Source organism: Chanos chanos, chromosome 4 (genome assembly GCF_902362185.1).
Source record: "Chanos chanos chromosome 4, fChaCha1.1, whole genome shotgun sequence".
Classification (NCBI taxonomy): Eukaryota; Metazoa; Chordata; class Actinopteri; order Gonorynchiformes; family Chanidae; genus Chanos; species Chanos chanos.
The window spans coordinates 27,604,804-27,748,982 of NC_044498.1; positions in this window are offsets into that span (position 1 = coordinate 27,604,804).

Below are 144,179 nucleotides of genomic sequence, written 5' to 3' on the forward strand. Positions count from 1 at the left end.
AGGAGTAGCATGTGTGGCGAGTAGCACGTGTGGCTCGACAGAGAGAAAGAGAGAGAGAGAGAGAGACATTGTTAGATTTTCATTTCCACATAATGGTTAAGGTAAGATACATCGTGTGCCGAGTGCAGGCAGAGACTCCAGCAAGACTAGCTATTATAGCATAGTTAAAAGGGAGGCGTAGAAGGTAATACGGACATGATGGCACTCTGGGACACAGGGCGGCCACCCACTCCACAGTCAACAAACCTGAGTGAACATGTTAGAGGGGGGAGGGGGGGGGGGGGGGGGGGGGGGGGGGGGGCGACAGCATCCAAACATCCCAGTTCACCAAACATTCTATGCCCGAGAACCCTCCAGATCTGCTCCTTGCCTAGTAAAGAGCTGTTAGCAAAAGGCTTGGCTAAACAGATACGTTTTCAGCCTTGACTTAAACATAGAGACTGTGTCTGAGTCTCAAACATTAATTGGGAGGCTGTTCCATAACTGTGGGGCTCTGTAAGAGAAGGCTCTGCCCCCTGCTGTAGCCATCACAACTTGAGGTACCAACAAATAGCCTGCACCTTTTGATCTAAGTATGCGTGGTGGATCATAAAAGACCAGGAGTTCGCGCAGGTACTGTGGCGCAAGACCATTTAGTGCTCTATAGGTTAATAGTAAGATTTTATAATCAATACGAGATTTGACTGGGAGCCAGTGCAGTGTAGATAAGATAGGGGTGATGTGATCATATCTTTTGGTTCTAGTAAGAACTCTGGCTGCTGCATTCTGAACTAACTGTAGCTTATTTATACACCTATTAGAACATCAAGACAGTAAGGCATTACAATAGTCTAACCTAGAGGTAATGAAAGCATGAACCAATTTTTCAGCACCTTGAAATGACAATGCATTTGTTATCCTGTTAATATTTCTAAGATGAAAGAAGGCTATCCTGGTAATATTATCTACATGAGCTTCAAATGAAAGACTGGAGTCAACAATTACACCGAGGTCTTTTACTGCTGCACATGATTAAAGAGAAAGGCCATCCAGAGTTACTATGTGATCGGAAAGCTTCAGAAAATAGTTTGCTTAAAAAATCAACTTGAGTTTGGCCAATGTATCATTCATTTCAGTGTTAATAGTTGGTTATTATTTCATTAGAACATTTGTTGTCCAGCCTTTCCATCATTCAACATAATGTTTTGATTACTTATTTGTGGCAACCGTGTTTCCAAAGGCATACATTCCGGAAGAAGTCCTGATCAAATTCGACTGAGAAAACCATCTGAACAAGACTAGTTCGGGCAACTTTTTCATAGTATTTGTTTTTTAATATTTAATCTTCTACCTTGGAGAATTAGTTTATTATAAGGGATGTCAGACACGTTGCAAGTTAGACTGCGGTTGGTCTGTAAATGCGTAGCCTGACTTTATCAGCATTCAATTGTCGACTGACAATGATCATGTCATTGTCCCTAGTGATTAATTTATTGTAAGGGCATGGTCCAGGTAGTGCAAAAATTAGAGACAATTGTGATTTTCTCTTAACTATTGTAGGGCGCGATTACAGATTTCGACATTCTAATTGTTGGGCGACATGTTGGGTGACAGAGTAACCTATAAACTGGACTGTATGCTTACTCAGTAGAACAACCTATCGGAATGACAAGACAAGCAGTAATTGGTTGAGGATTACAATGCGTCTACATCAAAACTTGTGGAAGTTTAGAGTGTGAGACTGCTTTGGGTGGCGCTGGAGAAGTAGACTAAAGCGTTTCAGTTCCAAGCTCGTCTGTCTCCGTGAAATTATCGCTTATACCTCATAATAAGCCCAGCCGAGCATATCAAGCTTTACACTTACATTTTAATAAATTATTTATCTACCACAACTAACAGATCATTCTATGCCATGATAGAAGCAAACACCATGACTTTTCAAGGCATTCAGTGGGCTATGAGAAGCCTAACACTTAGCCTGCCAAGTAACCTATGAGTAACACCTCCCAACCCACTCCCAATAGAGTGCCATAGTCTATTGTTAGTCTCCCGCATTAGAATGATTTGGCTAAAACTAGTTCATACCATGAGTAGCCTACCACCATCTATCATGAGTCTCAGCTAAATCTAATTCCACACATGTAATAGAAAATGTAGGCACAGCTTGAAAATGAATAAATGTGCATGGATGCTGTTTTTACAAAATATGTATGTCGCAATGGATTTTCGTAAACAAAACTGTGTCGGGTGTGTAGGCTTTTAGAGTAAATAGCGTAGCATAAGATGGTCGAATTTTTACCATTTATTGAAGCTAAATTACAGCACGAAAACAGCCCTTCTTTTTGGTAAATCGACAGCTGTGTAGTTTATTTACAGTAAATACTTGAGAAGAATGAATTATACATTATACAAGATACACAAGATAGATACAGGAGATAGTGTATACAGTGAAAATGTACTAAGTAAATAAATAGATAAAGTTCTTTTTCGAGCTATTTAGTATCCTATGTGTCTGGATGCTGTAACCCCTTTTACACAGCCTGTTCAATCAGGGAATGTTGTACCTCAATATTTTGTGTTCCCATTTCAAGTGGAGAGATATTCGACAGACAGCCTAGAACAATAGTCTCGGTGTGATCCCAACCCCCTCCTAACGACTGTGTCATGAATCACTTGGTCAACTAACCAACTCGGAAGTTCCCTTCAACATAGACCAAAAGATTGTTTGCCAGTACCAACGAGGTGAAGAAATTTCGTCATCTTTCCCTAGATAGGGAATTGCATTCAACATGTATTTTGTTTGAACGTCAGCGGCCACCTAGAATTTAATAGCAAATTAGCCCGGTTTAATGGCCATGTACTGTGTGAAACGACACAGTAACGACTTGTTAGGGAACAGTTGTTCATCTGCAGTTATGTTCTCACTAGGTGTGTAAGAAGCAACACTTTATCGAAAATCTAATATCGAAAATGTATCTGTCACAAGATGGGTAGCCCTTGTATTCTTGTCATCAAAGTGCAGATAGCGCATGATATCTTGGAATCTCTGTCGAGACATCTGTCTCTGAAAATGGGATTTCCGAAGTTAGCAGACCAGTAGTCATCTGGGTTTATGCTTTTACCGCCCGTAATACCTCCCAAATAAAGGAGACCTGCAGTTTGAACTTATCAGCATCATTTCGATCAGTTTCTGCTTCAGAGTATTTCTGAATCTTTCACCACATTTCTGTGTCAATCAAACACATTAAACTGCTCAATGGACTTGTAATATTGTCCTTGGCATAACATGTGGGCCCTGGGGTTTCCCTCATGATATTGCACTTTCGCACTCTACCCCGAGGGTTGCCAGCAGTTTGTTCAACCCATACTGTGCCGTCTCTTGGGTAGGGTGCTATTATATTGAATGAATTAGCATTCACAAAATTCCTGCCAACTTTCTAAGTCATATAATAATTAGTTACGCACTTGTACGTGAAACAAAAATGTGTTTATTACACATTACATTACATGTTTTACAAAACATTTGCATTTTAATATTGTAAATTGTTGTTGCAGCTCTAAAATAAGTAATGCTATGACATGAGAATAAAGCTTACCATAGCCTACACACACACTATCAGTCATATGATGACTAATTATGCACGGTTCAAGTAGGCTAGTGCAAAAATGAGTGACAATTGATACGCCCATGTAGGCCTACATGAAACAAAATGCGCTTCATAGTTATTAAATTATTGTCGTCATTTTTGCACATTATGTAATATTAATTTATAACTCTTATAACTCTCGATATACATATATATAAAATCTTGATATATATATAAAAAGACAGAAAACTAGTACGAGCAAACCCTTGCGACATCTGCTGAGAGAAATGAGACTCGCATCGAAAGGCAGGAAACAACATAGCCGAACGTGAGGCTGATGGCAATTTCACAGAAATAGAAGCAAAATAGCTTTAAATTAGCTTGTACCGGGGTGATTTTGAAAATTTAAGGATGCTGGGTGATAAAACGCACAAATCTAGGAAAAGTCATGAAAGGAGGGTCCTGAAATTTGACTGAGTGCAAAGATTTTTTTTTTTTTTTTGGGGTCACTGCAGTCAGATGACCGGCGCTCAGCGCTTCTAGGTATAAGTAGGTCAAACCAGCACGGCACTTCTAGTAAGACGTCACAGCGGTCAAATGACTGGCGCTCAGCGCTTCTACTGTTAAGAAGCATCCGACCCAGTGGCTCCTTTAATGAGTCGTTCTAGACGTTGTCGGGTGGACACTGTGCAGCTTTCAGAAAAAAAAGGACATTTCTTAACCTTAAGTGTTCCTTAGTAATCAAAGTTGCAGTTGTGTAAACTCTCTCCCTCTTTTTCACCCTTCCTTATGTACCTCTATCACTCTCACTCTGCCCCTCTATCCCCATCTACTTTGATCCCAGTTCTCTCTTTATGGCCAAGGCCTCCCTGTGTTCAGGACCAATGCATATCAAAACAGAAACCACTCGCTGTAACACCTAACAGATGCCAGGTTCGATGTTTTAGCGCAGCAACCCCCAGACCATTTGGTCAAATGCTGATAACGTTTAATTGCAAGGGAAACTAGAACACATCGGGAGGTAAGTTTCCCTGTGAGAATGGAATGGAGACCATGTCACAGGCCCCATCTGCATGCTCCACTCGGGCACAAACTATGTAAGACAAAGGAGAAATGAAACTAACCATACGATATTATCAATTAAATACGCATATCGAGTCATAACTGTTCGTATAGTCAAAAATGTGCGGTAAAACTTAAAAATAGCCAGGAGCCAAGTCACGAGCAGCTAATTTTCTGACCAGCGGAGTAACTGTGCTGTTTTTAATGTTAAAGAAACCATATTTGGTTTTGTTCGGGCGCATAAAATGCAGCAGATACGACTACGCGGATGTAATTTTACTTTTCTTTAATGGGAAAAAGTTACGTAAAATTACAATTTACAATTTGGTATTTGGCAGATGCTTCTAGCCAAAGCAACTTACAATAGGTGCATCAGTCAGATTCCTAATACCTCATAAGCAGAGATCACAATAAGAGCGTTAATTTACCCCTTCGTATTGCGCCCCTGGAATACTTTGACAAACATAGATACAAGACAAGGTTTTTTTTTTTTTTTTTTAATGTAAGGAAAGGGAGGTGAGGCAGTGGGGGACAGGTGGGTTCTGAGGAGGTGGGTTTTCAGTTTCCTGCGGAAGATGGTAAGAGATTACACAGTCCTAACTGCATGAGGGATGTCGTTCCACCACCGTGGAGCAATGGCGGAGAAGAGGCGTGGTCAGGAGTGGCTGCTGGGTTCCCGAAGTGAGGGGACCATCAGTTGACCAGAGGTCATACAGCGGAGGGTTCTAGTAGGGGTATAAGGAGTTATTAGGGACTGCAGGTATGATGGGGCGGAGCCTCTTGTGGCCTGGTAGGCCAGCACCAGTGTCTTGAACTGGATGCAGGCAGCTACCAGAAGCCAGTGTGTAATGTTCACCCATTAAAAAATATATAAATTTTAATATGTCTATTTTTTTTTTACCTTTCCTCCTTGTGTTCTCATTGAAATGTCTGTTTATAAAATTGTCTTAATAATAAACAGATAGTTGGAGGATGGGACTGTCAGACAGCAAGCATTAGAAAAAAACACGGGAAAAGGCAGAAGTGGCGCAGCGCGAGAGGCGGCATCACCTTCTGTTCATGTTGGTCAACATTTGTGTTGATACATGTCGCACATTACAAGGATTACTCTTTTTGTTGGCATGGACGCATGCAATTGTTTTTTCACTTTTTGGTCATTTTTCCCCTTTTACCTCTATTGTGGGGCAAAATCCTGGAAGCAGTCGCCAGCTGGTACAGACGGGTGAGACACGGGGTTTTTTAAACAGGACCACCGAGTCCCATTCGGAGAGGTGTAGCGTATCATTGGTCGGTACGCTGCCGCGGGAGAAACTATTCAAAAGACCTGTGCTCTTTGCGAAGCCGCAACGTGCAATGTATATAGTGAATTTTTGTTGGGAAATTGTGTTTTTGATTGTATGGCAGTCTTTTTTTTTCTCCTTTTGGAATAAATGTATGGTGAGGATTTATTGTTCTGTAAACGGTTTAATTCAAATCTGGTATAAATACGGGCAGTTCAACGGAGGATTGTGAGTACAGTAATATGTATTTCCTCCTTACTGTGTTTTTAAAAAGGACGGCGTAGGGTTTTTTTTTATCATCGCCAGCAGCTGTGGTATAGTCAAGTAGTCCACCCAGACCTTTTTATGCGTTTGTAGCCCTTTCTATTCTGAGAAATAGAGAGTGTTCGATACAAGTGGAGCGCAGTAAGCAGTGGAGTGACATGAGAGTGCTTAGGGAGGTTGAATACCAGGCGTGCAGCGGCGTTCTGCACGAGCTGGAGCGGGCTGATGGCACAGGTCGGCAAGGTAGCCAGTAGAACGTTGCAGAGATGACATGCGCTTGGACCAGGAGCTGGGTTGCCTCTTGTGTGAGGAAGGGGCGGATTCTCCTGATGTTGTATAGGGAGAATCTGCAGGATCGAGTGACTGCCGCGATGTGACCGGAGTAGGTCAGCTGGTTGTCAAGGGTCACTCCAAGGTTTTTGGCTGCTCTGGTGGGGAACACCACAGATCCCTCGATGGTGATTGCAGTGTCGATCATTGGGGAGTTCTTAGCGGGGAAAAAACAGAAGCTCCATTTTCTCCAGGTTGAGTTTGAGGTGGTTAGCGGACATCCAGGAGGCAATGTCCGCTATGCAGGCTGCGATACAAGGCTGAACCTGGGGGTCAGAGGGGGGGAAGGAGAAGAACAGCTGTGTGTCATCAGCGTAGCAGTGGTAAGAGAGACCATGGCCGGAGATAACTTGACTGAGTGATTTGGTGTAGAGAGAGATGAGGAGTGGACCAAGTACAGAACCTTGTGGGACTCCAATGTGGAAAGGGCAGGGGGAGGAGACCGATTCCCTCCAAGAGACCTGGTAGGAACGGTCAGACAGATAGGACGTGAACCATGCAAGTGCAGATCCTGCAAAGCCCATCCCAGCAAGGGATGAGAGGAGAATCTGGTGGATGACCGTGTCAAATGCTGCGGAGAGGTCTAGGAGTATTAGGACAGAGCTGAGCGACTTCGCTCTCGTCAAGTGGAGCTCCTCCGAGACAGCAAGGAGGGACGTCTCGGTGGAGTGGCCGGCTTTGAATCCAGATTGATTCAGATCCAGGAGATTGTTCTGGAGAAGATATTATTTCAATCGAGCTCAAATTAATACTTCCCAAATTCCAAGTAGTGTCTCCTCCTTTCCGGCAGACACCCCAAAGGGATAGCAGCAACCCCATCTGCAAATCAGATAAAATGCCAGACTCTCTGCTATCCTACAGTTAAGCTGTGCTAAGGTTCAGCTCCAGTTGAGCTCCGGGTGTGTCAGCTGTAATGTAAGTCTGTCCATTCTGTCCTACTCGTCTCCACGCAGAATCGGCCCAGGCTCAGCGCTACGGAAGATCCGCAATGCTAAAAGACTTTCCCGGCACCGACACGAAGTCTCGCTCACAGTCTCCAACTGCCAACCTCAATAACTCCGGTTTCTCCTACCTGAACGTGGCTGGGCCTGCTCTCCTTCTTCCTCATCCCTCTTCTCTTCCTTCCTCACAACCCCTTTTTGTGTGCAAGTAACTCCACTAGAACATCACTCAGTTCTTTTTGTTAAGCGTGCCTCTTCGTGCGTAATGCCTCATACTCTCATTCAGTTGCTGTTCATTGATACATACTTTAGGTAACGAGCATACTGTTGTTTGTCTTCTTGTTAATAGTTTAGATGATGTTGTATGATTGTGTATAGGTGATGTGCCTAAATTCCACCTGATTTCCAATTTATTCAACTTTAGATTCATTCTGTATCGTTTGAATTTTATTATTGTAATAAACGTGTACGTTCGTATTCCTACTCTTTGAGTATGTGATAAATTATTTCCAAGTTACTGAATGTGGTGATCCAGGAAGTTAGTTAGCTAGAGGTATTGAATTTGAAGAGCATTATTGTACTTGCTACTTTAATGCTGTTGTTTATTTCATGTACGGCTAATGAAGAGTTATTCTGAATAGTTTCTAGGTTTAGTGTTCAGAGCGCTGAGCTATAAATACAGTTTTTCAGAATATCTGTAATTTCACTGGGTTCAGGTTCCAAAATAAGGTTATGGTTACAGTAAAGTGATATTAGTATTAAGTCTAATATTCACAGAGAACCATTAACCAGATTTTCCTCATACCATTGGCATGATAGTGTTGTTCATGGGGGCGTATGCAATCGCAGTTGATACAATTTTCCTTTTTATTAATTTATTAGGTTATTAATTACATTGTAAACACTTTATAAATAATTAATAAACACTTATAAACAAGTTATAACACAGTTTTCATACAAAAATGCAGGCTCACTATTTGGCAAGATCAAGTTACTGCTGCACTTTTCATCTATCTATTCTGTTAAATCTCAGATCTTGCTAGTTGCTTAGCTTACTTTATGTTGTCCCTTTATCAGTGAGCATGTTAAACTGTCCATCTCATCTCATTTTTATGACAATTTATTTATTAATTACTAACATTTATGACTGCCAAAAGGGAGCCTTATTGTAAAGTAGGTATGTTTGAAAGATCGGTATCGGGGCCGATCAAGGCATTTTTTAACTGATCGGTACAGGCTTTATTGAGCACGACCCTAAGCCCAATCCTTTGTTTTACATCAGCTGTCACACAGATGTTGTAAACGGAGAGCACGATTTGTAGATTTTTTTTTAAATTGGGAAATGAAAGCAGTCCAGCAGCCACTTGTAGTGTTTGTAATGCGAGCTTTTTGCGAGGCGGTAGGAGCTGCATTCAACAGACTACTACTGCTTTTATACGGCACTTAAAAAATAAACACTCAACGAAATACAGTGAGTTCACTCAGGTAACTCAGGTAAAGGCTGCTCTGAAGCAACACACATTGAAGGATATACATTTAAAAGGAGAGAGAAATTTCCTCGAGACAGCCACAAGGCCAAAAAGATTACCGAGAGCGTTGCGTGAAAAGAGGTGTATCCGGACTGGAATACTCCTGTATATTTCTGGATACTCCACAGGTAATCGGATGTATCCAGGAGTCTGCAGCTCTGTTACGCGGCCTGGAATACTCCTGGATATGTACCAGGTTTGGGGGTCTACCTAGAGCCCTTAGTTGCCATGGTGAATAATCCCTTGGGGGTGCTTGCAAGGGAACATCTGCACTTTACACCTTGGGCCACCAGGTATCCTGCAATTGGTCAAAAGTCTTACTTTGGATGTCTTGCCCCTCCTCTAAAACCCTTCCCCATTGGTCCATTGTATGTCCTCATACATGATTGTATATGGTTTATATAATTAATATTTTTATTATTATCATCATTATTATTATTATTGGTGGTATTGTTTTGTGTTCATAGTTAGATTGTATAGATAGTCTGTCAAACAAAAATGAATTAAAGAAAATACAGTATAATATAAATTATAAGGCATATAAATTGTTAATTTTACATACATACATACATACATACACACACACACACACACACACACATATATATATATATATATATATATATATATATATATATATATATATATATATCTCCTGCTGTTTGCTGGAGGTATTCGGATGCCTGCAGAACTTTGCTACGCGGGTCTGCAAACTCTCGCAAATGTCCAAATACAGCTGTTAGATGGAGGTTTTCAGGCATCCATGTGACCACAGTCATTTGCTTATGGCTTGGCCTTTCAAATGTAGAAGCCTGTCCCCCTTCCTCGCTGTAACTTTCTATCAGTTAGCCTATATGTAATATTTAGGCTATATTTTGATAACCACACAAACTTGTTAGGTGTTGCATGGTGTATAATACAGCAGTGGTAGGCCCATATAGCCTTTAATGTCATTGCACTGTAGTGCAACTAAATTAAGATAGACTCTTCAAATGGAGCATACAAAAACACACTGAGAACATAATTTAAAAAAAGTCTAAATGAGAGGTTCATTAATTACATATTTAATGGTTATGCAACTGTCCTTTACTTGGGGGTCAAAGGTATAGGGTGACCAGATACAAACAGACCAAATGTGGGATGAGTAGTAAGTTTGTGTTAAGTTTACGTTATCTCCCAACAATGAGAGATAACGTAAAACTTAGATATTATGTGTATCTAACTGAATAAGAAACGCTTGTATAAACTTGTATTGATATACGTCCAACATGCATTGGCCATTACAGGCCCATCAAAGGCAACTGTCCTTAAGCAAAGCAGCAGGCATCATGCAGCTCAAGTCTTTCAAGTTAAACTCCTGACAAAATGCAACTATAAGAATAAATAAGGCTCAAAATAAAATATTACATACCATAAAACAATTTCAATGCAAATCTTTATATCGAACCAAAATCTCTATTGGATGAGTAGCATGGTCAGAAGGGATAAATGATCCTTTTCTTTTCTTCTTGACCATGATGTCGGCTGATAGCGTTTACCTTCATATCTGCAAAGTAGCAGAGGAGTTCATCGGCCCCACAGCTGCACAGTTTGATTGACGGCCATCACAGCCTCTTGATGACCGCCCTAAATGCTCTCCTCTCAGCCACTGGGTGAAAGCAAGGCTTTTAGAAAAACTTAGAGTAACACTTTATTTTACGGTTCACATGTTAGCCATTAACCCATGACTAATAAATGCCTGTATTAGTGTCCAATAAGTTAAGTGTTAAGCATCATCAATCATTTATTAGGGATGTACTCATCAATTTCTTATCGTTGACCAGTAAGCCCTTTATTCTTGATATAGTGCACCTTTAATGAAACCTAAACTTGTACGCCTTTTTAATATCATGGATCAACTGTGCCAAGGCACCTTTCCCATTTCTTCTTCCCAGCCAATAGTGCCACTGAATGAATTCAGTGAATTCAGTGTTCTCTTAAAAGTTGTGTGGTCTTGTTACCCCTGAATCTTGATACCTGTGCCTTAATGGGTAGCTAGGCCCGTTCTATATGTTGTGTGTGGCAGTCAGTTTGGGGATCAACAAAATGTTCACTGTGGTTTACGGTGTCTGTATCCTTGTGGACGTAGCGCATTCAGATATGCCCTCCAATTGTCACTGTAAACAGTTGACCCCCTTCTGATGTGCTTTGTGATAATGAGCATCAATGTGGTCCTGGAATGGTCCTTCACCATCTTCAAGACTGGTAGACGGCGAGCTCCTTTAACCTCCATCATCCCAAACACCCAGCCTTTTCTTCTCCGCCAAGTAGCACAATAGCACCCACGATTGAACTGAAAGTGCATAAACACAAGAAACATGACAAATATTACTATGAGTTAGACCTGGTATGTGTCAGAGAAAACATACACCTGGATTCTGATCTCCCCATAACAATTGGGGCGTCGCTCTAGTTATTTCTCACGCACGTACCTCCGTTAACCTAAGCATAAGACAGTGCAATAACAACGAATTGGCTGTGGAGAACTTACTGTTCACCTTTGGGAACATCATCATTCAATTATGTCTTATGCTTGCATGTGGTATTTTGATGCTGTATTAATGCTGGAAGTATTAGTGAATGCAGCTTTAACCACCTTTAGTATTTCAACATGATAAGAAACTACCTTTCTTTGTGTATTTTCCACATCAGGTGTACCTTTCTCTCGTGGGCGAACTTAGACTCATCTATGGCCACAAACTTCCGTCTTGATTTCCTGCCGACACTAAGACCTGATTTTCTTTTCAGTTTCCTCAACACCTTGATGCAAACCTGTAAAAAGTATGTGGCCAAAGAGGAGTTAATGCAAACAAAATTAATTACAGTTCAATTAATATGTTGCTGAGAAAGGGCTTGTTAACATGCTTTTAACAGAGAGATACAAATCAGTACTGTGTGAGAAAGCCAAATAGATGCATTTGTATATTCACCCTCCGTACAAGATACACACTGACAAATAAAGCAAATAAAGGAATATATTTTATTTGATTACTTCATGATTTGTTGAACCGATCTGTTGAAATTGCAATGTTCCTATGACTCCTATTGTTTAACATTCAAAATGAGCTCAGCTGTTCTATTTACAATGTTCTCAAATGTTCTAAACACATTAATGCAAGTGCATACACATTTCACATAAGTATATGGCTGTGTAATAGCCTTTTGTATAAGACTCTTTGGGACTATGTTGCTCTACATTTCCTTCCGACTCTTTGGACCATAGGTTACGTTCAACTCAATTCTCACTTTGAGCAGTGCAAAATGTGCACTTGTTTTATGTCTAAAATCGATGATTATTTTGCCAAAATATTCCCATTCCCAAAAATCGGCCTGCTTCTGGAAGGAAAGTATGCATAGACACGTGCATAGAGCAATGTAGTACTGAAGAGTCGTATGCACATAAAGGTAGCCTTATATGCAAATGCTTGTGGCAAAAATTGAGCTACCTCTCTGAGCAATTTGTTCATTCTGGACAATGTTGTTGAAGTTTTGGCAACACAGTGTTCCATCAAATCAATTTGTCTTAGATGTAGACTCTGGGAAAACCTTGTGAGAAAATAATTTTGATTAGTTAAAAACAGTGACCAGAATGTAACAATGTATAAAAAAGATGATCAGAAATAAATATTCCCTTAAACAGTAATACATGTCATTTTGAAGTTATTTTAGGTAGTAATAGCTAGGTCTTCGTTGTTTTAGGTAATCAAAGTCGTCAATAAACATATTTTAAATGATGAGAAAAAATAGAGTAGCCTAGATGGAATTCATTTCAAACTTCTATAACATACTACTGAAAGCTGCACATTAAACCCTGAATAGGGTGAGTTATTTTTCTGTTTTTGGGAGAGGGCCTTGGTGAGCATTTGCAACGCGAGTTTCAAATTACGCCTGGAGGAATTCAGCTGCCTCTGTTACTTCGCCCCCTTCGTCCTGAGATAACGTGCAAAATATTAGCAAATCAAAGTAGCACGCTGCCTAACATTATGTTGACGTGAGCTATCCAAAAAATAAGTTAAATTGGGTGTCTAACGCTACTTACCATATATAACCATCATGTCCGTTGTGAGCTGATGTTGGAGAAATGGAAGAAGGCCTCTGAATGTTGAGGCCAATGGAAGGGGGCCTCTGTATACCAAAAAGGGAAAATGCAAGGTCATGAAGATATGAAGGCAATGTGAAAAGGGAACATTCTAGGCCACAGTTACAGGGAGGCATAAGTAATGGCCAGGATGTAGTTGCTTCAGTATCTGCCTTGCATGGACTAGCCCCATCGCTTGAAAGATAACACCTGCATTAAGTGTAGAGTATCTGAGGTAAGATGAGGAGATGGTTGAGTCCCTGAGGTAAAATGAGGACATGGCAGAATATTATTTTTTTATTCATCACAAAAGGAAAACTTTAGAAATAGTGGTGTATAGAACAATGAATTCTGGGAAAATTCGGGGGAAAGTTCTGCGAACGATGGGGTTGGACCATGCAAAACGGATGATGTAAGGGGTGTTACCATACAACCGTGTCATGTGCTTACTGGATGCGTAGGTTTAGCATATTGATAAAATTTTAGATATAAGTAAGTGATTTTCTGTATTAGATTCAGCCACTCCCGGGACCGGCTCCGTTTGTTGTATGCTTTGAATACATGCAATAAACATATACTGCATCAGACTCATCGAGACTTTGGCTGTTCTTGAGACTTAGAATTTTACCGAAGATGTAACATTGGAGAAAGACTAAAGTGTGGTGTTGGGACTTGGTCGTATCTGACCCTGTCCTGGGAGTCTTTCTTACACTTTCTTATTTTATATTCACTATTTATTTATTATTTATTTATAATAATGTCAGAACATTAACATACTTAGAAAATGTCAGAGCAATGCAAACAGGATTTTTGTGATGGGAGAGTTATTTTAATTGTAAAAAAAAGAAAAAAAAATGCTACCAGTTCAGAAGTTGTTCCTGGCGCTTCTAGTGTTACAAGTGCCAGGTACAATATTTGATTTCTTTTCTTTTTTTTTTTTTTTTTTTTGTCGTCTATGCCTTTAACTGTAAATTGATCAATTTGATGCAAGTCTTGTTTTTTTTGGTTTTAGCTCATATAATTAAAGTAAGCTTTCATCTTTCAAAAGCAACAAACCCGGAAGACATACTGAAGCGGTACAATAAAGTTTTTAATGCCTTCCAGAAACAAGGGTGCATAAGTAAGCCGTGCACCAAAGTTGGGGTTGACCGAAATACACTTGCATTAACAGCCATTGTTGCTGAAATACAACTTATTGATCCAGAGTTTTACCGCAGCATTCCGAAGTTCAGAGCCAAGTAGGAGAGGCTCTTCGATTTTGCAAAGTGATGCCTGGAGTCACTGACATTAGACCTCAGGTCTGCCATTGAAAATGCCAAAAGAGAACGTAAACTGCTGCCAATAAAATATAAATTGAGATAGAAAGACACAAAACCCCCAAGCTACTTATTTCATTATGTTTAGCTGTTATTGTTGAGGTAAAGTTTGTATTTCATGTGAATTGTGGCTATACTGTGATGAAAATCGAGGTTGATTTCAGAACTTTGGTTATGATTTACAATTTTGTCGTACATTTTGAGGTAGTAATTTTTTGGAGGTAAAATAGCTTTTTTCCCCTTCATTTTACATATCTTAGAATCTTTTACACCATTGTGTGTATCGTGGGCTAATAAACATCATTGTTGATCTTTACTGCATTTTTTTCTCTTTTTTGGCAGTCCTCTATACTTTACTTACTGAAAAGTGATCAAGGTTTAATATTTAAAGGTTTAATACTAAAAAGTTGCATTTAATGCAACTTTTATATTAAGTGGACAGTTCCTGAGGAATTAACATGTAACATTTCACAATTTAAGTGGGTAGTGCCTATGAAATTGCCATGTAACTACACTGATGTTACACAATAATGGTCTGAGAAGTACACTTTATGTTAAGTGGACAGTTCCTGTGCGACTCTGCAGCCTAATTTAAATACCAACGCCTAATTTAATACCAATTAAATCTCTGACTAAGGTACGTGAAACTTTCACTATGGCAAATACTCAGCCTGTTCAGTGTGTCGAGTGCAGGATGTTTAGCCATTCTTCCTCCGTCATTAATAATAGCTCTGTTTGTGCTAAATGTGCATTAGTTAGCTCCCTGATGGAGAAGATTGTAGCATTAGAGATGTGCATTCAGATGCTAGAGAGGCTTAGTGAGAGTGAAAACAGCCTAGTTTCTGTAAAAGAAAATCTGGATGGCTCAGGAAGAGTTAGCAGCTCCCCAACTCCGGCACTAGAGCCCTCACAGCGGGGCGAATGAGTGACGACTCGACGGTATAAGTGCAAAGCCAAAGCTAATGCTAAGGCTAGCCCACGAGAGACACACCACTCCCCGCTTCACGTGTCAAACAGGTTTGCCCTCCTCAGTGAAACACCCGCTGAGAAACCTGAAAGAGCTCTGGTTATAGGAGATTCCATTCTACGACACGTGAAATTAGCTAGACCTTTAGGGGCACCAGTAGTCTTAGTTAGCTATATACCAGGAGCCAGGGCACCGCACATAGCAAGTAATCTTAAAGTGTTAAGTAAGCACAGGTTTTCAAAGATAGTTCTTCATGTAGGAGCTAACGATATACGCCTTCGTCAATCAGAGATTACTAAAAGTAATATCGTAGAGGTGTGTAAATTAGCGAAGGTGATGTCCGATGCAGTAATATGCTCTGGCCCCATCCCAATCCGGCGAGGCGATGTAGCTTACAGCAGGTTATGGTCACTGAACTGTTGGATGTCCAGGTGGTGTTCTGACAACAATGTGGGCTTTATAGACAATTGGAATAGTTTTGAGGGCAAGGCTGGCCTCTTAGGATGGGACGGTGTCCATCCCACTCGGGAAGGTGCTGCTCTCATTTCTTGTAACATAGCGCATAGTCTCAGAACAGTTAATCCGTGACAATCCAGAGCCAAGGCCAGGGAGCAGGCAAACAGGCTAAACCGACCATCTGCTAGCTGCACAGAGTCGTCACCCAGGTTAAACTATATTGAGACTGTGTCTGTTCCCCGACCTATACGAAAATGTGGAAACACTCAGAGAATTTGTTCTAGTAATCTAATTAACATAGATTTAAATCATACTGAATGTACCGCCAGCACCTTCGATCTAAAGCTAGGACTGTTAAATATTAGATCTCTTACACCCAGAGCGTTCATTGTCAATGAAATTATTACTGATCAGGAGTTTAATGCACTGTGTTTAAGAGAAACGTGGATCAAACCAAATGAGTACGTCGCATTAAATGAAGCTAGTCCTCCCGGATACAGTTATATACACCAGCCTCGTGTAACTAGCAGAGGAGGAGGCGTTGCAGTTATTTATAATGATAACCTAGGCATCATACAAAAACCGCTACATAAATTCAATGCGTTTGAAGTTCTTTATACAAACATAACATATGTAGCCACAAAAAATAAGTCTACCCAGTCTATCACACTAATTATTATCTATAGACCCCCTGGGCCGTACTCTGAATTCCTCTGTGAATTTGCAGATTTTATCTCAAACCTTGTTATTTCTTTAGACAAAGCTCTAATTGTCGGAGACTTTAACATTCATTTTGATAACCCGCAGGACCCTCTGAGAACAGCATTCGTGTCCATTCTAGATTCAGTAGGGATTAATCAGACGGTCATAGGGCCCACTCATAATGGTGGCCACACCCTCGATCTTGTACTAACACTCGGATTAAATGTAGGAAGTATAGTCACATTTCCACAATCTGAAGCTATCTCAGATCAATATCTTATCTCATTCAAAATGATTCAATATGAACCTTATCTTATCTCATTCAATATGCACCTCGCCACGCTATCATAATAAACGTACGTTTACGCCAGCTACTACGCAGAACTTTATCAATAATCTCCCAGAGTTATCAACTTTGATTGGAACACTGTCACACCCCACAGAACTTGATCAGGCAACTGAATCTTTAGAGTTAACATTCCGCAACACCTTAGATAATGTGGCCCCACTTAAGAGGAAAATAATCAGAGAGAAAAAACTAGCTCCCTGGTATAATGAGCACACACGTGCCTTAAAACTTACCACTCGAAAATTAGAACGTAAATGGCGCAAAACTAAATTGGTAGTATTCCAGTTAGCATGGAAGGAGAGCCTCCTGAGCTATAGAAAAGCTCTTAGTGCCGCTAGATCAATGTATCTTTCCACCCTAATAGAAGACAACAAAAATAATCCTAGATTTTTATTTAATATCGTATCAAAACTAACTGGGAATAAGAGCACCTCGGAAACACGCACACCATCAATATTCAGTGGCGACGCATTCATGAATTTTTTCAACAGCAAAATTGAAAATATCAGGCAAGCAATCCAGGCTATAAATTTTAAACCAGATAATTTGATCACTAACGCTGTAGATAACAATATAACTATATCAGATCAGCGATTAGACTGTTTTACTCCCCTTCAGGCGACCGAATTAACCTCACTAATTTCTTCATCAAAATCACCAACCTGTGTACTAGATCCCTTACCTACACGTTTCCTTAAGCAGATACTACCAGTAGTCATCGAACCGCTTCTAAAAATAATCAATTCCTCCCTTAGCACTGGCTATGTACCTAAATCTTTTAAACTAGCAGTTATCAAACCCCTAATTAAAAAAACTGACCTTGACCCCTGTTCATTGTCCAACTACAGGCCAATATCTAACCTCCCCTTTATCTCCAAGATCCTAGAAAGGGCTGTAGCACAGCAGTTATGCTCATACTTACATAAGAATAACATCCATGAACTGTATCAGTCAGGATTTAGGCCTCATCACAGCACAGAGACAGCACTGGTTAAAGTTGCAAATGACCTATTACTGGCCTCTGATCAGGGTTGTGTCTCCTTGCTTGTGTTGCTTGACCTCAGTGCAGCCTTTGACACCATTGATCATACCATTCTCCTTGATAGACTAGAAAATGTTGTTGGAGTTAAGGGAACGGCCCTCTTATGGCTTAGGTCCTACTTGACTGATCGTTATCAGTTTGTTGATGTAAATGGTGAGTCCTCTGCACATACTGAGGTGAAGTTTGGAGTCCCGCAAGGTGCTGTTTTAGGCCCACTGCTTTTCTCTTTATATATGCTAACTCTAGGTAATATTATTCGTAAACACGGTATTAGCTTCCACTGCTATGCTGATGACACACAGTTGTATGTCTCAGCAAAGCCAGACGAGAGACACCAACTTAACAAAATTGAGGAATGTCTAAAGGATATTAGGCACTGGATGCTTACGAACTTCCTCTCACTCAACTCTGAAAAAACAGAAGTACTTGTACTAGGATCACATGCAGCTAGGAGTAAGCTTTCCGATCACATACTCTGGATGGCCTTTCTCTTTCATCAGGTGCGGCAGTAAAAGACCTTGGTGTAATTATTGACCCCAGTCTTTCATTTGAAGCTCATGTAGATAATATTACCAGGATAGCCTTCTTTCATCTTAGAAATATTAACAGGATAAGAAATGCATTGTCATTTCAAGATGCTGAAAAATTGGTTCATGCTTTCATTACCTCTAGGTTAGACTACTGTAATGCTATACTGTCTGGATGTTCTAATAGGTGTATAAATAAGCTACAGTTAGTTCAGAATGCAGCAGCCAGAGTTCTTACTAGAACCAAAAGATATGATCACATCACCCCTATCTTATCCACACTGCACTGGCTCCCAGTCAAATCTCGTATTGATTATAAAATCTTACTATTAACCTATAGAGCACTAAATGGTCTTGCGCCACAGTACCTGCTCAAACTCCTGGTCTTTTATGATCCACCACGCATACTTAGATCAAAAGGTGCAGGCTATTTGTTGGTACCTCAAGTTGTGATGGCTACAGCAGGGTGCAGAGCCTTCTCTTACAGAGCCCCACAGTTATGGAACAGCCTCCCAATTAATGTTTGAGACTCAGACACAGAGTCTCAAACATTAACAGTGCCATCATGTCCGTATTATCTTCTAGCTCTCCCTTTTAACTATGCTATAATAGCTAGTCTTGCTGGAGTCTCTGCCTGCACTCGGCACACGATGTATATTTTCCCTTAACCATTAGGCCTATGTGGAAATGAACATCTAACAATCTCTCTCTCTCTCTCTCTCTCTCTCTCTTTCTTTCTCTCTCTCTGTCGAGCCACACATGCTACTCGCCACACATGCTACTCCTGAGATACCAGTGATCCTGTCAGCATCACCATCCCCTTTGTTCATGCTCCAATTTACTTGCAATTGTAACTTCCCACTGAGTCGGCACCTATTGCACACCTGTCTGGCCAAGGAGGGGTCTCTTCTCTCTGTGGTCCTTCTCAAGATTTCTCCCATTTTCCCATTTCCCTTTTGGGTTTTTGGGAAGTTTTTTCTCAGCTCTCTGTGCTGACACGTCCGACTATCAGACTCCGCCCCCCCCCCCATAGCTGCCGATTTTTCTTTTCCCCAGTGGGTATTTGGAACGTAACACTATAAGCTTTAAACTGTGCAAAGACCGATATAGGCAGTCATGTCGGTCAGATGTCACTCTTCTAAGCAACAACCACATCAATACAAATAAAAAATGATTTGCAAACAATTCCCTCTAACAACAAGCAAAATGAATTACCAAATAGAGAAATTAGCACAATAAATCAACACATACAACACACGATGCAAATCGGTACACTGATTGCCACTTCAACAAGCAGAGTGATGCAACAGACTAAAATTTCATTCAAATGCTCTTATACAGTCACAGGTTTAAGTAAGTTTGATTAAAAACGTATCCATTTTGGAGAATGCTTAAAATGGACGACAACAACAAGTGTATAATATTAGCTACCTTTGCAACAGCCTTGATTTCAAATTTCAAATGTAAAAGCCAACGCAGGGCTTTTGATTGGTCACTTTTTGACCATATGGCCTAGAGCAAATAAGGTCACGGCCTAACTGTTAGAGATGATGTTCTTAGAAAAAAAAAAATGTAAGTGCCCAGGAGCTGTTGGGCCACAGTAACGTTTCCAGAGTACAAACAAAGATTAAAAAAATCACTGCACATAACATAATTTCCCAGTGGGTGCTCACCATTTCCCACAGGTGCGTGAGACCCCGAGCACTTATGGAATCGGTGCCTATGTCACCTGCCCTGCTCCTGATCTCAGCTCTCTGTGATGACACGTCCAATTATTAGACTCTGCCCGCCCTGCTCCTGATCTCAGCTCTCTGTGCCGACACGTTGGATTATTAGTGCTGAGGAGATGGACAATTTCCACCACACATTGTTAAAAGGGAGATCAAGGCCCAGGGGATCCTACTTATCTTTTCTTACCAATTGCTCCCCACTTTCTCGTCATTTTTTCTCTCCTCAGACCTTTTCTAAACCTATGGTGATGATAATGTGTGTAAAGTAGGTCTCTGAGGAGTGTGCTGGAAAGTACAGTTATGTGTCAGATGGAAGTCAGCCTAGGTTAACTGCAGGACGTGGAATGCTTGAAAACATTTAGAATGTTATTAAACAAATACACGGTTGGTAAAAGCATTAAGATATTACAGCTTACTGTAGTAAAGATACAAGTGACCCATTAAAAAAAAAAAAAAAAAAAAAAAAACCTTGAGTCGTAACTTAAATGTACTAAACTTTTATGAAGTCCGAGACAACAAAAGGGTCAACTCACTGCAGTTAATAGAACACTACCTGTGGCTTTGGTGCACAAATACACACGGTCTTACAACTGTGTGTGTATGTCCATATCGCTCAGGTCCCACTGCAGCTCTGCTTAAAACACCCTGAATACAGTGGTGATGTTCAGAGCACAAATCCACCAACAGACAACTAAAATACAGAAACAAAATACTTTTAATTTATTACTTGTGTGGAAAAAAAACACATTGTGAAGCGACAAGAAGTGGTGTGACTGAATATGTTTGACCAGTGATAGATATCAGCTGTGTCACTGGAGAAAATGAGAATGAATCTAAAGTGTAAATGTCATGATTAAACACACATTAAACACACATAAACACGCATGTGAAAGACTAGTACCATTTGTTTCACTGTCAGTATGTCTCAGTACCTAATGAGCTGTCTACATATGCTCCTTTTCCACTGACGCGGTGCTGGTGACCCCTTTTCCACTGACGCGGTGCTGGTGCCTAATCAAGCACCCGGGCCACGCTTTTCCACTGATAAAATACTGGTGCCGGTGCCAAAAAGCTGGCACCGGCATGCCACCGCAGAATTGCTGGTCCTAAGAGTTGGAACTGCTGACATCAGGGGCTATGCAAATGAAAACCACGCGAGAACCAATCAGTTCAGCGTTTGATGTGTTTAGTACGTGGCGTTCTCTAGAGAGGCAGGAGTAACAAAAAAAAGTCTGACCAAGATAGCGGTAAGCTATATGTAACATGAAAATATGCATATGATTAAAAGATGTATAGGCAACAGTTTGTGTCTATATCAACGAACGTAGTCGGACCCAGAACAGTAGAAAAACTCTCTCTCTTTCTCTCTCTCGGCTCTGGCTAGTGCAAATAGACCACTGCAGACCTTCATTTAAACACTCGTTTAAACTTTTAAGCTAGTTGAGACTTACTATTTTCATGAATTTTGCCCCCAGAGCGAAAAGTTTTAGGGCAAAATTCATGAGGTGTTTCGCTGTGTGGAAGCCTAGCATAAAAGTAAATTTATAAAAAGGAAGCAGATTCGTTCTGTCCGACATTATTTTTCCCCACAGAAATTACCCAAACTTTTGCTACGTAGCGTTCGGTTCCAAAACCTGTGGAAATGCGAGCCGGTTCTCAAAAGGCACCAAGGCAGCACTGTCCTAGTGAAAAAGAGCTAATAAGCAGCATTTTCAAATAGTCAAATAATCAAATGTGCATCCTTGACATGAAGGCTGTGTCATTTCTCAGATACTTTAACACTAGAAGCACCGAGCGCCGGTCATTTGAGGTCATTGTGACGTCTTACTAGAAGCACCGTGCTGGTTTGACCTACTTATACCTAGAAGCGCCGAGTGCCGGTCATCTGACCGCAGTTACCCAAAAAAAAAAAGTAAATCTTTGCACTCGGTCAAATTTCAGGACCCTCCTTTCATGACTTTTCCTAGATTTGTGCGTTTTATCACCCAGCATCCTTAAATTTTCAAAATCACCCCGGTACAAGCTAATTTAAAGCTATTTTGCTTCTATTTCTGTGAAATTGTCGTCAGCCTCGCGTTCGGCCATGTTGTTTCCTGCCTTTCGATGCTGCGAGTCTCATTTCTCTCAGCAGATGTCGCAAGGGTTTGCTCGTACTAGTTTTCTGTCTTTATATATATATATATATATATATATATATATATATATGTATATCGCGAGTTATAAGAGTTATAAATTAATATTACATAATGTGCAAAAATGACGACAATAATTTAATAACTATGAAGCGCATTTTGTTTCATGTAGGCCTACATGGGCGTATCAATTGTCATTAATTTTTGCACTAGCCTACTTGAACCGTGCGTAATTAGTCATCATATGACTGATAGTTTGTGTGTAGGCTATGGTAAGCTTTATTCTCATGTCATGACATTACATTATTTTAGAGCTGCAAAAATAATTTACAGTATTAAAATGCAAATGTTTTTTAGAGTGGACAAACGTATAATAAACGCATTTTTGTTTCACGTAGAGGGGCATAACTAATTATTATATGACTTAGATAGTGAGCAGGAATTTTGCGAATGCTAATTCATTCAATATAATAACACCCTACGAAAGAGATGGCACAGTATGGGTTGAACAAACTGCTGGCAACCCTCGGGGTAGAGCGCGAGAGTGCAATATCATGAGAGAAACCCCAGGGCCCACATGTTATGCCAAGGGCAATATTACAAGTCCATTGGGCAGTTTAGTTTGTTTGACTGACACAGAAATGTGGTGAAAGATTCAGAAATACTCTGAAGCAGAAACTGATCGAAATGATGCTGATAAGTTCAAACTGCAGGTCTCCTTTATTTGGGAGGTATTACGGGTGGTAAAATCATAAACCCGGACGACTACTGGTCTGCTAACGTGGGAAATCCCATTTTCAGAGACGGATGTCCCGACAGAGATTCCACGATATCATGCGCTATATGTGCTTTGATGACAAGAATGCAAGGGCTGCCCACCTTGTGACAGATAAATTAGATTTTCGATAAAGTATTGCTTCTTACACACCTAGTGAGAACATAACTGTAGATGAACAACTGTTCTCTATCAAGTTGTTACTGTGTCGTTTCACACAGTACATGGCCATTAAACTAATTTGCTATTAAATTCTGGGTGGCCGATGACGTTGAAACAAAATACATGTTGAACGCAATTCTCTATCTAGGTAAAAATGACAGTAGGCCGGCAGTAGGTTGAAAATTTCTTCACCTTGTTGGCACTGGCAAACAATCTTTTGGTCTATGTTGAAGGGAACTTCCGAGTTGGTTAGTTGACCAAGTGATTCATGACACGGTCGTTGGGAGGGGGTTGGGATCACACCTAGGCTATTGTTCTAGGCTGTCGGTCGAATATCTCTCCACTTGAATTGGGAACACAAAATATCGAGTTACAACATTCCCTACTTGGACAGGCTGTGTAATAGTGGTTACAGCATCCCAACACACAGGATACTAAATAGCTCGAAAAGTACTTCATCTGTTTATTTACTTAGTGCATTTCACTGTATACACTATCTCGTGTATCTATCGTGTGTAATGTATATTTCATTCTTTTTTAAGTATGTACTGTAAATAAACGACACAGCTGTCGATTTACCAAAAAGAGGGGCTTTTTTCGTGCTGTAATTTAGTTTCAATAAATGGTAAAAATTCGGCCATCTTATGCTACGTTATTTACTCTAAAAGCCTACATGCCTGACACAGCTTTGTTTACGAAAATCCATTGCGACATACATATTTTGTAAAAACCACATCCATGCATATTTATTCATTTCCAAGCAGTGCCTACATTTTCTATTACATGTGTGGAATTAGATTTAGCTGAGACTCATGATAGACGGTGGTAGGCTACTCGTGGTATGAACTAGTTTTGGCCAAATCATTCTAATGCGGGAGACTAACAATAGACTATAGGCGCTTTCAGACCGAACAGTTCCAGGGTCTCATTTGATAGGAACTACCCCCTGGGGAGCTTCCCCTAGAACTACATACGTTCTAGGGCTTTTTTCTGTTTGCATTCGCACCGCCATTAGGAACGCTGAAGTGACGTAAGGCGGCTGACGCTACAGCCGCTAAGAGATGTTGTTTACGACTAACCAGGATAGATGCACATTTTTAAGTACAAATGTAATGACTTTTAAGACCTTTTAAATACCTCCAAAGGGAAAAAAATACCATTACTGCAGCAAAAGAAATCGACAAACTAGACTACAGTATACACAATTAATGATTTTTATTGAATTTGAATGACAGAAATATTGAGTGCACATTAGATAATATATAATTGCCTTCTCATTGACGAAAATAAAACTGTATGGTGATAGACCCAGTCCAATGGAAAAAAATGTCCCCCTGCATTTATGCATTTACCACCGCAGTAGCAGTGAATGACTCGATGGACATAGTACTTTTCGGGTGCTAGCATAGCGCTTGTGCCTGACGCTTGCTCGTAGCATTGTGTTTTTTTGTTTTTTTTTTCTTTTTCCCTGCCGTAGCCCTCAAATCGTAAGCTGGATAAACACATTCTTATTTTAGGTTAAGCACCTACCGAAGCGGAGTGTACGCTACCTCTTCAATGTACAAATATACATTGGACGTTGCAAAAATGGTCATTGTTGGGGGACATAAAATAGGCCTACCAGTAAAATAAAACATAAAACCATGTTTCCCCTCCTACAATTCCAGACAGTTTAAGACATTTTAGACATGAATATCAAAAGCTAAATGTAATATGTTCTAAGACTTTATATTTTGCACGGATCTTTAAAAATGGCGGTTGCAATCATCTATGCCTGCGTCTGGACCAATGGCCGTACACCTACGTCACAGTGTTCCTATTGCGCTGAGAAAGTACCTACCTTGAAGTAGGAGCTAAAAAGGCCCCTCAAAACGGCTTTCTAAGAATTATAATCGTTATAAGTTCCTGCGGTGCGAACACGCGAAAAAGGGGGTACTTTCTCCAACAGTTCTAAGAACTATGGAAAAGTTCCTCCGGTGCGAAAGTGCCTTATGGCACTCTATTGGGAGGGGGTTGGGAGGTGTTACTCGTAGATTGCTTGGCAGGCTAGGTGTTAGGCTTCTCATAGCCCACTGAATGCCTTGAAAAGTTGTAGTGTTTGCTTCTATCATGGCATAGAATGATCTGTTAGTTGTGGTAGATAATTAATTTATTAAAATGCAAGTGTAAAGGTTGATATGCTCGGCCTTGGCTTATTATGTGGTATAAACGATAATTTCACGGAGACAGACGAGTTCGGAACTGAAACGCTTTAGTCTACTCCTCCAGCGCCACCCAAAGCAGTCTCACACTCTAAAGTTTTGATTTACACGCATTGTAATTCTCAACCAATTACTGCCTGTCTTGTCATTCTGATAGGTTGTTCTATTGAGTAAGCATAGAGTCACCCGACATGTCGCCCAACAATTAGAATGTTCAAATCTGTAATCGCTCCCTACAATAGTTAATTTACAATCACAATTGTCTCTGATTTTTGCAGTACCTGGACCATGCCCTTACAATAAATTAATCACTAGGGGCAACGACGTGATCACTGTCAGTTGACAACTGAATGTTGATACAGTCGGGCTACGCATTTACAGACCAACCGCAGTCTAACTCGCAACGTGTGTGACATCCCCTATAATAAACTAATTCTCCAAGGTAGAAGATTAAATGTTTAAAAACAAATACTATGAAAAAGTTGCCTGAACTAGTCTTGTTCAGATGGTTTTCTCAGTCGAATTTGATCAAGACTTCCTCCGGAATGTATGCCTTTGAAAACACGGTTGCCACAAATAAATAATCAAAACATTATGTTGAATGATGGAAGGGCTGGACAACAAACGTTCTAATGAAATAATAATCGACTGCTAACACTGAAATGAATGATACATTAGCCGAACGCGAGTTGATCTTGTAAGCAAACTATTTGCTTCGTGCAAGAAGCGCCATCTAGCGATCATTATGTGTCAGTAACAGTGTCCTTGTCTAATGACTCAGCGGTCTTTTGACCGCCCAGCCGCGCTTTAAGTAGGTAAAACCAGCATGGCGCTCCTAGTAGGTAGTCACAGCGGTCAAATGACCGGCACTCGGCGCTTCTAGGTATAAGTAGGTCAAACCGGCGCGGCGCTTCTAGTGTTAACTGTCAATCAAGACAAACATTTTGTTTGTGCCATGCATACTTTTTTATTGTATGCTGGTTGATTGTTTTGGCTTTTGTGATCATTTACACTAATAATTTACAATGATGAATAAGTAAAATCAAGTGTCACTTACTAGATGGTGTCCATATCACCCATATGCCCAAATCTTGGCTTCATATTGCTGATGACAGTCGGCCTATAGTCGTTCCATAGGCAGTGGGCTGGTTGTGGCTTAACAGAATCGGTCCGCATACTGTATCATGTCCATATGCCGCTTTAAATTTTATTTTTGCTGCGAAACAGCATGATACTGATCTATCTCAGTTCCATTAGTATCGGGCCAGACACTGTATTACATCTGTTTGCTGCATAACAGCTCTGTTGCGCTAAACAATGGCAGTAACCCATCAAACCATAATCAGGCCAAGTAAAATGCAGTGTAGTCAGAACAACTACAGCATGTCAGACTCAGCCCATTCAAGAGACACAGTGCTTTAGCTGACCTGGACCTTAGCTGACAGTGCTAGCATTCAACCGAAATCGGGCTGACGGTGCTTGCTATCTGGGATGTAGCTCATGTTAGGGTCACCTAAGAGAGACCTCAGGTGAGAGACCAGACAAAAAGCGATTCATAAAGTCTCTTGGATAGTCTCCACAAAAGTACAGGTGCCTCAGAATAGGGATACTGAGGCCCCCTCCTGGAGCCAGGCCTGGGAGGTGAGCACCTGGTGGCTGAAGCCACATCGGGCCGCCCTCCCGTGGGCCCACCACCTGTGAGGGGAGAAGTTGGGGCTGGGTGTGATGCCACATGGGTGGAGGATTGGGGCAGAGGCCCTGGACCTACACTGCAGAAACTGGCTTTTGGCATGTGGATTGTTAACTCTCTGGGGGGGAAGGAGCCGGAGCTTGTGCGAGAGGTTGAGTGATACTGATCAGACATGGTCAGGCTCACTTCTTCACACAGCCTTGGCTCTGGAACCAAACTCCTGGATGGGGGCTGGACTCTATTCTTCACTGGAGTTGCTCGGGGTGAGAGGTGGTGAGCAGGAGTGGGGTTACTTGTTAGCCGCTGACTGAGCGCTGCAGTGTTGGAGTTTGTCACGGTGAGCGAGAGGGTTGCCCCACTGTGACTTCGGTTTGCAGGACGGAAATCTCTGACTGTTATGATGGCATACGCACCAAACGGCAGCTCAGAGTGCCCAGCCTTCCTAGAGGCACTGGGAAGTGTCCTAGTGAAGGCACCATCTGGGAATTCTGTAGTTCTACTGGGAGACTTTGACACTCACGTTGGCAATGATGGAGAAACTTGAAAGGGGGTGATGGGGAGGAACGGCCTGCCTGATCTGAACTCTAGTGGTGCTTTGTTTTTGGACTTTTGTGTGAGTCATGGATTGTCCATAATGAACACCATGTTTGAGCTTAAGGCAGATGGCAAGTGTGCCTGGTACCGGAGCTCCTTAGGCCAACGGTCAATGATCAACTTTGTAGACGTCTCAGAGGGGCAGAGCTGTCAACTGTCCCCACCTGGTGGTGAGTTGGATCAGATGGTGGGGGAGACTGCCTTACAGACCCCCAAGTCCTAGGCCATGGTTCTAAGCTGGAAAAAGGTGGCTTGCTCGCTCGGAGTTGGGAGTGAGTTATTGCCTCAAGGGGAGGAGTTCAAGTATTTTGGGGTCTCGAGCCAGAGTTGAGCCAGAAAGCAAAGCTCTAAATTTACCAGTTGATCTTTGTTCCAACCCTCACCTATGGTCACGAGCTCTGGGTAGTGACTGAAAGAATGAGATAACAGAAACAAGTGGTGGAAATTAGTTTCTTATGCAGTGTGGCTGGGTGCACCCTTAGGGATAAGGTGAGGGGCTCAGACAATCAGGAAGAGCTCAGAGTAGACCCACTGCTCGTACGCTTTGAAAGGTGCCAGCTGGTTTGGGCATCTAGTCAGGATGCCTCCTGAGCGGTTCCCTGTGGATGTTCTCCAGGTGCAATCAACTGGTAGATCACCCCAGAGCAGACGCAGAACACGCTGGGAGGATTATATATCTTGGCTTGCATGGGAATGCCCTGGGGGATGTGGCTGGGGAAAGGAACATCTGGGCTATCCGTCTCAGCCTGCTACCACCAACCCGGTCATGGATAAACAGCGGAAAATGAGATGAGGTGAGTTTGAACTTCATGATCTTTGTGATAAAAAATACTTTTTTTACGTTGAGTAGAGTGCTAGCTTACCTATTTCTCTAATATTACACTGTAATGTCCAATAAGATAACAAACCAGTCAAGTACAATAATCATCCACAATTCATCTAATTTATATGGGATAACTGATCAAAGACACCCCATTCTTTCAAAGTGAAACCTGCTTCCTCTTTTGTGATTGGCCGTCTCGGAGAAAACTGGCATTGATGAGCAGTTGCACTGCATCTTTTACCAAAAGTCGAACTATTTTTGACTCCAATGAAATGCACTATTCTTGCCGAATAGTGCAAGAAATTCTAACAATAGAGGGCGGTTATTATGTTGTGTATTATGGTTATGGTCCTGCTCTAAACTGTTTGAAAAACAGGCCATCAGAACTTTAAATTTCCATCAAGCAGCAATACTGAAACAACAGTACCTTAATGTCCAGCCCTCTCAGTAGACACTGCAAAAAGTGAAACTTAAGCTGCTGTCATGCCAATGGTATGAGGAAAATCTGGTTAATGGTTCACTGTGAATATTAGACTTAATACTAATATCACTTTGCTGTAACCATAACCTTATTTTGGAACCTGAGCCCAGCGAAATTACAGATATTCTGAAAAACTCTATTTATAGCTCTGTGCTCTGAACACTGAACCTAGATAAATTATTCTGAATACCTCTTCATTAGCCGTACATATAATAAATATCAGCATTAAAGTAGCAGGTACAACAATACTCTTCGAATTCAATACTTCTAGCTAACTAAGTTCCTAGATCACCACATTCAGTAACTAGGAAATAATTTATCACGTACTCAACGAGTAGCAATACAGACGTACACGTTGAATACAACGATCAAATTCAAATGGTACAGAATGAATCCAATGTTGAATAAATTGGAAAACAGGTGGAATTTAGGCACATCCGCTATACACACACATACAACAGCATCTAAACTACTAACAAGAAGACAAACAACTAACGGTAGACAATAACAATATCCTCATTACCTAAAGTATGTATGAATGAACAACTACGCAAGTATGAGGCATTGCTCACGAAAAGGCACGCTTAACCAAAAGAACTATCTGAGTGATATTCTAGTAGAGTAACTTACACACAAAAAGGGGTTGTGAGGAAGGGAGAGAAAAGGGATGAGGAAGAAGAAGAGCAGGCCCAGCCACGTTCAGGTAAGAGAGACCGGAGTTACTGAGGTTGGCAGTTGGAGACCGCAAGCGAGAGTTCGTATCGGTGCCGGGAAAGTCTTTTTCGTGTCGCGGATCTTCTGTAGCGGTGAGCCTGGGCCGATTCTTCGTGGAGACGAGCAGGACAGAATGGACGGACTTATATTACGGCTGATACAACCGGAGCTCAATTGGAGCTGAACCTTAGCGCAGCTGAACTGAACTTTAGGGCAGCTGAACTGAACTGTAGGATAGCAGAGAGTCTGGCATTTTATCTGATTTGCAGAAGGGGGGTGCCGCTATCCTTTTGGGGGGGTGTCAAAACCGCATACTACATACTGCACACTACAGTTGCATTGAAATACGTACTGCAGGAGTATGCAGTAAAAGATTGTAGACAGAAAGTACGCTAGAATTTGGACGCACTAATGAGGTAATCAAATTGCGCCACATTTTTGCGCGTGAACTTTGTAATCGTGGTTTGATGACGATTACCTGTAAACAGACACAGCTGTACATTTAAAAACCCCGACAGCGTCAACATGATACTTGTGGGAATTTTCCTCTCTTTTATTAGTGTTTTTTAACACCGTCAAACACGAGGCTCAGGCGTGTTCTAGCTACAAGAAAACTGGCACACAGAAGTCACTTAATGCTTTTTTTCTGTCAGCTCAATGTATGTATCAACCAATGCCATCCCTCAACGCATACCATTTGAATAGCATTGCTATTCAAATAAACAGTTTAAAATATGTAAGGGATAATTTAAAATATGTATGGGATGATGTACAGCAAGCCGGGGACCCCGACGTGATCTGGTTGTCTTGAATCCTCTAAATAAAAAAAATCCCATTAACGTCCATAGCGACGGTCTGCTAGTCATAGCGGCGGTCTGCTATTTAGAAATAACAGACCGTAGAATGTCGTAATTGACCTGTCAGTGTTGAGTACTCAACGAAGCCGTGCATTAACATATTAACTGTTTAAAACATTAAATTATATACCCATAATATCCCCCAAAATGAACCTTTTAACACATTTATGCTATGCATGCCATACTGTTTAGCTTAAGTACAGGGACCTCGATTGGTGCAAATAACAAAGTAGCAAACAATTCTCCTTGTAACATATGGTCCAGGACAACAATATTATAATTGGTATTTATGGCTTTGTCCAGCTTAACACAGTTTATCTCCAAGTGTATGACACTGCATGATGTATTACCTTAGAAGGATATAGTTTAAGAGTTTATTTGTCATATGTAGGTTGACACAGGGTCAACGGTACAATGAAATGTGTGAGAAGAGAGAAACAGGTCAACTCAGCAATAAGAGCACAAGGGGTAGAAGAGCAAAACAGGGGATTTAAAAAAATAAGAGTAGGGGAATAAGGAGTATACTAAGAAAGAAAATATAAAAGAGAGTTATAAATATATAAAAGGAGTTAACTAAGAAGAAAAATATAAAAAGAGAGGTATGCGTAATGAACAATAAGGTACACGGAGGGTGCGCAATAAATATAACAGAATATGAAATATACACTATATACATGTGAAGGACGCTTAAATTTAAACTTTAAAGTGGCGAGTGTGAACAACGGTATTGCACATGGGGGATGTACAGCTTTATGTACCAGTGTAAGTGTCAGTGCAGTATCATGTAAACATTGTGAATCATAGTAACCTGTGAAGGTAGACAGTGCAGTGCATAGGTGTATGCTATAGGCCAGGCAAATATGAAAAACATAATAAAAGCTGAACAAACCTTTTCATCTGTACACTTGGGTTCCTAGTTATGGGTGCAACTCTACATAATTTTAAGGACAATAGAATGAAGAAGCATTCATAAACAGCTGCCTTTATTGATTTACTTTCTGACTGAAACCCCCACCACATACTGTCAGTTCAACAACAATGTCCCAGTACTCCGCCACTATCTTGATGAATCCTTTGACCTTCGAGCAGACCTGCGACTCTCCCGACAGTCAGTTGCTGCTCTGTGTGGCACTGACACTCGACTCTGACCATGGCTGGCAGAAGGATATAGAGTTCTTGGTCTTTCTTTATTGGTTGGCACATGCAGCATCTTTTATGGTAGTGTCCAGAGCATTTGACATTCCAAAATCCTCTGTTCACTTTATTGTGCACAAAGTAAGCAAGGCACAAGGTGATTCATTTCCCCAGTGCAGATGAGATAGAAGGGGTTGGTGCAGGAATTGCAAGGCTGGCTGGATCCCCTGCTTTTGCAATGGCAGTTGGGGCTGTTGACGGATGTCACATCCGAATAAAACCCCCAAAAGCAAACGCACAGTGTTATTTCAATAGAAAATTGTTTATCTCAATAAACTTGCAGGCCATTTGTGATCCCCCTGGGAGGTTCATTGACATTTTTGTGGGCTATCCGGGATCAGCGCATGATGCTCGTGTGTTGAAAAACAGTCCAGTGTATCTGAATCGCTTGTACCCACCTGAAGGGAATTTACCCACCTGAAGGTATTTTAGGTGATGGTGGATACCCATGCCTTAATGCACCCATCTGGATTATCACCCCATATTGTGAACCTGTTCAGAATCCAATCCAAGCAAGGTTCAACAACAGGCTCTCTCGTGCAAGATCCATCATAGAGAGGCATGATGAAAACACGCTGGAGATCCATATTTTTTAAGTCGCTTGAGGTTAGCCCCACATTTGCACCCGAGGTTGTGGCAGGTTGTGCAATACTGCACAACCTCTGCTTTGACAATGGAGATCTTGTCGAACCAGATGAAGTGGATTGTGGTGATGAGGGCAATCCAGAAGCTGCAGGCAGAGAATAGGTTACAGTAGGGGACATCAGAAACATGCTTGCTGCAGCAGTGTCAGCACCAGAAGTTCCTGTGCCTGCCCTTCTTGACTATGACTACAACTAGAAGGCTTCATGACACAGAATTCACTATGTTAAATTGACTATACTTACACTTAAAATTAATCATAATATTTCAACAATGATATTTAATTCCATTTACTAATGTGAATAGTTCTATGCCAATGACCTTGTTGTAGCAATAAGTCCTGAATACCTTCAAAATACTATTACCCAAACAATAAATCGCACAGGGCTTGAAGTGGGGTGCAGTTGATGACCATGCAGTTGATAAAAACACAAAATTTCAGTTAAGTGGTTTATTTATTTTATTGTTCAACATTCCTGAAAACTTCTTCACCAACACTTACATCAAACTTAAAAAACGCTCCTCTCTCTCTCTAGCTTCCCTGTCTCTTCTGTCCTCTTGCTCAAGGGCGGCTCTCTCCCTTCTTGGAACACTCACTAGGGGATAACAGTTGACTACTGTTGATACATTTCGGACACTATTTGGACGCTACGCTGCAACATAATTATGCACCGGCTATTCGTAATTATTATCTCTGTTGCATAAACAAACGCAGAATATCTGCGCCTGATTGGTCTGCAAAGACTCTCTGCTTTCACCAGACAGGCCACAATGTATGATGGTCTAAGTCTATTGATGTAGGGTACAGCTTCTGTACACTACATTTTGCCGTGCCTCGCGACGATTCCTGTAGCGCACTTAACGCACTTTCTGTTGCCCCCCACCTTCTGCTATTGCTGTACAAAAGTATACTCCAACCCATCCTCCTTTATTGCTCCTCCTGCTTCTTCAACATGCTAACTGCTTCCAAGGGGAATAAACTTATATTCATAACACACAAAAATGATCGGTCTCCCCACCCCAAACCTCCCAGATCTCATCAGCAATGCCATTACACGTAAATCACGTTTAATCGCACATGACCCCGGGCATCCACTAAATCCATTCTTCAAACTGCTTCCATCAGGTCAACGATACAGATCCCTGGTATAGATGCTTGTCTTAATCTGTGGATTTACGATGGGGGATGTATCTTTGTTGGGGGTGCACAGTGTCATTCATGTATATTTTATTCATGTTATGTCGTGTCTATGTTAGGTGTACGTTGTGCTTGTGTGAGGCAAATCGTGGTGGTGGAATCATGTGAGGCTTGTATAACCGTGACAACAAATTTCCTTGTAAAGGACAATAAAGAAGCTATATATCTATATGTCATAAAATTTCAGTTGAGATTTCGAACAGCACTACAAAATGGCCGACACCATATAGTGCACTATATAGTGAGTAAGTGTACATTTCAAACAGAGCAATAGTTTTATTTATGCTGTGGTTTATTGTGTCCGTGATGTTTTCTCTGTTTCTAGTCCTTTGTTTTGAATCTTAGTGTTGGGCTCGGCACTGAAAAATGTCCAGTAGAGAGATAAAGGACTTTGATCACTTGTAATATGGAAATATGGTGTAGCATGTGTTTTGTTTGGTTTTGTTTTGCAGAACATACTTCAAAAACGTTTTGAAATAATGAAAGAGGCATGCAACACAATGCTTTGATGTGAAGAATGACATTTGCCATGACAAAGGAGACACACCATAATTCATGCGCAGCTTAACTGGAGAGACAGGCAAAATCATGTTTACAGTCAAAAATGTGTTAAGACAGAAACAAATAATGAAATTGTGTGTTTTCAGTAAAAAATATCTCATGACAGAAACAAACGGCTCTGGCCCTTAGTGTATGATGATTCATCTCCACCATAAACGAGTGAAATACGTTTTTAATCACATAAACAAAAACAGTAATAAACCACAGTAATGAGACTTCAGCCTGGTACCAGCTAATGAGTAGTAATTCATTCACCAAACACACACACACAAATACATACACACAAACACATGCACACACACACACACACAGTCTTTAATCACTGTGATGATTGCCTGTGGGGGAGGAAGACTGGGATACACTCACACTCCAGGATGGACACACACACACACACACACACACACACACACATACACACACATACACATACAAACACACACAGAAACGCACATAATCACGCTGACACACAGGAGGGAGGAAGAGGAGTTCCACCAGGTGCAGAATGGTTTGACATCATTGTTTTTCATGAGCTGTTGTTATCTGATGAAAAACTGGAATTTGTGGGGAAAACATAAAGACAGAACTATAAACAGAATTAGTAGCCTAATGGACAGAGCAAACAGTCAGAGAGAGAGAGAGAGAGAGACGGGCACCAGCATCCTTCTATGGCTACTGTGTTCCTCTTCAGTGCAGACTGGATACACTTGCTTGGATTTGATCTGTGTCTCCTATGAGAGTCTGACAGAGTTGCTCCAGTCAGCCATGGAACACCTCAGTCAACTTTTAATCAAAGGTCTTCCCATCCCAACTTCAACGCTGATTAGAACTTTCAACTACTGATGTAGAACCAGCTTCTCAGGTTCTGAGGTCTCAGGTGACTCTCAGGTTCAGCCGCGCATTGCAGCCCGCATCGCCTCCTGCATGTCCGCTAACCATCTCAAGCTCAACCTGGAGAAAACTGAGCTTCTGTTTTTTCCCGCTAAGAGCTCCCCAACAATCGACACTTCAGTCACCATTGAGGATTCTGTGGTGTTCCCCTCCAGAGCAGCCAAAAACCTTGGAGTGACCCTTGACGACCAGCTGACATACTCTAGTCACATTGCAGCGGTCACTCGATTCTGTAGATTCTCCCTCTACAACATCAGGAGGACCTGGCCCTTCCTCACGCAACAAGCGACCCAGCTCTTGGTCCAAGCACTTGTCATCTCCCGCCTTGACTGCTGCAACGTCTTACTGGCTGCCTTGCCGACCTGTGCCATCAGGCCGCTCCAGCTTGTTCAGAATGCCACTGCACGCCTGGTATTCAACCTCCCAAAGCACATTCATGTCACTCCGCTCCTTACTGCACTCCACTGGCTTCCAGTAGCAGCCCGCATCCGGTTCAAGACACTGGTGCTGGCCTACCAGGCCACAAGAGACTCCGCCCCATCCTACCTTCAGTCTCTGATAACTCCTTATATCCCTGCTAGAGCTCTCCGCTCTACCACCTCTGGTCAGCTGACGGTCCCCTCACTTCGGGGACCCGGCAGCCGTTCTTCTCGACCACGCCTCTTCTCCGCCATTGCTCCGCGGTGGTGGAATGACCTCCCTTGCTCAGTTAGGACTGCAGAATCTCTTGGAACCTCTTCCGCAGGAAACTGAAAACCCACCTCTTCAGAACCCACCTGTCCCCCACTGCCTAACCTCCCTTTCCATATCTATATCTATCTATCTATATATATATATATATATATATATATTGTTCTGTCCTCGTTACATGTACTGTATATAACTTGACAGTCAGATAAACGCCTTTCAAACACCAAGACTCTGAAGACAGTCAACCCCTTGTCCACAGGTTTATTGATGTTGCAAAGAAGGGTGAAACCTAAACACACAAAGTGTAATCAACGCTATGCTTGCTTTTAACATGTACAGATATTCACAATGTAAATATACCAATCAAACTTAGCATGAATTAAATCTTCTCATTGTTTAACGTTAGACGTTGTATGTATTTATTGTAGATTTAACTTCAAATGTAATATATAGCATTAGATTTTAACATGTAATCAGTCATCTCTTCGATTATTTATTTGTAATTATTCCCGTATGAACTTCTAGTTGCCTAGGAACAATGCAGTCAATAGCAATAGTAGCTTGTAGCTAACCGATTTCTGGAATCTAACCTCAAAAAACGTAACACTGACCCAAAAAATAAATAAATAAAGGTCTGTGACCACAGACAACAATTAAACGATCAGTACATACCCATGATGCTACCAAAAGCATGAGACGTATGCAGATATTGCTGGATTATCTCCGATATAATAAACAACAGCTGTCAGTATCCTGCTCGCTTACTTCCTAATTGCTGGTCACGTTGACATAACTCTTATGCTCATACATGTAAAGATTACAGCCCACCGTCTACTGTGTGAAAAGCCTCCTCTGGTCCGACGTGAGGAGACACTCCAAGGGCCAAATACGTCTAACCCAACATTTGTAAAGGGAGGGTCTGTTGAAACACGATCTGCTGGAAGGCTGGCCATTTTTTGGATACCAAGTGGAGCTCTAAGCCGTCTGCAAGTTATGCACTGGTGGATCATGCTACTCACTTTCCTCTTCCCGCCAACTATCCAAAAACCAGCTGGACAGCTCCTTCAGTAAAGTGACGACTTTGATGGTGGATCTGTTCGTGGTAGTGTCTGATGAGTAAAGCTGCAATGTGATGCTTGCCGGGAATGATCAATGGAGTCTTTTCACCCTGACTGAGGTTTGAATGGTGGAGACGGCCTCCGACTCTCAGGAGGCCATGTGTGTCAATGAAGGGATCCAGGTTTTTGAGAGGATTGCCTTTGTTCTCGTGCCTTTGAATACATTTCAACTCTTGACCATAGACGTCCTGTTGTACTGCTCAGATGATGATGGCTGAAGCTTGATTGAATTCTTCAACAGTGAATTCTGCTCTGCAGTGATGCCAACCTTTACAAGAACTGGTCGTCTTCAGGGTTGTGTTGAAAAGACGGGCTATGTGTACGAGGCGAGTTATAGCACCATTTAGTGACTTCCAAGAAGAGAACTTGGCAAATCGTTGGGAACCAAGCTGCTTGGATGATGTTGTAGTACTTAAAATGGACACTAGAGGCCGGATGTCTGGGTCTGAACTTGGATTGACAAGGTGGTAAGTGCTCTCAGTGATACTTGGCTCTGGTATGGACAGAAATTTGGGTCACTGCGGTCTAGGTATAAGTAGGTCAAACCAGCACGGCACTTCTAGTAAGACGTCACAGCGGTCAAATGACCGGCGCTCGGCGCTTCTAGTGTTAAGGTCACTTGCATGATCTCTGGACGGAAAGGCTCCATGACCTCTCTGTTATTTGCTGTGATCTTATGCAGCCTCAAGTTTGATTTGGAGAGAACGTCCTGTGTCCTTTTTAGTAAGCTGACAGCAGCCTCGACTGTAGGCAGGGACTTCAGACCATCGTCTACATAGAAGTTGTGCATCACAAAGTGCTTAACATCAGGGTCAATGTGGAACTCGCTGCCCTGAACAGACTGGTGTAGGCCATGAATAGCCACTGCAGGTGAGGGGCTATTACCAAAGACGTGGACCCTCATGCGATAATCCACAATGTCTTTGGAGAGGTCATTGTCTTGGAACCAAAGAAAACATAGGAAATTCCTGTCTTCTTCCCTCACCAAAAAACAGTAGAACATCTGTTCTATGTCTGCCGTAAAAGCAATTGCTTCTTTTCTGAAGCGGATCAATACCCCAAGCAAAGTGTTGTTCAGATCAGGTCCAGTCAACAGCACATCATTGAGTGATACACCATCGTATTGGGCACTAGAATCGAACACCACTTGGATTTGCTTAGGTTTCTTCGGATGGTACACGCCAAATATTGGCAAGTACCATCATTATTCTTCCTAACTGAGAGGAGGGGCTAACTCAGCGTGGCCATTTTTAACACTAGAAGCGCCGAGCGCCGGTCATTTGACCGCTGTGACGTTTTACTAGAAGCGCCGTGCTGGTTTGACCTACTTATACCTAGAAGCACCGAGCGCCGGTCATTTGACCGCAGTGACCCAAAAAAAATTAAAATCTTTGCACTCGGTCAAACTTCAGGACCCTCCTTTCATGACTTTTCCTAGATTTGTGCATTTTATCACCCAGTATCCTTAAATTTTCAAAATCACCCCGGTACAAGCTAATTTAAAGCTATTTTGCTTCTAATTCTGTGAAACTGCTGTCAGCCTTGCGTTCGGCCATGTTGTTTCCTGCCTTTCGATGCTGCGATTCTCTTTTCTTGCAGCAGATGGCGCAAGGGTTCGCTCGTACTAATTTTCTGTCTTTTTATATATATATGTATATATATATATCAGGGTTTTATATATATTAATATATTTATATATCGAGAGTTATAAGAGTCATACATTAATATTACATAATGTGCAAAAATGACGACAATTTAATAACTGTGAAGCGCATTTTTGTTTCATGTAGGCCTACATGGGCGTATCAATTGTCACTAATTTTTGCACTAGCCTACTTGAACCGTGCGTAATTAGTCATCATATGACTGATAGTTCGTGTGTAAACTGGGGTAAGCTTTATTCCCATGTCATGACATTCGATTATTTTAGAGCTGCAAAAATAATTTACAGTATTAAAATGCAAATGTTTTTTAGAGTGGACAAACGTATAATAAACGCATTTTTGTTTCACGTAGAGGGGCATAACTAATTATTATATGACTTAGATAGTGAGCAGGAATTTTGCGAATGCTAATTCATTCAATATAATAACACCCTACGAAAGAGATGGCACAGTATGGGTTGAACAAACTGCTGGCAACCCTCAGGGTAGAGCGCGAGAGTGCAATATCATGAGACAAACCCCAGGGCCCACATGTTATGCCAAGGGCAATATTACAAGTCCATTGGGCAGTTTAGTTTGTTTGACTGACACAGAAATGTGGTGAAAGATTCAGAAATACTCTGAAGCAGAAACTGATCGAAATGATGATCGAAAATAAGTTCAAACTGCAGGTCTCCTTTATTTGGGAGGTATTACGGGCGGTAAAATCATAAACCCGGACGACTACTGGTCTGCTAACGTGGGAAAACCCATTTTCAGAGACGGATGTCCAGACAGAGATTCCAAGATATCATGCGCTATCTGCGCCTTGATGACAAGAATGCAAGGGCTGCCCACCTTGTGACAGATAAATTAGATTTTCGATGAAGTATTGCTTCTTACACACCTAGTGAGAACATAACTGTAGATGAACAACTGTTCTCTATCAAGTTGTTACTGTGTCGTTTCACACAGAACATGGCCATTAAACTAATTTGCTATTAAATTCTGGGTGGTCGCTGACATTGAAACAAAATACATGTTGAGCGCAATTCTCTATCTAGGGAAAGATGACAGTAGGCCGGCAGTAGGCCGAAACTTTCTTCACCTCGTTGGCACTGGCAAACAATCTTTTGGTCTACGTTGAAGGGAACTTCTGAGTTGGTTGACCAAGTGATTCATGACGCGGTCGTTGGGAGGGGGTTGGGATCACACCTAGGCTATTGTTCTAGGCTGTCGGATCTCTCCACTTGAATTGGGAACACAAAATATCGAGGTACAACATTCCCTACTTGGACAGGCTGTGTAATAGTGGTTACAGCATCCCGACACGCAGGATACTAAATAGCTCGAAAAGTACCATCTGTTTATTTACTTAGTGCATTTCACTGTATACACTATCTCGTGTATCTATCGTGTGTAATGTATATTTAACTCTTTCTTAAGTATTTACTGTAAGTAAACTACACAGCTGTCGATTTACCAAAAAGAAGGGCTTTTTTCATGCTGTAATTTAGTTTCAGTAAATGGTAAAAATTTGGCCATCTTATGCTACGTTATTTTCTCTAAAAGCCTACACACCTGACATAGCTTTGTTTACGAAAATCCATTGCGACATACATATTTTGTAAAAACAACATCCATGCATATTTATTCATTTCCAAGCAGTGCCTACATTTTCTATTACATGTGTGGAATTAGATTTAGCTGAGACTCATGATAGACGGTGGTAGGCTATTCGTGGTATGAACTAGTTTTGGCCAAATCATTCTAGTGCGGGAGACTAACAATAGACTATGGCACTTTATTGGGAGGGGGTTGGGAGGTGTTACTCGTACGTTGCTTGGCAGGCTAGGTGTTAGGCTTCTCATAGCCCACTGAATGCCTTGAAGAGTCGTAGTGTTTGCTTCTATCATGGCATAGAATGATCTGTTAGTTGTGGTAGATAATTAATTTATTAAAATGCAAGTGTAAAGGTTGATTTGCTCGGCCTTGGCTTATTATGTGGTATAAACGATAATTTCACGGAGACAGACGAGTTCGGAACTGAAACGCTTTAGTCTACTCCTCCAGCACCACCCAAAGCAGTCTCACACTCTAAACTTTCACAAGTTTTGATTTACACGCATTGTAATTCTCAACCAAGTACTGCCTGTCTTGTCATTCTGATAGGTTATTCTATTTAGTAAGTATAGAGTCCAGTTTATAGCTTACTCCGTCACCCGACATGTCGCCCAACAATTAGAATGTTCAAATCCGTAATCGCTCCCTACAACAGTTAATTTACAATCACAATTGTCTCTGATTTTTGCAGTACCTGGACCGTGCCCTCACAATAAATTAATCATTAGGGGCAACGACGTGATTATTGTCAGTCGACAACTGAATGTTGATACAGTCGGGCTACGCATTTACAGACCAACCTCAGTCTAACTCGCAACGTGTGTTACATCGCGTATAATAAACTAATTCTCCAAGGTAGAAGATTAAATGTTTAAAAACAAATACTATGAAAAAATTGCCTGAACTAGTCTTGTTCAGATGGTTTTCTCAGTCGAATTTGATCAAGACTTCCTCCGGAATGTATGCCTTTGAAAACACGGTTGCCACAAATAAATAATCAAAACGTTATGTTGAATGATGGAAGGGCTGGACAACAAACATTCTAATGAAATAATAAACGACTGCTGACACTGAAATGAATGATACATTGGCCGAACGCGAGTTGATCTTGTAAGCAAACTATTTGCTTCGTGCAAGAAGCGCCATCTAGCGATCATTATGTATCAGTAACAGTGTCCTTGTCTAATGACTCGGCGGTCATTTGACCGCCTAGCCGCGCTTTATGTAGGTAAAACCAGCATGGCGCTCCGAGTAGGTAGTCACAGTGGTCAAATGACAGGCACTCGGCGCTTCTAGGTATAAGTAGGTCAAACCGGCGCGGCGCTTCTAGTGTTAAACATCTTGTCCATGAAGCCGAGGAAGTGGTTTCTCATTTCAGGCTTCCTCTCAAAGTTGCGCCTGAGAGACATGAGACGTTTCAGTGCTTGGGGCCTGTTGTTAGGGAGCCGTTGACGTGGACACTTGAAAGGTAAGGGTGCTACCCAACTGTTGTTCGAATCTTTCCGTAATCCTTCATCCATTATTTTCATAAAGGAGGCATCCTGAATCGAAGGAGCCGTCAGGTTGTCATCTTTGGTCTGCTTAAACACAGTACATCCTAGGTGGTCGGCATCACAGATAGACTTCTCCTCAGAATATGATGTGGGGTAATATTTGACTTGGATGTCACTGTATTTCTCCTTAACATGGAATACATTAGGGCATTGATGAAAGAGAGTAGGGTGCCTTAACTCTGTGGTGTTCGTGTAGAACGTGCTGATAGTTGGTGGTTTGTGGACGCTACCTAGACACACATTGCCTATGATGACCCACCCGAGATCCAGCTTCTGTGCATAAGGTAAGCTGTGTGAGCTGTTCACTTGTTTACGGACCTTATGAACTCTGATAATGTCTTGACCTAAGAGAAGCATGATTGGGGCTTGCGGGTCGAGGTCTCGGATGAGGTGCGCCACTGACTTTAGGTGTGCATGATGAAGAGCCACATCAGGGGTTGGAATCTTGTCTCTGTTATTGGGGATATCATTACATTCTGTGAGGCTTGGTAATGGTATGCAGACAGTTCCATCCAGAGATTCCACTTCATAGCCACTGGCCCGTCCTCCTGTTGATTCCTTCACTCCAGAGCATGTTCTCAATGTGTAAGGAGCACTTGGACTTTGGTCACTGAACACTTCAAAAAACTGTGAACGAATTAGTGACCTGTTGCTCTGTTCATCTAGAATTGCATACAGCTTCATTGCTTTGTCTCTGTAGCCAGCTGGATATACTTTTACAAGACATATTTTAGAGCAGGATCGGTCTGTCAGATCTTCGCCACAGACTTCTGTGCATTTTGTAGTAACGTGAGGTTGAGGTGAAGTTATCTCTTGCTCCCCGCCGTGCTCCAAGGAAGGGTCTGCCTCTTCGGTCCAGGGTGCAGGTCCGGGGTGAAGTGCTGTGTGGTGTCTTTCACTGTTACATTCAGAACATTGAACTTTCACTTTACAGTTCCTTGCAATATGAGATTACGAAGAACAGTACTTAAAGCACACATTATTCTCCTTCAAAAACATCTTGCGATCCTCAATGGGTTTTTCTTGGAATGCACAGCATTTACGTAGAGGGTGCATTTTTTTATGGAGGGGACACAGTTTATCGCAGTCATCAGATTTTGTTGGGGGCTCGCCAGTATCAGAGTTGGCTGTGGGAAATATTTCTGTTTTGTGGACAGAGACTTCCTGATGTTTGTTTGACTTCCAAACTGTCTTCTCGGTTCTGGAAGCCATGTCTGTGCGGGAGACAAAATTGAAGCTTGGATCGTTCGCAGTGCTGGCCTCCTGTCTAACAAAGTTTACGCAGTAGGCAAAAGGAGGATAGGAAACACGATTCTGCTGTTTGTAGGATGCAGCAACTGACACCCACTTTTCCTGTAGGCGAAATGGGAGCTTCTGTACTATTGGGTTAACGCCTCGTGCTGTGTCAAGGAAAGAGAGGCCAGGCAAGTCTCCCTCAGCCTTGGCTGACTGAAGTTCCATTAGTAGATCGCTCAATTTTGTTAGTTTGGAATAATCTCGGTTTGTTATTTTCGGAAAGGTGGCAATTCGTTTGAACAGAGCATCTTCTATCACTTCTGCTGAGCCATAGGTTTGTTCAAGTCTGTCCCATATCATTGCCAATCCTGCTTCTGGATAGTTGATGTGTATTGCTCTTATCTGTTCGACATGTTCTGCTGACTCTTTGCCAAGCCACTTTCAGAAGATCCATCTCCTCACTTGGTGTCAGGTCTAAACCACTGGTTGCAGTCTGAAAAGAATGTTTCCAGGCTCTGTAGTTCTGAGGTTTGTCATTAAATTGAAGTAAGCCTGTAGCCACAAGCTCACGACGAGCAAGGTATCTTATGAAGTCATTTGTGTTTGAGCTGTTATCGTTGGAGTTTGGAGATATGGGATAGGAAGTAGGAGGAACATTGTCATTTTGCGGTCTGAAATGTTGCACAGAGGTAGCGTACTCGTTCTGGGACCTAACTTGGCGTGACTCACGAACATATTCATCTTCATAGATGCTAGGCTGCTTTGAGGCAAGACGAGGTGATTGGGAAGCAGTGTTGGTTTGGTCTGGACAGAAAGGTTTGGCTTCAGGTTTGAGATGTGAAGGTGAGATGCTATAGTTACGGTCTGGCTCTGTTTTTACTGGGACACCAACATCATATAACTGGAGTTCTGCCTCTCGTACTTTGGTTTGGTCAATAACATATTGTTCAGTTTGACATCTGGTTTCCAAGGGAATGGAATCTACATTTAACTTGCAACTGTGATTCTCACTATTTCCATCAACAGCAGCTTCAAGTGCTTCTGCTTCAGCAATGGCTGCAGCTGTCTCTTTCTTATAATTAAGGATTTCCAAAGATGCCTCCAACTTAGCTTTTTCTAGCTTTTGATTAATTTCCTCTTCGGCATAGGAAAGACGTGCAGCAAACTCCTGTTACTAACGTCCCGTAATTCTTAAAGTGGCCACAACGAAATACAGAAACACATAAAGAATTACTTAAGAAAACAAAGTAATACTTTTAACACATTAACTTAACTGTAACAAAACACACACACACACACACACACACACACATATATATATATATATATATATATATATATATATAGGAAACTTTGACACTCCTTCCACTTGGTGGTAAGTCATGGCTCCCAAACTTGTCTCCTGTGTCGAGTGCAGCACGTTTAGCTCATCTTCTGTCACTAGGGATAGTTTAGTATGTGAACGATTTTCAGAACTGTCCCCAAGTCACTGCTAGTGATTCTGGATGCAATTAGTACAGTTAACACTTATTGTGCTCCAGCAGTAGAGCCTTCGCAGTATGGCGAATGGGTGATAACTTGGTGGCATAGTCAATATCTGATAGAGACACCAATCTACGCTTCACCTTTCTAACAAGTTCTCCCCTCTCAGTGATACATCCATTGAGGAGCCTGTTGAAAGAGCCCTGGTACTAGGCAACTCCGTTTTACGAAAGATGAATATAAAATCACAAACAGCCATAGTCAAACAGCCATCCCAGGCACCTGGGCGACTGACATCAGGTCATATTTGAAAGTGCTGGCAAAGGCTAAATGTACATTTTCAAAGAAAGTTATTCACGTCGGCACCAATGATGTCCGGTTACACCAATCGGAGATAACCAAAAAGTAATTTCATAGAGATGTGTGAATTTGCAAAATCGATGTCTGAGTCTGCACTTTGCTCTGGTCCCATTCCCGCACAGTGTGGTGATGAAATCTACAGTAGGTTGTTGTTGCTAAACTGTTGGTGTCCAGAAAACCATGTGGGGTTTATCGGTAATTGGAGCTCTTTTTGGGGTAGACCTGGACTGTTAAACAGAGATGGTTTCAATCCCTCTCTGGGAAGGCTGCGCTCTCCTCTCTTGTAATCTGGTCAGGAATGTTACTGTAATTAACGCTGGGGCCAGATCAGGAACCACACAAACTGGCTAAACTGACTGTCTGCTAGCTGCCTCGAGATGTCACATAGGTTTCCTCAAATAGAGACTGTATCTATCTTGTGCATTTCCAATTTAAAAAGGAAAAAATATAAGAAGCCATGTAGGAAAACTTTATTAACATTAAAATAAATGTGGCTGGAAGTAATAGTGGTAAACATGATCTGAAACTTGGGCTTTTGAATATTACATATACCGCTCCCAAAGCAAACATTGCAAATGAAATTATCAGAGATCATAGCCTTGATTTACTTTGTCTAACAGTTATATGGGTTAAACCAGGTGACTGTGTAGGATTAAATGAGTCAACTCCCCCAGAATACAGTTATTTAAAAAAAAGTGCCTAAATGGTCGAGGAGGTGTAATATGTAATATATTACCTGTTACTCAGATATCAGGATTTATGTTTAGTTCGTTTGAGGTTCTTGTTTTTAGTCTCACTGTACCCAGTACTAGCAACAAATCCTGTCCGTTTTTCCCTCTTATTACCATTTACAGGCCCCCAGGGCCTTATATGGAATTTCTTAAAGCATTTTCAGATTTTCTGTGTAACCTTGTGATTACTGTAGACAATAGTGTGATTGTGAGTGACTTTAACATTCACATGGAGAATGAGAATGATTCACAGAGATCAGGAATGGATGATATCCTTAACTCCATAGAGGTTACTCAAAAGGACCCACTCACTGTCATAACCGTACCCTAGACCTGGTGTTGTCTGTTGGGGTTAATGTTAACAATATATCTATTTTTCCGGAGTGAAGACATTTCTGATCACTGCCTTATTTTATGCAAGTTGCCCCTAGCCAATAATGCTTGTCCTACACCTCATTATCGAAATAGTAACGCCAACCACCAAAGATTCTTTAACAACCTCGTAGTCTTATCCCCACTACTTCATGCACCACAAGCTGAACGAGCATTTAGGTATTACTTTATCTACCACAATGGATGCTGTTGCGCCCAGGGGTGGACAGTAACATTAAGTACATTTACTTGAGTACTGTACTTAAGTACATTTTTCGAGTATCTGTTCTTTACCGGAGTGTTTTTTTTTTTTTGGAAACTTTGACTTTTACTCCAATACAATTGAAAAACAAATATTGTACTTTTCACTCCACTACATTTCAGTTCTCTTTACTCATTATTTTTGAAACGCAGCTTGGAGGTCAGCAGCTTAATTTTCTTTTCTAAAATGGGTCAGGCCATATTGTGTTCATCACAGGAGAAAATACAATCACAGTAAACATCTCCAGTACAGTCATTTAAGTGTGTGCTGCTTTTTTTCACAACTGAACTTGACAGTTTTACTGATGGCTGCTGCTACGGCAGATAAAGATGATAAAGATATAGGTTCCTCACCAGAGCACCCATGGCCATATCTTAAATCAACGTTTGAGATTTTTTAAATCAACTGGTTTTCAACCAAGCTGCTTCTCGTATGCGTTCACACGCTGTGTTTGCCTAACTAACATAGGTGGCTGTGACATAGTGCTCACTGCTCACTTACAATCATATTTGCCACAGTAGATATGAGATGTGACTTGAAAATCGCGATTAATATGTTCGTGAATGTGTGACGAAACTGGTGACAGAGACAGACCACAACTGCTACTGCTACCACAGCGTGTGAACACGTACAGAAACCAGTTCGGAAACCATTTGGGACATAACACCGGGTCCTGCGTGAATCCACTGTTGATGCATACTAATAGCTAGCGAAAATGCCAAGTAATGTTACTGATAAAAGTCCTTTCAGAAATATATGTTTTAATATTGTCAGATAAACATAGTTCTATTAGTAAGGTCACACAAAGGCAGTGGATTCACGTAGGACCCGGTCCCAATAAGACGAGGGGGGACAGGAATCAAGCGGTGACAAGGGTCATTCAGTTGTTTCACATTTCAGGCAATGTTATGTAGTAGAAGTAAAATTAACCTAGCCTACAACATTATGACGTGTTTATCCTTTTAAGGCCAATCTGAGTTAACCTAGGGCCTATTTAACTGAAGCCATACACTGTCTTTTATAGAGGAAGCATTAGATTCAACTGTGTTTGTATAGGCTTTGTAGCATATTCCACAAGCTTTTTATTCTACAGGTTCTGCAAGCAAGTCAGTGCGTTCAGTAGGTTGTTTCAGAGTCATTAGGCTCTGTAAATGCATTGTGGCAACAATACAACAATGTGTTGATATTAAAAAGAAAATGTACTTCTGAATACTTGAGTATTTTTAAAAGCAAGTACTCCAGTACTATAACTCAAATAAAAAAATAACTGAACCATTTTTACTTGTATTGGAGTAATATTTGACCAGGATTATCTATACTTTGACTCAAGTAATGGGGTTGTGTAATTTGTCCACCTCTGGTTGTGCCTCTCTGCAGGAAAAGAGTTAGAGAGGAGGGTTGTACCCTGGTTTACTGAACACACACCCTTGCACTTAAAAGAGCTAATCAGAACATGGACCATAGATGGAAGAGAACAAAGCTTGAGGTATTTCAAATACCACGGAAAGATAGCATGAGAGACTACAGGCAGGTTCTGACAGCCGCACAGTCCGCATACTTTTGGACATTTATCGAAGAGAGCCAGAATAATCCCAGATTTCTCTTTAGCACAGTGGCCTGACTGACCAGGAATCGAGCAGTCACTGATCCGCAGATCCCATCACAATTCAGTAGTGATGACTTTTTAAGTTTCTTTAGCGGCAAAGATGAGGACATTAGGAAGAAAATTGGAAGCAGTAGTTGCAGCATCTCAGCCAAGTGACACCATCCTTTTCTCCCATTGGGGTTCATGAACTCAAAGAGATAATATCAACATCAAATTACTCAACTTGTATACTTGATCCAGTGCTTGCTAAACTATTAAAAGACTTATTTTCCACAATTTCAGAATAGTTAATTCCTCTATAAACCTCGGGCACATACCTAGCACATTCAAAATAGCAGTAGTCAAACCACTTGTTAAGAAACCTGGTCTTGACCTGTGTGATCTGAATAACTATAGACCCATCTTTAACCCTCCGTTCATGTTCAGTTATAGAAAAAGCTATGTCCTTTCAATTGTGCTTCTTCCTGCAGAAAAATGGTGTACATGAAGACTTTCAGTCTGGATTCAGGCCCCACCATAGCACAGAAACAGCACTGGTCAGAGTAACTAATGATCTGCTTTTTTTCTGCTTTTTAGTTGTTGTCTATTCCTCAGAATCAAAAAAGGCATGAATTCAAATAACAATCATGATTTTAGACCAAAGATATGAGGAGTACTGAGCAAAAACATGTTTTTTGTCATTATTGCGGCAATTTTTCCTGGACTTCCTTTCTATAGAGTCTTGAGTCTGTCCAACCATGGTATCAACAGACATGTGAATCAGTTATGTAAAGTAAAAACATCAACAGTTATTAGCCAAAAAACATTTTTTGTTTATTGCAGTGCCCCCCAGTAGTCAAATGACACAGAATTTTTTGCACTTTCTAAGAATGGTGTCCCGAGTCCATGGACCAAGAATGTTACATGAAATGGCTGCTGAGTTATGGCCTCACTTCCTGTTTGGTGACTTTGCCGTCAAATATGATTGCAGAACAGGAAACTGCAACATGTCCAGACTTCAGGACCAAAAAAGGCATGACCTCAAATGACATTCATGCTTTTACACCAAAGATATGAAGAGTAATGAGTAAACACATGTTTTTTTTGTTTTGTTTTTTTATTTTATTATAGCTCCCCCAAGTGGTAAAATGGGGCAATTTGTTCTGGACTCCCTTTGGGCAGAAGTTTGGTGTCAAGACATCAAAGTGCTCCTGAAATATGGGCTCAATTTCTGTTTGGCGACCTCGCCGCCGATTTCGATTGGCTGTGACGGACAAACACTTTTGAAAATCAAAAATTCATCGGATAATTTTTTTGTGAGTCTTGGTCTGAAAATTGTCTGTGCTAAATTTGGTGAAGCTTTAACAAAGTTTGTCCGAGGAGTAGCAAAAAAACACTTTTTGATAAAATCCAATATGACGTCTGCATGCGTTGAACCCAGCTTGATCTAAGGAAGCGAAAAGTTATGTGCATAAATGTATTTCCAATTTGACCCGTTGGTGGCGCTAGAGCGCTGGAGGTGCAGACATGAAACTTGGTGAAAAGAATCAAGGGACTGTCCCCAATCAGTGTGCCAAATTTTACGGTTCTAGGGGCTGCCATAGACACCCTAGCCAGAAGATAAAGAAAAAGTGGAAGAGGAAGGAGAAAAGGCAGAAACACAATGGGTGCCTATGCAGCTTCGTTGCTTGGCCCCAAATAAAAAAAGAAATAGCCCTGAGTCTGTTCATCTGTCATTCTGATCATGCATTAAAGCCCTAGAAAATAATATGGTATCATTGATCAAAAACGCTAGTATATCTTGGGTCCTCTGTGTCATTCAAGCAGCAGATCTACTTCACATTACTTGGCACATGTACATTTTGTGTGAGCACAAGCGAGAGAGAGAGAGAAAGAAAGAGAGAGAGAGAGTGAGAGAGAGAGAGAGAGAGCACGCACCAGTTATGGGGCTTGTCATTGTTGGCATCTGGTGGTAGCTAGCTAGCTAATTCACTAAGGCAAGAATTGAAGGCTATGGATATGAGGCTTTTTCAAAAAGAAAAAGGATGAAGGCAACGAGGCGCAGACGAAGCTAGAGGGGGTGGAGGAACAGTTATCTCTTGCTGCTGTAGCAGCAGATGAGTCAGGACTTGACAGTGCCACTGCCTCATCTTCAAGCTCAGGTTGGTGAAGAAGAAAGCTCTTTACTTAGCTAGCTAGTCTAGCTCAGTGGTTCACAAACATTTTTGTCACAAGGCACACCATTTATGAAAACAAGAATTTTCAAGGCACACCTTTATATATGATTATAGCTATGTAAATCATCATAAATAAGAAGAATTCCAAGGCACTCTTGGCCATCCCCCAAGGCACACCAGTGTGCAGCATCACACAGTTTGAGAAAAACTGGTCTAGCTAGCCTGCACTCACTGTAATATTAATGTGGAACATGGGCTAAGCATGGATAGAAAGCGGAATGACCTTACTTTGCCTTTGTAGAATCCAGCTGATAAGTCTTCAAGCCATAATTCATTTCCCCTGAAGCATATGTATGAAGCATATGTACTGAAACTGATTTGGCGATTGAAACATGTATTGCACTCAGAGGGGCAGCCAGCACAGTAGCTACCAGGTTACCATAATTCACTTTCAATATCAAGCAGAAATGTCAAGCTAGCGACAGCCATTACATGCTTCCAGCAGCAAGGCAGGCTGCTTATAATCACTTATTATTATGATTATTATTAGGCTACTATTATTATTATTATTATTATTATTATTATTATTATTATTATGTTAATATTATTTACAAAGTCAATTACACCATCATCCTACAGGGAAAAAATGTGTCTATTCAGTCAGTGTTACTTTTAATTATTTACAGGAAAAAACTGACCCATTTTGAATGAGAACTCAGATTGATTTATTCATTTTACTCCAAAATAACTTGAAAATGGTGCCATTATCAGGTGAAAATCTAAAGATTTTTGGGCTGGGCTCAGCTCCCAATGTTTCAAGACCCTAACAGTGCCTCTGCATGGATATATCCCAAGGCCTTAGTGCAGCATTTGATACTGTACACAACAGTATACTTCTGGATCGGCTTGAGAAGCACATTTGTGGACAGGCAATTGCATGGTTTAAATCTTATCTGACAGATCGCCACCGCTTTGTAAGTGTGAACGGGGAACTGTCATATCTCTCTCAGGTTAAATATGGTGCGGCACAAGAGTCTGTTTTAGGTCCCTCATTGTTCTCCTTATACTTGCTACTGTTAGGAGGCATTGTCTTCACTTCTCTGCCCCATCACTGGGGTATCTATTCTGATGTCTACAAAGTTCCAGTCCCAAGTGTCTGCTCCCAGAATGAGGCCTATATACTTCTGTCCCTCCTGCCCAGACCTCCTGCAGACCCTTGTTCTGAGCCAGCGGTCCATCTGTGATGCTAACTCAACCTGACTGTGAACCAAGAACACCCTGTCCTTTATAGCCACATCAAAATCTCAGTTTTAACTATACCAAAGCTAATCATTCTCAGCCACTACACAATTGGTCTTAAGGACAAACTTACTGATATGAGCACTGATTGGTTATCAAATTAATCTATATCTTATACCACCTAGAACTCCTAGAACCTTGTATATTAACTCTTTTATACTGTGAACAAATCATATACTGTGTATATACCATTGAATGTTTACCCTGGACTCACTCTACACTGTGAATGTCCATTCTATGTGCTGGCCAAAGGAGGATGGGCTCCCCCTGTTGAGTCCTGGTTCCTCCCAAGGTTTCTTCCTCCTATTCACTTCATTAGGGAGTTTTTCCTTTCCACTGTTACCATGGGCTTGCTCACTGGGGGCTTCATATGTACGCTGATATGTATTCCAGCTCACGCTGAGTGCATGTATTTGTCCATGGGCGTCAGTTTGTTTTAAAAAGTGCTGGGAACAATGATGGATTCAACGTGTTCACATCTTTTTTCAATGGGCCACATGTGGCCAATAGGTGTAAACGGCATCCTTTTAAGGATCACCTTTAATAGCTGCTTACGCTTTTTATATGTGTTATAATGCTAAATAGTGTTTTGAAAGTCACTTAGGGCTGTACCTGACTCAGAATTTTGTCAGTCAAATCGGATTTAGCCGTTCAATACGAATATTCAACTATTCGTTTCTTTTTTTTTCATATCTATCTGGCAATCAGAAAATCCATTGGCATGAGTTTCAGTGATGATTTCGACCACACTAACATAGTCAAATGCAACAGAGTCATGGGGACATATTTGTGAGCATTTAAAAATCAATAAAAGACAGCTGCATATAACGCAAGATTTGAATTGTGGCCTATTTGAATTGCGACATATAATGTGGATGGCTATGGATTTGTCAGAAATATGAGACAGGCAGCACACATGTACCTCTGTTTAAATCAAGCTCTTACAACCTATGTTTTTCAATTTCACTTTAAACATTAAAAACAACGTGCAGCTGAAATGAATACACAAATTAAGCAGTTTAAAATACGTTCACGGCATTGCTCGCTACGAAATAACTTCTCGCCTTCAACAGGATAGGCTTATTAGGCTAGTGTACTTCTCTTTCAACATAATGCATAAATCTTAAGTGTAAATGAATAAATGAACAAATTACACACTTGCCGTTTAAGATTTGAGATATTTAAGATTGAAAAGCAAACGTTTGTCTTCAGTCTCTTTTTCGATGGCCGCCTTGCTATGCAACTTATCCGTTTCAAGTGGTTTGCCATGCTCAATATTGTTGAATGATAAGCGAATTCTTGCATGCAGAATTTGCATTTAACTGTGTTAGGGCTGTCCTTCAAAAGTTCTTAATGCCACCATACTTTAGACTTCTTCTGAGACATAGTTAGTCTACCAACCACTTCACCTCAGGTTTCAGCTGTTCTAGAATATAAACATTTATTTAAGATTCCTCTTATTCATAATTCCTCACTGAAATGTTATCCCTGTGCATTTTTGTAAGTTTCTATCTTTTTTATCCTGTTATTGTAATGCACACTGACAGACAAAAAAAAAAAAATCTGCTCGATTTGAAAAATCTCAGTCTACTGATGGGTCTCCGACTGATGATTTGACTCGTCGACTTTTAGAGGGCAGCCCTAAAGTCACTGTCATGTAGAACAGTAAAGTCTATGAAAGCCACAGATTGGGCATGTGTAAGTTAGCCTATGTCTGTTAAGCACACTACCTATGCATGTTTTCCCAAATAGCCTAATGAGACCGACGGTGTTAGACCCCTGGATCGCTACCCCAAGCCATACTGCAGCACATTATCAACAACAAAGCTTAACTGTGCATTGCGAGTATCTTGTTATGAAACACCACTTGAGGAAAACATCATCGGAAGAAACTGACATACAAAATCACGTTTACAGACTTAGTGAATTAGCTACAGAGAAAAATCAAATATGCTTGTGGTAACCAAACAAATCAACCTTTCTGTGTTAGGGCCGATGAGGCCTGGTAGACTTAGGACCCAAAAGCAGACTCAGAGGACTGAATATATTTTAGCAAATGTTTAATGAAGTCTTATTTTCCAAAAAAATCCAAAAGACTGAATCACGATGACAGTACCAGTGGGCAGAGACAAAGGCAGTAATCAAAAACAGGCAGAGAAGGTCAGCCACAGAGAGACAGAAAAAAACACGCAGAAGTTCCAAAAAACACAAGGCAAAAACACTATACAAAAAACAGGCAGAGGTCAAAAAGGTAACATGAGTGATGCAAACAAACACAGGAAACATGAAAATGGCGAGATAATCCAGCAAACTAGTGGGGAAACAGACAGGGCTTAAATGCAGTGGCTGATGAGGTAAATGGCAGCAGGTGAGTGGAAGCCAGGCAGGAAACAGTGTAAAACATGGACCGGAGCAACCTGGAACCGACAGACATGCATGACAGGGCACAAGGAAAACATGGACTAGGATCTGGAAGAGCCGGGCTGGACCGTGACATTGTATGTTTTATTTTAATTGCTAATTCGTAATTAATCAAAATTACGTCTGACTAAGCACATTTTAAGAATGCACATGTGTCATACATAAAAGAGTGCAGCAACATAAGCAATGTAGCAGCAACGTAAGCGTTTCAATTTAGATTTACCGATCAGTAATAACATGATAGATCTATGTACCAACATCATTTTATTCATTATTAAGTTCAACTAATTAAAGGCTTTCTAAAAGTGGTGGGGACGAAATGGGCCATGACAAAAAGCGGTGGGGACATGTCCCTAGCGTAAATGATGCCTATGGTGCAGTCTCATATATCAGAACTGCCCCCCCTTTGTGCTGATGTCTGACTCGGAGGCTTCAAGTTCTCTCAGGGATAGTGCAGCTCTGCTCCATCAGAGTCCATAGCTGAATGTATTCTCTCACCTATATCAGCTGCTTTGTTATCCTCTCCTCAGGTGTTTCCTGCTGGTCAGATCAGAGGCTCCATGTTCTTAAAGAGCATGGAGGTCCTGTCATCTCTCACACCAACCTGGTCCCTCTGAACCCTCTGATCTGACTTTGGTCCTCTGCCAAAATCCTTACATTCTGGGCTTATCCACCGCCCTCCTCAACCCTCAGCATTCGCTGATCCATTGTCATTGTGGCATCACTTACCCTGACCGTGGATGAGGAATGGACCCACTGTATGAACCAGTCCTTGTCATCTGATTCAAGATCTGATTTGTGTGCTTTCACTAACTGTAACTGCCTTCTCGCCAACTTCACCCTCTGTTGCTTTTGTGACCACAGCCTCTCATATGGTTGGGGTTGTTTCCTGAAAACCACAAGCCATTCTCAGCTAGAGTATCTCTGTGTGTTCAGCACTTCATTGTTTGGATTGTCCTCATTGCTGAATTGTTATTGCACCATTCTGGTGACTATAGACCCCTGGCTTACCTTACTTAGAATTCTCTTTTTGGTCAGTCTGTTGAACTGTGCTTTAAAACCAAAGTCCTCACCTTTTTCCCAGCAGTGATTTTACCCCTGAATCACTTCCTCCTCAGCTGCCTCCTGTAAGAACCCCCCACTGCTGACACACAGACCATGAGGTTCTGTCTTAATGACTCACCTGTTTATAATTGTGTTAGTGAAGGTTTCTGTGCTTGGTATAATGGATCCCTTCTTAATGCTTGTTGTCTCTGTGAGGATCCTCAATCCAAATCCATGTGTCCTCATCTCCTAATGCCTCCTGAGCTAGCTTAGAGATAGAGCAGCCAATCAAGTCCAGACACATTCTGGCAAAACATCCTTTTACACCCAATACTGATAAAGTTCTCTCATTTTGTTGAAACATCATCCTGATCTACCATATACACACATATTTCTTCACTAGACTGCTTGGGCTTACTGAGATACCAGCCAACTGAAAGATCCATTAGGCACATCCGCTATCGGTATCACCACTGGTCATGTTTCTTTATCACAACACCAAGCTGAAACACTTGACTGAATCAAAGGTTGAAAAAAGTCTTATTACAATGTTTGGTGATGAGATTTTGTCATTTATGGTTCTGGACTTTCTCCAGCATGGTGACGGAAGCCAGAGAATAAAACTGTACTATCTGTGTCCTGATAAAATGGAAAGGACCATAGCTGTTTTTTTTTTTCACAGCCATCTGACTGAAGTACTCTCCTGTATGGGACATTGGGATACTGCTGAGGGGAAATCCATAGAACACAATGAACTGTTAGATCTCAGAGTGTGGACCAGGGTGGACACATAAATTTGCTACTTTATTAAAATGTGAAATTAGAATGCAAAATTGCAACAGAACTCCAAATAAATGTTAATGATGAAGATCATGAGGGAAATTTTGCGCTGCTACTGAGTCTGCATGTTTACCTTTGACTTTCATAAAATTGAAATTTCTGTATTTTGAGCCTCCATTTATTCCATAGTAACACTGCAAGTCTGCAACATATGCCATACCAAACAGAACAAAAACAGATGCCTCACCAACTAAAACATCCTTGAGTTCCGCAAAAAGACCAGAGGTTCTCATAGCATCATGGCTTTTCTCTCATTATGTAATCGAGGACACACTGATTAATCTTATTTAGAATCCAACACATACCTGTCTCATCCTCAGTTGTTTCATAACCTTAACATGCACATTGCTTAAAGCTGTAATTTTATGTTTAGCAGACAGAGCGCTTGTAGCTTTTGATCCATTCTGGTCATTTTTTCCATTCTCATCGTGATGATTTAAGGTGGCAGCACACACCCCCACACACAAATCCACTCCTCCACAAGTCTAAAAGAACAGCATCAACTCATGGCAAATTGTATTATTCAATGCCACCTTAATCTTCTAGGCTCAAATTGCCTTCTGTGATAGGATAATATTATTGCTACTATTGTTACAGTTGCTCATGATTCCCTGAGGTCTCTGAAACTTTTGATGATTAGTCCAAATGATAATTAATCTGAATTACACTACACCTCTGTAAGAGGCTAAAAAAACAAGTTTTAACTGACATTCCCAGAGGGAATGTTGGTCTTTCATTCTTTAAGAGGTTTAAAACAGATGGACTGGAAATTGCTGTCTGTAGAGCATACTGTGGAAGAAGATCTGCTTGGTCATCCTCGGGTCCCATGTTCTCAATGAGGAAAAAAAAAGTCTTGTTTTGCCAAGTCCCAGTGCAGTCAAATCTTCCAAATGATGTCCTGTTTTAAATTTAGGACAGATGGTACAGAAGGACGACTGTGTCAGATTCTGCAGTTTGGACATCCTTGGTCCAAGTGTGAGTTTCACTGAATCTTCAACTGTACACATGCTGACTCAACCTCTATGTTGCGTGCAGGCTGTCACTGAATCTGCTCTTCACTAAAACAGTTTCTCCACAGCTCTGGCCTTTTACTGACAACTCAGCTCAGAGCTCACACATGAAGATGAAAGACGTTACAGAGGCTGTAGACACAGAGACGTGAACATCGGTCACATCCTCTCTCCGCTGGTCCAGTGTGATGACGTAAGGCAATGCTCAACACAGGGTCCAACAGAACATTGCATTTTGATTGACAAATCAAAGCACATACAGACCAATATAAAGACGACAGCTACTGACTAAGTGACAAGTCAAAACATGCCTCACTCAGGCACTCCTCCTCTCTGCTGCAAAGCAAGTCTGTATTGTATACTCAGTGTGAAATGAGCCTCAATGAACCATACTCAGGCTGAAATGAGTCTCACTGAATCATACACTCAGTGTGAAGTCAGTCTAACCGAATTATACATTCAGTGTGAAATGAGTCTAACTGAATCATACACTCAGTGTACAAAAGGCCGTAAACTGTTTGGTTTCGTTTTGTGTTTGTTTATTGACGTGGGTTTAGAAAGGAGATATAGTTTCAGTTTGTGGTAGCCTTATGCATGACTAAGTTTAATTTATACCTTTTAGGTCCTTATATCTACAAATGGGGCAGCACTCGAGTTAAGTGCAGTGCCTACGTCACAAAGAATGGACCCCCTTTCGTTTAGAAAGAAACGACATTTTACACTGGTGTGTTCGCATGGTGATTTCCAGATCATTACAATTTCGCTTTCTCAGCTGTGCGTTAATGAAAAATAAAGTGAGTTGTGATTCCTACACTAATATAGTTCGCATAAGCAGTTAACTGTGAATAGCAAGAGTTATAGCGTGACGGAAACGTTCACTTACAGTTAGCTTGCTATGTAACTTAAGCTAAACAGTCTCCGCTCGTAGTTTCTCGAGCGCATTTGTTAGACATTGATAAAATGTGGTATGCAAGTCTGTATGAACGTGCAATGTTGTTTGTAGAGTTGTACTTATTGCTTGCTTTGTCTCTTCACAGAACCACATACAACGTTTAATACAACTACTATTCAATCTTTATTTGGTGTCCTTGTGAAGACCTTACCTGTGCCCTATAGGTTGCATCCTGGCCTTAAGTGGTGTTCTGGCAACCTTGACCTAAGGGTTAGAGACACAGGCTTGTGACCGAAAGCTCACTGGTTCGATCCTCCTGCTCTGGTGGGTGGGGGAGTGAATGAACAGTGCTCTCCCCTCCCTAAACACCCACAGTTGAAGTGCCCTTGAGCAAGGCACTTAACCCCCAATGGCTCCCCAGGCGCGGTACTGCGGCTGCCCACTACTCCTGCTCCTTATGTGTGTGTGTTCACTGCTCCCAGTGTGTGTATATAGGATGGGTTAAATGCAGATGTTAAATTTCTCTGCTCACTGTTACCATTCTGTGTTTGACCAGTAAAGAACTTAAATGATTCTAACTGAATCCTACACTCAGTGTGAAATGAGTCTAACTGGACTAGTCATAAAGTGAAACTCTTGCTCTAACCTATTAAGTGTTTCCAGTCTAGCGTGAGGCTAATTGAGATTCAATTCAAAAGTGACATCACAGAGACAATGGTGTTATAATAGAGTAAGGAACTGGTGAACTGGTGAAGGGCAATTTAGCCTTTTTGCTATTTGGGTACTTTAAACACTTACTTATGAGTACTTCACAAGGATTTTCAATGAGTCATCTGGAGTTCCAGATTTTCAACAGAAATTTGCACTGACATGAAATACTCTCACAAATACAATGCAATATCTGTAGCGTCCCTTGGCTTGCACTGCGTGAAAAGTGGTGTATTCGGAAATATCCGGACAAAGTAAATTTCCGGTAAACATGCTGTTTTCCGGAGGTATTCGGATGCCCGCAGAACTTTGTCATGCGGACCTGAAAACTCCCGCAAATGTCCGAATACAGCTGTTAGACGGCAGTTTTCAGGCATCCGCGTGACCACAGTCGTTAGCTGATGGCTTGGCCTTTCAAATGCTAATAACAGTCAGTGGTCTAGGTGGGACTGGGTATATTAGCCTGCCTCCCTTCCTCACTGTAACTTTCTATCAGTTAGCCTATATGTAATATTTAGCCGATATTTTGATAACCACACAAACTTCTTAGGTGTTGCATGGTGTATAATATAGCAGTGGTAGGCCCATGTAGCCTTTAATGTCATTGCTCTGTCCTGCAGCTAAATTACAATGGACTCTTCAAATGGAGCATACAAAACAACACTGAAAACATCATTTTAAAAAAAGTCTAAATGAGAGGTTCATTAATCACATATTTGATGGTTATGCAACTGTCCTTTACTTGGGGTCAAAGGTACAGGGTGACCAGATGCAAACAGACCAAATAGGGGACAAGTAGTAAGTTTGTGTGGGACAATATGGGACATGTTACTAATGCTGAGAGATAATGTAAAACTTAGATATAATGTCAGTCTAACTGAATAAGAAACACTTGTATACACTTGTATTGATAGACATCCACCATGCATTGGCCATTACAGGCCCATGAAAGGCAACTGTACTTAAGCAAAGCGGCAGGCATCATACAGCTCAAGTCTTTCAAGTTAAAGCCCTGACCAAATCCAACTATAGGAATAAATAAGGCTCAAAATAAAATATTACATAAAATAAAACAATTTGAATGCAAATCTTTATATCAAGCCAAAATCTCTATTGGATGAGTAGCATGGTCAGAAGGGATAAAAGAACTTTTCCCTTTCTTTTTGACCATGACGTCGACTGACAGCGTTTATCTTCATATCTGTAAAGTTTTACTAAGTTTGGTTTTTGTGACTTCGTCGGCCCCAGCTGCACAGTTTGATTGACGGCCGCCACAGACTCTTGATGACCGCCCTCAATGCTCTCCTCTCAGCCATTTGGTGAAAGCAAGGCTTTAAAAAAAACTCGCCTATGTTGCATTTTTACTGCTTTTGACATAGCGCTATTAAATAGATTAGAAACTATGCTCATGCGCGGGCGGGTAAAATAATGGATCCATATATTTTTTATTTCTGACAGTTAAAAACCAAACGACCAGCGAAAATGCGGGACATTATTTCAGTATGAGGGATGCGGGACAAAGGATACAGGACTTTAAAAAAAAAAAAAAAAAAAGTTTACAGGGCATAGGAGTTTTTGTTGTTGTTCCTTGATTGTTTGTTCGGAATGTTTCTCCTCAGTACGAGGACGCGCCCCATTTTCAAACCACCCACTTAGAATCTGAGGTTGAGTCCTGTCCAATCAGTTTTCTGTGCGTGCATGGCGTAGGGTGACAGTAACCAATAGCATTGTGTGCAACTGCAGCGCGAAATTTGCTTTGGGGAAGGGGATACCTGTAGTGAGGTAAGGAGAAGCGAGTCACTGAAGGATTACAGAAGTTGTACTCCGTATTCTGTCGATAGTGTGCATTTTGAAGATGGCTTGCAAAAGAACACGTAAGTTTTCGAACGGACAGCGGAGTGGAGAGGCTACTCGTGCGCCGGGAATATCCAATTTTTCCAACGCCAAGTCAAAACGAAAACAAACAACTGGTGTCCCCGTTAAATGCATTTTTAAGAAGATGTCTGAACAGCAGTAAACATTCATGGAGAATGTTATTCGGCGGTTGGACAGGATGGAGTCCCATCAAAGAGGACAAGAGGAGTCTGCCCGAGAAAAGAAGACGAGCGGGGAATAACTCTGTTTCGGTAAGTTTATTTCTGTAGCCTTCTGGCTTTCGTCTTTGACTGCCGCGCATTCTGATACGTTCACATTTCTCTATTTGCTTTATCCCTTAATGTGGTTGAACATTTGTATTAACTCTTGTATTAATTTTGCTTCTACAGGGAGCTGTGCGGATAATGCATAATGCTGAAAACAACACGCACAGATATGATCCACGGACAAGGTAGGACAGCGTGTTTTGTTGGTAGACTATATCGTCGCGATTGTTTCATAGCAGTGCCTGGAATTCTAAACAAACTTTTAATCAATCTTCCTTTCTTCTCCGCTTTTTTTTCTCTCTAGCATCCTGAAAGACCGATTGAGACTATTCGAAAGAGTTACCGGGTGAATCCAGAGAACAAAGAGGGGGGCAGGATCGCCACTCGAACGAGGCAAAGGAGGAGAAGAGTAAGTCCAAACATCATTTCCCTAGTAGTTCTTAGACTTTTTCTCCATTTGCTATTTTCAGTGATCTAATTTCTGTTTTCACTCTGTTTTCCATCTGCACAAGGCCAGAGCTAGTGTTCTTTAAACTGAGGAAGAGGCTGCCATATGGAGGACCGCATCAGTAGATGTAATTTCTGAAGAGGACGCCGCCATCTTGGATGGAAGGCCAGCGTGGGTCCTCCCGCCTAGCACAGAGTTGTCTGCACTGTGTGGGGTGCTACAGAATAGAGACCACGGAAGCTGGGTTGTTCTTGGGAATGCTCAACATTTAGAGTTTCATTTATGCTCCCAAAAGCATTTGTATTATATACTATGATATTACAGTATATTCTGTTCTAATGTATTCTATTCTGTTATAAATTGTACATTGATATATATATATATATATATAATTGTCAATTTATATGCCTTATATTATACTGTATTTGCTTTATTTATAATAAAATTTGTGTAATTCATTTTTGTTTGCCAGACTATCTATACAATCTACCTATGAACATAAAACAACACCACCACCAATAATAATATTAATAATAATAATAATAATAATTATTATTATTATTATTATATAAACCATATGAATTCATGTCTGGGGACCCACAATGGACCAATGGGGAAGGGTTTTAGAGGAGGGGCAAGACATTGCTCCACCAATCCAAAGAAAGACTTTTGACCAATTGCAGGATACCTGGTGGCCCAAGGTGTGAAGTGCAAATGTTCCCTTCCAAGCACCCCCAAGGGATTATTCACCATGGCAACTAAGGGCTCTAGGCAGACCCCAAAACACGGTACATATTCAGGAGTATTCCATGCCGCGTAACAGAGCTGCAAACTGCCGGATACAGCCGATAATCTGTGGAGTATCCGGGAATATACAGGAGTATTCCAGTCCGGATACACCTCTTTTCACGCAGTGTTGGTAAAAGACGACTGTAGCGTCCCTTGGCTTGATAAAAGACAATGCAAAGGGTCCTACGGGTGCTTTGATTTTATTTATTGCCTTGATTACCGCACGCACCGTGAAAACTACAAAAATGAAGAACACATACTCGCAGTCTCACAAACACAGATGAAACTGCTAATTTAAGCTTACATAAAGATCACTGTATCACTAGCGTGGGAGTGATTGTAACGGCAAAAGTTCAGTAACCAAAATGATACACACAATACTGAAAATACAGTTCCAATGTATGTACACTGCTGGCACACAGCCAAGTTCTACTACCTCACTCTGCACTCCAAGGGCGCAATTTAGCTATTAACATGTGTTCACCTTATCCTCCTTGAGCCCAAAAACATTTTGTGAGTGGAAGTAGCACAAGAAACAATTAAACTGTTCACGGTGGAAAGCCACAAGACATGCAGCACCAAAAAAAAGGGAGAGGAAAACTTTAACTCAAAAGGAGCAGGGTACAATTTTGATTTGTTGGTTAAGTTTCTTCAGCCCATTTCTGGGTCTATGTAATCGCAATGTACCAATCACAACATTACGGAAAACATTTTAATTAATACAGAACTAAAATTATGTTAGTGGTCATTTACAATATCCTTTAACTGTGGATGTTTTGACATTGAGTGCAAATGTAAATGTTTCTTAATAGTCAAAAGAATAAGAAACAAGGAACTATGTTCAGCCAGGTCTTTTTCATGCTGTGTAATGTGTGTGGTAGTGCCCTCACCGGAGACGAGATACTTTAAACGGAGTTCTATTGCTATTCTGGTCAGCTGTCCCGTGGAGATCACACATTGATGTTTGCTAGATTTTAAAATGTAAACAACAAAACTTCAAAGGTGTTGAAGTAGTAAGTGCTTTAAGTGAGCTAACAGTAAAATCACACTGATGAGTTTTATTTTAAAGAGGTAAATATTCCCCTTCATGCCTTTAATGTTAGACCAATGCACTGGTACTTGGTGACTGATATGGGTCATTTTGTTCATAACTTGCATGTTGGGTGTTTTGACATGTAATCGTACTGTAATTGGATGTGAGTCCATTTCAACAATGGCTGTCATGATTGTTTTATATGTCATTACTTAATTACATACCTTTATTTTAACACAGTCAAACATTGAATAATTTATTTCATTCTACAGTCTCTGGAGGTCATAGCTATTTACTGACAATGACAGAGAATCTCTTGACTGAGCTTTGGCAAAGACATGCACCGCTAATTACTTTTCTCTAATAGCACCGTGGGGGTGTCCTGAGGTTATGTCACAGCATACAGGGTCAAATTCACAGTCCGTGGAAACATCTGCACACTAACCATGCTCAAAGTAGGAGAACTGTTTTCTTCTCAAACATTTTAGGCGCATAAGGCATACAATTGTGTTTTCAGTGTTGGTTTCACCTTTTTTGTTTTTTTTTTGGACTCCTTCAGTGAAATTAACTGTAGGATAAGAGAAACAAAACAGCGATTTTGTGATAGTCTTTATTAAATCCTCCTACTAAATTCCTACTAAATTCTTTTTGACTGTTTTCTCTAGCATGGCTCATCAGATTCTCTTCGACCACTCATGGATATCTCGCTCTTCCTTTTCCTGTGTCCCATTACAGTTATAATACACAGAGAATGTCAGAGGGCTGAAATGACTGGATGGTTCTCAATAGATTAATTTTTACTGTCAAGGCACAGAGCGGTAAAGTTAGGGAACAAGTCAAAAACAACTCAAATTCAGAAAGGAGACAAATACCCCCACCACTTTTAGCCCTGTCTCTGCGTGATTAATGTTGTCATAAGTGCCAGGCCACATGTAATCACAATCGTAGGAGCCTGTATGAAAACTGTGCTATGTGTCTGTAAGTGGAAGCTCCCTCTGTGCACTGAGTGCCAACACAGCTTTCTTAATGCTGGAGGTTTTCACATAGAGAGAGACTGAGAGAAGGTTCTGAAAAGTTCTGCTGCTGGTACTCAAACACAGTGCCTCCTTACACATTAGCTCCAGACTCAGGGGTCAAAGCCACATTAATCAGTTAGTGGGTCCTAAGTATCAGCTCTAAGTGCTCCCATCCACACTGCACAGGCATGACTGTCTCCCTCTAACATCAGTGGAACACAGCAGATTCAGAGTAGAGTACTTCATCAAAGCCATAATAACTGTAATCAAGATTTGGCTGAATTCTTGCAATGTTGAAGTTCAGATTCCTCATTGACTATTCCCTTGAAACAAACTTTGATCTAATGAAAACTCTTATTTTTATTCCCTCTTTTTATTCATTTCTTGACAACATATGGTCTAGAGGGGCTATTTGCAAAAACAAGAATACACTGAAAGAGGAAGAGACAACTGGAAAATAATTTTGTGTTCTCCAAGTTATTTTAACAAATGTTGGTTTATTTTACATTTTTAAATTTTTTTTTAAGCATATATTTTAAATGACCTTGTCTCACTGATGTAAACAAAAGCACATGTTGAAGACGTATGTTAGCTATTTAACAATTCATTTGTTTTTTTTAACACTAAACAAATTTGTCTGGACTAATTAAACAAAAGAACACAGCTGAAGATGTATTTTAACTTTGGAAATTCATTTATTTTTGAACACTATACACTAATCTATCTACACCAATTACACCAATTATCAAGAAAGTGTTTACGTTAACAGTTTTCTGTTTTTAATCTTTTAAACACAGAAAATGCAAAAATGCTGAAATACTAAAATATTGTGTGGAGGCCCCAAGATGACCTTTCAGAGAGCACAGGATAATTAATGTTTGCTCCCGAGTGGTACAGACACCTGTTCACCACTCCCTGAGTGGTACAGACTAAACACTTTTATTCAGGCCTTGCCCTCTACATGATCCTGCACAGAAACATTCCTGTTGCATATAGTAATTGCTCTAACATACAGATATGTTCTTACAGCATATAGTAAATAAGCAAGCACAGATCCCCATCATATTACTCGCAATTGCCATGAGGCACTTTTACCTTCTGAGAGTTACAGCTATAAAGCAAAGCAATATTTTTCCCTCAGATTTCAGAAGTCAATGGCAGCAAGAGAGCCACTGCAGGGAGAAAACAAGCCTGAGGTTTTTGGTAAGGTACTGATGAATATCTATTTAATACTGAATAAATTTTTGTTTAAAATGTCTGTAATACAAAATTTGCATGTTTGCTTTTGGATACTAAAACATGTAATGATTACACACACACACTGTGAAAAGTGAATTTGTCCTGTGCATTTAACCTGTCCAGCACACCATTAGTGAATACACACACCAGATGCAGGAACAGTGGGCTTTGGGGTTAAGTGCCTAGCCTAAGGGCACACAGCTGTGGCTGTGGCAGAGCTAATCTCTAGACCACAGCTGCCCTTCGAGGCAGATTCAAAGCAGTAACCCAAAGATATCTTACAGTACCCCTACAGTCCTCCACAGTACCAACTGAGCTAGATTGTGGGGAGTGATTCTGGGTAATTTTAGATATTAAAAAGGAACCTGGGATTATTTTTGTTAAGATAAATGATTTTAGAGTAATAAACGGATTTGTCTGTGGAGAGGGCACGTTTATAATCTATCAGGCTGTTGTGCCAGGCGAGGTGGAAGACTTCGAGTTTAGTGACCCGCCAGTTTCGTTCTAATCTTCTACACAACTGCTTCAGGATGCAGGTATCATTGTTAAACCTAGGTGTTGAGTGTCTACACTTATTGTTTATAGTTAATGGTGCTACCATGTCTAATCGGTCAAGTCGTTCAAAGACCCTTGCTGATCATGAAAAGAGTTGAGAGCGGTAGGAAGCAGGTCAATGAGAGCAGCAGTGGTGGAAGCATTAATGTGACGGCAGCTACAAACCGTGGTAGAGACAACTGGTGTGAACGAGAGAGTTACTTGGAAAGTGATAAGAAAATTGTCTGAAATTTTTTGATGCATTCCATGACTTTTTCTCTCCCTTGACCTGCTGGAACAGCACCCTCTCTGTGTTCCGGGATCTCCTAATTTACAAATTCAACACTGGGTACCACATAATACCACACTGTACCACATAATAACGCACGATACTGAAGTGTTCACTAACCAAAAGAGAGTCTAGAATTCCCTAGCAGCTTGCCTGTGTTTGAGCCACAGGTTACACTGGACATTATGTTGGTTACTGCAGCAACAATGTCACTGGCCGCAGGAAAGTAATAACGTGCAATGTGTTCCTTTTCCTGTTCCTGAATTGCATGTGAAAATAAATCCCTTTCTCTCCTCCTGCACAGTACCACACTATACCACATAGTACCACACAATACAACACTATACCACACTGTACCACATAATACCACACAATACCACACTACACCACATTGTACCACATAATATCACACTATACCACATAAAACAACACATTACTACATAATACCACACTATACCATATAGCACCACACTGTACCACATAATGCCACACAATACCGCATAAAACCTCACGTATGTGGCATAACGTGGTATTATGTGGTACAGCGTGCTTTTATGTGGTACAGTGTGGTATAGTGCTTCAACGCTGCCAGATGTATGAGTATCGTATGCCAAAAAGTTGTTTCTCTCAATAAATACGTGTTCTCTGAAATTACACGTTTATGCCTATTTTTTCTCTTGGTTATGACTCCCACACAATAATTTTCCTTAAAATACAATAATTTTAAGCCTCTGGTACGATATTTTAACATTTCCAATCTAGCAGCACTGTAGTGTGGTATTATGTGGTATAGTGTGGTATTATGTGGTACTAGGGTGACCTGGCATCCTGCTTTGCATTGTACTGCACAGCATTTTGACCCTTTTTCTCACATCCCGCTTACCGCTTACCCGCTTACTGTCCCGCATTTTCATTGGTCATTCGTTTTTTAATTGTCAGAAATAAGAGACATGGATGCGTTACTTTACCTGCCCAGCACATGAGCCGTTTATGCCATCGTGGCATAGTTTCTACTCCATTTAATAGCACTGCATCAGTGGTTAGAAAGCCAGGCTCGTGACCGAAGGGTTGCCAGTTTGCTTCCCAGGACCGGTATCCACAGCTGTGTGCCCTTAGGCTAGCAAGATCTGAGATTTAACAGAATAGATAGATGAAAAGTGCAGCAATAACTTGATCTTGCCAAATAGTGAGCCCGCATTGATTTATGAAAACTGTTTTATAACTAGTTTATAATTGCTTATTAATGATTTATAAAGTGTTTAATTAATAACCCAATTGTAAACCATTTATGAATCCTTTATAAGGGTAGTTTTATTGTAAAGCGGTACCGTATTCATACCTGACCCAAAATTTCCTACAAATTGCTTGTGTGCTTTTTTGTGTGTGAATGTGGTCATAGTCATACACAAAAAGGACTGACATATATTTAACATGTATGAAACACAGAATATAACTGTGTTCGATTTAAATAAGGAAGACATGTGGTAGCATACATGAACCATACAGATTTTTTTTCATATGGGCTTAACTCCAACAACATTTTCTGGTCTATCAGTGAGAATACTATGATCGATCAAAAGCTGCACTAAGGTAAAGCAACACAAGCAAGGAGACACAACCCTGATCAGAGGCCAGTAGTAGGTCAATTACCACCTTAACCAGCGCTGTCTCTGTGCTATGATGAGGCTTAAATCCTGACTGATACATTTCATGAACGTTATTCCTATGTAGGTATGAACATAAGTGGTGTGCCACAGCCTTTTCTAGGATCTTGGAGGTAAAAGGGGAGGTTTGATATTGTTCTATAGTTAGACAGAGAACAGGGGTTGAGGTCAGGTTTTTTAATCAGGGGTTTGATAACTGCGAGTTTAAAGGATTTGGGTACATAGCCAGTGCTAAGGGAAGAATTGATTATTGCAATTTTTTTCTAATTAGTTTTCTTTTAAGTGGAGCTACATTATCTAGAGTATAGCAGAATGTTGACTAAGCATTTAGTTGCCTGATCAAGTTCTGTGGTGTCTGACTGTGTTCCAGTAAAAGTTGATAACTTTGAGAGATAATTGATCTCTCTGCAGTGGCTGACGTGGATGTACGTTTGATGCAATAGTGTGGCAAGGTGTATGTATTATTACTAAGACACATTTTAAATGAGATGAGATAATGATTTGAGATGGCTTCAGACTGTGGAAGTCCGACTACATTTTTTATGTTTAATCCAAATGTTAGTATTAGATCAAGAGTGTGACCATCGTTATGAGTGGGTCCTATGACCTTCTGATTAACCCCTACTGAATCTAGAATGGACACGAATGCTGTTCTCAGAGGGTCTTCTGGGTTATCAAAATGAATGTTAAAGTCTCCAAAAATTAATGCTTTGTCTAAAGAAACGACCATGTTTGAGATTAAATCCGCAAATTCACAAAGGAATACAGAGTATGGCCCCACGGGTCTGTAAACAATAATCAGTGTAAACGACTGGGTAGACTTATTTTTTGTGGCTACATATGTGATGTTACTAAAAAGAACTTCAAACGCATTGAATGTATGTCCAGGTTTTGTGTGACACCTAGGTTATCATTATAAATAACTGCAACGCCTCTTCCTCTGCCAGTTAGATGAGGCTGGTATATATAACTGTATTTGGGAGGACTAGCTTCATTTAATGCTGCGAACTTTTTTTGATCCACATTTCTGGTAAACACAGTACATCAAACTCCTGATCAGAAATGATTTCATAAACAACAAGCGCTTTAGGTGTAAGAGATCTAATATTTAACAGTCCTAGCTTTAGATCAAGCTAGGCTGTACATTCAGTATGATATGATTTTATGTTAATTAGGTTACTAAAAGACTCTCTTAGTATTCCTACTTTTTCGTATAGCTCGGGGAACATACACAGTCTCAATACAGTGGAACCTGGGTTATGACTCTGTGCAGCTATCAGACGGTTGGTTTAGCCTGTCTCTCTGCTCTCTGCCCTTGGCTCTGGATTGTCAGAGATTAACTAGGCCTGTTCTGAGGCTGTGGGCTATGCTGCAAGGAATGAGAGCAGCACCTTCCTGAGTGGAATGGATACCGTCCCACCCTAACAGGCCAGCCTTGCCCTCAAAACTACTCCAGTTATCTATAAAGCCCACATTGTTTTCGGAGCACCACCTGGACATCCAGCAGTTCAGCGACCATAACCTGCTGTAAGCTACATCGCTATGCCACATTGGGATGGGGCCAGAACATTACTGCATTGGACATCGCCTTCACTAATTTACACACCTCTACAATATCACTTTTTGTAACCTCTGACTGACAAAGGCATATTTCATTAGTTCATACATGAATAACTATCTTTGAAAACCTATGCTTCCTTAAGACCTTAAGATTACCTGCTATGCCAGGTGCCCTGACTCCTGGTACACATATATATTTTTTTTTTTTTTTTGTGGATACATGCAGACATACATATGTACACACATGGGACACATAAAATAGAACAAGACATCACATTGATCCTGTCTCAGAACCATTATGTTACAGTTGGAGAAGGAGAAGAAGAAGAAGAAGAAGAATCTTCAGTCATCAATAATAACAATAAGAACAACAGCAGCAACAACAATACTAATAATAATAATCTTCATCACCATCATCATCAGTATAGTTATAATTCCGAGCAATCATAAGTGATAGCAGTGACAATAGTACCAGTAAGAAAAAGTAATATAATAGTAATACCAGTAGTAATAATAATAATAATAATAATGATAATAATAATGACAATATACTAATGAAGCAACAAGATTACATTTTAGACATTTAAAGGAAAGGGGAAAAGAAGAAAGAAAGGGGAGAGAAAAAAAAGAATTAGGAAGGGAAGGCAGGGGGGTCAGTTTAGAGCTACAAGGAGTTCAGAGCTTGGAAAGTTTAGAGCTACAAGGATGGGTCCCCAGGTATTACTGAATTCCTTGGTCTGTTTATCCTTTTAGGGTTCTACTAATTGCCACACTGCACCACACTGTACCATACTGCACCACACTGTACCACACTGCACCACATTACACCACAGTATACCACACTGCACTGTACCACACTGAGCAACACTACACCACACTGTACCACACTGAAGCACACTACACCACACTACACCACACTGTACCACACTGCACCACACGGTACCACGCTGCACCACATTACACCACACTATACCACACTACACTGTACCACACTGCACCACACTGTACCACACTGAAGCACACTACACGACACTCTACCACAATACACCACACTGTACCTCACTACACCACACTATACCACACTGTACCACACTACACCACACTACACCACACTGAACCACACTACACCACACTATACCACACTATACCACACTGTACCACACTATACCACACTGTACCACACTGTACCACACTGCACCACACTGTGCCACACTACACCACACTGTACCACACCGTACCACACTACACCACACTGTACCACACTACACCACACCATACCACACTATACCACACTACAACACACTGTACCACACTACACCACACTGTACCACACTGTACCACACTACACCACACTTTACCACACTGTACCACACTGAGCCACACTGAACCACACTATAACACATTGCACTGTACCACACGATACCACACGACACCACACTGCACCACACTACACCAAACCTTACCTTACTGCACTATACCACACTGCACCACATTATACCACACTGTACCACACTACACCACACTGCACCACATTATACCACACTGTACCACACTACACCACACTGTACCACACTGAACCATACTATACCACACTACACTACACTGTACCACACTGTCCCACACTACACCGCACTGTACCACACTGAACCACACTGTACTACACTATACCACACTGTACCACACTACACCACACTGAACCATACTGTACCACACTGTACCACACTATACCACGCTACACCACACTACACCACACTGTACCACACGATACCACACTGTACAACACTGAACCACACTGTACCACACTGAGCCACACTGAACCAAATTACACCACACTGTACCACACTACACAACACCATACCACACTGAACCACTACACCACACTATACCACACTACACCACACTGTATCACACTTAACCACACTGAACCACACTGTACCACTCTGAGCCACACTGAACCACACTACACCACACCATACCACACTGAAGCACTACACCACACTGTACCACACTACACCACACTGTAGCACACTACACCACACTGTACCACACTGAATCACACTACACCACACTATACCACACTATACCACACTACACCACACTGTTCCACATTACACCACACTGTACCCCACTACACCACACTGTACCACACTACACCACACTACACCACACTGAACCACACTGTACCACACTACACCACACAATACCACACGATACCATACTGTACCACACTGTACCCCACTACACCATACTGTACCACACTACACCACACTGTACCACACTGCACCACTCTACACCACACTATACCACAGTGCACTGTACCACACTGCACCACACTGTACAACACTACACCACACTACACCACACTATGCCACACTGCACTATACCACACTACACCACACTGTACCACACTGAGCCACACTGAACCACACCACACCACACTGTACCACACTACACCACACTGTACCACACTGTACCACACTGAATCACACTACACCACACTATACCACACTATACCACACTACACCACACTGTACCACACTACACCATACTGGACCCCACTACACCACATTGTACCACACTACACCACACTACACCACACTATACCACACTGCACTACACCACACTACACTATACTGTACCACACTGTACCACACTGAACCACACTACACCACACTGTACCACACGATACCACACTGTACCACACTACACCACACTGTACCATTCTGAGCCACACTGAACCACACTTTACCACACTGTACCACAGCATACCACACTACACCACACTGTACCACACTACACCACACTGTACCACACTTCACCACACTACACCACACTACACCACACGATACCACACTGTACCACACTACACCACACTGTACCACAATGAGCCACACTGAACCACAGTATACCACACTGAAGCACACTACACCACACTGTACCACACTACACCACACTGTACCACACTACAGAACACTGTGCCACACTACACCACACGGTACCACACTGAACCACACTGTACCCCACTACACCACACTGTACCACACTGAACCAGACTGTACCACACTACACCACACTGTACCACACTGAGCCACACTGAACCAAACTATACCACACTACATCAAACCATACCACACTGAAGCACACTACACCACACTTTACCACACTACACCACACTATACCACACTGTACCACACTGAGCCACACTACACCACACTGTACCACACTACACCACACTGTACCACACTGTACCACACTACATGACACTGTACAACACTGAACCACACTGTACCACACTGTACCACACTGAACCACACTACACCACACTGTACCACACTACACCACACTGAACCACACTGTACCACACTGAGCCACTCTACACCACACTGTACCACACTACACCACACTGTACAACACTGAACTACACTGTACCACACTGTACCACACTGAACCACACTACACCACACTGTACCACACTACATCACACTGAACCACACTGTACCACACTACACCACACTGTACCCCACTACACCACACTTTACCACACTGTACCACACTACACCACACTGTACCAGACTACACCACAAAATACCACACGATACCACACTATACCACACTATTCCACACTACACCATACTGTACCACACTACACCACACTGTACCACACTGCACCACTCTACACCACACTATACCACAGTGCACTGTACCACACTGCACCACACTGTACAACACTACACCACACTACACCACACTATGCCACACTGCACTATACCACACTACACCACACTGTACCACACTGTACCACACTGAGCCACACTGAACCACACCACCCTACACCACACTGTACCACACTGTACCACACTGAATCACACTACACCACACTATACCACACTATACCACACTACACCACACTACACCACACTACACCACACTATACCACACTACACCATACTGTACCACACTGTACCACACTGAACCACACTACACCACACTGTACCACACGATACCACACTGTACCACACTACACCACACTGTACCATTCTGAGCCACACTTTACCACACTGAACCACACTACACCACACTGTACCACACTGAGCCATTCTACACCACACTGTACCACACTACACCACACTGTCCCACACTACACCATACTGTACCCCACTACACCACACTGTACCACACTACACCACACTACACCACACTACACCACACTATACCACACTGCACTATACCACACTACACCATACTGTACCACACTGTACCACACTGAACCACACTACACCACACTGTACCACACGATACCACACTGTACCACACTACACCACACTGTACCATTCTGAGCCACACTGAACCACACTACACCACACTGTACCACACTACACCACACTGTACCACACTTCACCACACTACACCACACGATACCACACTGTACCACACTACACCACACTGTACCACAATGAGCCACACTGAACCACAGTATACCACACTGAAGCACACTACACCACACTGTACCACACTAAACCACACTGTACCACACTACAGAACACTGTGCCACACTACACCACACGGTACCACACTGAACCACACTGTACCCCACTACACCACACTGTACCACACTGAACCAGACTGAACCACACTTCACCACACTGTATCACACGATACCACACTGTACCACACGACACCACACTGTACCACACTGAACCACACTGAACCACACTATACCACACTACATCAAACCATACCACACTGAAGCACAATACACCACACTTTACCACACTACACCACACTACACCACACTGTACCACACTGAGCCACACTACACCACACTGTACCACACTACACCACACTGTACCACACTGTACCACACTACATGACACTGTACAACACTGAACCACACTGTACCACACTGTACCACACTACACCACACTGTACCACACTGAACCACACTACACCACACTGTACCACACTGAGCCACTCTACACCACACTGTACCACACTACACCACACTGTACCACACTACATGACACTGTACAACACTGAACCACACTGTACCACACTGTACCACACTACACCACACTGTACCACACTGCACCACACTACACCACACTGTACCACACTACACCACACTGTACCACACTACACCACACTCTACCACACTCTACCACACTGTACCACATTGCACCACATAATACTACAGTACACCACAGGATACCACAAAAATACCAGATTAGTTGTTTCTATATTGTACAACACAGTACACGATTGTTTTCTGCTTTTGTTTTTTTTTTTTTTTTAACTTGTTTTCACCCTTAAAACATTAACATCTTTTAATGTTTAAAAAACACTGCGGAAAACTTTTTCTCTTTGTTTTCACTATATCTAAAAAGTAACTATTACAAACATTCACGATCGTTCTTCACTGTTTTTAATATTCTTATTGTTACCTGAACTTCTCAAACGTCATGAATTCAACAGTTCACAATGGCAACTTTTCTAAATGAACATTCAGAACATTCATTATTTAGAATTCAGTGAAGATCATCACATAAATTTCACAAATTCTTCACCCCAGAACATGGGATACAAACTGTTTTGAAAAATTTTTAAGTTTAAGTTTTAAGTTTTAATGCTTTTTGATCTTATTTCCTAATATGAACACTGATGAACAACAAATAAAATCCAAGGCATGATATATCGGCTAATTTCACATCTTTCTATTGAGTTGCCTTTTTTCTCCGTTTAGTTTGGGTTTTCTCAGCTTTCGCAGATCTTTTTTGCCCTGGTTTTTTTGCAAGCTTGGGTACGTTGGGAATCACCAAATGGCCGTCACTGGAGGGTAGAGTTTGCTTGTTTTTCGTTAATTTAATTCTCATAAATTTGGTAAACAACTGTTCTCTCTCCATTTCAGTTTTATTGTCCCACAAAGATTTTGGAACTTCATGTTTTGAATACTCTTTCCTTATCTTGTAGTTTCCCTGGCCATAAATACTCCTTCTAAGGTCAATATATTGTAGCTCTGCAATGGACTGTAATTTAGTAATCAAATCAGGCAATTTGAGGTTTCCAATTAAAAGTCAGTTTGATGACATGATTCATTGCCTCACAATTGTTGTTGGTCCAGCTGTCTGGAAGGCATTGGTTATTATTCTTTACGTCTATGACACGCTGGTGGTGTGGTGCAGGACCCAAGTGCAGAGACACGATGATTGAAGGTGACAAACTGAGGATTTTACTGACAAAATAAAGATGAAAATACAAGTGCAAACCAGGAACAAAAACTGATAACAAAAAGGTGCAGCATAACAGTGTGCAAAAACACAAACAACGATAGACAAAGTACAAGGCAAACACTAGGACTTAAATAGAAGGAGAACTAAACAGGGCAAAACAGGATTGGTTGAAACTAACAAGGTTAATAATGAGACAAACGGGAACAGATGAGAGGCGGAGACAGACAGAGAACAGGCGCACAAAGACATGTCAAACTAAAAGTCAAAAATGAGGTGCAGGCTGTGACAATCTAACACCTTACGTTTTATCGGAGGAACCAATTTTTTGAAATATTGTAGGAATTTTGGACACTGTGTTTCTATAACATTTTCTATTTCCAACACTTTTTTTTGAAATTCGAAACTATCTCTTGATGCTATCAAGCCATCATCAGCATTGAAAATTTCTGATTCCAATGCACATCTTTTTTTTAATTCGATTCCAGCTTTTTCAGTTAAATACTGACTGACATTTTGTCGGATATGTCTAATACATAGCACATGAGAGGCACCTGGAAAACAAGACTCTATGGCCTTCACAATTCCACACTCCTGATCTGACCCTAAAATTATTTCATTAGATAGTTTGACTTCAGTTGTAATTTCCTCCACTGAGAGCTTTGCTTTAAGATGAGAAAAAAAGTTATGATATGTTTCAAAGCTGGCATCCCAATAGAGGTAAACTGGCCCAAGAAAAATTGGTGGCTCTCCTGTCTCTTGCTTTAACAGAGTTACATTTTTAAAAACCGTTAATGTAACAAAGCAGGCTCCTAAATTAAATGTCAATGCCTAAAACAGAGGCAGCGTCTGTCCCGCAGCAAAACCGTTTAATGTCCTCTAATTGTCCATTAAGGTAAAGTATGACACAAGGTGGCTTTCCCTTCTGAGAAGTAATTTGTTGCACATAGCAACTGTCCTTGAGCATATTCAGGACTGTTTGAACTTCATCTGCAGTGTTCATTCTGCTTCCTGAAGGCCTTTCATTCTTCAAAATTTGTTGGCGGATGTTTCTGACTTGTATCAAGTCTCTTGGGGCATTGTCCTCATCTTCCAAAAGTAGTCTTGCGTAAACCTCACGAGGTGGTTGTGTTTTTACTGCATCCTCTATTTTCTTCCTAATCCCAGAATTTGTCCTAATGTACTGGGGTGGATTCTTTTTTCCATTTCCATGATAACTGTGTGACCAAGGAAATGTGCCAAGGTACTCCCATACTGCAAGGTGTAAAGAACGTAACTGTAATGCTCCAGGGACTCTCTCAATCCAAGATATTCTTCTCAAAAAGTTTTCATCCCTTTCAAGTTTTGTGTAGTAGTGACAAATAATTACAATGTCATTTGGCTCTGGCTGCAGTTTTAATGGCTCCCAAAGTTTTTTTTTTTATCAAACCATATAACCCCTGTCTGTAGATGACTTCATTTTTTAAAGAACCATCCTTGTACAGATAATATTTTTTGGTTGTCTTTCCACATCTGCTGCTCCAAACTCCACAGTCATCAATAAAAAGGTTTTTTTTTGTTGTTTTCTTTCCTCCTCTGATTTTCATCATTATCTACGACAAAATATTTGTTTTCCTTAATTCCTTTTGGGACATTTTTACACACATTCTCTGCCTGTGTTTGGGTTAACATAGAAAATATTTTTTCAGTATCCAAGAATCGGCTGTGGAGAGTTCCAGCCATTGACTCAGCTGTGGATCTGATGTCCTCTTGAGGACAATCACCTAACTGAATGTCATGACTACAGTGGAATTCGGAATTGCTGTCTTCCTCGGATGGACATTCTAGTGGAATATCTTCCCACTGAAATTCGACAGGTTGTGGGTCTTGCACATTGAAGTATTCCCGTTTAAGACCTTTGAGATGCTCAGATGGAAGCTCCTGTTCTGTAATGTCATGATCGTCACTTGTATGACACATCATCTCATGATCCTGAGGTATAGCATTCTTTCTTGAATCATTATTTTGAGCTAGATTTGCAGGTTGACTTTCTGGGGCTGTGGAACACTTGAAAACACTTTATCCTGGCTTTGACAATAAAGTTCACCTTCGCTGACTTGCTTTTCTTTGTGTGGGTCATCATTTGGACATGATATGCACTCGGAGTCATGGCTTGAATCCAATGTGAGCTTGATGTCGCTGAAACAGCAAAATATGAGCTGTTCTTTTGAAGGTGCAGGATTGTTGTAATCTTTGTGTAATCTTTGTGAGGACTTTATAGTAGAGTTGAGCTCAGGGAAGTCATCCTCAATGAAGACTGGCTTATTTTTAGGTGGGGGAGTGATCTTTTCTGGAGTATGTGGGACCAGTGGAACAAAGTGATTAACATCTAGGCTGTCATCAGTGAGCAGCCAAGACACAGATTTCCACATGATCGTAACACTCACACGTCGAGATCTCACTCCACGCCCTTTCAGCATCTGTGTCAGTGGAGGCTGTTCGAAGCCTCTATGAACTGGATAGGAATAAAGGGAATTAGAAATAATTTTTTAAATAATCCCACCAACGTTTCCCTGTTTACTAATTCCTGCTTTTATGTTAATGAGTTTAGATTTCTATTCTTATGCTATGACAATAAATCATTTATAACACATGTACACAACACTAAAAACTGATGACAAACACATGGAAACACAGACAAACACACTTACAGACAGAGAGAGAGAGAGAGAGAGAGAGAGAGAAAGAGACCAGAGACTACATAGATAAAAAACATCGATACTTACCTGGTGGGAAGTAGCTTTGTATACTTATGCCGAGAACAGCTGAGAGAGCCAGCATGTGATTTATGTCACAGTAGTTTCCCAACCTTGCTGTTGTTTCCAGATAATTCTTGTACTCATCCAGAACTACATAAGGTTTGTTGCAAAGGGAGGAACAGTATTCCTTGTGTTCCATGTCATACCAATTGGGATGTTCAGCCATTTCAATGGAAGCTAGCAGCCTGAGATGTTCATGAAACTCCTCTGTCCCAAAACACGCAAGAGACACTGCTCGGAAAAGGCAGTTCCCATCAGCACCGGTCTTCAGTGGTCTAAGTTCCGATGTGAGATTTGGCTGATATTTTTCCAATATCTGGAATGAACGTAAATCAGTGGGCCATTTAGTAAAGTCATTAGAACTGCCACTAATCTTAGGGAGGTGTACTTCATAGAATGACAGTAGAGCTTTTTCGGTTTTGCTCCTCTGCTGAACTCCTTCTATTCCACATGCACTAGAGATCCTTCTGAGACTTTGTCTCATAGAAAATGGATGTCCAACACAAGACTTGCAGAGGAACTCCAATCCAGAACTGGACCAAAAGTGCAACTGTTTCAGGGACATGGGGACACAAAGTGCATGATATGAGAGATGGCATTCAGAGCAGTTGATTGATGACCCTGTGCAGTCTTTCTTGCAAAGAGCACAAGTAGCATTCCCCTTCTTTTTCTGGTTTTTCACCTCTCTGTAAGCCATGTCACAATCTGTAGCTCAACACACTTAGCACTTAAAAGATTTTGACAGCGCTAGCAGAGTATGCTATTGACCAGAATCAAGCAGTAACAGACACAGCAGAAATGACTTGATAGTTTTCACCCAGCTGGAGACTATATTTTGAAACGCACTACGACTGCCGACCACACTAATTATGAAAAAAGACAGAGGTCTAGTCGAGTAGCCTAAATGTTTTTTTTGGGTTTTTTTTCTTGGGAGATTATAGTTTGTGGTACTGTTTGTAAGCTTTCTTTATTCTAAGTAGTTTGACTACTTTATACAGGTGTATTTCAAGATCAAGTGTTATTTTTTTCCCAATGCAACATCACAACTGAAAACCAGAAGACAATGTTTTTTTGTTTTTGTTGTTTTTGTTTTTGTTTTCTCCCAATGTCGCCTAGGCACTGTGTTGGCTATTACAGTGAATCAAAATGCACACATTTAACAACTAATCGCTGAATGGTGTTCTGAAATTTTGTTTAAAAGCAAGTGGATTCAAAAATAACGTTGATCTAACTTCATAGGGGCAGAGCTATCAACCTATGTATTTGCCTGTATAGAATATGGATTTTGCACATGTCAGGATGTAGTGTATAAGCCTTTGCATATGGAATATGTGTTATAATATGATTTTCGCCTTAAACAAAAAGAAAAGAAGTTACCTGTGAACCGTGAATTAGGCTACAGTATAAATTAACAACAGTCCATGAAATGCAGGAACCCAATGCTATAGGTTAGTTTTCATCTTCTTCTGATTTATCTTCTTTATTCACATCATTGATAGTATTATTTTTCTACAGTGATAGTGGATGGCAGCGCAGAGAACCAGTGTGGTGTAGTGTGGAATAGTGTGGTGTAGTGTCATAGAGTGTGGTGTTGTGCGGTATAGCGTGGTTCAGTGTGGTAGAGTGTGGTGTAGTGTGGTTCAGTGTGGTATAGTGTGGTGTAGTGTGGTACAGTGTGGTACAGTGTGGTACAGTGTGGTGTAGTGTGGTGCAGTGCGGTGTAGTGTGGTGCAGTGTGGTGTAGTGTGGTACAGTGTGGTACAGTGTGGTGTAGTGTGGTTCAGTGTGGTATAGTGTGGTGCAGTGTTGTACAGTGTGGTGTAGTGTGGTTCAGTGTGGTATAGTGTGGTGTAGTGTGGTACAGTGTGGTACAGTGTGGTACAGTGTGGTGTAGTGTGGTGCAGTGCGGTGTAGTGTGGTGCAGTGTGGTGTAGTGTGGTACAGTGTGGTACAGTGTGGTGTAGTGTGGTTCAGTGTGGTATAGTGTGGTGCAGTGTTGTACAGTGTGGTGTAGTGTGGTTCAGTGTGGCTCAGTGTGGTGTAGTGTGGTTCAGTGTGGCTCAGTGTGGTGTAGTGTGGTACAGTGTGGTACAGTGTGGTATAGTGTGGTGTAGTGTGGTACAGTGTGGTGTAGTGTGGTACAGAGTTCTTCACATACTGACTGTTCAGTTCCAAGGATTTTGTTGCATGTCTTAATATGTCCATTTCATTAAGTACTGTAACTAATGAGCTAAGAGGTAATGGAGAAAGTTTGGGGCATTTAAGCCACCATGCTGCTTGCTTTCCTGGAGTGTTGAGAGTTTAATTCTTGGTTGTTTATCTTTCAAGTAAAATTTTGTGATTATTGAGTTTAGAGTAGAAAACCCAAGACTGGAGTCATTGAAAAAAGTTCTTGGTAGGATTGACATTTTCACTGCCTCTATGCGGCCAGCAAGTAGGAGCGGTAAGTTCAGTTCAAACAAGTCTGAAAGGTTGGAAGAAATATCAGTACCAAGATATCGAATGTTACCTGTAGGGATGTTAAGTGAAAGACTGGGTGTCACAACATTCCACCGGTCCTGGTTAACTGGGAGAATAGTGGATTTTGACCAGTTGATTGAACATTCTAAGATGGCGGAAAATGTCTCAATCAGATTGAAATGGCTGGGGGTGATGTATGAGGATTTTGTATACATAGTAATAGGTCATCTGCATATAGACTGACCTTGTGGGTTGTGTTAAGAGTGGTGATACCAGTGATTTGGGTGTCTTAGCAGATGGTAGCTGCTAGGGGTTCAATAGACAGGGCAAATAGTAGGGGTTAGAGTGGGCATCCTTGTCTTGTACCTCTGTGAAGTGGAGAACATTGTGAAATTATACTATTCGTGATTACTGATGCTGTGGGTGAGCTGTACAAATCCATTTTAATCTATTGAATAAATGAATCCCTAAAACCAAATCTTTCTAATGTGGAGAATAAGAATGTCCAATTTACACTGTCAATTTTGGCATCTAATAACAAGATTACCCCTCCTGGAATCGCAACCTTATCGTGGTGGAGGGGTTTGTGAGCCCCTGTGATCCTGGGAGCAGTGCTGCCTGGAGCATGTAGTAGGTGACCCACCCAAGGCAGAGAGGTCCCAGATGAGGGGCCAGACAAAAAGCAGTTCTGAAAGCCCTTATGATCAGCACCCACATAGAAACAGGCGCCTCGCCCGGAATAGGGAAACCATGGCCCCAGCCTGGAGCCAGGCCTGGGAGAGGAGCTCGTAGGTGAGTGCCTGGTGGCCGGACCTGCCACAGGGTCTGGCCAGGCTCAGCCCGAATGAGCCACATGGGGCTGCCCTTTCGTGGGCCCACCACCTACAAGGGGAGAAATAGGGTCTGGGTGCGATGCCAAGGGCCCCGGCGGACTGGACTTACGGTACAGAAACTGGCTTTTGGTACATGGAATGTTACCTCTCTGGTGGGGGAAGGAGGTGGAGCGATACCAACTAGATATAGTTGGGTTCACTCCTACGCACAGCCTTGGCTCAGGAACCAAACTCCTGGATGGGGGCTGGACTCTATCCTTCTTCAGAGTTGCCTGGGGTGAGAGGCAGCGAGCAGGTATGGGGTTACTTGTTAGCCCCTGACTGAGCGCTGCTGTGTTGGAGTTTGTCCTGGTGAACGACAGGGTCACCTCACTGCGCCTTCAGGTTGCAGGGGGGAAATCTCTGACTGTCGTGATGGTGTATGCGCCAAACGGCAGCTCGGAGTACCCAGCCTTCCTAGAGACACTGGAAAGCTTCCTAGTGAAGACACCATCTGGGGACCCTGTAGTTCTACTGGGAGACTTCAATGCTCACGTTGGCAATGATGGAGAGACTTGGAGGGGAGTGATTGGGAGGAACGGCCTACCCGATCTGAACCCGAGTGGTGCTTTGTTGTTGAACTTCTGTGTTTGAGCATAAGGCAGCTCATGAGTGTACCTGGTACCAGAGCTCCTTAGGCCAACGGTCGATGATCGACTTTGTAGTCATCTCATCAGACCTGCGACCGTATGTGCTGGACACTCAGGTGAAGAGAGGGGCAGAGCTGTCAACTGATCACCACCTGGTGGTGAGTTGGATCAGATAGTGGGGGAAGCTGCCAGACAGACCTGGTAAACCCAAGCGCATAGTGAGGGTGAACTGGGAACAGCTGGCTGAGGAGCCTGTCCGGAAGATCTTCCACTCACACCTCCGGAGGAGCTTCTCTCTGATCCCGAGGGAGGCTGGGGACATGGAGTCCGAATGGACCCTGCTCAGAGCCTCCATTGTTGAAGCGGCAGCTTTGAAATGTGGCCAGACGGTCGTCGGTGCCTGTTGTGGTGGCAACCCAAGGACCCAGTGGTGGACGGCACCAGTAAGGGAAGCTGTCAGGCTGAAGAAGGAGGCCTTCCGGGCTTGGCTAGCACGGGGGACTCCGGAATTGGCTGAGAGGTACCAGCATGCCAGAAGGGCTGCAGCGACGGCTGTCATGGAAGCAAGCTCGGGTATGGGAGGAGTTTGGGGAGGCCATGGAAAAGGACTTTCGGTTGGCCTCAAAGAGGTCCTGGCAAACCATCAGATGATTCAGGAGGGGCAGGCGGGGCCTCGTCCAGTCTGTTCTCAGCAGGGATGGGGAAGTTCTGACCTCAACTGAGGATGTGGTCGGACGATGGAAGGAACACTTTGAGGAGTTCCTAAACCCGACTGACACACCCTCCACAGAGGAGGCAAGGCCAGAAGATTCAGGAGGGGTCGTCACCCATCTCTCTGGCAGAGGTCACTGAGGCAGTTAGAAAACTCTGCAGTGGCAAGGCGCCAGGAGTGGATAAGATCCGCCCTGAAATGCTGAGGACTTTGGATGTTGGCTGACACGACTCTTCAGTGTTGCATTGGAGTCAGGGACAGTGCCTGTGGAGTGGCAGAGGGGGGTGGTGGTCCCCATTTTTAAAAAAGGGGACCGGAGAGTATGCTCCAATTATCAGGGTATCACACTGCTCAGCCTCCCTGGGAAAGCCTACTGCAGGGTACTGGAAAGGAGACTGCGGCCAATTGTCGAACCTCGGATCCAGGAGGAACAATGTGGATTCCGTCCTGGTCATGGAACAGCAGACCCGCTGTTCACCCTTGCACAGATACTTGAGGGATAATGGGAGTTTGTCAATCCAGTCTACATGTGTTTTGTGGACCTGGAGAAGGCTTACGATCATGTTCCCCGGGGTGTCCTGTGGGGGGTACTGTGGGAGTATGGGGTGCCAGGTTCGCTGTTGCAAGCCATTTGGTCCATGTATAACTGCAGTGAGAGCTGTGTCCGTATTCTCAGCACAAAGTCCAACTCGTTCCCAGTGAGTGTTGGACTCCATCAGGGGTGTACCTTGTCTCCGATCTTGTTCTTGATTTTCATGGACAGGATCTCAAGGCGCCGTCGGGGTGAGGAGGGTTTCCAGTATGGTGCCCTCAGGATTGCATCTCTGCTTTTTGCAGATAATAATAATAATAATAATAATAATAAGTTTATTTAGAGTCCAATATCACTATTTATAGTCTCAAAGGGCTTTACATGTCTATAACAAAGTCAAATCAAATTATGCATAAGTTCGAGAAAATAGATAAGTCTTTAGTCTCGTTTTAAAGGTATTGAGAGAGTTGCCTCTCTTACTTCTATAGGTAAACCATTCCAGAGGAAGGGAGAGCGGTAGGAAAAGGCTCGGTTGCCAGCGGACTTCTTTTTAACTCTTGGAATGACTAATAGTCCAGAATCTTGAGAGCGCTGGGTGCAGGGTGGGTTACAGGGTATAATTAAGTCAGACAGGTAGGAAGGCGCAAGCCCATGTAAAATTTTATATGTTAATAAGAGAAGCTTAAAATCTGCCCTTGCATGAATTGGGAGCCAATGAAGGGGAGCCAGGACAGGGCTAATGTGATCAAACTTCTTCGTTCTGGTCAGAATTCTAGCAGCAGCATTCTGGACCAGCTGAAGACTATTGGTACTAGAGGCAGGCAGGCCAGAGTAAAGAACATTGTAGTAATCCAGGCGAGACGTGACGAAAGCATCCAACTCTTAATAGCACAAAGGCATATCTCAAGGTTAGCCAATTCAGAGTGGTCATTGTGCTGGATAGGCAAGAAAATCTGAGTATCGTCAGCATAAGAATGGAAGTTAATGTTGTAACTACGAATAATGTCACCCAAAGGGAGCATGTAAATAGAGAATAGAAGAGGCCCAAGGACTGATCCCTGAGGAACACCATAGTTAAGCTTACGGTATTCAGAGGTCACATTATTGTAGTGGACAAACTGCTTTCTCTCAGAGAAATAAGATTTAAACCAAGAGAGCGCCAGGCCACGATTGCCAATTTGGTTTTCCAGGCGCTTTAACAATATAGTGTGATCGACCGTGTCAAATGCTGCACTCAGATCAAGCAGAATAAGAATAGAAGTAGCACCAGCATCCATGGCTAATAAAAGATCATTAGTTACTCTAGTAAGCGTGGTTTCAGTAGAGTGAAGACACCTGAAGCCTGACTGAAATATTTCAAACAGACTGTTAGAGGACATATGGGCTATCAGCTGAGCAGCTACAATTTTTTCAAGTATTTTTGAAAGAAACAGGAGATTAAAGATCGGCCTATAATTATTTAAGGCTTCAGGGTCAAGGTTCGGTTTTTTAAGTAAAGGCCTGATCACGGCTGTTTTAAAAGAGGACGGCAAAACACCAGATTTAAGTGACATATTTAAAGTGTTTAGGATCATTGGGAGAAAAGCTCTATGTAAAGTTTAGCAGGTAGGGGATCAAGGAGGCAAGAAGCTGGTTTAGCAGAGTGCACCAATTTGGACAGCGCGTCTAGAGAGAAAGGGTTAAATTGAGTTAAAGGGTGCACATCCTGACTAATTTTAGGCGCAGTAACGGAGAGCGTCCAGGCAGTCTGATTTGATAATTAATTTGAGTATTACGACGAATTAACTCTATTTTTTGCGAGAAAAATTCAACAAAATCGTTTGCAGTAAAGGGACTGGATTGAGGGGAGTGATTCTGGGTAAGTTTAGATGCTGTATCAAAAAGGAACCTGGGGTTATTTTTATTAACATTAATTATTTTTGAGTAATATGCGGATTTGGCTGTGTAGGGAGCGCGTTTATAGTTTATCAGGCTGTCGTGCCATGCAAGGCGGAAAACTTCTAGTTTGGTTGCCCGCCAGTTTCGTTCCAATTTCCTACACACCTGCTTCAGCACGCGGGTTTCATTATTAAACCAAGGTGTTAAGTGTTTACACTTATTTGTTATAGTTAATGGTGCTACCATATCTAGTCCATTACGAAGGGTAGAATTTATGTTGTCCGTCAAGTCGTTCAAAGATCTTTGCTGATCATTGAAAGAGTTGAGAGCAGTAGGAAGCAGATCAGCGAGCGCAGCAGTGGTGGAAGCATTAACGCAACGGCAGCTACGAACCGTGGTAGAGACAATTGGCGTGATCAGAAGAGTTACTTAGAAAGTAATAAGAAAATGGTCTGAGAGGGCAGCAGAGTAAGGAGACATGACAACGTGAGAGATATCTAGTCCGCGAGCTAGAAAAAGATCTAAAGTGTTGCCACTGAGTTGGTTTGTGGACATATTGGTTAAAGCCAAAAGTGTCTGTGATAGCTGTAAAAGCTTTATTAAGTGAATCAGAATTGTTATTGATGTGAATATTAAAGTCCCGCAGTATCAGGATTTTATCCACTCTAGTAAGAATAACAGAGATAAATTCAGAAAACTCATCGAGAAATTGACTATTCGGCCCCGGGGGACAATAGAGCAGTGCTATGAGAAAAGATGAGGCAGTACCATATTGCTTCACAGAGAGCAACTCAAAAGAGTCAAAATTAGATAAACTAGGGGTGTTAGGAGTAAATTTAGTATTATAGATCAGAACTACACCCCCACCTTTCTTTGCTGCCCTAGCAGCATAGGAAAAGGAATAGTTAGGGGGTGAAGCTTCATTTAAAGGGAGAAAAACAACTGGCTTTAACCAAGTTCACACAAACCCATCATGTCAAGGCTAAGATCACTTATCAGGTCGCTAACAAGCAACGACTTAGGTGAAAGCAGTCTGATATTGATAAAACCTAACTTCAGCGTAACTGGAGTCAGTTGAATTGGAACTAAGTTGCTACGAAATATGGTCTGTTTGACTTCAGACCGAAATGAGATACGTGGGCGTGAAAGTACACTAATGGGAAAAATGTCATACTAGCTATATGCATAGTCATACTAGTCTTAACATTATGGTGTTCATTACGATGAACATTATTCGTTAGAAGGATACTTTGAAGAGGGTGATGGTTTTCTCGTTGTTTCTGTTTCTGCCTGACCAGTGTTCCAGCTCTTTTGCCCCGCTTCCTTCTCCGGCTCCATTTACAAGGTGTAGCAGGTAGGCTGAACAATTTAAATCTAAACAAATGGAAGTCCGCTGAGTCTGTTGAGTAATTTTTGGCTCTAAAATGCGTATCCATTGTAGATCTGATGTCGATCAAAGTCTCCCTATCATAGGTGATCATAACGTTCAAAATTAGTGTTCTTGCATAAAATAGTGTGAATAAATTAACAAAGAAGTTAAATTTAAGAGAACGACAGCCATCTTGACGGCACATTACCATAGAGACCCTGGACTTGATGATGTGGTTCTGTTGGCGTCATCAAACTGTGACCTCCAGCACACATTGGGGCGGTTTGCAGCTGAGTGTGAAGCGGTCTGGATGAGGATCAGCATCTCCAAGTCAAAGGCCATGGTCCTATGCCAGAAAAAGGTGGTTTGCCCCCTCTGAGTTGGGACTGAGTTTCTGCCTCAAGTGGAGGAGTTCAAGTATCTCGGGGTCTTGTTCACGAGTGAGGGTAAAATGGAGTGGGAGATCGACAGGCAGATTGGGGCAGGGGCGGCAGTCATGCGGTCGTTGTACCAGACCGTTGTGGTGAAGGAGTTGAGTCAAAAGACAAGGCTCTCCATTTACCAGTCGATCTTTGTTCCAACTCTCACCTATGGTCACAAGCTCTGGGTAGTGACCGAAAGAATGAGATCGTGGATACAAGTGGCGGAAATAAGCTTCCTCCGCAGGGTGGCTGGGAGCACCCTTAGGGATAGGGTGAGGAGTTCAGACACCCAGGAGGAGCATGGAGTAGAGCCACTGCTCCTCCGCGATGAAAGGAGCCAGTTGAGGTGGTTCGGGCACCTAGTCAGAATGCCTTCTGGGCGCCTCCCTGTGGAGGTGTTCTGGGCACAACCAACTGGGCAGAGACCCCGGGGAAGACCCAGGACATGTTGGGAGAATTATATATCTCGGCTGGCCTGGGAACACCTTGGGATCCCCCAGGAGGAGCTGGTGGATGTAGCCAAGGAAGGGATGTCTGGACTACCCTCCTCAGCCTGCTGCCACCGCGACCTGGTCCCGGATAAGCAGAAGAAAATGGATGGATGGATGACAAGATTACTGTATTGTTTTTTGGTTTTGGCTATACTGATTAGATTGAATAGGTATCGCGTGTTATTTAATGAATGCCTACCTTTAATGAAGCCTGTTTGATCAGGGTGAATTATAGAAGGGATGACTGTTTCTAATCTCATAGCTGGTGCTTTACTAATGATTTTAATGTCTGTGTTAATGAGAGATAATGGGCGATAGCTTGAGCAGAGAGTTGGGTCTTTATTAGGCTTAAGTAGGAGTGATATAAGTGCTGTATTGATACACGGTGGAATGACAGAGGAATTTTGAATTTCAGCAGTCATTTTTATGAATAATGGTGATATTGTTGGCCAGAAATGTCTGTAAAATTCTGCTGGGAAGCCATCAACTCCAGGTGCTTTATTATTTGGCATTGAAAACAGTGCTTTTTTTTTTAATTGTCTGATGAAAGTGGTCAATCTGTTCTATTACTTGATTTTTATTTAGCCGGGGGAGTTTCAGCTATTAGCAGAGTCAGCTCACCAACTCTCTGCTCAAGCTTTTTTTTTTCTTTATCTTCTTTCTTTTTTCTGAGTAAAGTATGAAATGATTTTTCCTCTTAATACTGCCTTAGCTGTTTCCCATAATAATGTAGATGAGGTGGTTGGGGAGTCATTCAGTTCAATAAAGGATGTCCACTCTTGTATCAGGTAAGTGTTCAATTCTGAGTCTTGTAGTAATGATGTGTTAAAGTGCCATCTAGTCTGTGGTTTCATGGAGATTTTGTCTATGAGATTGAAGCTAATTGGGGCATGGTCAGAAATGATAATTGGCGAATCTTTGCAGTTTTGCATTTTGCTCATTCAGAATTAATCGATCTGGGAAAGTGAATTGTGGTGTGGAGAGTAATAAGTATATTCTCTGCTGGTGAGGTTATGTAGTTGCCAGTCGTCACCGAGACCAAAGTCATTTATGTGTTGTTATGTATTATGTATACAGTGTTTCTGAAGATTGCATTGGTCTGGAGAATTTTGTAGCATTTGAGCGGTCGAGGCTCAAGTCCATAATTGTATTGAAGTTACCTCCAAGAATGATGGTTGTGTCAGAGAAGTTTATAAGCTGAGCAAAAAAGTTATGAAAAAATGTTAAATGAGTTATCCTCACTGGGTGCATATATGTTTGCTATTGTTAATCTAATATCGCCAATGGAACCACTGATTATTAGGTAATGTCAGAGGCGTTGTTAGGATCTTGAAACATTGGGGGCTTAGCCCCAGGGCCGGCCCAAGCATTTATGGGGCCCTAAGCAGAATTTGATTTGGGGGCCACTCACCGCCTTGGCGCTGCCAATACTATTGACTATTGTCAATGCTTGACCAGTCGCATACCTACTGTAAATCTAACACACCCATTATCAGTTTTATTAGTTGTAGCTGTGTCACTTACATTATACCAGTGTCTGCCTGGCATGTTTTTACCCTTCTACAGTTTTTAATTTTAAAAAGTAGTTAACTTGCAAGAGTAGTCTGGTGTTAATTTGCACTTTAATATTCAAAGTTATACTTTAAGAGTCATTTTAAGAGACTGATAGTGTTCAGTATAAGTTTGCTCTTTTGTTGAATTTAATCATTTGTAAAACATTAATGTAAATGTTTGGCACGATATTGACTTATATTGCATGTTACACGAACATAGTCGGACCCAGAATGGTAGAAAAAACACTCACTCTCTCGGCTCTGGCTGGTGCAAATAGACCACTGCAGACCATCATTTGAGCACTCTTTTAAACTTCTGAGCTAGGTGACAGGCTTACTATTTTCATGAATTTCACCCCAGAACGAAACGTTTTTGGGCAAAAGTCGTGAGGTGTTTCGCTGTGTGGAAGCCTAGCATAAAAGTAAAAAGCAAGCAGATGCGTTCTGTCCGACATTATTTTTTCCACACGGAATTTACCCAGACTTTCGCTACGTAGCGTTCGGTTCCCAAACCTGTGGAAATGCGGGCCGGTTCTCAAAAGGCACCAAGGCAGTACTGGCTCCGCACCGGCACGGGCACCAGCACCGTCCAAGTGGAAAAGCGCTAACAGAGAACCCAAAACGTACATGCGTTTCTGATTAACGATATCATATTATTTTCGACTGTTAATGTATGATCGGAATGACAGATGAATTGATCCGGGGCTATTTTTTATTATTTTTATTGTTGTAAAAAAAAAGAGAGAGAGATCCGGGACTATTCATAAAACATTCGGGGCTGTAGCCCCGGACGCCCAGGTCTAACGACGCCACAGGGTAATGTCCTTCAGCATCTGCTGTAACTGAATTGCTGGTGTAAGGTGTATTTTTGCTGATTAATATTGCCAGTCCTCTTTTTTTTTAGAGGTATAAGATGCTGCAAAAACTTGGTTAATCCATAGATTTTTTAATTTTTCATGGTCTGAATTAATGTGGTGTGTTTCTTGCAATAGACAAATGTCTTTAAGGATCTGAAGGTGAGTGAGTATTTTGACTCTCTTTGCCAACAAGTTAACACCCCTGACATTCCAACTTATAAATTTTGTTGAAGACATTACATGTGTTTACTGTGTGTCATTGGTAGTAGAATAAATTGGTGCTAATGAAGAAAAAGTAAAATAAGATAAATAATTAAAAAAGGATAAATAGGAATAGATAGGATAGAAAGAGAGGTGAAACAGGCACTTGAACATAAACTCCAAATATGTGTAATGTTAACATATAACAAAGAAAAGAGACACTCAGTTTATATACAGACACAGAGTCAGACAGAAAGACATTTGAGCATAGACCACAGAAACAGACAGTGCAGAAGGGTAATACAGAGACATAAGTCTGGATAAGATGTAACAGAGTATAAGGAGGAGAGCAGGCAGGGAAAATGGAGTGAGGAAAGGGGTAAATGGTTGGAGTCATTGGAAAAGGAAAAATAAGACAAGAGATAGGCTCCCGGTAAACATCTAACTAAAGCCGCTACTGCCCTAAAGGCCTAGCAAATTTCATGTGCCGTAAGATAGAATCTTCTGTAAGCAGAGCTCTTTCAGGTTTCTTAGCGGGTGTCTCACTGAGGAGAGCAAACCTGCCAGACACATGAAGTGGAGAGGAGTGTTGCTCCTGTAGACGAGCCTTGGTATTAGCTTTGGCTTTGCAGTTATGCTGCTGAGTCCTCATCCATTCGCCCTGCTCTGGGGGCTCTAAAACCAGAGTTGGGGGATTGTTAACTCTGCCTAAGGCATCCAGACTTTCCCCTACTGAAACTACACTGCTCTCACTTTTTGCTAACCCTCTCTAACATTTGGATGCGTACCTCTAATGCTGTAATCTTCTCTGTCAGAGAGCTAACTAATTTACACTTATCACAAATAAAGCAATTACTAACGATGGAGGAAGAATGGCTAAACATCCTGCTCTCAACACATTGAACAAGCTGAATGTTTGCTATGATGAGTGTTTAATGTACCTTTAGTCACAGATTTGCTGATATTATTTTAGGCAGATCCTGTATTATGTGGCACTGTATGATATCATGTGGTACTGTGGGGTATTAGGTGGTACTGTGCGGCATCATGTGGTATTATGTAGTGTTGTGTGATATTGTGAAGTATAGTGTTGGAGAAATATTACTCTCCTTTAAGATAACCACTGTAGTAACCATGATAAACAATGTAACAATAATGTATTCATTATTATAGGGGTGAATCAATGTAATCGTTTATATTAACAGCTATAACTATACAATCCTTTGTATTGTAAGAAACAAGTTCTCTTTGTTCAGAAAGAAGAGACCTGTGTGGCCCTTTAGGGGACTGCATGTGAGATAAGGACGGCGCCTCTGCCAGAGTGTTGTGGTCAGTCATAATATATGGAGAAGGTGAAATATTCCAGGTTTGTGATATATCTTACTCCACCACTTAGCAGGGCAGTAAATATTGGTGATGACGTATGGTAAACGTAAAGGAACTAAACAATAATAAAGTAACATAAACCCGCGATGAGAGGGGTCTGTGAAGATAGGCTGGCAGAGGCACCCCACATACAAAGAGACAAAGTAAGGGGTATCTTTTTTTGAGAAAATGTGTATAAAAACCGGTGCTTTGTGAGAAGGCGTCAGTCACTCCCCGGGACCTGACTCAGTTTGTTGTATGCCTTTTGAACTATACAATAAACTTACACTACATCTGACTCATTGTTAGACTCCTATTGTTTTGTCTCAGAACAGGTATCGTGTGGCGTTGGGACTCAGTCTCACTTGGCCCAGGCTGAGAATTTCACCCACAATAGTGTGGTATTACGTGGTAGGCGTTCCTGTGTTATTTTGTGGTTATATGTGGTGCTGTATGGATAATATGTAGTACCATGTGGTATTATGTGGCATTTAGTAGTGTGTGTGTGTATACTGGTAGGGTGTTGGTGTGTGTTAATCTACCGTGTGTTGGTGGGGTGTTGTGTGTATTAATTGACTGTTTGTTGATGTGTGTTAGTTGACTGTGTGTTGGTGTTGTGGGACCTACTGGAATATTTTCTGTGGTATTAAGGGCAGAGGAGACATACACGTAACTCGCACAGGTATGCATAACTGTTTTGCCTTTGTATACACTTACGAAATCTTTACCTTCACACATAGATAGATGATCATTTGCTCCTGGTCATTTTGTTTATTTTTGTCACGTGCTCCTGACTCTGCCCCTCAGTTAATACACATTACCTTACACACCTGTTCCATGTTTCCTGATTGCCCTCTGCCTACTTAAGTGTGCCAGTTTTTCACTAGTGTTTGTCAGTTTGTCTCACCATTTTCTGTGTTTCGTTCTTGCCAGTGCTCTGTTTGTTTTGTGTGGTTTTTTGACTCCTGCCTGACCTTTTTGACTCTGATTATTGCCCTACGGATTTTGGATTTTCTTCCTGCCTGATTGCCTATACCTGTGTTCTGACTTTTTGCCTGTTCTCTGATCTGGCCTCTGTCTGCCCTTTGGATTGTCTGCCTTCTCCTTACTGAACCCCAGTAACGAACTCTGCCTGCTTTTGGATTTTGACCTTTCACCTTCTGTGTCTAGTGTTTTGTAATAAACCACCGTTTACGGAGAAAACTGTCTGGATCTGCATTTGAGTCCCTGCCTATGCCCTGACAGTACGAACTGACCAAGAAGATGGTCCGAATCAGTTCGAAACCATCCTGGAGCATCGGGGAATAATGATTGCCAGGCAACCGGGCCAAGTGGACTCTGTCCACAAGTCCCTGGAGGCTATGACAGCCAGTTTAGCTGACATGGCAGCAAGATTACAACACCTCCAGTGGGTTCAGGAGAACCCACTTCCTCAGCCTGTCCAGCCGACCTTGCCTGTCTGTGAACCCTGTCTGCCGCCTCCCGAACCTTATGGAGGAGAACCGGGGACCTGCAAGTCTTTTCTGTCCCAGTGCTCCCTGGTGTTTGAGCTACAGCCCTCCACCTTTCCAACAGATCGGTCCCGGGTTGCCTATGTGATAACTTTGTTGACCAGCCGTGCGAGAGAGTAGAGAACAGCGGTCTGGGATGCAGGGTCCCCGGTCTGCAACACCTATGCGATCTTCACTGAGGAGACGAGGAAGGTCTTCGGCAGGTCGGTGCATGGGAGAGAGGCTGCACGGGAGATGCTGCAGATTCGCCGGGGGGTAGGTTGGTCTCTGATTTCGCCATTGAGTTCCGCACCCTCGCCACTACCAGTGGCTGGAATCAGGAGGTGCAATATGATGCCTTCCTCAACGGCCTGTCTGAGGTCATCAAGGATGAGCTTTCCAACTGTGAGCTTCCTGCCACCTTTGACGCTCTAGTGGACCTAGCCATCCATCTAGACAGCCATCTGAGACTACATCACAGAGAGCGAGGACTCTGCAAAAGACCAAGGTTCCTCAATGAGGCCTCCCCTCTGACCTCACCAGCACCTGCATCAGCCAGCACTCCTGAGCCTATGGAGGTGGGTCAGAGAAACAAAGGAGGAGAAACCCTAACTGTTGCCTGTGTTGTGGTCAGTTTGGTCATTATGTCGATCTTTGCCCAGTAAAAGGCAGTGCTCATCCGTAAAGGGGGAGTTATTGGTGAGCGTCACTCCTTTTTGTTCCTCCCCTACCTCCCACACCCTTCTGCCTGCTACTCTCCTCACCAACAATCATCACCATGCTGTGTCTGTTCTGATTGACTCCGGGGCTGACAGGAACTTCATGGACACTCACCTAGCCTCCCAACTACATCTTTCCCCAACCTTGTTACAGAATCCCCTTGAAGCTAATGCCCTAACCGGAGTGAAGCTTGCTAGAATCACACACATTACCCCGTTGGTGATGTGGGGCCGAGCTGAATACTCTGACCGTCACCAGACCTCTTTGGTCTCTTAGTGAGATGTAGTGGTAAAATACTATCAGAGGTATATATTTTAAGTGAATGGAATGTGTGGACATACTTTTCATCTTGTGTTACACTTCTCTCACTCAAACACTGGTTTATCAACCAAGCTCTCACACACCTGCCCCACAGTTTTAGAGAGCTCTCATTATCTATGGGTGTCAAGGCCGAAGGCCCTTGGCTGCACGGGTATATCTGTGTGTGTGTGAGACCTTGTTGTCAGTCTTCTACCATCAAGACTCTGTCTTCCACCATTGAGACTCTGTCTTCCACCACCAAGACTCTGTCTGGATGCCTCTGATGACCTCCTCTCTGCATTTGCTGTATACGCTACCTTTCACTCAATAAAGACAAAAAGAGCTACCTTAAGTCATCGTCGTGCCTGTTTATTATTTTCAACACTTTTAAAAACATTGATGCCCAACAGTGAGTTTACTTATCTCTGGAAACCATCAGGAGACCATAGTGTTTCATTTGCAAGATTCACCCAAAGCCCCAATTGTTCTTGGACACCCCTGGCTGGTTAAGCATAATCCCCACATAGACTGGGCTAATAACAAGATTCTAAGCTGGAGTCCATTCTGCCTTACTCACTGCCTCCGCAATACCCTGGTTCCTTTACCTGTAGGTCCCCCTGCTCAGGAGGAGCCTCTTGATCTGTCTGACATTCCCTCCAAATACCTGGATTTCAAGGCGGTGTTCAGCAAGTCCCGGGCTACTTCCCTGCCTCCGCATCGCCCCTATGACTGTGCCATTGACCTCCTGCCTGGTACATCACCTCCTAGATGTCGTCTGTTCTCCCTGTCCCATCCTGAAACCGAGGCCATGAACAAGTACATTCAGGAATCCCTGGCTGCAGGCATCATTCGGCCCTCCTCCTCTCTGGCTGGGTTTTTCTTCGTGGTGAAGGACGGTTCGCTGCGCCCCTGTATTGACTATAGGTGTCTCAACGACATCATGGTGAAGAACCGATACCCTCTTCCCCTGATGTCCTCTGCCTTTGACCTGTTGCAGGGTGCTAAGGTCTTTACCAAACTCGATCTCCGTAATGCCTACCATCTAGTCCATATAAGGGAGGGCGATGAGTGGAAGACGGCATTCAATACCCCCTCTGGTCATTATGAATATTTGGTTATGCCCTTCGGCCTTACTAACAACCCTGCTGTATTCCAGTGTCTGATTAATGATGTTTTGAGAGATATGCTTAACAAGTTTGTGTTTGTCTACTTTGACAATATTTCAATTTTCTCTCGTTCTATCTCTGAGCACACTCAGCACGTCCGCAGAGTCCTGCAGCACCTTTTGGAGAATCAGCTGTTTGTTAAGGCAGAGAAGTGTGAGTTCCACCAGCAATCAGTGTCTTTCCTGGGCTATGTCATCACTACTGACGGCATACAAATGGACAACCAGAGGGTCAAGGCAGTTACTGATTGGCCTACGCCAGCCTCTCACCGTGAACTTCAGCGATTCCTGGGCTTTGCAAACTTCTACCAGCGCTTCCTTCGCAATTATGGTACGTTAGCTGCTCCCCTCACCTCTCTGACCTCTGTGAAAGTGAGATTTTCATGGTCTGCTGCTGCTGAAGAGGCGTTCTCTAAATTGAAGAGATGCTTCACTTCAGCCCCCGGTCTGCGGCGGCCCGATCCTGCACACCAATTTGTCGTGGAAGCAGATGCTTCTGACGTAGGGGTGGGTGCAGTTCTTTCCCAGCATTCTCCTGAGGATCAGAAACTTCACCCCTGCACATTCTTTTCTCACAGACTCACCCCTACTGAGCGTAATTATGACATTGGTGACCGAGAACTGCTGGCGATCAAACTAGCCCTTGAAGAGTGGAGACATTGGCTTGAAGGAGCCAATACACCATTCTTAGTTTGCACAGACTACAAGAACTTATGTCCGCTCAGCTAAGCGTCTTAACTCCAGACAAGCCCATTGGTCTCTGTTCTTCTCCACGATTTAATTTCAGTCTGTCCTACCGTCCTGGTTCAAAGAATGGAAAACTGGATGCTCTCTCTCATCAGTTCTCTGCCTCTGATCCTGCTCCAGTACCTAGCACCATCTTGCCCACTTGTTGTCTTCTGGCTGCCGCTGGTTGGGATATTGAGTCCGTCATCCACACAGCTCAATCTGGTGAGTCTGGTCCCAGCACCTGTCCTACTAACCTTCTTTTTGTGCCCCAGTCTGTGCATTCACAGGTCCTACAGTGTGGGCATTCCTCTAAGCTGTCTTGCCATCTGGGTGCTAGATGTACAGCCGCATTCATCAGGCGGCGGTTCTGGTGGCCCTCCATGGACGATGACATCTGCAGCTTCATGATGGCCTGCTCAATGTGTGCCCAGAATAAGACCTCCAGTCAACCTCCTGCTGGCCTGTTATGACCCCTACCGGTTCCCAAGAGACCCTGGTCCCACATAGCGCTGGACTTCGCTACTGGTCTGCCCCTCTCTCAAGGTAACACCACTATTCTCACTGTTGTTGATCGCTTTTCTAAGTCTGTTCACCTGATTCCATTACCCAAGTTACCTACTGGATCTGGATCTGCATTGGAGTCCCTGCCTGTGTCTTGACAAAATTGTACTTAAGAAAAAGTAAAATTACTTTTGTAAAAATCTACTCAAATAAAAGTAAAAAATAACTTATTTAAAATTTACTTTGAGGAAAAGTTACTTAGTTACTTTTTTTTTCCAACTGTGTGGTTGGCAAGGTGCAGATAGATTGTCCTCTAGGACCTTTCCCAGGCAATGCAGACAGGGCAAAACCATGTCTATAACTTTTAATTTCAGATCACCTTTATAAAGTAAAGGTCATTAAGACATTAAATTAAAACATGAAATAAACATTGCATAAATATTTTAAATGGTAAATGAAATAAATAAACTTGAAATACATAAAATAAAAAACTGAGAAGAAATAAACACTAACACTAACAAACAAACAAATTAACTAACAAATTAAAATCAAACATGTTAATGTGTGACCACATTAATAAAGTTTTTCAAGGACTAGCAATGAAAGGGGGGGAAATTGAATAAAAATCAATTTAAACATTTCCCCTCTTAGTGTAAGTTAGAACACCAAAATGTGGAAAACACTGGACCCCATATAACTAAGCAAGGTACAACTGCTACAATATGCAACCATACACAAGTATGTAGTACTACACTATAAACCTGAACGTTCAGATAACTTAATTCTTTTAAGTTGTATAAACTTAAAATGTCCTTATAAGTTGTACTGACTTAACATTTTTGAGTTGTTATAACTAGTAATCCAATTTTGAGTTATGCAAAATAAAAATGTTTGATCAATTTCAAATCACTTTTGGATTAATTAATATGACTTCCAGATTATTGAGTCATAACTTCAAATTTTGGAGTTCCAATATTCGACGTCAGTGCCGCCGTGCATCGTGGGGTACCTCCGTTTACATTCAACCTGGCGAACATAAGAAATAAAGTTGGAATTCCCAGAAAAAAAGTCACATTTGGATTTTTTTTTCTTAATGTGTTGGAAATTGTCTTCCATACATTTCATCTTGACCGCCTGGCAGTGGATTTTCGAAATGTAGTATGGCAGGGGAAGACCCATTAATAGTCATCAGAGAAGCACTACATGATTGGCCAATACAACGCTCCCCCTCTGACATGTCTTTACTTTAAAACATTGTTATCATGAAACTCTTGTATACTAGCCTACGTTACCATTTATCATTTTGTCAGCTGAGGCATGACAACAAGCAAATGTTGCCTAATGCTAACTTAACGCTAACTTTAATCCTTATAGTCTTAACATTCTGTACACTTTCCTTGTCCTAAGGGTCAAAACTGCCTTTCACTAAACCCCTAAAATAAAGCAGCTTTATTGAATTTTAAACCCCTAATCTATTTTACATAAAGAAACAATTCATCACAAACTTTGTGAATAACCAGGGATTTCCCTCCACAGTGCAGAAAGACCACATTTAATCTGTGGACGCCACTCGTTTTTATTGTAACACACCTGTCATATTCTTACATACTGTACAATGAGGATTTCAGTCACAAAATACTGGATACGGTGGTGCTAAGCTCTCCTGGAAATATGAACAAAGGCGATGTTCCACTTTTGCTAATGTTGGAATCACTCTAGGAAAGTTATCAAATTTCAAGCTGAAACAAGATCATTTAGATTTTGTTTGTTTGGGTTTTTTTTTCTGCTGTTAAACAAAGTAGCATGCTAGACAGCTAGATATCCCATAGCGTCATTGCTCGGTCGCAATACACAAGAACAAGTGTGTTTTTTCAAACTTTTAATGCAAAAACTGATGTCAGGACAGGGCAAGTGATTTTAAAACCGTTTGCCTGTGTCTACTTTTTTCAATTGAACTCATGACGTCAGCTGGACAGACCCGCTGTTGAGGCAAGCACAGCTTATTCTCAGCAGAAAAGCACAGTGAAAGAGGGTAAAAATGCCACAAGAAGGCAATGAGTGGGTGGTGGGAGAAATGTATTAAAATAGACAGTAGTAGATCTTGTATTGTACATATACATAGAAAATGATCACTTTTAAGAGATATACCTTTTGACATTTATTTTCGCATAGGAAAGTGCCCTGATGGCACACCACTGGTCTGAATCATTAATAGTGACATTTCTCCTAGATGTTTGTGTCCTCTAGGGCTGTCACAATATCAGATTTTCACTATACGATTATTGTGGCCAAAAGAATTCACACTAAATGTTATTGCTATACCTATATGTGGCCGAACGTTACAAGGATATATATATATATATATATATATATATATATATATTTAGCAAGAGACCAGACAACGCCACCTAAGGACTTGCACCTTAAGATTCATAAAAATGAACTCAAGCTGATGGGTTCCCCAAAGCACAGATAAGCTGTATAGACACAGGACAGAGACGTTCCAGTTGATTGGGCAATTTTATTAAATGAATAAAAGTCCTAAAAAGGAATGTCCTTAGTAGTACAGCTTTATCACAAAAATAGACTATATGGATAAAAACACTTTAGCCAAGGACAGGGTAAAGAATGGAAATCGCAAGACAAGGATACTGGCTGTCAAGAAAAGAAGCAAAGTCAATGCGCCAAACTGTAAGAACGGGCAGATGAATGCAGCTACCTGGAAGGGTGGAGGCCAGCTCATCAAACTCACTCCAAGTGTGTCCCAATATCTAGAATTTCACATCACAAACACACACACAGCAAGCCAGCATACAACGTGGGGGTGCTCGTTAATATTACACCTAAGTCACTTCATGCAGTGTGGGAGAAGGGAACCACCATCCAGTAACCCAAACACCGGCGCCGTTACACTGAGTCCTGCTGATAAAAACGGGAGAATTGGGAGGGATAATTAGTACATATGCACCTCGATGTTTAGGCAAGGTGACGAGCCAGTACCCAGAAGCTGAGAGCTAGAGGAAAATACAGCAGCTAGAACATTGCCCAATCATAACCTCCAATAAAAAACATGGACATTAACAAAACAAAAATACAACAGAACCCAAAAGAGTCAGAAAGACAAAAAAGTCACATCTGCTGGATGCGTAAAAAAACATGCGAAGGTGCCGAGTGGCCACACAACTGCAAATGAAATATGAAAACACCGAAAAACAAATACAAAGGGAAACAAAAATTAAACAAACGGAAATGAAACTTGATCAGGCAAAACAGCAATGGCAGACTCCTGCGTTCCAGCACACAAGTAGACACGCGCTAACCCGTAGCCCTCGTACACTGCATCAATCGTGGTCACCGCCTACGATGCATGACTGAGCCGAAGCCAAAGATGGAAAGGGGGGGGGGCACTGACTTTCTTTCTGCAATTGCTATTTAGCCCTCGCGAGTAGGGAGTGAAGTGGAGTGTGCGTCTCTCAAATGAGCTGAATCTTCCTGGTTTTAAAACCTTGCAAACAGTAAGTTAATTGCCAGAACAGAAACACCTGTGGGAAAGGGGGAAATTGCGCTTGTGAACTACGGTGGCCAAAAAGAGACACATCGGTCCAGAAAGTGCTACCTCTAGCCAGCTACATATAGGAAATTTGAAAAAAAAAAAAAAATAAATAAATAGATAATAATACTATTAGTAAAATTCATCCTCAAATTTGTCTATTGTGTGTTTTGTCTCTTTTTTGGCAAATGAATTACACTCAAAATACGAGTGTAGTGAGGTGGAGAGTCTGTAACCATAACTGTACTAAAGCATACAAAAAGAACAATTACACCACTTGATGGATGGTGAAAAGGCAACCAAATAAACTGTGAATAAATCTCTGTGATCACACTGTGAACAGTGAGCAGTGAATTTGAACATACACACCAGATGCAGGAGCAGTGGGCAGTATTCTTTGCACTAGGGGGGCATTGGGTTTAAGTGCCCCCCTAGTTAAGCTGATAAACAAAATAAACAAAAGATCCCCAAGGCCTATATGCCATCAATACAATGTCAACTGAAACAAAATCACTTGCAGGGAGCTTGCGCTTCTACTCCTGCAGTTTTCACGATATCAACCCCATTCCAATGATAACAGGTCTGTCCTAACGCCTAGTAGTGTGTGCTTGTATACAGCCACTTGATCGGTCCACCTCTTTTTTATTGCCATTTTTAATCGCTTTATTTCCCACTGATAGTGTGTAACTGGGGGACACTGTGACCCAGAAGAAAAACAAGATGCAACACATTGTTTAGATCCTGTCATAATGATTGGTTGACATGCATTTTGGTATTTTGTAGGAACACTGTAGCAGCCAGCAAGCAGTGAGCCAAGGTGATCTAATGTACTGTTAAACCAATGTAATGGAACTCTCTTAATGTACTTTGGTACATTACTACAATACTATTTGTTTTCTAGTTGTGCTTGCTGAATGTGCATAGCCTGAGGATTGTCAGCAAAGCTCGTGATCTACTGGGTAAACAACTTCACGTAGCCAGCACATCACTGTATGTGGCTGAGAATCACTGGTTCTTTGCAAAAGGTACAGAGCTTTTAATACGAATATTTGCTCTCCTTTTAAGTATTATGATGCCGTTTTAATTGCTTATTTTCCCATTGAAAATGAATGGGGAAAGTTTTAGGTTCCTAGTGGTATGATGAGGGATTGCACACAGCGGCAGTCAGTAGTTGGATTCAGTGGTCTTTTGCTCCATGACGACACTTCAGCTGGAGACAGAGCGAGTATTTCTACAATTAAGATTCGATGATGCTGCGGCACAATCAAATTTGCATTTTCTTGCGGAATTGCATCTGTAGTTTACAATGTTATCACGTCTATTATTGACATTATATCAATATTTCATTTTTTAAATATTACGGCTATTCTCAATACTGGTAAATTGTGACACCCCTAGCGTCCTCAGTCTATATGATAATCAGCCCACACTGACTGCACTGACCTTAGATGGAAGTCATTCCCTCTTCTGTAGAAGGATGGGCTCCCCATCTGAGTCTTGTCCACATGGTTTATTTGAACATTTATTTCTTTATTTCATTAGTATTTTTATTTGGACTTCACAAAGTTATGAGAAGAGTACAAAACTGCCGGATTAATTTGTAGTAAAGACAACTGGAATGGTAGCAACTAAGTGTTTAAAAGCTATATTTACATTTATTACATGACATTTACATTTACTATTCTAGCTGACACTACTTTATCCAAGACAAGTTTCAAGACAAGTGCACAAAGTAGGGTATGTACAAGTATAGGAAATCAAACAGTCAGTTTTATTTAGCTGGCAGAACATGAGTGGTACAGAGCTTCATGATTTCAAATTATGAATTTCTTAAAAACAGTATTAACACTAGAAGCGCCGCGCCGGTTTGACCTACTTATACCTAGAAGCGCCGAGTGCCGGTCATTTGACCGCTGTGACTACCTACTAGGAGCGCCGTGCTGGTTTTACCTACTTAAAGCGTGGCTAGGCGGTCAAAAGACCGCCGAGTCATTAGACAAGGACACTGTTACTGACACATAATGATCGCTAGATGGCGCTTCTTGCACAAAGCAAATAGTGTGCTTACAAGATCAACTCGCGTTCGGCGAATGTATCATTCATTTCAGTGTTAATAGTCGGTTATTATTTCATTAGAACGTTTGTTGTCCAGCCCTTCAATCATTCAACGTGATGTTTCGATTATTTATTTGTGGCAACCGTGTTTTCAAAGGCATAAATTCCCGAAGAAGTCTTGATCAAATTCGACTGAGAAAACCATCTGAACAAAACTAGTTCAGGCAACTTTTTCATAGTATTTGTTTTTTTAACATTTAATCTTCTACCTTGGAGAATTAGTTTATTATACGGGATGTCACACACGTTGCGAGTTAGACTGTGGTTGGTCTGTAAATGCGTAGCCCGACTTTATCAACATTCAGTTGTCGACTGACAATGATCACGTCGTTGCCCCTAGTGATTAATTTATTGTAAGGGCACGGTCCAGGTACTGGAATTGTGATTGTAAATTAACTATTGTAGGGAGCGATTAAAGATTTGAACATTCTAATTGTTGGGCGACATGTCGGGTGATGGAGTAAGCTATAAACTGGACTCTATGCTTACTCAATAGAACAAACTATCGGAATGACAAGACAAGAAGTATTTGGTTGAGAATTACAATGCGTGTAAATCAAAACTTGTGGAAGTTTAGAGTGTGAGACTGCTTTGGGTGGCGCTGGAGGAGTAGACTACAGCGTTTCAGTTCTGAACTCGTCTGTCTCCATGAAATTATCGCTTATACCACATTATAAGCCCAGCCGTGCATATCAAGCTTTACACTTGCATTTTAATGAATTAATTGTCTACCACAACTAACAGATCATTTTATGCCAAGATAGAAGCACACACTACGACTTTTCAAGACATTCAATGGGCTATGAGTAGCCTAACACCTAGCCTGCCGAGTAACCTACGAGTAACACCTCCTGTGGGTGAAATTCTCAGCCTGGGCCAAATGAGACTGAGTCCCAACGCCACACGATACCTGTTCTGAGACAAAACAATAGGAGTCTAACAATGAGTCAGATGCAGTGTAAGTTTATTGTATAGTTCAAAAGGCATACAACAAACTGAGTCAGGTCCCGGGGAGTGACTGACTCCTTCTCACAAAGCACCGGCCTTTATACACGTTTTCTCAAAAAAGATACACATTACTTTGTCTCTTTGTATGTGGGGCACCTCGGCCAGCCCATCTTCAAAGGCTCCACTTATCGTCATTATTGTGTAGTTCCTTTACGTTTACCATATTTGCTGCCCTGCTAAGCGGTGGAGCGAGATATAGCACAAACCAGGAATATTTCACCTTCTCCATATATTATGACTGACCACAATACTCTGGCAGAGGCGCCAACCTTATCTCACATGCTGTCCTCTATAGGGCTGCACTGGCCTTTTCTTTCTGAACAAAGAGAACATGATGTTTCTTGCAATACAAAGGATTGTATAGTTATATAGCTGTTAATATAAACGATTACATTGATTCACCCCTATAATAATGAATACATTATGGTTACATTGTTTATCATGGTTACTACCGTGGTTAGCTTAAAGGAGAGTAGTATTTTTCCAACACTCCCAACCCACTCCCAATAGAGTGCCATAGTCTATTGTTAAGTCTCCCGCATTAGAATGATTTGGCCAAAACTAGTTCATACCACGGGTAGTCTACCACCGTCTACCATGAGTCTCAGCTAAATCTAATTCCACACATGTAATAGAAAATGTAGGCACCGCTTGGAAATGAATAAATATGCATGGATGTTGTTTTTACAAAATATGTATGTCGCAATGGATTTTCGTAAACAAAGCTGTGTCAGGTGTGTAGGCCTTTAGAGTAAATAACGTATCATAAGATGGCCAAATTTTTACCATTTATTGAAACTAAATTACAGCACGAAAAAAAAGCCCTTCTTTTTGGTAAATCGACAGCTGTGTAGTTTATTTACAGTAAATACTTAAAAAAGAATGAATTATACATTATACAAGATACATACACGCGATCGTGTATACAGTGAAAAATGTACTAAGTAAATAAATAGACTTTTTAGTACTTTTCGAGCTATTTAATATCCTGTGTGTCGGGATGCTGTAACCCCTTTTACACAGCCTGTCCAAGTACGGAATGTTGTACCTCGCTGTTTTGTGTTCCCATTTCAAGTGGAGAGATATTCGACCGAAAGCCTAGAACAACAGCCTAGGTGTGATCCCAACCCCCTTCTAACGACCGCGTCATGAATCACTTGGTCAACCAACTCAGAAGTTCCCTTCAACGTAAACCAAAAGATTGTTTGCCAGTAGTTTCAGTTTCAGTTTCAAGTTTTATTTTCATTTACTAGATAACAATGTAGACATCATTATCAGCAATGAAATTCTTGAGCTCGGGCCAGCTCAACTTGCGAAGTGTAAACAGTTAAATAACAATAAGAACAATAAGGTAGGTAGTATAGGGGTACTATAAGGGGGTGTATATATATATATATATATATATATATATATATATATATATATATATATATATATATATATACGAGCATAAATAGTATGTACAGTGTTGAGAATATAAATATAAGAGACATGGAGTAGGTGATAAAGTGTGTAGTGGACGAACAGTCCTGAGTGGGACAGTCTTAAAGTGCATGTGTAACAGCAACAGTAGTGCAGCAGCATAGACAGTTGTGATGTACACAGTAATGGTAATGGCTTGGGTAGAGAACAGTGCAATATGAGTCATTAGTGCAATGTGAGTAGAGTTATCAGACTGTTATCAGACTAGGGGTCTCACTAGGGGTCTGAGGGTCCAGGCAGTGTCTGCAACTGTAGTGTCAGTGGTTCAGAAGTCTGACTGCTTGAGGGAAGAAGCTGTCTCTGAACCTGCTGGTACGGGTCCGGATGCTCCTGTACCGTTTGCCGGATGGCAGGAGCGTGAACAGTCTGTGGCTGGGATGACTGGGGTCAGCAAGGATCCGCTGTGCCTTCCTCCTGCAGCGCTGGCTGTAGAGGTCCTGGATGGCTGGCAGCTCAGTCCTGGTGATGCACTGCGCTGATCTGACCACCCTTTGCAGAGCTTTGCGGTCGTGAGCAGTGCAGCTGCCATACCAGGCCGTGATGCTGCCAGTCAGGATACTCTCGATGGTGCACCTGTAGAAGTTGGTGAGTATCCTGGGGTCCATCCCGAACCTTCTCAGCCGTCGAAGGAAGAAGAGCCGTTGTCTTGCTGCTTTCACGACCACTCCTGTGTGGTGTGACCAGCTTAGATCCTCACTGATGTTAACCCCCAGGAATCTGAAGTTGCTGACCCTCTCCACTGCTGTACCCCCGATGTGGATGGAGGTGTGTCCCTCTCCCTGTAGTCTCCTGTAGTCCACGATCAGCTCCTTGGTCTTACTGACATTGAGCAGGAGGTTGTTGTCCTGACACCATGATGTCAGGGCTCTCACCTCAGCTCTATAAGCAGACTCGTCACCGTCAGTGATGCAGCCGATGATGGTGGTGTCATCGGCGAACTTGATGACAGTGTTGGAGCTTTGTGAGGCCGTGCAGTCATGGGTGAACAGGGAGAACAGCAGGGGGCTGAGCACACATCCTTGGGGGGCACCAGTGCTGAGTGTTACTGTGGAGGAGGTGATGTTGCCGATCCTTACTGCCTGGGGTCTGCCTGTCAGGAAGTCCAAGATCCAGCTGCACAGGGAGGGGCTGATACGCAGGTCTTGGAGCTTCATGACGAGTCTGGACGGCACTACAGTGTTAAAGGCAGAGCTGTAGTCAATGAACAGCATCCGCACGTAGGTGTTTTTCTGATCCAGGTGTGAGAGGGTGGTGTGCAGTGCGAGTGCTATCGCGTCGTCTGTGGACCTGTTTGGCCTGTAGGCAAACTGGAGTGGGTCCAGTGTGGTGGGTAGGGTGGATGTGATGTGAGTTTTGACTATACGTTCAAAACACTTCATCACAATGGAGGTGAGTGCTATTGGGCGGTAGTCGTTAAGGCAACTCACATTTGTTTTTTTGGGGACTGGAATGATGGTGGTCTTCTTGAAACATGAGGGGACTACAGATTGTTTCAGGGAAAGGTTGAAGATGTTTGTGAAGACTTCTGCCAGTTCGTATGCGCATGCTTTGAGAGCGCGGCCCGGGATATTGTCAGGACCAGGGGCATTACGTGTGTTTACTCTTTTGAAGGATTTGCACACGTCTGCCTGAGAAAGCTGGAGTGGGCAGTAGTCCTGTTCTAGCAGGGGGACCAGTTTGGTGTTGTTCTCAAAGCGAGCATAAAAGGTATTCAGCTCCTCTGGAAGGGAAACAGACACCTCCCCAATGCTGCAGCCCTTCCCTTTGAAGTCAGTGATGTTTCTTAGTCCACTCCACATGTGTCTGGTGTTGGAGCCACTGTAACATGTCTCCACCTTTTCCCTGTATTGGCGTTTTGCCGTTTTTATTGTCTTCCTGAGCACCGGGCTTTCCTGTATTCAGGAAGGCTGCTGTCCGTGCTCTGAGCGCCGAACAAACTTCGCCGTTAACCCACGGCTTTTGGTTGGGATATGTCCGTACAGTTATCCGCGGTACAATGTCGTCGATGCATTTGTTTATGTAGCCTGTTACGTGCTCCGTGTACTCGTTGATATTGTTAGATGCGATCCGGAAAACATCCCAGTCCGTGATGTGGAAGCAGTGTCACAGGACGGCGTCTGATTGGTCCGTCCAACATTGCACTGTGCGCGTCACGGGCTGCTCACGCTTCAGTTTCTGCCTATAGGCTGGCAGCAGCAGGACCGAGGCGTGGTCTGATTTGCCGAAGGCTGGGCGAGGGAGGGCTTTGTAGGCTTCACTGAACGGAGAGTAAGCATGATCCAAGATGTTTCCACCACGCGTTGGAAATTTCACATGTTGGTGATATTTCGGCAGAACTTTTTTCAGGCTGGCTTTGTTAAAGTCACCAGCCACTATGAAAGCAGCCTCGGGGTGCAGGGTTTCTTGCTTCTCGATTACTCCATACAGTGCATCCAGCGCCCGAGTGGTGTCGGTGTGTGGGGGAGATATAAACAGCGGTGAGAAACACCGCTGTAAACTCCCTAGGCAGGTAAAAGGGTCTGCATTTGATCATGAGGTGTTCAAGATCAGGGGAGCACCCCGTAGATATAGTTTGTACATCCACACACCACCGATTGTTGACCATGATGCAAACACCACCGCCCTTCCCTTTGCCCGACTCCATTGTCCTGTCCCGGCGATAAATGGAGAGACCCTCAGGTAGAATGGCCGAGTCAGGTACTGAGGGATCCAGCCAAGTCTCCGTGAAGACAAAGACGTTGCAGTCTTTTATGTCCCGATGAAAGGCCACTCTGCTCTTTAGCTCATCCAGTTTGTTGTCCAAGGATTGAACGTTTGCTAGGAGTACGCTAGGGAGCGGGGAACGGTGTTGTCTGTTCCTCAGCCTGACCAGGACTCCGGCTCTTTTCCCCCTTCTCCTCCGGCGGCGACGCTTCTGCCCAGGTAGCCAAGGTAACCAGGGTAGATTAAATCCCGCAGAGGGAAAGTCCGATGGTAGCGAGCTAGATTGTGGGTTTAGGCTGATGTTCAGCAGAGCCTGTCTACCGTACGCGATTAGCGAACCGCAAGTGGTGAAAAGACTGGAAAATAACACTAAAACTATAAGAAAAACGCAAAGTTGAGTAGGACGCCGAGCGACAGCGGCTGTCGTCACCGGCGCCATCTTGCCTTACTGTGATTTGATGACGTACCAATGAGGTGAAGACATTTTCGGCCTACTGCCGGCCTACTGTCATCTTTCCCCAGATAGGGAATTGCGTACAACATGTATTTTGTTTCAACATCAGCGGCCACCCAGAATTTAGTAGCAAATTAGTTTAATGGCCATGTTCTGTGTGAAATGACACAGTAACAACTTGATAGAGAACAGTTGTTCAACAGTTGTACAGTTATGTTTTCATTAGGTGTGTAAGAAGCAATACTTTATCGAAAATCTAATTTATCTGTCACAAGGTGCGCAGCCCTTGTATTCTTGTCATCAAAGCGCAGATAGCGCATGATATCGTGGAATCTCTGTCGAGACATCCGTGACTGAAAATGGGATTTCCCACGTTAGCAGACCAGTAGTCATCCGGGTTCATGCTTTTACCGCCTGTAATACCTCCCAAATAAAGGAGACCCGCAGCTTGAACTTATCAGCATCATTTCGATCAGTTTCTGCTTCAGAGTATTTCTGAATCTTTCACCACATTTCTGTGTCAGTCAAACACACTAAACTGCTCAATGGACTGGAGTTTCTCATGATATTGCACTCTTGCGCTCTATCCCGAGGTTCAACCTATACTGTGCCGTCTCTTGCATAGGGTGTTATTATACTGAATGAATTAGCATTCGCAAAATTCCTGCTAACTATCTAAGTCATATAATAATTAGTTACGCCCCTGTACGTGAAACAAAAATGCGTTTATTATACGTTTATCCGCTTTACAAAACATTTGCATTTTGATACTGTAAATTATTTTTGCAGCTCTAAAATAATGTAATGTCATGACATGAGAATAAAGCTTACCATAGTCTACACACGAACTATCAGTCATATGATGACTAATTATGCACGGTTCAAGAAGGCTAGTGCAAAAATTAGTGACAACTGATACACCCATGTAGGCCTACATGAAACAAAAATGTGCCTCATAGTTATTAAATTATTGTCGTCATTTTTGCACATTATGTAATATTAATTTACCCAAGACTCTCCTCTGGTGAATTACATTATATTAATCTTCATAAAAACAAATGAATTTGTTAATTCATTTTATATGCAAATATTAATCACCACATAGTAACTGCATTCAGTTAAGGACTTGACAGGGGCCCTGATTAGGCAAGGCTCACCTATGCTACCATATTGCTTGGATCAGAGGTCTCATCCTATGGACTCAAGAAATCTGATTACCTGCTTTCCTGTGTTTTTCAGTTTGTGTGTGTGTGTGTGTGTGTGTGTGTGTGTGTGTGTGTGTGTGTGTGTGTGGGTGGGTGTGTATGTTCATGTGTGTTCGTATTTGTGTAAATATAGGAAACAATTAAAAAATTAAAATGGTATATATACCTATAGAAGTTGAAAATACATGTAAATAAATAAACAGGCAAATACTTGGGATATACGCAAATGTTATTTGGGAAAGCATGAATAATGTGATGGAAACAGATATTTCTTCTACCCGAAGTTGCTCATTATCATTCAGGAAAAACATGTATGAGTGTCAATTTGTTTCTTCAAATCAATTTATATTATTGTCGATGGCCAAAAGATAAAAATCCCCATTGTATTTGCAACATAGGACCTTGATTTCCCTTTGACTTAACTAGTCATTTACTATGCCTACACATTGTTGAAAAGTGTCTGTTATTCTGAAGTCAGCTCTGCCAAGTGAGGTGAGGGAGCTAGCGAGACAAGCATTACCCACCCAAGCTATACATCAAAATGAAGCTTAGAACCTGTTGTCTTTAGCTGTATGTGTTCATTTCCTCCATTACAGTTTTCCGATTGCTTACACACTGGTAGTGAATGATTAGATATGTCTTAAACAAAGGCACCAAAACTACAAACACATTTCTGCTTTGCACTTTGTTTGCAATTCTGTAACATACTGTTTGCAAAACACTACACACTGTTTCTTACATTAGACACATTGTTCATGAATGAACCTCTTGCAGTCATTGGGGAAACACTTCTATCAGAAATGCAAAACATAGCTGAAATTGGCAACACTCAAACACACAAATGAAAACACTTGTACAGTAATTGAACACCAATCAGACTAAGCCTTAGCATTACAAATAGACCTCAGGTAAGCTTTTGGTGGGGGTTGGGTGTCAGTGGAAGCTCCTGCAGGGAGTCTGCAAGGTGTTCTCTATCACCATGCCACCCTAGATTGCTACAACACAGCACACATAATCACATCTCTGGATGCACTACATACTTGTACTGGACAGACCAGAGCAGCCCAGGTTTGTTGTGATCTGGGATAATGTTAGTTTCCACCAGGCTGCTCTGGTCTGAGACTGGTTCACCAACAACAATAACTTCACAGTTTTATACTTGCCCCCTTACTCCCCATTTCACAGTCCTACTGAGGAATTCTTTTCGGCTTGGCATTGGAAAGTGTATGACCACCAACCTCATGCCCGGCTACCTCTTCTGCAAGCAATGGAAGGGGCATGTGGAGACATTGAGGTGGGGTCAGTCTAGGGTTGGATATGGCATGCAAGGCGATATTTTCCCTGTTGCCAAGCCAGGGATGATATTGCTTGCGATGTGAACAAAGTGATGTGACCAGACCCTGAGAGAGGGCGGGATCCATAAACCATCCACCTCATCCCTTACAATTCCTTACAATACTAATTTTTGTTTACCATTGCACTGTAATTTTACTGTAATTATTATTGAGTTTAGCGTAACATCGTATTGATTACTGTACTGCAATTCTATTTTTCTTTGTGTTTTCATGTTGTAAAAACCTACAATGGTGAAAAAAAATAAGCTGTATATACTTTTCATCTGAAGTTTTTCTTTTTTTGTGTGTTCATTGAAATGAGAGTAGTTGTACTGTACTAGAACAATCTTTCACAGGAGCCTGTATAAGAAAATTAAAAAGGTATACGAAATACTAAAGAAGAAGTGTTTTGTATAAAGTACATCAGTGTGTTGTTGTTGCTTTCAAAGAGTAATTCAAATGGTGCATGTGTGTATCATTTTGTCGCAAAAATGCCATTTTGAAAAAGGATTGTTAGGTTTTGATTGCAGAGTTTCATTTTAACATAGAAGTGAGATGTTTATCTCTGAGTGTTGTGTCTTATTTTCTTGTGTGTAGAGTGTTGACACAATGAGCGAAATTCCGCAACAAGTGTGTAAGGAATCATAAAAAACTGTAAATCAATTTGATGCTTTGAAGGCACAAAAATTGCATTTCCAGTGAATATTAGATTAGAAAATACTACATTTGCCCGATTTAACATGACTTTCTGTATAAACCATGCCCACTTCCGGTCTACTATCTGAATACAGATACAGAGACAGATAATTTTGTTGGCTGAACAGACACAGATACAGATAATGATGTCTCTGTACACCTCTAGTAAATATATGATATTTATGGACTTTAATATAATTAATCAAAAGTACAAAACAACTCACAGCAGAATCTGTAACTCATGATTGAATGTTTCTCCTTCCAGATAACAACAGATAAATTAATAAGGTGTGTTTTAAAATCAGCTCAATTGATTTCTTCTTTTTTACCCAGTGTGATGTGTTTTTTGAGAAGTGAAATTTGTGAGGCAGTTTGGACTTTGGGGACTGATTTTTTCCACTGTTTCTGCAATGAAACTTTCTGTTTTAAATGGAATTTCTGTTGTTTCACTAACAATTATGATTACATTTATACAGCTCTGTCTCATGATAAATGATGAGAAAACATTTGTTGTTGTGTTTACAATAAATGGCAATAAACTCTGTTCTGCACTAATGAAAAATAAAAATTCGCAGAATAAAACTCTGAAAAATTATTGCTAGATCAGTACAGGAACTGTTATATTAAATAATTGCATTCAGGAAAAAAAAATTATAATAATAATTCAATTGTTTGTAGTCAGGGACAGTGGAGCAGTGTGTGTTGGGTTGTTTGGAGACCTGCTGGTACTGAAATCCTAAATGAACCAAAGGTACACTCGGTCATAAATCAGTCTGTGAGAGCTCGGAAGACAGAGGTGTCAGAGAAGATGTGTGAACAGAATACTAGATTAGCCAGACATTTCCTCAGTTCCCTACACATCGTCTGCTGCCCTTAAGGCTCTTCAATATAACTTGTGAGGATTAATCTGCACCATCCCATCTGTGGAGGCCACCACAGGCACTGTGGAAACCTTAAATAAATAATAAAAAAAAATGCATCCCTCCCACATTACAATTTACACTCATAACCAAAAGATACAAGAATCCAGTCCAATTCAAGACTTATATGCAAATATGTCACTGAGTACCCCTGAATATGAGGCCCACAGCATGCCCTCAACATAAACGATACCAAAACACACCACTCCTTAGTTCATCAATGACGCTTTTCCCATGATTATTCAGGACACTTCAGTTGTGTTCTGAGCACAGCCATGAATCGTCACACAATGGAAGATGTGTGTCAGGAGGTGTGTGATGATCACTGTGACTGCACTGGTCTTGGATTGGTGCATTATGCATTGATTAATCACTGCTCTGAATTAGTGCTGATCTAATCAAGGCTGGAACAACATATGGCGGCCAATCCCAACCCAGCTACCATCAGCTCACATCTACACTCAACCACAGCACTGACATTTTATCATCTGAGTAATTAGGTAATAAAATGGCACTGGCCCTTAGGACTGTAGCATGCTTTAAAGATATTTATTTTGGACTGACATGTGGTGGGACTGCCTAGGGAAGCTGTTATCTTGTAACTTGTTTTTTTCTCATTTTTCTTCACATGGAAGACAATGCTGAAAGTCTTCTCTCTCTCTCTCTCTCTCTCTCTCTCTTGCAGGACCAAAGTGTAAAGTGTATTGGGGTTAAGAGAATTAGCTTTGGCAGGTAGAAACTGCCCTTATCAATATTTCACAGCGTTATGCTATAGTAAGACAAACCCTCCCCAGGAGAGAGAGAGAAAAGAATACTGATGCTGATGCTAAGAATCACTTTGCACCTTCTATTGTAAGGACAAAGTGAGATTTACTAAGCAGTCTCTTCGACTAAGCATTGTATTCAAACTCTCTGTTTAAAATCAAAATGAGTAAGGTTCTACAGAACAATATGTTCTCTGCTATGCTTATCAGGTAGTCCTGCAGTAATGCAATAACCACACTCCAATTAACCAGCTAAACTACATCTATGAGATTTCTTTTCATGTCATAGCTGTCTGTTACTCTGACAGGCTGCTGTGAGGCTGCTTAATTCCAAATGTAACTGACAAATGTACGTGGAAGAAAACAGCCAGATTTGTGATGAATCAGAATTTTGGAGATGGGTATTATTTTTAATATGAGACCAATTAAAAGCTGAGCATCTGCTTGTAATTATTTGTGTTAAAAAATTCTATTATGATAATTTAAATAAAGCATGTGCTGAGATCTCAGTTAAACAAAAGGACAAACAGTTCGGTACAGAGTCTTTCCTTGAGTCTGATGCATATTTCCCAAATGCAGGGACCTCCTCAACTGACAGAACCTATTCCAATTGCTTTTCCTCTTTGCAATTTCCCCCTGTTTGGTGCCTTTTCCTGGGGGCATTAGCATGGCTTCCTTCAGAAAATATTAGACTTGTGATTTCAGCTGAAGCAGAAAGACCCATCTCACTCAGCCAGAAAGCCACTTGTGAGCATATCCCAGTGCCCCAGGTCCTGGAGAGGAGTACTGCTGAAAGACAACAGGACTGCATAAGAAGACTTAGAACACAAACTACACACACACACACACACAAGCTCATGCACACACATATGCAGCCACACACACACACACACACACACACACACACACACACACACACACCTAGTCAGACTATGCACATGGGCTGTTAGAAGACTATTGCTTGTTTTTGATAAAATTAATGCAGCTATTGGAATTAGACGAGCTGGTGAATTTGCATTTTATCTGTGTCTCAGTTCACAGCAATATAATATAGCTTTATAATGTGATAATTATAAAATAACCGTGAAGTATCAGATAATACTCACTAGTGAGAAATACTCTACGCCTCACAACAAAATGTTTTATTGCCTTTAGCTCAAACACACACAACACACACACACACACACAAACAACCTTTTCCTCACTCTCACTGCCCCCTCATCTCTCACTCTTGTGTTTTGTTTTGTTGTTGTGATGTTTTTCTTTGATGTACTGGCATGTTTTGCACTGGTCAAGGTGTAGGCAATGAGTTCTTTGAGCATATACTGTATACACAATATACTGAGCATATTGTCTCACAACATCCACATTACTGTTGTTGTAGAACAGGTCCATAGCCATTTGTACACACAACCAGACAGGCAGACTGACGGCTGTTCTTTTAAGTTTTTATTATTTCAAATCCAGTTTTCAGAAACATTTAAAATGAAGAAGAACAAACACCCAATGGCACATGTAAGGTATATTTCCAATCTAAAATACAATCTACCCACCTTCCTTCCTCCCGCCCACACCACAATGCTTAAAAAAATCTCCAGTTGAGCTTGACAAAGAGTATCATGGCACAACATGGAACATCTAGCCCTCACAACACAGTATTTTAACAGATCAAACAGACAATGTGATATTTACATGTTAAAAGACACTGAATTTAGATGCATCAACACTGACTTGGTCCAATTAATTTTATAACCACAAAATGGGTGAAAAAAGATCAAAAGTGGAGAAGGGATGTGCAACTGAGGAGGCTGGATAACCAACATACAGTGAAATATCATCTGCGTAAAGGGATATTTGGTGTGGGGTGTTACTAAGGATAATGGGATGCAGTGCAGGGTGTCACCAAATATTCTGTGCAAGGGGCTCAAATGAAACTTGGAGCAAGGGAACATCACTGGCAAGTCCACAGAACAGAATTGTGGTTTTTCTGGTAGCATTCCGTATTATATTATATTAGTGCTGAACAAAGTTAGAAGTGCACTATTTAGATTCCCTAAATTAGATTGGATTTCCTTTAGATTCCCCTGCTCCTCCTACCTCAGCGGCCACTTCGACAAGGTTAATTGACCCACACGGTGACATGATATCATTGATGTGACGTGCAAATGAGCAATAGATATCCGGTCGTGCAAATGTCACCATTCTGAATTTTTTTTTTGTGAGGAAGCCCCATGCTGCCTCCAGCAAGATGCCCATGTCGCCCGTACCTGAATCCGCCACTGGGTGTTTGAATGATATTTAGGTCAGTTGCATTACTCTGCTTGTTGAGGTGGCAATCAGCGTACCAGTTTGCGTCATGTGTGTTGATTTCTTGTGTCAGTTTCTCTATTTGGCATTCATTTTACTTCCTTAGTAGTGGAGGGAGTTGTTTGTTAATCATTTTTTTTATTTGTATTGATGTGGTTGTTGGTTAAAAGAGTGTCATCTGACTGACACAGGCATATATGGTGGTATGTTGGTCTTTGCACAGTTTAAAGCTTATAGTATTATGTTCCAAGCACCCACCGGGAAAATCGGCACCTATGGATAAAATGTTTTTAGCCTTCCTTTTTTCCAGTCTTTGACCATTTTCTGGATTTTTTACAGACTCTCTGTGTGTGTACACTGAAGCCAAAACATTGGGACTGCTGAGGAACAGCAGCTGGACACTGCGCTCCAGTCACACAGCTTGGTGAAGTGTGCCATATTCTTTCCTTCAGTGTAGACTGCAAGACCAGCTGCTGTTAGCTAGTGACCTGATTCAGCCCTAATTATAAATATCATGTTTGACTGTATAAACTAATAGAACTGTCTGATTCTCAATCAATCCATCAGCAGTAATGACCTTGGTGGTGACAGCCAGGCTTAGGAGACCCTGAGTTAGAATTACTGAACATGCTGAATGAAGTGTCACTACCAGACCTATCATGTCTTCATCACTACCCCACAGAGGTCAGAGGCCTGAGTGAGGTGTCAGAAATGAGGGAAATACGTTGTCAGATAGAGCAATTAACACACAATTTCAGATATTTAAGCTCCAAACTCAGTGAATTAGTCAATGAGCTGAATGATTTACAGGTGCCAAACCTCGCAATTTTTACTGATCACACAGTTAAACATGCTGATGGGATGTTAGTTCTTGACCGACCAATAATTCGCTTTGATTGTTTGGATGCCTGCCGTCAGATGTTCAACACAGCGCAGGAAATGCACTCACACAAACAGGCTCAGGAATGCTGAAGTAATGTTTTAACTTTTCAAATCTTTACAATGTAGACAGTTTGTGATCCTTTGTTGGGTTTTTCACTGAGTTACCCGAGTTGGACAGACTGAAAAATTAGCTGTTTACAGACTTATGGGAGAATTCAAGATTCAAGAACTTTGTCACTCTGCAAGCACAACGAAATTTCAATTCAAATAAAACTCCTTCCCACATACACAGTTATGTCCAGGTCATGTGACACATGGTTTTATTGCCCACTTGCATTTGTTAGGTTATTAATGCAGACAAAGCCATAGATGGAGGATCTTGTTCATGGTTCACGGCCCTTGTGATGCCAGATGAGCTCTTCTGAGTTTTTCTTCTCTCTAGTCAACTTCATCTCTGCTACTCTCCACTGTCAGAAATCAGAGTATCAGCAGCTCAAGACCTGGACAACCACAGAACATCTCAATCCACAAGTGGAATGGTTATTTATTAGTCTGGGGTATTTAGAACACACAGAGAGTGACATTGTTTACATCAGGGGTGCCAACCCCTTTTCGCCTTGTGAGCTACTTTTCAAATGTCAAAATGATCTACTTACACTAAAAATGCTGAATATATATTTATTTATATATCTGAGTATACTTAACACAACATATGTTTGTGCACCTTGCATAGCTGCATGAACCCTTATGGCACATTACAACAGAGTACACTTTTGGTCATTACCTTACTCTGATGACTTGCATTGCATGGACTCAGCCAGAGCTGCATAGTCCGGACAGTAGCTGCTAGTAGCCAGTCTCAAACAGACTTCCAAATGATCTTCAGTCATGGTTGAACGGTGTTTGGACTTCAAAATCTTCATGTGGGAAAAGGCTGACTCACATAAATAAGTAGAGCCAAATAATGCAGTCAAGGAGGTGGCAATTTTCCTCATGTTTGGGTACTTCTCCTCTGTGAGTAAGTTCCAAAACTGTCCATGAGCCCTGGACTTCAGCTGGATGTCAGCCTGTAGTGTCAATATCTCATCCTCCACTCCAGATGAGTTCAGGTGAAACAGTGTTGCAATTTTTGATGCCAGTGAATCAACTTCAATATCTTCCCTAAATGCGTAGCACATAAATGTAGCAACTGGCTCGAGTAAAGCAAAGTCTTGAAAGCGTCTGTCAAACCCTGATTGACAGTTGTCAATCTGCTCAGTGTAGCGTGCAATGTTAAGGTGCAGACATGTCTTCCGTTGCGTCTCCAGCTCTGAAATGAGGTTTTGGAAGTTCCCCAAATCGTGGCTTTGCAGCTTTGAGGACAGATTTTGCAGTTTGAAAGCATTAACTGAGCTGATCATATTGACCACGGTTTTGTCTTTTCCTTGCAGCTCCAAATTAAGCTCATTCAACATGTTGGTCAGATCGGTTAAAAATGCTTAGTCTAGCAGCCACTGATCGTCACTGAGTTGTTTGTTTTGCAACAAGAAGAAACTCCTTTATCTCCAGACAGAGCTCTCGAAATCTCTGCAGGAATTTCCCCCTACTAAGCCATCTCACGTCGGTGTGTAGCAAGAGCTCAGAATGGTTGCAGTCAGCCTTCTCCAGATGTGCACGGAACAGCCGTCTTTGAAGTGATCTCGCTCGAATAGAACAGGCGATCTTTGTTGCCACATCCATTATCTCTTTCATGTTTAGCATTTTTGCGTATAATGCTTGTTGGTGTATTATGCAGTGGTAATTAAGGAAGTCGGGGAAATCATCCTCCTCCCTGCACTTAGCAATAAATCCATTCGAGTGGCCAACCATCGCGGGTGCCCCATCTGTGGTGATCGACGTCAATTTGCACACTGGGAGCTGGGTTTTTCTCAATAAAGTTTTTGAAAGACTGAAAAATGTCCTCTCCCCGGGTATGTTCTTTCATGGGCAACATTGTTAACAGCTCTTCTTTTGCAGTCATATCTGCAAAAACCATCTGAATAAAAATACACAACTGGGCTGTATAAATTACATCCATTGACTCGTCCAATTGCAGTGAGAAACACTTGCACTATGCGACGTCCCTCCAAAGCCGCAGAGTCAAATCCTCAGCCATGACTTCACAGTTAACTTGCTGCAGTAGCTTGCGCGGTTGACTGCACATGCGCGGTGACTCGTCTGTCAGAAAAAAAACAAGATCTCAGACTGGCTGCTCTGTATTTCAATCAACTGGCAAGTGCTGTAGGGAGGATGGACGACAGACTTTGATTGGCATGTGATCTACCAACACTACCTTTGCGATCGACCGGTCGATCGCAATCGACGTATTGGGCACCCCCGGTTTACATCATCTTTAATCACAGAGGTGTATGTGTGTTCTGAGACTGCAAAAAAAAGTCCATACCCCTAGTCTCGCTGTGGGTTAATTGTACATAGTAGCACTACAATTTTTCACTTTTAGACTAGTTTGATACCTTCATTCCTTAAACATATTAAGTGGGAGAAAGAAGAAGGGTGTCTCTAGGCTCATACATATGGGGAACATGTTAACATTGGTCTTGTGGTTAATCCCAGGATGTCTGAGCAGAAATAATGGAGTGGATATTTCCCCAAAGTAGCAATAATTCATCCATTTTGATTTGCTGTCTTAAAAACTTTGGAGAGTGTAAGTACCCCAGACATGAGTACACCAACCACCTTAATCACAATTATCAGCTGTCAGGCCAATAATTCTGCCGTAAGGATTGATGAAATCAAATCAAGGAGTTAATCAATGTGTCTGGATATTTTAGTTAGATGTATGAATGCTAATGCAGTTCTTTGCTCTGAGTGAGTTGATTATGTACTTATAGAAAATGTTTTATTTAGATTTTGCATGTTATGTTACCAACATTTCCTGCGTGATGTTGTTTGATTTGTTTTGTTTAACAGGTATTTATCTGGTCTAGGTCCCACAGAACAAGTTTATCAACACTATCGGTGAGATTCAAGGACTGTCGCAACTTGGTGAGTGTCTGAAAATAGTTATAATACTACTAATATATAAATATATATATATATATATATATATTTTTTTTTTTTTTAATTAATAATAATAATGATATTTTTATTAGTGTCAGGCGAAATTCTCATGACAGCACCGCATGGTCAAAGCAACCCCTCGGTAAAGACATTGTCTTTATGACTACAATTCTCTTAGCTGACCTATTTTTATTTATCAAGAATGACCGTTTCGGTGACAAGTGTTTCACTAACATTAGTAATTGTGTTTTCTCTTTTTTCTGTAGGTTTGCAAAATCTGATCGAATCCATACCGGTCACTGCGACGGAATGGTGAAGCATGCACCAGTGGGTCTAAGCGTAATGAGCCGAAGTGATCTGTGATGTGGAGAGCCCTGTTTCGGAAAAACGACCACATTATAATCATAGGTAAGAATAACTAAAACTCTTATTCACCTGTTTCTTAATGCCGAAATGAATGAAAAGGATCCATTTAAATCCATATTGCGAATAACAATGAATTATTACACCGAATTGCAGACCTTTACACTGATGCAAATACTGCGCAAGCAAGTCCGTGCTTGTCTGAAGGGGAAGAAATAATTCAACCTGGGTTAACGAGTTTAGATGACATCGGAGACTGGACGGATACACAAATTATGAAAAGTATGACGATGCGGACCCAGCAGCTCTGGAAACAACCTCGGGGGAGAACACCGGTATAGGCCTACCTACTGACGCGAGGAGTCCGTCGGCAGAAGATCCATCGCAGGTTGAAAACTGTGGAGACCCTGAATATGATTTAACAGATGAACTATGCAGCAACCTGGAACACATTGGTTGTGGGAGGTATTGTCCCCATTGTAGACAGGATGATTGTAGGACGCTTGTTTGTGAACTAAGGTGTTTATCAGAGCAATTTAACAGTCATGCGTGAGCTTTTGGGTGTCTGTGTGAGGCCAATAAAAAGATAGCGGAGACTGTGGCCAAGGTCAAGGATATCCTGCATAAGCTGGTTGAAGCTCACGAGAAACGACGATTTGGTTAGAATATTGAACAATCAAACCAAAGTTATCCAGGAGGTGTTCAAATGTGTAATGTGGATTGGGGCACACCAGTCTTTAAAACATTGGTCATAGCTGATGTTTGTCACACCGATCTCCTTTATTGTGTTAATGTTAGTGTTTTAGCCTATAAAAACTTTGTGAAACTATTTTAAAAAAATAATTAAAATTCTAAAAAAATTTGCCTAGTGTCAGAAAAGTAGCTCACAACACGCACCCAAATAGACACAATCATGATGTTACACCCACCCAAGCATAGAAGACTTGATAGCGTGGATGGGGAAGGTCAACACGCCAGGACCATTACAGACTTCAACAACACTTTGCATACCATTAACACTATGTTAGTGGTAGAGCATAGTGCTCAAGACACAGACACGAATAGAAACAACCTCTTGAACAATGATTCCATTTATCACGCGTCTGATGATATCACGAGTTTTAATAACACAATACGTACTCTACAAAATGGTGCTGGTGACATTAGTGTATCATCTATTCATGGTTTAAACGACAGGGCTGTCGATTGGTTAGAGAGGGTGGTGTGGTTGGTGATTATACGGTAGTGGCAAGACCCCAATTTAATAGTGTGGTTTTACACAGACCACTTAATTTATAGAGACGCCCCCGACACTGACATAGCCACATACATAAAGTTTCTACACGATACACTAAGTGACATAGTTGAGTTTTCTAAACTCTTAGCTAGTGAAAATGGCATTTTCAACATTAGCTTGAGAGGGTCTAGCTTAATGTTGGATGTAAACACTATATTATCTCCAGAAAATGGTTACGGGGCTGAACATTTCTTGGACGCTATTGAGAGTGTTGCAGAGTAACACACGAATTATGGTTGATGACAATTTGGAGTTGATGGTCTCTATCACGCGGAGTAAGAATGGTGGCACTCATAGAAAGTTGTGCGACCTGGCACATGATGAAGTGATTAGTAAGAACAAAATGAATTTGTTTTGTCCTTCTAACATTTCAAACAACCTGTTTCACAATCTGTCTAGCACACTCTGAACCCGGAAGTACACCAACACCTTAGAGCAGTTAGCCGCAGACATACATACAGGCACAGGTTTCATGATTCAGCAGAAAATAGGTTTTAAAGATGTTTCCAAGTTTAAGCGCGCCTTAGGGATCAAGATTGTTGCATTCTATAGATCCAGTACAAGGATGTTGTCAATGGTTGAGGGCAGCGTGGTAGCGGCACCTTGTGATGTCAAAGCATTGTAAGAAGTGTAACCGTCGTTATCACGTTAGTGTGAAAAAACCAAAGGCTCATAAATGTATTACAGGGCATTGTTTTCATTGCAGCGAAGATTTGTCACCAGATGCTGTGCATGATTGTTACATTCAACCCACCAAATTGAAAAAAAAAACACACCACAAGTACATTTTCTTTCACTTTGAGACTCGGTCTGAGAATGGTAAACAAGTATAAGGGTTACACGTGGTTGGCGCACAATGCTTCATGGTTTGACAATTTCATTCTCTTGGAACATTTTTCCAAAATAGGCATCGCTCCGAAAATCACCATGATGGGGTGTAGGTTGATTTTTATGTACAACAAGGTCGATTTGCACCACGCCCTGACCCTCGGGGAGAGGGTGTTTGGTAAATACTATGTTGATGGTTATTATGAAAAAGACGGTTGCAGGATAGCGCTTGAATTTAACGGCTGCATGCATCACGAGCATGAATGTTGTTATAACCCAAACCACATTCACCCATTGTCAAAGGTACCGTATGGTCTTTTAAGGAGACGATTCGACGACAAACTAGAAATTCTTACAAGGTTGTATGGTCTGAGGGTTGAAGTTATGTCAGAATGTGAGTGGAAGCACGCCAGACAAAACAATTCTGACGTTGCTCCCTTCATGACTACATACACTCCAACCGTCTCAACTGAGCCCTAGAGATAGTCTTTTTGGCAGTAGGACAAATGCTTACAAGCTGTACTACAAAGCTAAGGAGGGTGAGAAATTTAGGTATCTGGATTTCACAAGTTTATACCCATGCTGCCAGGCTAGGAAAAGTTATCCCATAGGACACCCGCAGATTATTTTCAAGGACTTTGAACCTCTCAAATTAGCTACTACTGTGTAGTTAGCTACTGTGCATCCGCCGCGAGGGCTACTTCACCCAGTCCTACCCCGTTGCTGTAATGGGAAATTAATGTTTCCCCTCTGTCAAACATGCGCTGAACAGGAAAATCAGACCGCACCCTGTTACCACAGAATTGAGGAAAGGTCTATTTCAGGGTGTTGGGTTAGCATCGAACTGATGAAGGCTATTGAAAAGGGATGTGTGATGGTCAGGATAGATGAAGTGTGGCATTTCCTGAAGAGTTCTGACACTTTGTTTTGTGATTATGTGAAAACATTCCTACGGTACAAACAGGAAACTAGTGGCTACCCCGTGCATGCTGTGACTGAGGCTGACGAGAGCCTATATTGACGATTACTTTGAAAAGTAGAATATTAGGTTGGACCCTGAAAAAAAAAAAAAAAAACACATTTGGGATACAGGTATCGAACAGCTAATGGCAAAACATGCATGAAGGCCAAAGGAATCACTCTGAATGCCGAGAATTCAAAAGTGATTAAGCTAGACGCATTGAATGGTCTGGTCGACCATTATGTAGCGAATAGAGACAGCACCCGATATATACTTCCACGGACAGACAACATTGTAAGAAATAAATAGCGACTCACACTGAAAAACAAATCAGTTGTTAAACGATTTAAAGTTGTGTACAACAAATGTGTGCTACTCTGATTTCTCGACACAGCCTTATGGGCACTAAGGGTAATATGGATAGGTCTAACCGGGGATTGAGAGATGTTAAGGACTTTGATTTCAGACTTCAACACCCTTTCTCATGTGTAATAAGTGGACCTTCGAACTCTGGGAAGACATTTTTTGTAAAAATGTTGATTGCAAATGCTGACAAGGTGATTTCTAATAAAATTGAAAACATTGTGTACATTTATGATTGTTGGCAACCTCTTAACCCTTTGGAGTCGGCCGTCCCACGGGCGGAATGTAACAGAAAGTTCAACAAACCGCTTCGAAAACTCCGCCAGTTTTTGTCCTAGAAACATGAAAAACACATCCTCCGAAACCTTCAACGGTCTACTTTAAAATGTATATAGACAGAACGTGAATTTATTTTGTAGAACTATGTGAGGGGAATAAAAAGAACAACATGCACATTTCAGTCTCTGAGTCAGAAAGCAGCTCTTGATGGCCCACCCATTCGCAAACGGAGCTATTCATATGATAACGGCATGGTAATTCGCGAGTCGTTATTGGTTCATTGTGAGGCAAGAAAATGTGTGGAAACGCCCAATTTGAGTCATATAAACAAGGGCACATGTTTGGGTTGTTTTCACACTGACCAAGTAGCTACAAGATGGCACAACGACGCTTCTCTCCTGCCGAAGCCTTACAACAGATCCAGGACGGCCTTGCCCTGGAGAGCGACGGTGACCGCAACTTTTCCTCAGATGAAAGAGGTGAGGACAGCGACGAAGAACGTTGTCATTTTGAGCTTCGACTCGATCCCACCGAGGATGTTTGCGATGAGTAAGTTTTAAATTTCTATTTCTAGCTTTCTATAGCTATTGCTTATTGCTGTAACTTCTCCGCCGGTGCAGCAGATTGTAAAACTGTTATCATGCCTTGCATACTGCAGCCAGTAAAGCCATCACATTTCCCCGTAAATTAAAGTTAGATAAGGTTAGATAAGGTTTTTCGTCATTTCCAATGCACCTTCTCACTCTTTGCTCCCTTGTTATATGTAATGCACAAACGTTCAGAATAGCCCTCTCACTGATGAATTATTTTACGCGTCATCATCATATCAGAGTCCTGTAGCATAATATCATGCGTTATACAAAATAAGATTGTTATAGTCACTGGAGCCAACTAATTCAGACTCATTGAGGTTATTGTGACAATTAGTCTCATCAGTGTAGGCTACTGTAATGCCTATTGCCCTTATTGTGACAATTAGACTCATCAGCGTAGGCTACTGTAATGCCTATGTCAGGTGCAAACGATCGAAACACTTGTAAATATGTTTCATGGCTGCTGGATTGTGTAAATGGCGCATTTTGTGTTTTAATTTGTAAGTAGTTGAGAACACGATGGTAGGGCAACTGCTCACATTTTTTTTCATTTATTAGTTTACAGAAACAAGGAGAACATTGCTCCTCCAAGGAAGAAGGCACGGTGTCAGCCCAGTCAGCAACCACTGTCATGGAAGACAGAAAGTAATGGGGATGCCTCTCCACCACCACTGCGGTTTCTTCCTGCAAGGGAGCCTGGTGTGCAGCTGCGCACAAGGGACAGCTACACTCCTCTGGACCTCTTCAAGTTGTTCTTTTCAGAGGAGGCTGTGGAAACCCTCTGCCGGAATACCAAAAAACAAGCTGCCAGGAACGTAGCTGGAGGTGCAAAGTACAGATGGACGGATGTTGGACTTGCTGAATTTTACAGATACATTGGACTGGTATTCTGCATGGCCATGGTCAAGCTGGATCACATAACGGACTACTGGCGGACGAACTCGGTCTTTTCCTTCCTCTTCCCATCACAAGTGATGTCAAGGGACAGATACCAGACCATAACCTGGAATGTACACATGAGTGACCCAGATGAGGACAGAGTCAATGATGCCAAGAGGGGAAGTTCTGAGCATGACAGACTGTTCTGGGTCAAACCCCTCATGTGCACCATTCAGACCGCCTGCAAGGCATTCTATCATCCCCGTAGGAATTTTGTTGTGGATGAACGTATGGTGCCTTGCAAAGGACATACTGGCATGACACAGTACATGAGGGACAAACCAACCAAGTGGGGTTTCAAGTTGTTTGTGCTCGCCGACTCCAGCAATGGGTACACTGTGGACTTTTCTGTGTACACTGGAAAGAACAACTTCCCCACAGGCCAGGGGCTCTCTTACGACTCTGTCATGTCACTGATTGACAGAGGATATTTGGGGTCTGGATATCATGTGTACATGGACAATTTCTATACAAGCCCGAAGCTTTTCAAGGACTTGTTTGCTTGTAAGTTTGGTGCTTGTGGAACATACAGAGAGTCCAGGAAGGACTGTCCACGCACTTCCGTCAACGCACTGACAAAGAAGTCACCTAGAGGAACGTACCGCTGGATAAGGGACGGTCCTCTTCTCTTTGTGAAGTGGATGAACACACGAGAGGTGTCTGTCTGCTCCACCATCCATACAGCCTACACTGGGGATGCAGTACAGAGGAGAGTGAAATCCAGACAGGGTGTCTGGAGCACAGAGTCCTTTCCATGCCCCTCACCAGTGGTAGAATACAACAAGCTCATGGGAGGTATGGATTTGTCAGACCAGCTTATCCAATACTACACAACACAGCACAAAGCCATGAAGTGGTACAGGAAACTCTTTCTTCACTTCTTGGACATCGCTGCAACCAATGCCTACATTCTCCACAAAGAACTCAAGCAAAAGGACAGCATGACCCACAAGGCTTTCATGGAGGAGCTCACTGTGCAACTGTGTGGTGTGACACAGAAGACCCCTGTAAAGAAAGCCAGCTGTGTTCATGTGCCAGTTCCTGGGGTTGAGCATATCACTGACAGCAGGATGAGGGCTTCCGCCTGCCACAGGACCTGTGCGTATTGCAGGGAGCATAGGGGAAAGACCACAAAAACACCTTGGAAGTGCAAAGCATGTGATGTCTACCTTTGTCTTCAGCCAGACAGAAACTGTTTTGAAGCTTGGCATCCTGATCAGGACTGACAGTTTATTGTTCTTGTATCTTTGGGTTTGAACACAGCATTTTCAATAAACTGTAAAACAGCCTTCATTTTCTCTTCTTTTCTCACAATTCACACTGACTTTCCAAACATAATGACAGGCCACAATGACACTCCAGACTGATGGGCCATTACCGTTGACAGTGGGGTGGGGACCATTACAAGTATGTTGACACCCACCTCATCAATATTCATTGTGTAGGGCACTAGATTTGAAAAAAATAGTGTCACTCCAAACTTAACACTTTAGTAGTCAAACCACATGACATTTCAGAATGCTTTAATCACCTGTATGTAGCCAACACCTCTGTTTACAAGGTTCAGAGCTCAAAAGTCTTGGCCAGAAAGGTTTATAATGTGTTTTTTACAATATCTCAGCACCTCTGAAAATAGGTTTTTGAAAAGTGTATGTTTATAGTTGATTTAAACAAAAACTAGATTAATGAAATTCTTGCTGCTCTCAGATTATTGGTGCTGAGTCTATGGTGAATATAAGCATGTGTAACACTTTGGGATCAATATTTTTTTAGATAGATGAAATATATAATAATGTCGTCAAGGCATGTCAGACTACCTCAAAAGGGGCTGACAGGCCTCAGACTCCAGAGGACCAGTTAAAGATAAGAGACATCAAATTCATTGAAGGAATACCCAACACTCTAGACGATGATCTTTTACCGGTAACCAAAAATAATTTGTTAAATCATTGATGTCGTGAAGGATGCGAGTAGTAATGCACAGGTTGAAAAGGTGTTTACGCAATAAGTTCACCACCGCAACCTTAGTGCCATCTACCTGGTTCAGAATTTGTTTTTCCAGGGGAAATCTAGCAGGACGATCAGTCTGAACACAAATTATCTAAAGTTTAAAAACCCGAGAGACAATCAGATCAACGTTTTGGCTAGACAAATGTACCCCGGTAACAAAGTTTTTCATGGAATGTTTTAAAAATGCCACCGAAAATCCTTACGGTTACCTCCTGACAGTGGCAGCGGGTGGTGATATTGGATGGGTGGGCTAACAAGTGGATTATACCCATTAGTAGTGTAGGTGCAATTGCAATCCTAACACAGAGACACCAAAAGATGTAGGTGTGGTAGGATCTATAAATCAGTCTCATAAAATTTATTAACCATTAATTTCGATGTTCAATATTTTATTAATTAAACAACTAAGATTAATGGGATAAGCTAGCTGTAACACTGTGCTACAGTCTTAGAGAGTATTGCAGTACTAATGTATTGCAATTACACTACTAAACCCATAACACTCATGAACAACCAGGTTGAAGGTAATTGGGAGTGCTTTGATGGCAGAGGTTGGCATTCAGTAGATACTGCGGCAGAAACAGACAGGACAACAGTTTATTTCAATGATTATGTTAATAAATAGTATCAATACCACTTGGCAAACCAATACTGATATGGTACAATCAATAATCAGCAGCAAATAGAATGATCAAAGGTTAACAAAATGGTGATGAGTCTATGTACAGGCATTCAGTGTAGAACTGAATGAGTGTTAGACCAGAGATGAGTGAGTGTGTGTGTGTGTGTGTGAGTGTGTGTGTGTGTGAGTGTGTGTGAGAGAGAGAGAGAGAGAGAGAGAGCGCGTGCGTGTATGTGGGCGTGTGCCCAGCTGCGCACTGAAGAGAGAGGGAGGAGTTCTTTGGAGAGAGGCTCTGCGCAGGCGCACAGGAGAGAAGAGGAGGAGCGAGGGAGAGAGGCTGTGCGCATGTGTACAGCAAGAGGTATGCGTGGTATGAGGATTTAGTGCGCAAGCGTGTGTGCTAGGCACCAACTAGAGTGGGGGTGGCAACGAGAATCACATGTGTGCGAGAGACCAAAGAATGTCTAACTTGAGAGCTAGTCTCAAGTAAGTAGGCCCTAAACTCAACAACTCTACCCAACCCTTAAGTCACGCTGCAATCCCAATGTTGGAGGTGTGCAATCAGAAAAAGGGAGTGAGAGAGAGAGAGAGAGAACGCATGCCAGATCTATCTTTCACAAGAAAATAATAAACGGCTAAAAAACGCATCGCACATGAAATACAGCGTGTACATTAAAATCATAAAAGAATTCAAATGATAACACTTTCTTCACGTTAACTGCGTATGATCTTAATACTAAAGTATGCCCAGATGCCAGCCTTACTTTGAATAGCTCATTGCGTGGCGACCGAAGGTGCGTCTTTGGTAGTCTGATGAGCAGTGCGATTCGCAGGTCCAGGGAGAAGTTCCTTTCCTTGTCACTTGAAGATCTTCGGGGCTCCGTTACTCGTCCGATGATCTTTAAGGGTTCTCAATTTAGTTCGTCGACGTTTAAAGAAGTAGAAAGGGATCCGGTCACCTTTTCTTCCGTCGATTACTGTGTGCGTTACAGTGTAACTTGCCGGTAGAAGTTAAAGTTGCAACTGCGCGAGAGAAAGTAAATTAAACTTTGGTTGTACAAATGTCTCGCTTCTTTGTTACGCTGTCCTTTTCTTCGGCAGAGAAAAGAGACACCCGCTGAGTTGCAGAATTGCGGGGCTGGAAAAGAGAGCTGGAAAAGAGCGAAAGTTTGGAATTTTCCGCGGTTTGATGGCGAAAATTGCGTCATCACTGTATCTGCTCCATTGCTGTAACCAATACCGTTACAGTGAAACCTGAGAAGATGGGTACAGATTACCCATGCGGTCAAACAGGGAATTATGGGTAATATGGTTTACGGACCTGACGACCCCTACAGTAGTTTACACTGCAGCAACACATCAGAGATACCATGTTACAGCAAGGACAATATATACCTTGTTATAGCAAGTGCTCTACAACAACACCATAGAGAGGTACCCACAAGAATGGCCTGATGCCATCAAACTCTGTATCTGTCTCTGTCCCCCGGGAGGGAGAATGGTTGCAAAGCTGAAACTTACAGGAATTCGCGGTCCAAGCTGTGTCTCCTCCAAAAAGCAAGCATGGGAAACAGAAAAGCGTATTCTTAGCTACACTTATCGCTAGCCAGTCCTTTCGTTAAAACTAACGGGGCCCTGGCTTGGAAGTCTAGTGCTTTACCCTTGTGCCACCAAGTGTAAGACCCAAATGCAGAGAGCAAGGCAAAAGTAATTCAGTAAGGTGGTTCCTTTTAATTGGTAAATCAGGGCAGAGGAATCCAATAGAGTCAGACAAAATCAGAAAACAGTTCCAGGCAGAGGTCAAATCCAGTAAGCAAGATATCCAGCAAACAAATCCAAGAAACAGTAGGCAAAATCTTAATCCAAGAACAGGCAAAACCAAGGTTCAACAACAGAGAATAATCCAAAAAGAAAGAAAGAAAGAACTCACAGAGACCACAACAAGGCTTGATCGGGAATTGCACACGGGGTAACAACTCAAGACTGAGCAAAGAACTGAACAGAACAGAAGGCTTAAATAGACAGACAGAACAAGACACAGGTGAAAAGCAGTACAACAATAATGAACTAAACAGGCACAAAAACTAAGACTGAGGACCCCACATGGACAAAAAAAAGAACTACATTCCCCAAAAACATGACACCAAGTCACAAAACTTACGATTTTGTCGTTTGTCCTTTTGTGTTATTTGAACGTCGTTTAGACGATGTGTCCCCAGTCTCTTCACTTTCAATTTTTCCACCAATGACATCGAAGAAAATGTATGTGAAAGTAAATAATCCGCTTCGTTCATGCTAATGCCCACCATTGCCACAGTCACTCACTTTCTCCCCACTCTCATACATGCAGGTGCTACAGTAGCACCTCACTGTATGTATCGTCTGTACATTCGCTGTCATTGGTCAAAAGTAAATGCGCTGTGGGCTGAATTAATTTAGCTCAAATGATCAGCAAATCAAGGGGGCGTGGCATGACACCTGTCACTCACTTGACCTTACGAAGATGAATGGTAGCTGATGCTGCTGTGTTTAGGCTGTAAAAAATAAGCCCATTTGGATATATCCTGTGTTGTTCTTTTCACTGTTCGGTGCTATTGCTGCTCTAGGTTCCACCAAAATGTAAAACAATCTGTTATAAGGTTTTTTAACAATAATTTTCTCATCTTTATTGTAAAAGATAGGGAGGGCTTAGCCCTGCTAGCCCATTTATACCAGCCATCCCTGCCTCCTGATTGATTATAAAGCGAATACCCTGCATGCATTTCGCCTCAGAACAGACTTGCTTTCAGAGTATCTGCCTATTTATGTCCAGAAAAGGAATTGAAGCGACGGTATATCGGCAAGGATTCATAGAAAATTACCAATTTTGAAGCTTTTACTTAAAGCTAAACCGGCACAGAGACACGTCATTTTGAAAGCGGCATCAAACGAGTTAAACTTGACCCTGTGTGAAGTGGCTCTTAACGTACTATACCTCTTACAAATTCACAGTATAAAAAGTTGGAAAAGAAAAAAAGGAAATAAAATTTATCGCAGACAAAAAGATTGGTGTACATAGGAAGAAACGTGCTATTAATCAAAAGGGTGGCTTTCTTCTTCCACTCTTAAGCGTAACAGTTCCGTTTATAAGTAGTCTCGTTGCTTTGAGACAGAACTAAATTTTGATGGAGTATGCTGAGAAAATGTTTTTAGTCCCTGTGGGTGAAATTCTCAGCTTGGGCCAAATGTGACTGAGTCCCAACACCACACGATACCTGTTCTGAGACAAAACAATAGGAGTCTATCATTGAGTCAGATGCAGTGCAAGTTTATTGTATAGTTCAAAAGGCATACAACAAACTGAGTCAGGTCCTGGGGAGTGACTGACGCCTTCTCACAAAGCACCGGTTTTTATACACGTTTTCTCAAAAAAAAAATGCACATTACCTTATCTCTTTGTATGTGGGGTGCCTCTGCCGGCCCATCTTCAAAGACCCCTCTCATCGCTGGTTTACGTTACTTTATTATTGTTTAGTTCCTTTACCTTTAGCATACGTCATCACCAATATTTACTGGCCTGCTGAGTAGTGGAATAAGATATATCATGAAACCTGGAATGTTTCACCCTCTCCATATATTATGACTGACTACAACACTCTGGCAGAGGCGCCGTCCTTATCTCACATGCAGTCCCCTAAAGGGCCACACAGGCCTCTTCTTTTTGACCAAAGAGAACTTGATGTTTCTTACAATACAAAGGATTGTATAGTTATAACTGTTAATAAAAACGATTACATTGATTCACCCCTATAATAATGAATACATGATTGTTACATTGTTTATCATGGTTGCTACAATGGTTATCTTAAAGGAGAGTAATATTTCTCCAACATCCCCCAACGTCAGTTGGATAGATTAAAGAATCACAATACCCCTGTATCTATAAGGCAGAATGTTGAAAACGATTTGGATGCCTCCATACAGAATGTTATGAGAAGAAATGATTTGGACCCATACGAGAAAGCTAAGTTGTACATGGTGTTATTGCAAAGTTATTTGTCCTTGGTGAACCAGGCGGAGACCGAAACCAACACTTTAACACTGGTCTTACCAGCAAACCCTTTAAACAGGGAGGACAAACCGGTGTCTACAGGAAGTCGTTCTATTGTTGTTTATGACGGGGCCGATCATGTGATGAAAGAAGTGTTGAAAAATGTCCCATCGAGAAACAGAAGGTACACTCAATACATTTTCGATGAGATGTTAAAATCGAAAGACGGAACTTCTTGGAGTGAATCGGGCGAATTTATTTTAAACGGCTCCGTGATTCCTGGCTTGCACATATTTGAATTAGTAAAAAGTGTCACAGCACCACATACTGTGTGTGTCAAGCGCAGACTACAAGGCTGGCAGGAATTCCTGAAATCTATCGCAACTGTAAACATACCCCTTTCCACCGTGCCAAACCAGCGTGTTAAAGAGGAGATCCATTCATTTAAAAACACAGGATCGTATAGTTACACAATGCCTTCGAAAAGTCCTGAAACCCCCGTGTTTAAATCACCCCATTTGGAAAGTGCCATATGGTTCGACTTTTAATTGTACACTGTTGCAAAGTTTTTTATATCATTATTGTTTTGTTTTTATTTTTATTATTTTTTTTTTTTAATTTTTCAAACTTACTATGAAATATGTTCTGTACTTGGCTGTATTGTGTATTTTAACATTTGTTAATAAATTGAACTTTAACAGGAATATTTTACATGTATGGTTTTTATTTTGCATCAGCGTAGTGCATTACAGTTTGTTCGTAAACATTTTCCCCATTTGTACATGCTGAACACAGTTAAACATATTAGAAATACACGCACAAGGTTGTAAGTTTTTCACAAATAGCGATACCATGTTATCGTTTTTAATGAAATTATCAGAATATTTTAACATCACACTTTCATAGTCCAATCCTCTTGACATGTGATAAAGGAAAAAATTACAATGTTCACCACATGTGGTCGACATAAAATCTTGAACCTGCTTGTTTGAGAATTCGAGTCTCGTGCATGTAGACCTTTAAAACTTATAGATGGATGGAGGAAACAGCTTGTGGCCGGGTTTGTTTCCGAAACTGTCAAAGAAGCACCCCACACAATCCTCGCTGATGTAGACAGCTAACTAGTGTTCACCGGGTAGATCCAAACTGTGCGTGTTGATTATTAGGGATAAAGGTAGTTTTTATATAGGCCTATCTGGTAACTGATCACACGCTAGCACACCAAGAAAATGCGTATTTGCAGAAATTTTTTTCCATAACAGCTGTTAGCTGAACAGTATTCATTGTGTCAGTAGTAATCCACCAGAATCTGTCTACGGTTGGACACTTCAATTATGCTATCAAATATCATTCCCACACACTATCAAATTGATAGTGTGTGGGAGTGGTTGCCTGAAATGTGTTTCCAATCTTATATTTCCGGACTTAATTAAAGATAGATGCTGACCACATTCTTTGTCAGGTGTGAGGTTAAATGCGTAGAGTGTGTAACCGTTCAAAAAATCCTCTCTGTCAATGGCTAAAGCATGATTTTTCAGATGTCTTCCGGAGCCAAGAGCTAACTAGTAAAACTCACGCACGGCCGCCCCTGCCCGATACTCAGGTTGAAGTGGTTTAACTGGGAATTGCTGTCCATCTACACTGACGGCTAGAAATTCTAAATCATAATGTTTGAATGCAAACGGATTTTTATCGTAAGCACCAGTAAACGCATCATTGTCAACCATACCTATCACGACAGATTTAGGTAGCGTTCCTAAAAATACATTTTCTTGGTTAGAAACATGTGTCCCAGCAGGTATCGAGAAATTTTTTACATGCACTCTGTCAATAGGATATTTCGCCTGTAAGTAGTGCCTGAGCATGACCCAATCTTATGGCTGGGGAGACAGAAACTTTTTTAACAAATAAGGATGCTGTATGAATGTTTATTTTGTATGCCAGGTTGTCATTGCGCATCAGACAGAATTCGTCCTTTGATTGGGTCAGTCGTATTTTCATTTGGACACCATTTAATATCAACTTTTCTTGAAAGAATATATCGCTATGGATTGGTGTCAACAGCTCCACCATGTTTCTGGCGTTTGTAAATGCAGATCTTTTTGTCAGTCCATGATTTTTGCCACCAGGGTCCGTAACGTCCATATGCCCCGCAGTATCTTTGTAAAAGAGTCCAGCGGAGAAAAGTGATTCTAGGGTGTGTCGATCATAGTTGGTCAAACATTCTATGATACTGCGATACGGATGTGTTTGAACTCTGCAAGATCAACCTATCGCCCAACGACACATCGACCTGAGAAAAAACAGTAGCCCCGGGGTAGTTTAGTGCTCCATCGGTTATGTCTGTTCCATCGGTTCTTGTAATTTTGAGTCGTATGTACAGTAGTGTGTTGTTCAGATCAATATAGTCTTCACCATTCCACACGATGAAAAATTCCAAAGGTGCGGTGTAGGATATTGTCAAAATCGGCGGATCCTCGGCTGGTCTGCAACTTCTGAGGGACTCTGCCTTCCCTCAGTATGGATTCGAATGCCCTCGCTACCTCCAATCCCGTCTTGTTTTTCAAAACATGTGCCTATGCGTATTTACTAGTTAGTTCACTCAGAGAAAGCAGTAAACCTCCTAATAGAAGAGCCCTAGGGCTATGTTTGGCGGGAGGGAGGGTCATCAATTATAGGAGACCATGCGCCTGTCAATCATACCGATGCTGACAGGGCGGGAAAGGAGAAATGGAGGGAGGGAGGGTCATCAATTATAGGAGGCCATCAATTATTTTGATTGACAGTTTGACAGAAAGTGTAGGATATATACTACTCACCCAGTTCACTCACTCATTCACTCACTATCTAAGCTGCTTATCCTGATTCAGGTGCTGTACCTCCTAAACCACTGTCACTCCAACAAAAAATGTGGGTGCTGGAGCCTATCCCAGCAGTCATAGGGCGAAAGGCAGGGGAACACCCTGGACAGGTCACCAGGCCATCGCAGGGCAGACACACACACAATCATACCTAGGGTTTAGTGTCTCCAGTTCACCTAACCTGCATGTCTTTGGACTGTGGGAGGAAACTGGAGCTTCTGGAGGAAACCCAAGCAGACACGGGGAGAACATACAAACTCCACACAGAAAGGACCCTGGCTGCTTAGCCAGGAATCAAACCCAAGACCTTCTTGCTGTGAGGCGACAGCGCTACCCACTGCGCCACCATGCCGCCCTCACCCCGTTCATGTATTTTTAATTGTGGATTTATTCAAATGAGTCTAGTGGTAGTGGTGGAGTGCTGGAGCATGAAGCGTATATATGTACTGGAGTGAAGGATCATCTATACTTGCTTAGTTTGTGGCTCTAAAATGACTGGCATGAGTATTTTTTATATTACAGGGCTGTAACAAAGGACTTTGAGTAATGCCTCCGGTTTCTAGCAGTGACCTATAGCAGAAGCAGTCCCTGGTTGTCCTTCTACATCAGATTCGCCAATCGCAGCCGCACGAGTCTCCCTAAATACCGCTGCAACAGCCACCGTCTTTGTCGGCGTGAAATTCAAAAGGGAGAAGACTTGTGGGGAGACTGCGATTGTTTGTACACTTTCGGAGGGACTGCTGCTGTAGTATTCATTGCAGAGTGCTGTTGTGTTCTGCGTTTATCAGAATCTTTGTGTGTGTTCGGATACCAGTAAGTAAACTCTGCATTGGTGAAATATGCTCACATTTGAGTTTGCTTTTTGTCTGCTCGTTCGGTGATCATGCCCGCCATTATGTAGTTAAGTTTGTAAGATCCTTTGTTCTCGTAGTGGCGGCATGTAGTAGTTTGTTTGTATGTTTGCTGTGTTTTCATATGTTTCTGTACGTAGCATTAATTTTTACCATGTCTTATGTCGGTAAATGTAGCATATTGTGAGTAATACATGCCTTATAATGTGGATATTATGTCTGTCGGTATTCGCAGTAATGCATGTTCAGTTTACTCGCTATGCAGACGCTAGTTTTTGCCGTAGGCATGTGTATATTCGTTCCGAGTGTAATACTGCACTCTCTGTCTTGATTTTAGCTGTGCATATGTATGTACTTGGTTGTGTATCTAACTTGGTGCTGTTATCTGTTTGTTACAGAACCACACAAAACACACCACACAAATACAAACGCACAGATACATACACCCCCAAACGACAGCTCTGTATACACAGTGATTGTATATACATACCCACACATTCTCTATACTTTCCATTTTCTATTTAATAAAAACCACTAAAGAAAAATCTTGTCTTGCATTCTAACTGGATGCGCCATAGCGGCCACACACTTCCTGTGAACCATATACAGTCCTTCACACACACACACATCATAACAAGGGCAGTGGCATGAGCTGATAATGCTAACAGATGATGTCACTAATTTAGAACGCTGTGGGTAGGGCTGGGTACCAAATTTCAATACTTTTATAGCACCAACCAAATTGCTTAGATGCTATCGGGTATCAAAAAATGCCTTGTCATTTGGTACCAAATTTTGATACCTGAGGAGTAAATCTCATCAGTGAGCCAGTAAGCATGCAGCATACTTGTACCAAGATCTAATAATGCTGGTAATTGGCTGTCTTACGTGATGTTACACGAACACATCATAGAGGCGTGCAGGAAAAACACTGTTACGCCCAGAGGCGGGGCTCACATGTGTGTATGTTGTTGTATTTTGAGAGGCTAGACTATAGTGTGCGTTGCATAGTAGGTGTAAAAATGTCAGCACGTAAGTGTGGTTCCATTTTGTCAGGCTCGATGCCAATAACACGAGATGCAATATTGCGATGCAAAAAGCACACTGCTGCCAGGACCGGCAACACGATGAATTTGATTACTTGGACATGCATGGAATAAATTTAAGAGCAGAAAGTTGCTCTGTGTTTGACTGCAAGAAGAACAGACCACAGCCATCTTCCTCTCATCATTCAAGTCCGCCTAACATTACAGAGCCTCCTTCAAAATTTCCACTACTGGATTCCCCCTCATCCAATATTACTGTGGACGGCGCTATGACTGGGATTTTAGCAGGTAATGTTTAGCAAACATAAACATTTGGCCAACTTGCACATGCTTGTTTACTAAATTTAATGTTGTTGTAACAGTTGTGGTGCCGGCGACATAAACTGGGACCCCCATGTAACGTTCGATATTGTTTGAGTGTAGCTTTAGCTTATGGCTTTAGATAGCTAGGCAAGTCCTATGTACTCTGATATATATTTTTTGCTGGGGTGACAGTGGTTTAGGAGGTACAGCAGTTGTCTGGTAATCTGAAGGTTCCTTGTTCAATCCTGGCGTTTATACATTTTTATTTACTGATATGTTGTAAAACTGCTTTGAGTGGAAGAATGGCACATAAAACTAAAGAGTTGAAACAGACAACTTAAGTTAAACCACATTGTGGTAAATAGGTTTATATTTTTTATGTTATGTAACTGCTTGAGTGTGTAAAAATGGCAAGGAGCTGAAAAATAAAACTACAAATTTGTACCGTGATGTGTATTGTAATTTTCTTTTTCTTAAAATGGATTTTTATAAAATTGGTATCAAAAAAAGTATCGTTCAGGAACCGATATCAAGGTATCGGTATCAGTACCAGTAATGAAAAATTTCTGAACGATACCCAGCCCTACCTGTGGGTGGTGTTGCTCTGAGAGCAAGAGTTAACAAAGGCCTTTCTCACTCTCAGAGTAGCCTCAAACAAAGGGGTGCAGACTCCTGTTAAAAAAACCCTATTCCCTTATAACAAATAACAAAGAAACACCAGCAAGCAAAGCCAGCCCTGTTGTTATGGCTGTGGTGTTGGGGTGTGTTCTTTTTACGTCTCTCTCCAGATACTGCCCTCCCCGTGCTCATCATTGCCATAAGTGGTTAACGGCGCCGGTGCTTAATTGTTCACCGGAACTGGCTGTTTTAAAAGACCTGGGGAGACCTATAGACAGGGCCAGTGGGCCTGATAACAGTGCGAATGCTGTGTGTGTGTGTGCGCGTGCACATTGTGACTTTCTATTACAGCGATCTCTCTGTGTGTGTATTTTACTGTCTGACTGCAGCAGTTATGCTGTGTGTTTCAGTTGTAGTTTCTGATAACGGCTATTACGCTGTGTGCAGCATGGAGAAAGTAGTTTTCATTGTTGCTTTTGGTTTTGTTCTAACCCTTTATTTTCTCTTTTCTTGATTTATAAATAAATGTATGATTCACTCATGTATTTCCGTTTGCCATCTATCTTTTTCCCTCGATTTATTATTATTTTTTTTTTTGTTACTTCCCACATTCCCTAGACGTAACTCGCAGGGACATAACACTGTCTACCCACAATGTTAATGAGTATCAATGAACATGGTTACAGTTTTTTACAATCGCTAACATCCTTTTGTCCAGTCTGTAGTCACACCTTCAAAACTCTAAACACAATTAGCACAACTGTTGTGGATCATATCATTAAAACCTAGTGTTCAAAACCTTAAATGTAGTATAAAGCCTCTACTTCTGCAACAGCTCTGGAACAGGATGGATCTGTGGTACTGTGAAGGTGTACTTGCAGGACCAGTGCAGTGGGGGAGCCAGTGCACTCAAGCAGGAAGTGTGCATATACCCTTTAGGAATAGAATAAGATCGTCTATATAAAGGGTGCCAATTAAGGCCCTGCCCTCTTGGCTGTCCTGTTTTTTTTGTCTTTATCAGGTATAGGGGTAAGGTGGATGGCATGGAGTTTGGGTCTGTTCTCTTTGAGCTGCTGTAGTTATTTCATTTGGATTGTTTTTGACTGTCTTTGTTGTTTGTTTGGTTTGGTTGTGTGGTTGCTTATCTCTTCCTTGTTAAGTCCCAGGCAGGGCGTAAAATGCATGTGTTGAATTGTACCTTCCAGTTGCAATATTGGTTTTACTTTGATGTTTTGTCTACTTTTATAGTTTTTACATCAAAATAAATAAAGGGATGCTAAATCAAGTTTATTTATTAACCAGTAATCATAATTAATAACTTGGGGACCACTGGCTGTAGCCAGGGTGTAGTATGCTTACTGCTAGACCTTTTGTTTGAGTTTGGGTGTTGTGTTGATTTTCCAATTTGAAGTAATCAAAATCCTTTTGAATATTTCAGTTGCTGTGTACCCACTTTTGTTTGTTTTTGCTTGCTTTAAGTGTGGTCTTAAACCCTTGTAGTAGGCAGCTACCCTGGATGTCCCTGGTTCCCTATTTGATGTTGGTTACAATAAAATTGTAATTGATTGACAGCCTTCCTCTGACTCTTCTGTGGTGCTTTACAACCGATTGGTCAAAAAGAATCTTGTTACAGCTCAAAAGCTATATTGAAACAGCTGATAAGCATTTTTGAATGAACAGGTCATTGAAACATTGAGAAACCACTGATTTACTGTAAGCTGTGTAAAACAGACCAATCACAGCTGATTCCAGTCTCAAGCAGAGTTCTGTCAATTACATGTACATACACAGTAAAAAGGGGACTTTTTGGATTGATTTTGTTCAATGTGGATACAGAACAAAACTGAGTAGCAGAGAGAGAAAATATAATGTCTTGACAAGAAAGAGGAATAGTTGAATAAGGGAAGGGAAGAGGACCAGGGAGAGGAGTAGCTGGACCAGGCAGAAGAGTGGCTGTGGCTTTTTTTTTTTATTTGTTTATTTGATTTTACACATTTGGAGCCAAAGGTCATGTATGTTGGATATTTTGTTGATCACTGGCAGCAATGTCATTTTGCTAATAAAGCTTTTACTGCAGCAATTCTGTCACTATTTTTTTCTACTGTACACTCTATAAAGTAAAGATGACTCATTCACTTTTAGATAGTGGTTTACAGCAAAACGAAACTGAATTGTTAAAAAAAAAAAAAAGAAAAAAGAAAACTGTGGATTTCATATTGTCTGTTGGGAGAAGACTTGTGGGGAGACTGTGATTGCGCGTACACTTTTGGAGAAACTGCTGTGGTATTCATCGCGGAGTACTGCTGTATTCTGCATTCATCAAATCTTTGTGTGCATTCGGATACCAGTAAGTAAACTCTGCATTGGTAAAACATGCGCGCTTTGAGTTTACTTTGTATCCGATCGTTCAGTGATCATGCCTGCCATTATGTAATTAAGTTTGTAAGATCCTTTGTTCTCGTAATGGCGGCATGTATCGGTTTGCTGTGTTTTCAGTCGTTTCAGTACGTAGTATTACCTTTTACCATGTCTTATGTCGGTAAATGTAGCGTATTGCAACTAATAAATGCTTTATAATGCGGATATTATGTCTGTCGGTATTTGCAGTAATGTATGTTCGGTTTACTCGCTATGTAGACGCCAGTTTTGCCATAGGCATGTGTATATTCGTTCCGAGTGTAATACTGCGTTCTCTGTCTTGACTTTAGCTGTGTGTATGTATGTACTTGGCTGTGCATCTAATTTAGTGCTGTTTTCTGTTGTTACAGAACCACACAAACACACACACACACACACAAACACACATGGCACCATATAAAGTACCACACAATTACAAACACAGTGTATACATACCACCCATTCACACCTCTGTACCTCCATTTCTATTTAAATAAAAACCATTAAAGAAACATCTTGTGTCGCATTCTAACTGGATGCGCCATAGTGGCCACACACTTCCTGTGAACCATACAGTCCTTCACACACATCACAACATTTTTGGTCCTTCGAGCCGGACTGACGTGGTCACCGTGGAATTGGCTAAGATGTTTCCAGATCAGCGCAGAGGTCCTCGGAGAGATACGCCGGTATGACGCCTCTCACCTACTCACGGCTGCGAGAGGAGTGGTACGCCGCGACAGGAGCTAGACCCAGATACCGTCGTCAACCAGAGCATGCACGCTTCCCCCCAGCGCAGCCCTGCACCAGATGAGTCGCCTGCGATTTTGGAAGCGCTTCACCTGCTCATGGAGGACAACCAACTGATTTGGCAGCAGATGACGGACATGCAGAGGCAGCTTGACGCCAGAGCTTCTCTCCCAGGCCCGCCACCAGAAGACGACAGTGACTGGCCGCTGCCACCACCACCTGTGGCAGACGACATTGTCGACCAGCCACCACTAGCTGCAGCATCACGGGACTTCGTGGAGGAACTCACAGCGTTGCTTAGAGAGATGACGACAGCGCGTCACCGCCCAGAGCGCCATGATCCTGCATCCCGACTGCCAACCCCAGGCTCCTGTACTCCACACACCACTGCAGGGAGTGAGTCTGCAAGCGGTGATCGACGGCCCTCCCATCAGCGTGAGATGGTGTACCGAGGTCCCCAGCCTACCACCCCAGTATTCGCTAGGGGAGACCCGAGAGAGTTTGCCAGGCTTAAGATCGCGCTGGAGAATCTGCTGCCCGAGTACGCTACAGAGCACTTCAAATATCAGATCCTACTGGACCACCTGAGATTTGAGGAGGCGTTGCTCATTGCGGACTCTTACACCAACTCCCCGCGGCCCTACACAGACACCATGGCGAGCCTCACAAAGCGCTATGGTCAGCCTCACCAGCTGGCCTTGTGCAAGATTGCTGACCTGATGGAGGCCCCGAACATCGCTCGCAACGACGCCAGTGGATTCAGCAGGTTTGCCCTGCGCGTGAGGGCACTGGTGGGGATGCTGGACCAGCTGGGTGACAGTGGACAGACTGAGCTCCACTGTGGGTCCCACGTCACACGGCTGCTATCCAAGCTGCCACAAGATATGTGGGCGGAGTTCAAGAGGTTTTTGTATCCCATGGTGTGTGGAGATCCCTAGTCTCCTAGACTTTGCCGATTGGCTTGAGCACGAGCTGAAGATTCAGGAGACGGGGTTTGAATCTCTGCGAGGGGAAGAGAGGAGCAGCATGGGACCCATGAGAGAGTGGCGCCGAGACAGCAAGACAGGCAGGACTACCAGCATTCTGCACAGCGCAGACCAGGCTCGGAGCACACCTGCAACAGAGACCTCACCACCCAGTGCCAAGCAGCCAGAGAGAACAGTGCACTGCCCTTACTGCTCCAACACACAGCACCACCTAGACCAGTGTGACAACTTTGCACAGCTCACAGTGGAGCAGAAAACGGCATGGGTCAGGAGCAAGAAGCGGTGTTGGCGATGCGGTCGCTCACACCAGGCCGCACAGTGCCACCTGAAGGTTGCATGCCAGAAGTGCAAAGGAAGACATCTTCAAGCCTTGCTCGACCTGAATGCAAAGCCTACACCTGAGAACACTTCATGCCTGGTCAGCACAACAAATGAAGTCTTGTACCTGGACAGACGGTCCGGGTGCACTAAGGTTCTTCTTAAAGTGAGCAAGGTGCTGCTACTTTAGAGACGTATGCAATTCTTGATGACGGCTCCGAGCGTACCATCCTCCTTCCTGCAGCAGCCCAGAGACTCAAGCTCAAGAGGGAGCCAGAAGATCTTGCACTAAGGACTGTTCGTCAGGACCTCAGAGTTCTGCGCGGTACCTCAGTATCCTTCTCTATGTCTTCTGCTGACAACCCACAGAAGTTGTTCCGGATACAGAGGGCCTTCACCGCAGATAAGCTTGGCCTGGCGGAGAACATGCACCCAGTGATGGCGCTAAAGAAGAAATACAAGCACCTAAATGGCCTACCCCTCCAGGTGCTTAACAGAGTGCACCCGCTGCTGCTGATTGGATCCGACTACCCCCATCTCATCACACCAGTTGAGCCAGTGCATCTGGGACCCCCAGGGGGACCCGCGGCAGTGAAGACGAGGTTGGGCTGGACACTTCAGGGGCTGACCAACCGCATCAAGCAGCACGTCAGAAGCCAGCAGTGCTTGCACATCTCCACTCTCTCACCATCGCTTGAGCTGCTGCAAAATGTTGAGAGAAAGTGGCAGATGGATGTGCTTCCCAACAGGAGTGAGAAACTTGTCACTCACTCCCGGCAGGATCAAGAAGCAATGCACCTGCTGGCGACGGAGACGGAGCGAGTGGATGTGGGTAGTGTCCAGTGCTATGCCACCCCCCTCCTCAGAGTAAAGAACAAGCCACAGCTCCGCGCAGTGGACTCAGCCAGTAACCCAGCTGATGACATCAGACAGGGGAAGACATTGCTGGAACGGTCCAGAAAGAACAGGTGGAGCCAAGGCCCTGCCTTCTTGAGACGGTCACCTGAGTTCTGGCTCACTAAACCAGCCATCAGAGAGACAGATGATGCTGCAGAGCTGCAGAAATCTGCCTGCTGCTTGACTACAACTGCCACAACGCTCCCGCTGCCTGACCCTGACCAGCTCTCCTCCTTCCAAGAGCTGATTGAGGAGGTCGCACTGTCAAGTCATGGGGCGGCAGCTGACCAAGTCAGTCTTTCTGCTAAAGAATACCGAGAAACAGAAAGCGAGGTCCAGAGACGAGCACAGCAGGACAGCTTTGCTGAGGACTTCAGACACCTGTATGCTGGTAAGCCCCTGTCTGCAACCAGTAGAGCATCTGCTATGACGCAGACAGTTCCAGAAGAAGTCCTGCGGACTGTGCTGATTGAAGTGGAAGGGATCCTGAACTCCAAGCCACTGGGTTACGTGTCAACAGACGTGGCTAACACTGATCCAGTGACCCCCAACCTGCTCCTGATGGGGCGGCTCGACCCTTCACTTCCCCAGGCGGTGTAGCCATAATCTGAGCTCCTGAGTCGCAGACGCTGGAGACACACACAGGTGCTAGCCGACCAGTTCTGGACGCACTTCATCAGACGCTTCCTGCCTGCTCTGCAGAAACACTCCAAGTGGCACAAAGACCCTGCGCAGCTGCAACCTGGGACCATTGTTATGGTGGTTGACCCCCAGCTGCCGAGAGCCCTGTGGCCAGTGGGCCGCGTCACCAGTGTTCTCCCTGGAACGGACGGGAGAATAAGAACTGCGGATGTCCAGGTCAAGGACAAGACTTACACCCGACCTGTCGCACGCCTCGCTATGCTGCCTTCAGTCCCTGACACAGACACTGACAGTCCTTCGTAGAGTGACAAATTTGGTGGGACAAATTTGGGGGTGGCTGTAACAAAGGACTTTTGAGTAACACCTTCAGTTTCCAGCAGCAACCAATAGCGCAAGCAGTCACTCGCTATTGGTTGTCCTTCTCCATTAGATGCGCCAATCACAGTCACACAAGTCTCCATAAATACTGCCGCAAAGCCACCGTCTTTGTTGGCGCAATATTCGAAAGGAGAAGACTTGTGGGGAGACTGTGATTACGCGTACACTTTTGGAGAAACTGCTGTGGTATTCACTGTGGAGTACTGCTGTATTCTGCATTCATCAAATCTTTGTGTGCATTCGGATACCAGTAAGTAAACTCTGCATTGGTAAAACATGCGCGCTTTGAGTTTACTTTGTATCCGATCGTTCGGTGATCATGCCCGCCATTATGTAGTTAAGTTTGTAAGATCCTTTGTTCTTGTAATGGCGGCATGTATCGGTTTATTTGTATGTTTGCTGTGTTTTCAGTCGTTTATCAGTACTCCTGTCAGGACTTTGCCTTTTGGTCGCCCTACTGGCCATTCTGGGTATTGTGTTGCCATGTGCCTTTGTTTGTGTATTGCCATGTGCTTCCGTTTGTTCCTGTGTTCTCCTGTCCCCGCCCCTCACCTGATCTCTATTATTGCCTCATTTGCTTCCACCAAGCACCTGTCCTTGAAGACAATGGTTCTGTGTCTGTGCTGGTATCTGTTCTTTGTCAGATTGTGACCGTTTTCTGTCTGTGCCTGCCTGTGTGAGTTTTGCCCCCCCTGTGATTTGTAAGTTTTACTGTGTTTACCTGGACCTGTTTCTGCTTCACGTTTTGCATTTGGTTGCCCTGTGGATCTCTGGCTTTGACTTTGTTTGTATCCTGTTTCTGACTAATCTTTTGCCTAACGTCTTGGAATTGTTTGCTCTCTGGACTTCTGGATTTGACCTTGGATTGGACACTGTTTTTTAGATTGATTTTTGTTTTTTTTTTGAATAAATCTTATTCTACCCAGTGGGTCTGCGACTGGGTCTTGGTCTGTCAAACCCTCACAGTACAATCTGACCAAGATGGACCCAGCAGACCCCGGTCATATGAAATCGGCCCGGAACAGCAAGAAAGAATGCTGGAAAGACACCAGGCCCAGCTGAATTCCCTAAGCAAGACCCTGGATTCGCTTGCTGCAAACATCGCAGACTTAACGGTCCATATCCAGTCTCTCCAGCTTTCCCAGAGTGGCCCACACGTCCCAACCACAAGTTCTTTGGATACCCTGACCTCCCCACCTTGCCCTCTCCACATGTCCATGAGCCCCACCTGCCTCCTCCTGAAAAATATGCAGGTGAGCCTGGAACTTGCCGTTCTTTTTTGTCTCAGTGTTCACTTATTTTTGAGCTGC